This window comes from Mytilus edulis, chromosome 4 (genome assembly GCF_963676685.1).
Source record: "Mytilus edulis chromosome 4, xbMytEdul2.2, whole genome shotgun sequence".
Taxonomy (NCBI): domain Eukaryota; kingdom Metazoa; phylum Mollusca; class Bivalvia; order Mytilida; family Mytilidae; genus Mytilus; species Mytilus edulis.
The window spans coordinates 68,206,212-68,350,390 of NC_092347.1; positions in this window are offsets into that span (position 1 = coordinate 68,206,212).

The window sequence follows — 144,179 nt, forward strand, 5'->3', positions numbered from 1 at the left end:
ACAATACTGTGTTGAGAAAAGTGCTGAGTCATCATGATAGGTCAAATTGATTGGTAATGATATACAACTTTATTCTAGGATGTCAATATTAACTATATTGTGTAAAATGCACCATATTATAGTTCTTTTGTATTTGATTTCACCTTTCGCAATGATTTTTTCAATTAGAAACACCAGAATTCAAGTCGCGACAAATATTTTTTACTGAAATGTTTGCCTTTTTTGCTGCTTAATTCCCTAAATGTATAACTTGGGTATTTCTGTAAACATAATCTGTTAAAATGGGAAATTGTCTGGTTTAGTTTGTACTGTTTATGGAATTAGGCAATATTTGGTCACATTGAAAGCATTTTCAGTGTTAGAATTGTTCATCTAAGAAAAAAAGAGGCCCACTTGAGGCTAAATTTACATAGAATTTATACTCTCCTGTGTAAAGAATTGTTCACATTCTTGATAATGCATGCAGCAAATATTTCAAAAGTGCTTCATTTTGTAGTTTCTTTCTTTTATTATATCAGACATAAATAATTTTTCATTTCCTACTGTTTGAAAGGACTTTTGTTGGAAATTAATACTCCCAAGGGACATAATTCAGCTTTTTCATTGATTAATGCAGGCAACAAAGGCAACTTTACAGCTGAGTAGTTTGCATATTTAATGTTTAAAGTGTCTAATATCTTTGTTTTCATCATCTCAAGACAGAATAATAGATTTTATAACAAGCTCTAAAAATTGTAACCACAATATGGCATATACTAAAGCATGGAATGGAGATTAGTATGAAAAATCTTGAATTTGTGCATTTCTTGTAAATTTTTGATAAAATGAATACAAATTGAATGGAACTGTCCATTTTATTTGTTTAAATGGAACTATTTATCATTCTTTTTAAATAAGATAAGATATGATTGGATACAGGTTGTTTATTAAGGCTTTTCTGAAAGAAGTAGAGAATGAGGTAAACAAGCATGTAGGGGTGGAGACATAAAATGATCTATGTTTCTTTAAGTACTGGGGACATACAAGTATTTATTATAGCCAAGGTTTTCACAATAGCCCAGTATTGCATTAATAATGTCATAAGAATTCTTTATATCTTTATGTCACAGTATACTGAAGATAGCAAGGGAAATCAAAGTCACTCAAACTTCAATTCTTTTATACTATTTTGAAGCTTTTGATTAGTACATTTGATTTTTATCACAAAGAATAGAAATTTTTCACTGAGAACAATACTGTGTTGAGAAAAGTGCTGAGTCATCATGATAGGTCAAATTGATTGGTAATGATATACAACTTTATTCTAGGATGTCAATATTAACTATATTGTGTAAAATGCACCATATTATAGTTCTTTTGTATTTGATTTCACCTTTCGCAATGATTTTTTCAATTAGAAACACCAGAATTCAAGTCGCGACAAATATTTTTTACTGAAATGTTTGCCTTTTTTGCTGCTTAATTCCCTAAATGTATAACTTGGGTATTTCTGTAAACATAATCTGTTAAAATGGGAAATTGTCTGGTTTAGTTTGTACTGTTTATGGAATTAGGCAATATTTGGTCACATTGAAAGCATTTTCAGTGTTAGAATTGTTCATCTAAGAAAAAAAGAGGCCCACTTGAGGCTAAATTTACATAGAATTTATACTCTCCTGTGTAAAGAATTGTTCACATTCTTGATAATGCATGCAGCAAATATTTCAAAAGTGCTTCATTTTGTAGTTTCTTTCTTTTATTATATCAGACATAAATAATTTTTCATTTCCTACTGTTTGAAAGGACTTTTGTTGGAAATTAATACTCCCAAGGGACATAATTCAGCTTTTTCATTGATTAATGCAGGCAACAAAGGCAACTTTACAGCTGAGTAGTTTGCATATTTAATGTTTAAAGTGTCTAATATCTTTGTTTTCATCATCTCAAGACAGAATAATAGATTTTATAACAAGCTCTAAAAATTGTAACCACAATATGGCAAATACTAAAGCATGGAATGGAGATTAGTATGAAAAATCTTGAATTTGTGCATTTCTTGTAAATTTTTGATAAAATGAATACAAATTGAATGGAACTGTCCATTTTATTTGTTTAAATGGAACTATTTATCATTCTTTTTAAATAAGATAAGATATGATTGGATACAGGTTGTTTATTAAGGCTTTTCTGAAAGAAGTAGAGAATGAGGTAAACAAGCATGTAGGGGTGGAGACATAAAATGATCTATGTTTCTTTAAGTACTGGGGACATACAAGTATTTATTATAGCCAAGGTTTTCACAATAGCCCAGTATTGCATTAATAATGTCATAAGAATTCTTTATATCTTTATGTCACAGTATAGGGAAAACGGTAGTATTTAATTTTCCCAGCATTAGGTTGGCCTTTTGTGTACCCAAGGCAGGTGAAGGAAGTCAAATTAGGAGCGCTGTGATTGGATGTAAGGGTACAATATATTTTTTTATTTATCTATGAATAACTGCAGTGTGTATATTTACAATATAAATTTTAAAACCTATTGAAATATTTTCTAGAGAATTATTCGAAAAGACTTGCAAAATTTCATAAATTTGGTGCAAAATGACGGTGGGCATGGATAACATAAACAAGCTCCGTTGGAAGTTGGTCATGATACTATTTGGCTTTAATTTTTAAAACAGAGTAATAAAGTACTAACACAACATATAACTGTTTTATCCAGGTTTTTATCTTAAAAAGTGGTAAATTTAGAAAATGTTAACATTGTCGCCAATGGCAGAATAAATAGTACCGTTTTCCCTATACTGAAGATAGCAAGGGAAATCAAAGTCACTCAAACTTCAATTCTTTTATACTATTTTGAAGCTTTTGATTAGTACATTTGATTTTTATCACAAAGAATAGAAATTTTTCACTGAGAACAATACTGTGTTGAGAAAAGTGCTGAGTCATCATGATAGGTCAAATTGATTGGTAATGATATACAACTTTATTCTAGGATGTCAATATTAACTATATTGTGTAAAATGCACCATATTATAGTTCTTTTGTATTTGATTTCACCTTTCGCAATGATTTTTTCAATTAGAAACACCAGAATTCAAGTCGCGACAAATATTTTTTACTGAAATGTTTGCCTTTTTTGCTGCTTAATTCCCTAAATGTATAACTTGGGTATTTCTGTAAACATAATCTGTTAAAATGGGAAATTGTCTGGTTTAGTTTGTACTGTTTATGGAATTAGGCAATATTTGGTCACATTGAAAGCATTTTCAGTGTTAGAATTGTTCATCTAAGAAAAAAAGAGGCCCACTTGAGGCTAAATTTACATAGAATTTATACTCTCCTGTGTAAAGAATTGTTCACATTCTTGATAATGCATGCAGCAAATATTTCAAAAGTGCTTCATTTTGTAGTTTCTTTCTTTTATTATATCAGACATAAATAATTTTTCATTTCCTACTGTTTGAAAGGACTTTTGTTGGAAATTAATACTCCCAAGGGACATAATTCAGCTTTTTCATTGATTAATGCAGGCAACAAAGGCAACTTTACAGCTGAGTAGTTTGCATATTTAATGTTTAAAGTGTCTAATATCTTTGTTTTCATCATCTCAAGACAGAATAATAGATTTTATAACAAGCTCTAAAAATTGTAACCACAATATGGCATATACTAAAGCATGGAATGGAGATTAGTATGAAAAATCTTGAATTTGTGCATTTCTTGTAAATTTTTGATAAAATGAATACAAATTGAATGGAACTGTCCATTTTATTTGTTTAAATGGAACTATTTATCATTCTTTTTAAATAAGATAAGATATGATTGGATACAGGTTGTTTATTAAGGCTTTTCTGAAAGAAGTAGAGAATGAGGTAAACAAGCATGTAGGGGTGGAGACATAAAATGATCTATGTTTCTTTAAGTACTGGGGACATACAAGTATTTATTATAGCCAAGGTTTTCACAATAGCCCAGTATTGCATTAATAATGTCATAAGAATTCTTTATATCTTTATGTCACAGTATACTGAAGATAGCAAGGGAAATCAAAGTCACTCAAACTTCAATTCTTTTATACTATTTTGAAGCTTTTGATTAGTACATTTGATTTTTATCACAAAGAATAGAAATTTTTCACTGAGAACAATACTGTGTTGAGAAAAGTGCTGAGTCATCATGATAGGTCAAATTGATTGGTAATGATATACAACTTTATTCTAGGATGTCAATATTAACTATATTGTGTAAAATGCACCATATTATAGTTCTTTTGTATTTGATTTCACCTTTCGCAATGATTTTTTCAATTAGAAACACCAGAATTCAAGTCGCGACAAATATTTTTTACTGAAATGTTTGCCTTTTTTGCTGCTTAATTCCCTAAATGTATAACTTGGGTATTTCTGTAAACATAATCTGTTAAAATGGGAAATTGTCTGGTTTAGTTTGTACTGTTTATGGAATTAGGCAATATTTGGTCACATTGAAAGCATTTTCAGTGTTAGAATTGTTCATCTAAGAAAAAAAGAGGCCCACTTGAGGCTAAATTTACATAGAATTTATACTCTCCTGTGTAAAGAATTGTTCACATTCTTGATAATGCATGCAGCAAATATTTCAAAAGTGCTTCATTTTGTAGTTTCTTTCTTTTATTATATCAGACATAAATAATTTTTCATTTCCTACTGTTTGAAAGGACTTTTGTTGGAAATTAATACTCCCAAGGGACATAATTCAGCTTTTTCATTGATTAATGCAGGCAACAAAGGCAACTTTACAGCTGAGTAGTTTGCATATTTAATGTTTAAAGTGTCTAATATCTTTGTTTTCATCATCTCAAGACAGAATAATAGATTTTATAACAAGCTCTAAAAATTGTAACCACAATATGGCATATACTAAAGCATGGAATGGAGATTAGTATGAAAAATCTTGAATTTGTGCATTTCTTGTAAATTTTTGATAAAATGAATACAAATTGAATGGAACTGTCCATTTTATTTGTTTAAATGGAACTATTTATCATTCTTTTTAAATAAGATAAGATATGATTGGATACAGGTTGTTTATTAAGGCTTTTCTGAAAGAAGTAGAGAATGAGGTAAACAAGCATGTAGGGGTGGAGACATAAAATGATCTATGTTTCTTTAAGTACTGGGGACATACAAGTATTTATTATAGCCAAGGTTTTCACAATAGCCCAGTATTGCATTAATAATGTCATAAGAATTCTTTATATCTTTATGTCACAGTATAGGGAAAACGGTAGTATTTAATTTTCCCAGCATTAGGTTGGCCTTTTGTGTACCCAAGGCAGGTGAAGGAAGTCAAATTAGGAGCGCTGTGATTGGATGTAAGGGTACAATATATTTTTTTATTTATCTATGAATAACTGCAGTGTGTATATTTACAATATAAATTTTAAAACCTATTGAAATATTTTCTAGAGAATTATTCGAAAAGACTTGCAAAATTTCATAAATTTGGTGCAAAATGACGGTGGGCATGGATAACATAAACAAGCTCCGTTGGAAGTTGGTCATGATACTATTTGGCTTTAATTTTTAAAACAGAGTAATAAAGTACTAACACAACATATAACTGTTTTATCCAGGTTTTTATCTTAAAAAGTGGTAAATTTAGAAAATGTTAACATTGTCGCCAATGGCAGAATAAATAGTACCGTTTTCCCTATACTGAAGATAGCAAGGGAAATCAAAGTCACTCAAACTTCAATTCTTTTATACTATTTTGAAGCTTTTGATTAGTACATTTGATTTTTATCACAAAGAATAGAAATTTTTCACTGAGAACAATACTGTGTTGAGAAAAGTGCTGAGTCATCATGATAGGTCAAATTGATTGGTAATGATATACAACTTTATTCTAGGATGTCAATATTAACTATATTGTGTAAAATGCACCATATTATAGTTCTTTTGTATTTGATTTCACCTTTCGCAATGATTTTTTCAATTAGAAACACCAGAATTCAAGTCGCGACAAATATTTTTTACTGAAATGTTTGCCTTTTTTGCTGCTTAATTCCCTAAATGTATAACTTGGGTATTTCTGTAAACATAATCTGTTAAAATGGGAAATTGTCTGGTTTAGTTTGTACTGTTTATGGAATTAGGCAATATTTGGTCACATTGAAAGCATTTTCAGTGTTAGAATTGTTCATCTAAGAAAAAAAGAGGCCCACTTGAGGCTAAATTTACATAGAATTTATACTCTCCTGTGTAAAGAATTGTTCACATTCTTGATAATGCATGCAGCAAATATTTCAAAAGTGCTTCATTTTGTAGTTTCTTTCTTTTATTATATCAGACATAAATAATTTTTCATTTCCTACTGTTTGAAAGGACTTTTGTTGGAAATTAATACTCCCAAGGGACATAATTCAGCTTTTTCATTGATTAATGCAGGCAACAAAGGCAACTTTACAGCTGAGTAGTTTGCATATTTAATGTTTAAAGTGTCTAATATCTTTGTTTTCATCATCTCAAGACAGAATAATAGATTTTATAACAAGCTCTAAAAATTGTAACCACAATATGGCATATACTAAAGCATGGAATGGAGATTAGTATGAAAAATCTTGAATTTGTGCATTTCTTGTAAATTTTTGATAAAATGAATACAAATTGAATGGAACTGTCCATTTTATTTGTTTAAATGGAACTATTTATCATTCTTTTTAAATAAGATAAGATATGATTGGATACAGGTTGTTTATTAAGGCTTTTCTGAAAGAAGTAGAGAATGAGGTAAACAAGCATGTAGGGGTGGAGACATAAAATGATCTATGTTTCTTTAAGTACTGGGGACATACAAGTATTTATTATAGCCAAGGTTTTCACAATAGCCCAGTATTGCATTAATAATGTCATAAGAATTCTTTATATCTTTATGTCACAGTATAGGGAAAACGGTAGTATTTAATTTTCCCAGCATTAGGTTGGCCTTTTGTGTACCCAAGGCAGGTGAAGGAAGTCAAATTAGGAGCGCTGTGATTGGATGTAAGGGTACAATATATTTTTTTATTTATCTATGAATAACTGCAGTGTGTATATTTACAATATAAATTTTAAAACCTATTGAAATATTTTCTAGAGAATTATTCGAAAAGACTTGCAAAATTTCATAAATTTGGTGCAAAATGACGGTGGGCATGGATAACATAAACAAGCTCCGTTGGAAGTTGGTCATGATACTATTTGGCTTTAATTTTTAAAACAGAGTAATAAAGTACTAACACAACATATAACTGTTTTATCCAGGTTTTTATCTTAAAAAGTGGTAAATTTAGAAAATGTTAACATTGTCGCCAATGGCAGAATAAATAGTACCGTTTTCCCTATACTGAAGATAGCAAGGGAAATCAAAGTCACTCAAACTTCAATTCTTTTATACTATTTTGAAGCTTTTGATTAGTACATTTGATTTTTATCACAAAGAATAGAAATTTTTCACTGAGAACAATACTGTGTTGAGAAAAGTGCTGAGTCATCATGATAGGTCAAATTGATTGGTAATGATATACAACTTTATTCTAGGATGTCAATATTAACTATATTGTGTAAAATGCACCATATTATAGTTCTTTTGTATTTGATTTCACCTTTCGCAATGATTTTTTCAATTAGAAACACCAGAATTCAAGTCGCGACAAATATTTTTTACTGAAATGTTTGCCTTTTTTGCTGCTTAATTCCCTAAATGTATAACTTGGGTATTTCTGTAAACATAATCTGTTAAAATGGGAAATTGTCTGGTTTAGTTTGTACTGTTTATGGAATTAGGCAATATTTGGTCACATTGAAAGCATTTTCAGTGTTAGAATTGTTCATCTAAGAAAAAAAGAGGCCCACTTGAGGCTAAATTTACATAGAATTTATACTCTCCTGTGTAAAGAATTGTTCACATTCTTGATAATGCATGCAGCAAATATTTCAAAAGTGCTTCATTTTGTAGTTTCTTTCTTTTATTATATCAGACATAAATAATTTTTCATTTCCTACTGTTTGAAAGGACTTTTGTTGGAAATTAATACTCCCAAGGGACATAATTCAGCTTTTTCATTGATTAATGCAGGCAACAAAGGCAACTTTACAGCTGAGTAGTTTGCATATTTAATGTTTAAAGTGTCTAATATCTTTGTTTTCATCATCTCAAGACAGAATAATAGATTTTATAACAAGCTCTAAAAATTGTAACCACAATATGGCATATACTAAAGCATGGAATGGAGATTAGTATGAAAAATCTTGAATTTGTGCATTTCTTGTAAATTTTTGATAAAATGAATACAAATTGAATGGAACTGTCCATTTTATTTGTTTAAATGGAACTATTTATCATTCTTTTTAAATAAGATAAGATATGATTGGATACAGGTTGTTTATTAAGGCTTTTCTGAAAGAAGTAGAGAATGAGGTAAACAAGCATGTAGGGGTGGAGACATAAAATGATCTATGTTTCTTTAAGTACTGGGGACATACAAGTATTTATTATAGCCAAGGTTTTCACAATAGCCCAGTATTGCATTAATAATGTCATAAGAATTCTTTATATCTTTATGTCACAGTATACTGAAGATAGCAAGGGAAATCAAAGTCACTCAAACTTCAATTCTTTTATACTATTTTGAAGCTTTTGATTAGTACATTTGATTTTTATCACAAAGAATAGAAATTTTTCACTGAGAACAATACTGTGTTGAGAAAAGTGCTGAGTCATCATGATAGGTCAAATTGATTGGTAATGATATACAACTTTATTCTAGGATGTCAATATTAACTATATTGTGTAAAATGCACCATATTATAGTTCTTTTGTATTTGATTTCACCTTTCGCAATGATTTTTTCAATTAGAAACACCAGAATTCAAGTCGCGACAAATATTTTTTACTGAAATGTTTGCCTTTTTTGCTGCTTAATTCCCTAAATGTATAACTTGGGTATTTCTGTAAACATAATCTGTTAAAATGGGAAATTGTCTGGTTTAGTTTGTACTGTTTATGGAATTAGGCAATATTTGGTCACATTGAAAGCATTTTCAGTGTTAGAATTGTTCATCTAAGAAAAAAAGAGGCCCACTTGAGGCTAAATTTACATAGAATTTATACTCTCCTGTGTAAAGAATTGTTCACATTCTTGATAATGCATGCAGCAAATATTTCAAAAGTGCTTCATTTTGTAGTTTCTTTCTTTTATTATATCAGACATAAATAATTTTTCATTTCCTACTGTTTGAAAGGACTTTTGTTGGAAATTAATACTCCCAAGGGACATAATTCAGCTTTTTCATTGATTAATGCAGGCAACAAAGGCAACTTTACAGCTGAGTAGTTTGCATATTTAATGTTTAAAGTGTCTAATATCTTTGTTTTCATCATCTCAAGACAGAATAATAGATTTTATAACAAGCTCTAAAAATTGTAACCACAATATGGCATATACTAAAGCATGGAATGGAGATTAGTATGAAAAATCTTGAATTTGTGCATTTCTTGTAAATTTTTGATAAAATGAATACAAATTGAATGGAACTGTCCATTTTATTTGTTTAAATGGAACTATTTATCATTCTTTTTAAATAAGATAAGATATGATTGGATACAGGTTGTTTATTAAGGCTTTTCTGAAAGAAGTAGAGAATGAGGTAAACAAGCATGTAGGGGTGGAGACATAAAATGATCTATGTTTCTTTAAGTACTGGGGACATACAAGTATTTATTATAGCCAAGGTTTTCACAATAGCCCAGTATTGCATTAATAATGTCATAAGAATTCTTTATATCTTTATGTCACAGTATACTGAAGATAGCAAGGGAAATCAAAGTCACTCAAACTTCAATTCTTTTATACTATTTTGAAGCTTTTGATTAGTACATTTGATTTTTATCACAAAGAATAGAAATTTTTCACTGAGAACAATACTGTGTTGAGAAAAGTGCTGAGTCATCATGATAGGTCAAATTGATTGGTAATGATATACAACTTTATTCTAGGATGTCAATATTAACTATATTGTGTAAAATGCACCATATTATAGTTCTTTTGTATTTGATTTCACCTTTCGCAATGATTTTTTCAATTAGAAACACCAGAATTCAAGTCGCGACAAATATTTTTTACTGAAATGTTTGCCTTTTTTGCTGCTTAATTCCCTAAATGTATAACTTGGGTATTTCTGTAAACATAATCTGTTAAAATGGGAAATTGTCTGGTTTAGTTTGTACTGTTTATGGAATTAGGCAATATTTGGTCACATTGAAAGCATTTTCAGTGTTAGAATTGTTCATCTAAGAAAAAAAGAGGCCCACTTGAGGCTAAATTTACATAGAATTTATACTCTCCTGTGTAAAGAATTGTTCACATTCTTGATAATGCATGCAGCAAATATTTCAAAAGTGCTTCATTTTGTAGTTTCTTTCTTTTATTATATCAGACATAAATAATTTTTCATTTCCTACTGTTTGAAAGGACTTTTGTTGGAAATTAATACTCCCAAGGGACATAATTCAGCTTTTTCATTGATTAATGCAGGCAACAAAGGCAACTTTACAGCTGAGTAGTTTGCATATTTAATGTTTAAAGTGTCTAATATCTTTGTTTTCATCATCTCAAGACAGAATAATAGATTTTATAACAAGCTCTAAAAATTGTAACCACAATATGGCATATACTAAAGCATGGAATGGAGATTAGTATGAAAAATCTTGAATTTGTGCATTTCTTGTAAATTTTTGATAAAATGAATACAAATTGAATGGAACTGTCCATTTTATTTGTTTAAATGGAACTATTTATCATTCTTTTTAAATAAGATAAGATATGATTGGATACAGGTTGTTTATTAAGGCTTTTCTGAAAGAAGTAGAGAATGAGGTAAACAAGCATGTAGGGGTGGAGACATAAAATGATCTATGTTTCTTTAAGTACTGGGGACATACAAGTATTTATTATAGCCAAGGTTTTCACAATAGCCCAGTATTGCATTAATAATGTCATAAGAATTCTTTATATCTTTATGTCACAGTATAGGGAAAACGGTAGTATTTAATTTTCCCAGCATTAGGTTGGCCTTTTGTGTACCCAAGGCAGGTGAAGGAAGTCAAATTAGGAGCGCTGTGATTGGATGTAAGGGTACAATATATTTTTTTATTTATCTATGAATAACTGCAGTGTGTATATTTACAATATAAATTTTAAAACCTATTGAAATATTTTCTAGAGAATTATTCGAAAAGACTTGCAAAATTTCATAAATTTGGTGCAAAATGACGGTGGGCATGGATAACATAAACAAGCTCCGTTGGAAGTTGGTCATGATACTATTTGGCTTTAATTTTTAAAACAGAGTAATAAAGTACTAACACAACATATAACTGTTTTATCCAGGTTTTTATCTTAAAAAGTGGTAAATTTAGAAAATGTTAACATTGTCGCCAATGGCAGAATAAATAGTACCGTTTTCCCTATACTGAAGATAGCAAGGGAAATCAAAGTCACTCAAACTTCAATTCTTTTATACTATTTTGAAGCTTTTGATTAGTACATTTGATTTTTATCACAAAGAATAGAAATTTTTCACTGAGAACAATACTGTGTTGAGAAAAGTGCTGAGTCATCATGATAGGTCAAATTGATTGGTAATGATATACAACTTTATTCTAGGATGTCAATATTAACTATATTGTGTAAAATGCACCATATTATAGTTCTTTTGTATTTGATTTCACCTTTCGCAATGATTTTTTCAATTAGAAACACCAGAATTCAAGTCGCGACAAATATTTTTTACTGAAATGTTTGCCTTTTTTGCTGCTTAATTCCCTAAATGTATAACTTGGGTATTTCCACTAGAAAAACCAAAGCGCTATCAAGCCCGCTTACTGCCTATGATGCCTGACAACAGCTATAATTATTGACTAGATCGATTTTATAGACATTCTACATTCAAAATAGCTGTCGTATTTCAAAGTAGCTGTCAATCAGTTATTTTTGCCGTCTGCAGTTAAAATCGTCTTTCCGCTCGGCAGATTTGACCTTTACATTTTAATCCCTCTGATACCATCAGATAACGACGGTCCTTTAACAGACGTCCGTTTAATTGAGAAGTTAAATCTCGCGATCGGTATCGTGAACTTTGTTTTTAATTTAAAGTTTTTGCAATGATATATATAATGTTCATGATGTTTATGTGGTATCTTTCAAATTAATACAAGTTATTATATATATATGGTTCGGAAGACTTTGAAAAATATTCGAAATCGGTAAAATCATCCTAAAGTTTTAACACCATTTTTAAATTCATAATTTTAGTACCTTGACGATTATGTTAAATTGTTTCCCCCAGGCATATACAATCAACCTTGTGAATTGAGTTCACATCAAAGGAGATTGTCATTCGACAAGTAGGAGAGTTAATTGCTTAATCCAGGTGAAAAAAGTTCTTTGATAGCGGCGATCCTTTTTTGATAATAATTAAATGTTCTAGTTTCGTAATGATATTTATAATTAATATTGAAATGTTTCAAATGAATTTTAAATTATAAATTGTTAATTATGGAATACGCATTTTTTACGTCAGGAACCATGATAGCGTATAATTTGTTTTCTTTATCAAACAGAAAAGTGGATTTTTAAATTATTTCCACTTTTAAATTTCATAATTGAGATTTGTCCGACTGTAAAAATTTACCATAGATTCGTTTTAAAATAGCGTAATAATCAATTAGAATATAAATACAAATTTCGTTGCCGTATTTACTGATCATCGTCTTTTCTTGATTTTAGGTGTCTATTGAATGGTATGTGAACAATAAACAGGCACGTGAAATTTTGTCAGATATATATAAATTATTATCCGACATATAATTCTGCAATAAAATGTCTCTGTCCTAATTTTGACAGAAGAATAAAATGCCTTGTGGCATTTGATTTTGTTCAAGATTTTTATTCACATACCTGTCTATTTGCATGTTAATAGTTTTGTTCATGTTCGATAAAATTCCTTATCTAACCAGGAACATATATATTCCCAGATCTAACACATGTTTTTATAATTTCGGGGTGAATGAAATTTCCTTTAACAAAGTTGATTTACCAGTATTTAGTAAGGTACCCTCCACCTCATGTTTATAAGCATACGCATTGTGAGTAAAGTTAATTCACAGAATTTGTGTATTCCTTCAGTAATCCCCAATTTTGATTGCGGTTTTCTTAAAAGAAACAACCTATTGTATTTGAAAAAGTACGGTAATTGGACAAAGTTGTTGTTTTACTCTTCATATACGCATGCTATGTTCTGTATCGTTTTTCGGGGTTGTCAGTATGACAAGGAGATTATATGAGAAGGTCTCATATAACCTCCTTGGTATCATATTTTAGATATTTTAAAGTATTAGTTCGTGTTCTAAAATTTTAATAAATTTCAAAATGTACTACTTTGAATCCTGTATTATTCACCTTTCTTAATGAAAAAGATTCATTTTTACCAAGGAGGTCATATAACTTCCTTGTTTTTACATTTAATCATTTTTTTAAATATATATAACATAACTTTATATATCAGTATCTTAGACTGCTAGTTCTTCACGTAAATTGCTAGCTTTTAATCTAACTATTGAACATTGCTTATAATTAAATTGAATGGGGTCAAGCTATTTTTTCTTTTATTCCTTAAATTTTATTCTATTTTACATTTTGTTGTACCGTTTTATATCTCAGTTAAAGAAGATTGTGTTTGTTAAAATTGTTCTCAAGCTGTCAGTATTTTTCTTTTGACTTGATCGTGTATATATGTATATAAAGAAGAACATCAATACACTAGTTGATAGCCGCCAGTGGTGGATTGACCCGGGGGCATAATTGGCACGTGTTGAGGAGACAAATTGGAAAGAAACAAAATGAATGATTGTCGATAGTTTAACGTCCAGTGGCAAATGTTTCATGCATGTTTCACTGGACGAGGATATCAACTGGCAGAAAAATGAAAAAATAAAGTGGAATGGTAAAAAACAAATACGATATAGCAGACATACAATACAATATGTCTCTGGATATAGTAATATGGAAACGAATAAAATATTTAAATGGTTTACATGGTGCCACCAGGATTACGAGGTTCTGGTCCGCACATACAATCAATTTCTTAAAAATGTGGGTCCCCCCAATGTTTTATATAAAAATTGTCACGCGTAAAATGTACATTATGTAATTTGAAAATTATCCTTATTTGTATACAATTAATTTGGTTTATAAAATTTATGGAATTTGATTACATTATCTTAATCTATAAAATCTATAATCCCTTTTTTTGATGAAAATTTAATAATTTCATGCACGCAATTTTATACATCTTAGTGGTCAACAGATGTAGCTTGACCTTTAACTTGACATTGCTCAGTTAGTTCGCTTAAAATTAGCTGACACCAATTATCTTCTTGCACGAGAATTTCATACGGCGGCAAAATTCACGTAACAGTAAACTTGGGTGACCTTACTAAATGACCGTGGGAAAATCAATTCAGTGTTACATTCCATGTGTAATAATCGAGGCTCTTGAAGGTCCATTTGCAATTAATTTATGAAAGTCTAAATTATAATCCTTTTTCAAATACATAAAAAATGTCTTCTTTAACTATTTATATTTTATATTAGTCAACTCAATGGCGTTGCCGCGTATGTAAGATATACACGTCCATGAACAACAATATTCATTACGGTACATGTCGTGGAGATCGTACCAATTATATTCAATTATTATTTTAACTTATAAATCTCTAAAAGTTACAAAAGTCGAGTGTGTGAGTTGCTAAGGTAGAGTTCCAAGTTAGTGAGCTATCTGCGGACTAGGATGTATTTTTAAAAAAGGCAGGAGGAGCCAAATTGGAAAAAAGGCAGAACAGAGATACGACTAAAAAAATGCCGGACATTTACTTTTATTTCACCCCAACCCCTTTTTTTAAAAAGAAACAATTATGTGATAGCCCCCTTCTGAAAGTCGAGTTGTGAGTTACAAAAACATGTATACCTTCTCTAAAATTTTTAATTTCCTTAATGAAACAGTCGTCAGAGTTTTCAGGTTTACTTCGCATTTAAAAACAAAGCATGCGTGCGGTGACCTGCAGTTGTTAATATATGTGTCATTTTGGTCTCTTGTGGACATATATCTCATTGGCAATCATACCACATTTTTTTTGCATGAGGCTGGGTACTGGTATTTTGATGGCAGGTTTTAAGAGTTGTTTGAGACTTGTCTTTACTTCCTTTTGACGATAAACTTCTATCCAAGAATACAAATCTTTATTTTCAAGTTAGTAAAAATTATTAATACTTTACCCACAGCATGCCGAAAAAAGTCCATTTATGCGTAAAATACGGATGCAATATTTGCCACTCCACGTTCAGATATCCCAATTAAAGATGTATACCAACATTAAACATATATTTGTACCTATTTAAAAAAAACAGCTCAGTAGATTTCACCTGCCAATTAATCTTAAGCTGTATAAACTAATACAACTGTACCATTGCAATCAACATGTAAATACTGTCTTTTACATGAAAGCTACAATTACGAAGAGACATTACACACAGGTGTCAACACATGTATAAATTTACACACCGACCAATAAGTTGTCATAAATCACGTGTGTGGACGCTGACCAGTATCAATAAACGGCCAGTTTAAGAAGTCAAATCAAGCTGTGATTAACTTCTCTCTATAGAAGCAGATTCAATAGCAATAAAATCTTGTTCGAAAAAACCTGAACATGGGAACAGTATATCTATATATGTTCCTGCCTGAATTGCGGGGGGGGGGGGGGGGGGGGTACCCCCGGTAAATCCGCCTCTGAATTCAAACGTTATATCGAATTAATATAAGCAGAAATAATCACGCCTAGTCAATCTCCTATTACTTCAATTTTTCGATACAAAGAACAAATAATTAAGATTAGTTTATTGAAAATGCAGTTATGTTGAAATGATCTGCAATTACCCTTTTTTTATATTTTATATTTTTTAGAGTTTGTGATAATTTGCAAATTACTTATATCAACGTATGTTGCAGTAAATGGTATTGATCTATGAGCTTGTTAAATTTTACGCACATGTCATTGTGGACAAGTCTACATACATATTATGCATATAAAAAGCAGGACCACTCCAGACGTCTCATGGTTTGGTGTATTTCTTTCGTTAATGCACATTACAGTTGGTCCGAGACCACAATTGACGTCCCTTTTACAAATATAGTCCCTAGTGTTGACAGTGGGTTACTTGCCATTAATTTTTATACCCCTTCCAAATTTATTTCTCCATGTTTATTGCCTCAAATTGCAAGTAGGGGTTGAAATTACACTGAAAAAAAATTTGGTCCAGAAGTTTAAAGGAAAGTAGTGATTTGGTCCAGCTGAAAAAAGGGTTAAAATAAGCCCTTCGGAAGCTGTCAAAAGATTTCAAGACGACCTAAACATAGCATTGTCCATATTTTGAGTTAGAGCCGATGAAGTTTTCTATAAATTTAATATAATTTGTCCCAAAAGTAGTACAACACACTAAAAGTTTCTTTGAGAAAGCGCAGGTGGGATTTTTTTTATTTTCATTTATGTTCTAAAAGAAATACGAAATAATTGTGGTCTCGGACCAGTTGTTTCAGAGGTTATACTTGGCCCAATAGTTTGAAGGGGAGAAGATTTTTATAAAAGTTAATGTGGGACAGACGACGGACGCCAAGTGATAAGAAAAGCTAACAAGAGCGGGAGACATTTCCGGTGTTCTGGGATTTGACAGACTACGAGAAATGGACGTACGACAAAAAATTTTAAATAAGTTCTAGTAGGACATAATTCGGAAAAGAAAACATAACTTAATATATGCATAAGTTGCGGGTGCAGAACTTTTTATAAAGGAAGGAGTCGTGTGTCGCTTTAGTCATGCTTCATTGATTCCCTATATAATCGTACAAACTTTTCTCACTAAAAAAGGGGGGCGGGATCCGCCTATGTACTTTTACGGGGTCAATCCTGGTATTTTGATTAATGGCGATAAACACGTTACCCAATCTCGTGACAATATTATACCCTAATAGGATTGAATATCAAAGGAAGTAACCCATCGAAGATATAGGGATTGTGTTTCTTCTATTAAAGAAAATTCAGAGTTGTTAATTAGAACTATTCAAATCAAGGAATGAATGTGGTATACGCCATTCTTGTGCATTTTGAAATAGAAACTACAAATATGACCACATAAGTGATAAATAATGGTAACACAGATTGGCAATCTACGGTAGATGAATTAATTGAGGAGAAATCTGTGAATTTTATGCATATTAGGGTTATCAAATATCAGATATCAGCTGGGTATTGTATATTTTTGTATTATTTTTTAACAAGAGGTTACATAGTCCATAACGGCGTCTTCTGTATCTTTTACAAAAGTATATTTGACTAGTCTACTACATTTATAGAATAATGAATGGAAACGAGGAAAATGTCAAAGAGACAACAACCCAACAAACATAAACAAGTCAACCCAAGGACACCAATGCACATGCACAACACAGCGAGAAAGTCCACACCAGAGGCTGCCCCGATCAGGCCCCGAAACACAGCGTATCGAAAATATGGACGCAATTCTCAGAAACATTTAGATGACCCCCCCCCCCCCCCAAAAAAAGCAGCATACAAGACCAACAAAGCCTTTCAGCGTTCTTGACTTTGGACGGACGCAAATGCGACTGGATTAAACAGATTTTATGGGCGCTCAACCAAACCTTTTAACCTTTAGTCATTTCATTTTTGAACACCAACAATGTTGAGTGTCACGGTCAAATAACAAATGTTCAGGGGTCCATAAAATATATTGTTTCTGCAACTGTCTAAAATTTGCAAATGAAACACCTCATCCAAAACATCTAAATATAGTCTTAAAGAATACGAATTTTATATGTTGTACACTATACTTCTTATTGTTGCCTTCGTAATAACCCTATATTTGGATTTTACACCAATTAAATTATTTGATTTTTGCCCCAAAGATGCCTCTCTTAACGAAATCTGCAGAAGGGGTATTTTACATATATACAAAATAGTTTAGTTGCTAACCCCTTTTCCGTTAACTATGACGCTGCAAGCTATGGGATTTAATAATAATTACAGCTAGTTTCCTAAACCTTGTAGAGTACTTTTGAAGGCTTGCTTGCTTTGTTTGTATAAACGTAAATTCGAGCTTAACATTTAAAATTGACATCTTCAAACAATTTATAGGCAATTAAACTGTTTTATATATTTTAATTACAATTGTACAATATAAAAACAAAGCAAGCAAGCTAACCAAAATATTGCTTTACATGCATTTGGAAATTAGCTGTAATAATTTCAAAAGGCTATTTGTTTCTTCACAAAATAACCATACTTTGCGTAGTGGTTATGTAAGCACCTCTTTTTTACGAAACTAGGATGAAGTCCAAACAAAAAAGAATCAACAATATAGTAAATCATTCTATAAGCAAGCATCATAAATTGTTAGAGATACACCATTTGTTTTAATGGTTTTCCTTATTTTCACGCACACCTAGCTTTTGGCGTAACTCTCAACCCGACTTTCGTAACTCGCATCATAACTTTTGTTTTTCTCAACTCGATTCCCCGCAACAAGTGAATTTTCATCTCGTCACGCAAAATAAGTTCATTTAAATGTTTTTCGTATATATTTTATTTGATACCAATATTGACTTAATATATTACTTCCTGATCCATGGTCTTATTCGTCTACATACTGTCAGTCAGTCAGTCTCACTTGCGGACAAACTTTTCACGTTCTAAAATTATACACTAAAGTAGTATGCTATACAAACAATAAGTTTAACTTTATTATTTAAACGTTGATCTGGAATCAATTTTATTGAAAAATTAAAGTCGCAGAAATCTTGAGATACTATCAATGTGGCATTATACACACTACAAATTAGCGCACATAGAAGACTTGTTGCGACACCTAACCTATTACAGGTAATATACATGTAGCTGTCGGTAATTCGAAAATGTCGAGGAAAACTCGCACTAAATTCAAATAGCCGGAAATGTCAAGGAAGACTGATTTTGGGATGTTACTAATTACAATGACTTTAACTAATCCGAATAATTCAGTCGTTTATATTACGCTGATGTACGATAACCTCGCAAGTAGGAGAGGACCATTTCGGGGAGGGACCGAATTATTCGGATTCACAAAATAATGATGTGTATAGCAAGAAACTTGTGATTTTTTTTTGTGCTAATAAATATTATCTAAAGTATAAATTAAACATTTTAAAACCATATAATTTACATATGTTTTTTTTAGGTATGACATAGTTATGCATGAACTTATTTAACTAAGAACAAATATTGACATAGGAATAGCTGTTTTCAGATGTATATGACAAAAACAACATAATTAATTTGAAGTCGAATTTCAGGGTTGAAAATTTGTAAGGGTTCTGCGGAACCCACATCTTCGCTTGCCAAGGATTACGATCCACTCCCATTTTCTCCACGTCGGTACCGTGGAGAGAACGGGAATGGATCGTAACCCTTAGCTAACAAAGATGCGGAACCCAGTGTCTCGCCTACTTTTGCTGTTAACAAAAATGACGAAAAAAAAATCAATAAAAAAATTCCTCTCGATACTATCTTTTGATTGTCAGAAGCTTCTGTAAAATATAAAATAAAAATGTGGTATGATGGCCAATGAGACCTCTGTCCACAAAAAAACAAAATAACACAGACATTAACAACTATAGGTCAACGTACGGCCTTCAACAATGAGCAAAGCCCATACCGCATAGTCTGCTATAAAAGGCCCCAATATGACAATGTAAAACAATTCAAACGAGAAAACTAACAGCCTAATTTATAGAAAAATTAACGAAAAAAAAATTGTATCACATACACAAACGACAACCCCTGAAATTCTCATTGGTAATCATACCACATCTTTTTTTTTTAAGTTTGGTGGAAATCAAAGATAGTTTTTATCAGAATTTTAAAAACTTTAACCACAGAGTGAATATTTGCGGACGAAGCAGACGGAATGGTGGATCGCTATGTTTCGCGTTTTCATCGTAGGCTCGCCAAAAATGGGGCTGGGCCTTTGCTGATAGAATATGTATTTCAACTATGATAATTTATTACAAGCGCTGCAATCATCTTCACTTTCCATGCCTCATTTTAAGCCCATTTTATGGGCATTGTGTATTCTGGTCTGGAGGTCCGTTACGGTCTGTCCGTTCATTCGTTTCTTTTTCCCTCCGTCTTCCCCGCTTCAACTTAAAAACTTTGGTTGTTTTTGTTGTTTTGATGTCAACCCAAAATCAACTTGAAACTGAGTACACATGTTCCCTGTGATATGATCTTTTAATTTCAATACCAATTTAAAGTTTTTTACTCCCATCTTCACGGTCTACTGGTACTGAACATAGAAAATGATAGTGCGGATGGGGCATCCGTGTACTATCACATTTTCTTGTTGTTTATGTAAAAACAAAGATTTGTACAGAAAGCTGGACTATGTACAAAGTAGTTGTTGCATTATTAAATTTTGTTTTTATATTTTTATCCAAAATACTCTCGAAATTGATACCCATCTTTATTTTCGGACGGCCTCTTTTACTGGACATGCCTCTATTGTTTTCTATCGTCTTCGACATGCATGAAATAGTTTCCATTAGGGACGCAACCAACAATCAATCAACCAACCCAACGTTTTGATTTTTTTCGGTCTATTGTTATGGACGACATAAAAAAATTAACCAAGGATACACAATTGAAATTAATTTTTTTTTTCTATCCTACATAGAATTTTTGATGTCGACCCTTACGCTTACGTATCATCTTTAGGAGAAACCAGCCGGTTCACAAGGCGGAGCTTCCATTTGAATTTTAAGGGTGTGGCTTAGATGAAAAATAATGTTGTTTTTTTGCATAGCTGTCTGTCCAGCAAATGTTTCTTACTCATAACTCCTGTCCTGCATTTTTTCTTATTTCCAGCCTTGCTGCGTGAAAGAACTGGTGTACACAACCGTAGAATTGTACACAAAATAGGCGTGCATTGCCCGTCGATGGGGACAATCGGTCATGCGTTACATTTAAAGCTTTCATCATACCGGGGTATTGACAGATATTACTTTTGTTGTAACATTCTAATCGGTATAACTGCATTCAATAAAGTTTAGTTATTATATCCCACGCAACGGGTTGCGCAGGGTATAATGTTTTTGACCCGTCCGTCCGTCCGTCAGTCCTGTTTCTTGTCATCTCAACTCCTCTCAAACCACACAACAGAATTTCACGAAACCTTTTCAGATGATAAGGACATACTATGTAGTTGTGGATATCGACGGGAAATTGCGATTCAATTTTTTTTCTAGGAGTTACGCCCCTTTGAACTTATTTACTTTAATGTACTACTGTAACAGTTTGTCATCGCAACTCCTCTCAAACCACTCAACAGAATTTCACGAAACCTTTTCAGATGATAAGGACATACTATGTAGTTGTGGATATCGAAGGGAAATTGCGATTCAATTTTTTTTCTAGGAGTTACGCCCCTTTGAACTTATTTACTTTAATGTACTACTGCAACAGTTTGTCATCGCAACTCCTCTCAAACCACACAACAGAATTTCACGAAACCTTTTCAGATAATAAGGACATACTATGTAGTTGTGCATATCGACGAGATTTTGTTTCTCCAGTGAAAATATGAAGACGTGGGGTATATGAGCGTGCTCACAAAGGTTCTTTAATTTTGTACAGGTTCAATAATATGTACGATAGCCGACATACTTGACATGTATAGCATGGTATAGTTACCACTGAACGCATATAAAACAAATATTAGTAACATACTCAAAAAAGATTTTTTTAATATATTAGCGATTAATTATATGAATGGCGAGGTACAAATTATAATCTTTATAGAGAAAAGCTCTCGGTTACAAAGAAAACAATACCATGGCAAACAAGATTGTATGAAATTTGGGCTAGAAAAAGAAAAATCGAACTTATAGCTCGGTAATGTCAGATAACAACGAGTATGGTTTTTCTTTACTTTTTCCATATGATAGCCAATGACAATAGTAGATGCACTTGGGCAAATATATAACTTAAGTCCTGACTATGAAAAAAATATTTGCCACTGGACGTTTTAAGCAGCAACAATGTAATTATATTTAAAGTATAAAATCCGCGTTATAAAATCTCTGTATTTGGCTTTCGACACATACAAAACTTCTTTTTTTTTTATTTAGCACCGAATTCATATTTTAATGCATTTTACAAAGACGGTGATAAAGACAATGCTGCAGGCTGCTAAATACCATTAAATGTTAAAAAGGCATCACAGTATAATTGTTCCAGACAGTATGAGTTTTTGGACTGTACGCGTACAATGTGGACCATATGCATACTTTTTGAAAATACTCATACGCTCGGACAGTGTCAAGTTTTTTCTTTTCTGCCGTCTCTATCTTGTTTGTTTTCTCCTTCTTTCCTTCATTGTACGTTTATGTAGGATTGTATTGTATTATGGAAATGGGGAATGTGTCTGACTAAAATTAAGAAATTAGTCAAGTTTATTAGATACAAATGCGTATAACAGATCAGCATAACTTAACTCTCAAATTAATATAAAAAAGTTCAATTGCAATTGAAATAAAAACTGTACATTTTAACTATTCAAAAAAGTCACGCTAATTAAATATGTTAATCTCTTGTATTTAGCATGTCGATCAGTAATACATTAATTGAATTATGAAGATTTCGGAAGTAAACACAATGTAGGAGGACATTTTTTTTAATATTTAGCAACTTTACAAAAAAAATGCAAATTCAAAGGAACATGCATGATCTGCAAACATGTAAATGTTAAAAACAATATTAATAAAATTGAGAATGGAAATGGGGAATGTGTCAAAGAGACAACAACACAACCATAGAAAAAACAACAGCAGAAGGTCACCAATGTAGCGAGAAATTCCGAAATTCCGTTACTTGTGGTAGCAAGTGTCACTGTAGGCGAGAGTACCAAACTAGGATTCGGAACAATAATACAAATAATATCAATTTGTAAAACTAAAAATAAAGATTGTGATAAGGTTTGTTTAAATTTAACCCATATGATCCAACAACATGTATGATCAGCTCGTACTGGACCGTATTCGATTACTCATACGGTCCGACCGTACGCGTATGGTCGGACCGTACGATTATACGCATACGGTCCAAATACTCTGGATCATAATCACATTTGATTTGTTTACGCTTGGTAACTGAACATAAACTTCACTGATTATTGTAACATGATTGAAGAATATACGTGAATGGTGTGAGAATGCAAAATACATTCTGAGGTGACGAAAGTTTATTTAACAGCAATACACAAGTCGGTTTTGGTTGAAAAATAAAACAATATGTGCATAGTAAAAAAATACAGGCCATCGATTTATGCTTGACTACATGACACACAATTGCATACTTGTTTAACATTTATTGTAGGCCCGTCTTTCTGGAAACTTTAATTTTTAGTCCATTTTCTCTATTAATTGGTACTTTTCCTTTATACATAAAGTTGTTGGACTATTATTCTTTGCAGTAAGTGTTTGATAAGCATTATGTTATAATCGCATTCTGAGGAATGACTAAATTCTATCTTTCTTTTCGGAAGTGATAAAGACTGAAGTTTTTAACGGCTAGACACCTTTTACGCTGTCGGTTTTGTTAATTGAAAGTGTGTATTGCATAGTTACGTTCACACATCCACATCAAATTGATCCAATTAGAAATAAGCAATAATAGTATATATTGTTACACGGACCAATCAAATGCGGGTGTAGGTGGGGCATGGTTTTTTTTATATATTAAAACAAATACCGGGAATGTCGCATTACGTTTAAAACCTTTTTCACAATCAATTAAGTAATTTTTCTTTATACATAAAGTTGTTGGACTATTATTCTTTGCAGTAAGTGTTTGATAAGCATTATGTTATAATCGCATTCTGAGGAATGACTAAATTCTATCTTTCTTTTCGGAAGTGATAAAGACTGAAGTTTTTAACGGCTAGACACCTTTTACGCTGTCGGTTTTGTTAATTGAAAGTGTGTATTGCATAGTTACGTTCACACATCCACATCAAATTGATCCAATTAGAAATAAGCAATAATAGTATATATTGTTACACGGACCAATCAAATGTGGGTGTAGGTGGGGCATGGTTTTTTTTATATATTAAAACAAATACCGGGAATGTCGCATTACGTTTAAAACCTTTTTCACAATCAATTAAGTAATATGTTTATTTCGTGTACTTCTCTTCATGGATATTCTATTCGTCTTGACCAAAGAGGCGATGAATAGATTTTAACAATAGAGTTTTCCGGCAAGTGTACAGATATTCAAGTAAATAATTATTAAAGCAAGTAATACAACGTGCATACTATGATAGTAGAACTATAGAAAGCATATATTTCCCACGTGTATGAAGGAGTTTGAAAAGATTTCTGTAATATTTCAGTATAAAATAGGTTTCTCGTGTAGACTTCTTTGTGGAAATCATAGAGTTTAAAATATTTATATTTCTCACGATTTCCATTCTCATTTTTTTTATGTCTGTAAACTGTGAGCCTCTGTCATAAAATTTGATAAATTGACATCTCGGCTTCTAATAACCAATTAGGGAAAAGAAAGCATGTAATATATTAACTTTATTTGATTGCATCTGATTGAAGATGTTTTCCTAGGAAAATACACTAACGAATTATTCATTCACATCAGAGACATATATACACATGTGTATATATGTCTCTGTTCACATGAACATCTCCGTATTATATTCGGAAATACTTTTGAATATTGTACGCTACATATACATGCATTCTAATCTAAACAGAATAAAATAATGTTAGTCAGACAAAGACAAGTCTGCTCTGTTCTATCATAAAACGATACTGTTAGTCAACGTAAACAATTTCAAATTAAAAAAATCAAACAATTGTAAAACAAGAAAATAACAGGCACGTGATTTATTGCAATATTTAGGTTATTCGGTCTATATAATTTACTCAAATCTGATGTTTGAATCCCTTTAAAAGAATTATGAAATGTTAAAAAACACTGTCATAAAAAAAAATCGCGTGCCTGTTAATTGCGCACATACCTATATGTGTACCTAAATCAACAGAAAAAAAATTGTTAATATTGATACTAAGTCTTTCAATTGAATATCTTTGTATTAAATGTATGATTAAATGTACAATTTCAGCAATATGAATCCTTTCAATAATGTTAAATTATATAAATCAATTAACTATTTCAACATTCCTTCATTATACAACTTTTTTTATTACACTGTCATTGAAATTGACAAATAGCCGCTCCTACTAATTAAGGTGGTTTCCTTTGATGTGAATTAAACTCAGGTAGGTCTGCTTTTGAAAACAACTCATAAGCTTTGGACGATGTTTACCTGTGGTAATTAAGAATATAAAGAACAAATGTGACTTTTTCAATTCGTTTGAGCGGTTAATTTTAAATCTTAAATATTAAAATTTACATTCATGATAATTGTATTAATTTGAAAGAAATACCACATATAAACATTACTTATATAGTTATTGTAATAACTTTAACATTAACGTTCACGATATCGATCGCGAGATTTAACTTCTTTAAAGAATTAAACGGACGACTGTTAAAGGGCCGTCGTTATCTGATGGTATCAGAGGGATTAAAAGGTAAAGGTCAAATCTGCCGAGCGGAAAGACGATTTTAACTGCAGACGGCAAAAATAACTGATTGACAGCTACTTTGAAATACGACAGCTATTTTGAATGTAGAATGTCTATAAAATCGATCTAGTCAATAATTATAGCTGTTGTCAGGCATCATAGGCAGTAAGCGGGCTTGATAGCGCTTTGGTTTTTCTAGTGAATTCTGTAAACATAATCTGTTAAAATGGGAAATTGTCTGGTTTAGTTTGTACTGTTTATGGAATTAGGCAATATTTGGTCACATTGAAAGCATTTTCAGTGTTAGAATTGTTCATCTAAGAAAAAAAGAGGCCCACTTGAGGCTAAATTTACATAGAATTTATACTCTCCTGTGTAAAGAATTGTTCACATTCTTGATAATGCATGCAGCAAATATTTCAAAAGTGCTTCATTTTGTAGTTTCTTTCTTTTATTATATCAGACATAAATAATTTTTCATTTCCTACTGTTTGAAAGGACTTTTGTTGGAAATTAATACTCCCAAGGGACATAATTCAGCTTTTTCATTGATTAATGCAGGCAACAAAGGCAACTTTACAGCTGAGTAGTTTGCATATTTAATGTTTAAAGTGTCTAATATCTTTGTTTTCATCATCTCAAGACAGAATAATAGATTTTATAACAAGCTCTAAAAATTGTAACCACAATATGGCATATACTAAAGCATGGAATGGAGATTAGTATGAAAAATCTTGAATTTGTGCATTTCTTGTAAATTTTTGATAAAATGAATACAAATTGAATGGAACTGTCCATTTTATTTGTTTAAATGGAACTATTTATCATTCTTTTTAAATAAGATAAGATATGATTGGATACAGGTTGTTTATTAAGGCTTTTCTGAAAGAAGTAGAGAATGAGGTAAACAAGCATGTAGGGGTGGAGACATAAAATGATCTATGTTTCTTTAAGTACTGGGGACATACAAGTATTTATTATAGCCAAGGTTTTCACAATAGCCCAGTATTGCATTAATAATGTCATAAGAATTCTTTATATCTTTATGTCACAGTATAGGGAAAACGGTAGTATTTAATTTTCCCAGCATTAGGTTGGCCTTTTGTGTACCCAAGGCAGGTGAAGGAAGTCAAATTAGGAGCGCTGTGATTGGATGTAAGGGTACAATATATTTTTTTATTTATCTATGAATAACTGCAGTGTGTATATTTACAATATAAATTTTAAAACCTATTGAAATATTTTCTAGAGAATTATTCGAAAAGACTTGCAAAATTTCATAAATTTGGTGCAAAATGACGGTGGGCATGGATAACATAAACAAGCTCCGTTGGAAGTTGGTCATGATACTATTTGGCTTTAATTTTTAAAACAGAGTAATAAAGTACTAACACAACATATAACTGTTTTATCCAGGTTTTTATCTTAAAAAGTGGTAAATTTAGAAAATGTTAACATTGTCGCCAATGGCAGAATAAATAGTACCGTTTTCCCTATACTGAAGATAGCAAGGGAAATCAAAGTCACTCAAACTTCAATTCTTTTATACTATTTTGAAGCTTTTGATTAGTACATTTGATTTTTATCACAAAGAATAGAAATTTTTTCACTGAGAACAATACTGTGTTGAGAAAAGTGCTGAGTCATCATGATAGGTCAAATTGATTGGTAATGATATACAACTTTATTCTAGGATGTCAATATTAACTATATTGTGTAAAATGCACCATATTATAGTTCTTTTGTATTTGATTTCACCTTTCGCAATGATTTTTTCAATTAGAAACACCAGAATTCAAGTCGCGACAAATATTTTTTACTGAAATGTTTGCCTTTTTTGCTGCTTAATTCCCTAAATGTATAACTTGGGTATTTCTGTAAACATAATCTGTTAAAATGGGAAATTGTCTGGTTTAGTTTGTACTGTTTATGGAATTAGGCAATATTTGGTCACATTGAAAGCATTTTCAGTGTTAGAATTGTTCATCTAAGAAAAAAAGAGGCCCACTTGAGGCTAAATTTACATAGAATTTATACTCTCCTGTGTAAAGAATTGTTCACATTCTTGATAATGCATGCAGCAATATTTCAAAAGTGCTTCATTTTGTAGTTTCTTTCTTTTATTATATCAGACATAAATAATTTTTCATTTCCTACTGTTTGAAAGGACTTTTGTTGGAAATTAATACTCCCAAGGGACATAATTCAGCTTTTTCATTGATTAATGCAGGCAACAAAGGCAACTTTACAGCTGAGTAGTTTGCATATTTAATGTTTAAAGTGTCTAATATCTTTGTTTTCATCATCTCAAGACAGAATAATAGATTTTATAACAAGCTCTAAAAATTGTAACCACAATATGGCATATACTAAAGCATGGAATGGAGATTAGTATGAAAAATCTTGAATTTGTGCATTTCTTGTAAATTTTTGATAAAATGAATACAAATTGAATGGAACTGTCCATTTTATTTGTTTAAATGGAACTATTTATCATTCTTTTTAAATAAGATAAGATATGATTGGATACAGGTTGTTTATTAAGGCTTTTCTGAAAGAAGTAGAGAATGAGGTAAACAAGCATGTAGGGGTGGAGACATAAAATGATCTATGTTTCTTTAAGTACTGGGGACATACAAGTATTTATTATAGCCAAGGTTTTCACAATAGCCCAGTATTGCATTAATAATGTCATAAGAATTCTTTATATCTTTATGTCACAGTATAGGGAAAACGGTAGTATTTAATTTTCCCAGCATTAGGTTGGCCTTTTGTGTACCCAAGGCAGGTGAAGGAAGTCAAATTAGGAGCGCTGTGATTGGATGTAAGGGTACAATATATTTTTTTATTTATCTATGAATAACTGCAGTGTGTATATTTACAATATAAATTTTAAAACCTATTGAAATATTTTCTAGAGAATTATTCGAAAAGACTTGCAAAATTTCATAAATTTGGTGCAAAATGACGGTGGGCATGGATAACATAAACAAGCTCCGTTGGAAGTTGGTCATGATACTATTTGGCTTTAATTTTTAAAACAGAGTAATAAAGTACTAACACAACATATAACTGTTTTATCCAGGTTTTTATCTTAAAAAGTGGTAAATTTAGAAAATGTTAACATTGTCGCCAATGGCAGAATAAATAGTACCGTTTTCCCTATACTGAAGATAGCAAGGGAAATCAAAGTCACTCAAACTTCAATTCTTTTATACTATTTTGAAGCTTTTGATTAGTACATTTGATTTTTATCACAAAGAATAGAAATTTTTCACTGAGAACAATACTGTGTTGAGAAAAGTGCTGAGTCATCATGATAGGTCAAATTGATTGGTAATGATATACAACTTTATTCTAGGATGTCAATATTAACTATATTGTGTAAAATGCACCATATTATAGTTCTTTTGTATTTGATTTCACCTTTCGCAATGATTTTTTCAATTAGAAACACCAGAATTCAAGTCGCGACAAATATTTTTTACTGAAATGTTTGCCTTTTTTGCTGCTTAATTCCCTAAATGTATAACTTGGGTATTTCTGTAAACATAATCTGTTAAAATGGGAAATTGTCTGGTTTAGTTTGTACTGTTTATGGAATTAGGCAATATTTGGTCACATTGAAAGCATTTTCAGTGTTAGAATTGTTCATCTAAGAAAAAAAGAGGCCCACTTGAGGCTAAATTTACATAGAATTTATACTCTCCTGTGTAAAGAATTGTTCACATTCTTGATAATGCATGCAGCAAATATTTCAAAAGTGCTTCATTTTGTAGTTTCTTTCTTTTATTATATCAGACATAAATAATTTTTCATTTCCTACTGTTTGAAAGGACTTTTGTTGGAAATTAATACTCCCAAGGGACATAATTCAGCTTTTTCATTGATTAATGCAGGCAACAAAGGCAACTTTACAGCTGAGTAGTTTGCATATTTAATGTTTAAAGTGTCTAATATCTTTGTTTTCATCATCTCAAGACAGAATAATAGATTTTATAACAAGCTCTAAAAATTGTAACCACAATATGGCATATACTAAAGCATGGAATGGAGATTAGTATGAAAAATCTTGAATTTGTGCATTTCTTGTAAATTTTTGATAAAATGAATACAAATTGAATGGAACTGTCCATTTTATTTGTTTAAATGGAACTATTTATCATTCTTTTTAAATAAGATAAGATATGATTGGATACAGGTTGTTTATTAAGGCTTTTCTGAAAGAAGTAGAGAATGAGGTAAACAAGCATGTAGGGGTGGAGACATAAAATGATCTATGTTTCTTTAAGTACTGGGGACATACAAGTATTTATTATAGCCAAGGTTTTCACAATAGCCCAGTATTGCATTAATAATGTCATAAGAATTCTTTATATCTTTATGTCACAGTATAGGGAAAACGGTAGTATTTAATTTTCCCAGCATTAGGTTGGCCTTTTGTGTACCCAAGGCAGGTGAAGGAAGTCAAATTAGGAGCGCTGTGATTGGATGTAAGGGTACAATATATTTTTTTATTTATCTATGAATAACTGCAGTGTGTATATTTACAATATAAATTTTAAAACCTATTGAAATATTTTCTAGAGAATTATTCGAAAAGACTTGCAAAATTTCATAAATTTGGTGCAAAATGACGGTGGGCATGGATAACATAAACAAGCTCCGTTGGAAGTTGGTCATGATACTATTTGGCTTTAATTTTTAAAACAGAGTAATAAAGTACTAACACAACATATAACTGTTTTATCCAGGTTTTTATCTTAAAAAGTGGTAAATTTAGAAAATGTTAACATTGTCGCCAATGGCAGAATAAATAGTACCGTTTTCCCTATACTGAAGATAGCAAGGGAAATCAAAGTCACTCAAACTTCAATTCTTTTATACTATTTTGAAGCTTTTGATTAGTACATTTGATTTTTATCACAAAGAATAGAAATTTTTCACTGAGAACAATACTGTGTTGAGAAAAGTGCTGAGTCATCATGATAGGTCAAATTGATTGGTAATGATATACAACTTTATTCTAGGATGTCAATATTAACTATATTGTGTAAAATGCACCATATTATAGTTCTTTTGTATTTGATTTCACCTTTCGCAATGATTTTTTCAATTAGAAACACCAGAATTCAAGTCGCGACAAATATTTTTTACTGAAATGTTTGCCTTTTTTGCTGCTTAATTCCCTAAATGTATAACTTGGGTATTTCTGTAAACATAATCTGTTAAAATGGGAAATTGTCTGGTTTAGTTTGTACTGTTTATGGAATTAGGCAATATTTGGTCACATTGAAAGCATTTTCAGTGTTAGAATTGTTCATCTAAGAAAAAAAGAGGCCCACTTGAGGCTAAATTTACATAGAATTTATACTCTCCTGTGTAAAGAATTGTTCACATTCTTGATAATGCATGCAGCAAATATTTCAAAAGTGCTTCATTTTGTAGTTTCTTTCTTTTATTATATCAGACATAAATAATTTTTCATTTCCTACTGTTTGAAAGGACTTTTGTTGGAAATTAATACTCCCAAGGGACATAATTCAGCTTTTTCATTGATTAATGCAGGCAACAAAGGCAACTTTACAGCTGAGTAGTTTGCATATTTAATGTTTAAAGTGTCTAATATCTTTGTTTTCATCATCTCAAGACAGAATAATAGATTTTATAACAAGCTCTAAAAATTGTAACCACAATATGGCATATACTAAAGCATGGAATGGAGATTAGTATGAAAAATCTTGAATTTGTGCATTTCTTGTAAATTTTTGATAAAATGAATACAAATTGAATGGAACTGTCCATTTTATTTGTTTAAATGGAACTATTTATCATTCTTTTTAAATAAGATAAGATATGATTGGATACAGGTTGTTTATTAAGGCTTTTCTGAAAGAAGTAGAGAATGAGGTAAACAAGCATGTAGGGGTGGAGACATAAAATGATCTATGTTTCTTTAAGTACTGGGGACATACAAGTATTTATTATAGCCAAGGTTTTCACAATAGCCCAGTATTGCATTAATAATGTCATAAGAATTCTTTATATCTTTATGTCACAGTATAGGGAAAACGGTAGTATTTAATTTTCCCAGCATTAGGTTGGCCTTTTGTGTACCCAAGGCAGGTGAAGGAAGTCAAATTAGGAGCGCTGTGATTGGATGTAAGGGTACAATATATTTTTTTATTTATCTATGAATAACTGCAGTGTGTATATTTACAATATAAATTTTAAAACCTATTGAAATATTTTCTAGAGAATTATTCGAAAAGACTTGCAAAATTTCATAAATTTGGTGCAAAATGACGGTGGGCATGGATAACATAAACAAGCTCCGTTGGAAGTTGGTCATGATACTATTTGGCTTTAATTTTTAAAACAGAGTAATAAAGTACTAACACAACATATAACTGTTTTATCCAGGTTTTTATCTTAAAAAGTGGTAAATTTAGAAAATGTTAACATTGTCGCCAATGGCAGAATAAATAGTACCATTTTCCCTATACTGAAGATAGCAAGGGAAATCAAAGTCACTCAAACTTCAATTCTTTTATACTATTTTGAAGCTTTTGATTAGTAGATTTGATTTTTATCACAAAGAATAGAAATTTTTCACTGAGAACAATACTGTGTTGAGAAAAGTGCTGAGTCATCATGATAGGTCAAATTGATTGGTAATGATATACAACTTTATTCTAGGATGTCAATATTAACTATATTGTGTAAAATGCACCATATTATAGTTCTTTTGTATTTGATTTCACCTTTCGCAATGATTTTTTCAATTAGAAACACCAGAATTCAAGTCGCGACAAATATTTTTTACTGAAATGTTTGCCTTTTTTGCTGCTTAATTCCCTAAATGTATAACTTGGGTATTTCTGTAAACATAATCTGTTAAAATGGGAAATTGTCTGGTTTAGTTTGTACTGTTTATGGAATTAGGCAATATTTGGTCACATTGAAAGCATTTTCAGTGTTAGAATTGTTCATCTAAGAAAAAAAGAGGCCCACTTGAGGCTAAATTTACATAGAATTTATACTCTCCTGTGTAAAGAATTGTTCACATTCTTGATAATGCATGCAGCAAATATTTCAAAAGTGCTTCATTTTGTAGTTTCTTTCTTTTATTATATCAGACATAAATAATTTTTCATTTCCTACTGTTTGAAAGGACTTTTGTTGGAAATTAATACTCCCAAGGGACATAATTCAGCTTTTTCATTGATTAATGCAGGCAACAAAGGCAACTTTACAGCTGAGTAGTTTGCATATTTAATGTTTAAAGTGTCTAATATCTTTGTTTTCATCATCTCAAGACAGAATAATAGATTTTATAACAAGCTCTAAAAATTGTAACCACAATATGGCATATACTAAAGCATGGAATGGAGATTAGTATGAAAAATCTTGAATTTGTGCATTTCTTGTAAATTTTTGATAAAATGAATACAAATTGAATGGAACTGTCCATTTTATTTGTTTAAATGGAACTATTTATCATTCTTTTTAAATAAGATAAGATATGATTGGATACAGGTTGTTTATTAAGGCTTTTCTGAAAGAAGTAGAGAATGAGGTAAACAAGCATGTAGGGGTGGAGACATAAAATGATCTATGTTTCTTTAAGTACTGGGGACATACAAGTATTTATTATAGCCAAGGTTTTCACAATAGCCCAGTATTGCATTAATAATGTCATAAGAATTCTTTATATCTTTATGTCACAGTATAGGGAAAACGGTAGTATTTAATTTTCCCAGCATTAGGTTGGCCTTTTGTGTACCCAAGGCAGGTGAAGGAAGTCAAATTAGGAGCGCTGTGATTGGATGTAAGGGTACAATATATTTTTTTATTTATCTATGAATAACTGCAGTGTGTATATTTACAATATAAATTTTAAAACCTATTGAAATATTTTCTAGAGAATTATTCGAAAAGACTTGCAAAATTTCATAAATTTGGTGCAAAATGACGGTGGGCATGGATAACATAAACAAGCTCCGTTGGAAGTTGGTCATGATACTATTTGGCTTTAATTTTTAAAACAGAGTAATAAAGTACTAACACAACATATAACTGTTTTATCCAGGTTTTTATCTTAAAAAGTGGTAAATTTAGAAAATGTTAACATTGTCGCCAATGGCAGAATAAATAGTACCGTTTTCCCTATACTGAAGATAGCAAGGGAAATCAAAGTCACTCAAACTTCAATTCTTTTATACTATTTTGAAGCTTTTGATTAGTACATTTGATTTTTATCACAAAGAATAGAAATTTTTCACTGAGAACAATACTGTGTTGAGAAAAGTGCTGAGTCATCATGATAGGTCAAATTGATTGGTAATGATATACAACTTTATTCTAGGATGTCAATATTAACTATATTGTGTAAAATGCACCATATTATAGTTCTTTTGTATTTGATTTCACCTTTCGCAATGATTTTTTCAATTAGAAACACCAGAATTCAAGTCGCGACAAATATTTTTTACTGAAATGTTTGCCTTTTTTGCTGCTTAATTCCCTAAATGTATAACTTGGGTATTTCTGTAAACATAATCTGTTAAAATGGGAAATTGTCTGGTTTAGTTTGTACTGTTTATGGAATTAGGCAATATTTGGTCACATTGAAAGCATTTTCAGTGTTAGAATTGTTCATCTAAGAAAAAAAGAGGCCCACTTGAGGCTAAATTTACATAGAATTTATACTCTCCTGTGTAAAGAATTGTTCACATTCTTGATAATGCATGCAGCAAATATTTCAAAAGTGCTTCATTTTGTAGTTTCTTTCTTTTATTATATCAGACATAAATAATTTTTCATTTCCTACTGTTTGAAAGGACTTTTGTTGGAAATTAATACTCCCAAGGGACATAATTCAGCTTTTTCATTGATTAATGCAGGCAACAAAGGCAACTTTACAGCTGAGTAGTTTGCATATTTAATGTTTAAAGTGTCTAATATCTTTGTTTTCATCATCTCAAGACAGAATAATAGATTTTATAACAAGCTCTAAAAATTGTAACCACAATATGGCATATACTAAAGCATGGAATGGAGATTAGTATGAAAAATCTTGAATTTGTGCATTTCTTGTAAATTTTTGATAAAATGAATACAAATTGAATGGAACTGTCCATTTTATTTGTTTAAATGGAACTATTTATCATTCTTTTTAAATAAGATAAGATATGATTGGATACAGGTTGTTTATTAAGGCTTTTCTGAAAGAAGTAGAGAATGAGGTAAACAAGCATGTAGGGGTGGAGACATAAAATGATCTATGTTTCTTTAAGTACTGGGGACATACAAGTATTTATTATAGCCAAGGTTTTCACAATAGCCCAGTATTGCATTAATAATGTCATAAGAATTCTTTATATCTTTATGTCACAGTATACTGAAGATAGCAAGGGAAATCAAAGTCACTCAAACTTCAATTCTTTTATACTATTTTGAAGCTTTTGATTAGTACATTTGATTTTTATCACAAAGAATAGAAATTTTTCACTGAGAACAATACTGTGTTGAGAAAAGTGCTGAGTCATCATGATAGGTCAAATTGATTGGTAATGATATACAACTTTATTCTAGGATGTCAATATTAACTATATTGTGTAAAATGCACCATATTATAGTTCTTTTGTATTTGATTTCACCTTTCGCAATGATTTTTTCAATTAGAAACACCAGAATTCAAGTCGCGACAAATATTTTTTACTGAAATGTTTGCCTTTTTTGCTGCTTAATTCCCTAAATGTATAACTTGGGTATTTCTGTAAACATAATCTGTTAAAATGGGAAATTGTCTGGTTTAGTTTGTACTGTTTATGGAATTAGGCAATATTTGGTCACATTGAAAGCATTTTCAGTGTTAGAATTGTTCATCTAAGAAAAAAAGAGGCCCACTTGAGGCTAAATTTACATAGAATTTATACTCTCCTGTGTAAAGAATTGTTCACATTCTTGATAATGCATGCAGCAAATATTTCAAAAGTGCTTCATTTTGTAGTTTCTTTCTTTTATTATATCAGACATAAATAATTTTTCATTTCCTACTGTTTGAAAGGACTTTTGTTGGAAATTAATACTCCCAAGGGACATAATTCAGCTTTTTCATTGATTAATGCAGGCAACAAAGGCAACTTTACAGCTGAGTAGTTTGCATATTTAATGTTTAAAGTGTCTAATATCTTTGTTTTCATCATCTCAAGACAGAATAATAGATTTTATAACAAGCTCTAAAAATTGTAACCACAATATGGCATATACTAAAGCATGGAATGGAGATTAGTATGAAAAATCTTGAATTTGTGCATTTCTTGTAAATTTTTGATAAAATGAATACAAATTGAATGGAACTGTCCATTTTATTTGTTTAAATGGAACTATTTATCATTCTTTTTAAATAAGATAAGATATGATTGGATACAGGTTGTTTATTAAGGCTTTTCTGAAAGAAGTAGAGAATGAGGTAAACAAGCATGTAGGGGTGGAGACATAAAATGATCTATGTTTCTTTAAGTACTGGGGACATACAAGTATTTATTATAGCCAAGGTTTTCACAATAGCCCAGTATTGCATTAATAATGTCATAAGAATTCTTTATATCTTTATGTCACAGTATACTGAAGATAGCAAGGGAAATCAAAGTCACTCAAACTTCAATTCTTTTATACTATTTTGAAGCTTTTGATTAGTACATTTGATTTTTATCACAAAGAATAGAAATTTTTCACTGAGAACAATACTGTGTTGAGAAAAGTGCTGAGTCATCATGATAGGTCAAATTGATTGGTAATGATATACAACTTTATTCTAGGATGTCAATATTAACTATATTGTGTAAAATGCACCATATTATAGTTCTTTTGTATTTGATTTCACCTTTCGCAATGATTTTTTCAATTAGAAACACCAGAATTCAAGTCGCGACAAATATTTTTTACTGAAATGTTTGCCTTTTTTGCTGCTTAATTCCCTAAATGTATAACTTGGGTATTTCTGTAAACATAATCTGTTAAAATGGGAAATTGTCTGGTTTAGTTTGTACTGTTTATGGAATTAGGCAATATTTGGTCACATTGAAAGCATTTTCAGTGTTAGAATTGTTCATCTAAGAAAAAAAGAGGCCCACTTGAGGCTAAATTTACATAGAATTTATACTCTCCTGTGTAAAGAATTGTTCACATTCTTGATAATGCATGCAGCAAATATTTCAAAAGTGCTTCATTTTGTAGTTTCTTTCTTTTATTATATCAGACATAAATAATTTTTCATTTCCTACTGTTTGAAAGGACTTTTGTTGGAAATTAATACTCCCAAGGGACATAATTCAGCTTTTTCATTGATTAATGCAGGCAACAAAGGCAACTTTACAGCTGAGTAGTTTGCATATTTAATGTTTAAAGTGTCTAATATCTTTGTTTTCATCATCTCAAGACAGAATAATAGATTTTATAACAAGCTCTAAAAATTGTAACCACAATATGGCATATACTAAAGCATGGAATGGAGATTAGTATGAAAAATCTTGAATTTGTGCATTTCTTGTAAATTTTTGATAAAATGAATACAAATTGAATGGAACTGTCCATTTTATTTGTTTAAATGGAACTATTTATCATTCTTTTTAAATAAGATAAGATATGATTGGATACAGGTTGTTTATTAAGGCTTTTCTGAAAGAAGTAGAGAATGAGGTAAACAAGCATGTAGGGGTGGAGACATAAAATGATCTATGTTTCTTTAAGTACTGGGGACATACAAGTATTTATTATAGCCAAGGTTTTCACAATAGCCCAGTATTGCATTAATAATGTCATAAGAATTCTTTATATCTTTATGTCACAGTATACTGAAGATAGCAAGGGAAATCAAAGTCACTCAAACTTCAATTCTTTTATACTATTTTGAAGCTTTTGATTAGTACATTTGATTTTTATCACAAAGAATAGAAATTTTTCACTGAGAACAATACTGTGTTGAGAAAAGTGCTGAGTCATCATGATAGGTCAAATTGATTGGTAATGATATACAACTTTATTCTAGGATGTCAATATTAACTATATTGTGTAAAATGCACCATATTATAGTTCTTTTGTATTTGATTTCACCTTTCGCAATGATTTTTTCAATTAGAAACACCAGAATTCAAGTCGCGACAAATATTTTTTACTGAAATGTTTGCCTTTTTTGCTGCTTAATTCCCTAAATGTATAACTTGGGTATTTCTGTAAACATAATCTGTTAAAATGGGAAATTGTCTGGTTTAGTTTGTACTGTTTATGGAATTAGGCAATATTTGGTCACATTGAAAGCATTTTCAGTGTTAGAATTGTTCATCTAAGAAAAAAAGAGGCCCACTTGAGGCTAAATTTACATAGAATTTATACTCTCCTGTGTAAAGAATTGTTCACATTCTTGATAATGCATGCAGCAAATATTTCAAAAGTGCTTCATTTTGTAGTTTCTTTCTTTTATTATATCAGACATAAATAATTTTTCATTTCCTACTGTTTGAAAGGACTTTTGTTGGAAATTAATACTCCCAAGGGACATAATTCAGCTTTTTCATTGATTAATGCAGGCAACAAAGGCAACTTTACAGCTGAGTAGTTTGCATATTTAATGTTTAAAGTGTCTAATATCTTTGTTTTCATCATCTCAAGACAGAATAATAGATTTTATAACAAGCTCTAAAAATTGTAACCACAATATGGCATATACTAAAGCATGGAATGGAGATTAGTATGAAAAATCTTGAATTTGTGCATTTCTTGTAAATTTTTGATAAAATGAATACAAATTGAATGGAACTGTCCATTTTATTTGTTTAAATGGAACTATTTATCATTCTTTTTAAATAAGATAAGATATGATTGGATACAGGTTGTTTATTAAGGCTTTTCTGAAAGAAGTAGAGAATGAGGTAAACAAGCATGTAGGGGTGGAGACATAAAATGATCTATGTTTCTTTAAGTACTGGGGACATACAAGTATTTATTATAGCCAAGGTTTTCACAATAGCCCAGTATTGCATTAATAATGTCATAAGAATTCTTTATATCTTTATGTCACAGTATAGGGAAAACGGTAGTATTTAATTTTCCCAGCATTAGGTTGGCCTTTTGTGTACCCAAGGCAGGTGAAGGAAGTCAAATTAGGAGCGCTGTGATTGGATGTAAGGGTACAATATATTTTTTTATTTATCTATGAATAACTGCAGTGTGTATATTTACAATATAAATTTTAAAACCTATTGAAATATTTTCTAGAGAATTATTCGAAAAGACTTGCAAAATTTCATAAATTTGGTGCAAAATGACGGTGGGCATGGATAACATAAACAAGCTCCGTTGGAAGTTGGTCATGATACTATTTGGCTTTAATTTTTAAAACAGAGTAATAAAGTACTAACACAACATATAACTGTTTTATCCAGGTTTTTATCTTAAAAAGTGGTAAATTTAGAAAATGTTAACATTGTCGCCAATGGCAGAATAAATAGTACCGTTTTCCCTATACTGAAGATAGCAAGGGAAATCAAAGTCACTCAAACTTCAATTCTTTTATACTATTTTGAAGCTTTTGATTAGTACATTTGATTTTTATCACAAAGAATAGAAATTTTTCACTGAGAACAATACTGTGTTGAGAAAAGTGCTGAGTCATCATGATAGGTCAAATTGATTGGTAATGATATACAACTTTATTCTAGGATGTCAATATTAACTATATTGTGTAAAATGCACCATATTATAGTTCTTTTGTATTTGATTTCACCTTTCGCAATGATTTTTTCAATTAGAAACACCAGAATTCAAGTCGCGACAAATATTTTTTACTGAAATGTTTGCCTTTTTTGCTGCTTAATTCCCTTAATGTATAACTTGGGTATTTCTGTAAACATAATCTGTTAAAATGGGAAATTGTCTGGTTTAGTTTGTACTGTTTATGGAATTAGGCAATATTTGGTCACATTGAAAGCATTTTCAGTGTTAGAATTGTTCATCTAAGAAAAAAAGAGGCCCACTTGAGGCTAAATTTACATAGAATTTATACTCTCCTGTGTAAAGAATTGTTCACATTCTTGATAATGCATGCAGCAAATATTTCAAAAGTGCTTCATTTTGTAGTTTCTTTCTTTTATTATATCAGACATAAATAATTTTTCATTTCCTACTGTTTGAAAGGACTTTTGTTGGAAATTAATACTCCCAAGGGACATAATTCAGCTTTTTCATTGATTAATGCAGGCAACAAAGGCAACTTTACAGCTGAGTAGTTTGCATATTTAATGTTTAAAGTGTCTAATATCTTTGTTTTCATCATCTCAAGACAGAATAATAGATTTTATAACAAGCTCTAAAAATTGTAACCACAATATGGCATATACTAAAGCATGGAATGGAGATTAGTATGAAAAATCTTGAATTTGTGCATTTCTTGTAAATTTTTGATAAAATGAATACAAATTGAATGGAACTGTCCATTTTATTTGTTTAAATGGAACTATTTATCATTCTTTTTAAATAAGATAAGATATGATTGGATACAGGTTGTTTATTAAGGCTTTTCTGAAAGAAGTAGAGAATGAGGTAAACAAGCATGTAGGGGTGGAGACATAAAATGATCTATGTTTCTTTAAGTACTGGGGACATACAAGTATTTATTATAGCCAAGGTTTTCACAATAGCCCAGTATTGCATTAATAATGTCATAAGAATTCTTTATATCTTTATGTCACAGTATACTGAAGATAGCAAGGGAAATCAAAGTCACTCAAACTTCAATTCTTTTATACTATTTTGAAGCTTTTGATTAGTACATTTGATTTTTATCACAAAGAATAGAAATTTTTCACTGAGAACAATACTGTGTTGAGAAAAGTGCTGAGTCATCATGATAGGTCAAATTGATTGGTAATGATATACAACTTTATTCTAGGATGTCAATATTAACTATATTGTGTAAAATGCACCATATTATAGTTCTTTTGTATTTGATTTCACCTTTCGCAATGATTTTTTCAATTAGAAACACCAGAATTCAAGTCGCGACAAATATTTTTTACTGAAATGTTTGCCTTTTTTGCTGCTTAATTCCCTAAATGTATAACTTGGGTATTTCTGTAAACATAATCTGTTAAAATGGGAAATTGTCTGGTTTAGTTTGTACTGTTTATGGAATTAGGCAATATTTGGTCACATTGAAAGCATTTTCAGTGTTAGAATTGTTCATCTAAGAAAAAAAGAGGCCCACTTGAGGCTAAATTTACATAGAATTTATACTCTCCTGTGTAAAGAATTGTTCACATTCTTGATAATGCATGCAGCAAATATTTCAAAAGTGCTTCATTTTGTAGTTTCTTTCTTTTATTATATCAGACATAAATAATTTTTCATTTCCTACTGTTTGAAAGGACTTTTGTTGGAAATTAATACTCCCAAGGGACATAATTCAGCTTTTTCATTGATTAATGCAGGCAACAAAGGCAACTTTACAGCTGAGTAGTTTGCATATTTAATGTTTAAAGTGTCTAATATCTTTGTTTTCATCATCTCAAGACAGAATAATAGATTTTATAACAAGCTCTAAAAATTGTAACCACAATATGGCATATACTAAAGCATGGAATGGAGATTAGTATGAAAAATCTTGAATTTGTGCATTTCTTGTAAATTTTTGATAAAATGAATACAAATTGAATGGAACTGTCCATTTTATTTGTTTAAATGGAACTATTTATCATTCTTTTTAAATAAGATAAGATATGATTGGATACAGGTTGTTTATTAAGGCTTTTCTGAAAGAAGTAGAGAATGAGGTAAACAAGCATGTAGGGGTGGAGACATAAAATGATCTATGTTTCTTTAAGTACTGGGGACATACAAGTATTTATTATAGCCAAGGTTTTCACAATAGCCCAGTATTGCATTAATAATGTCATAAGAATTCTTTATATCTTTATGTCACAGTATACTGAAGATAGCAAGGGAAATCAAAGTCACTCAAACTTCAATTCTTTTATACTATTTTGAAGCTTTTGATTAGTACATTTGATTTTTATCACAAAGAATAGAAATTTTTCACTGAGAACAATACTGTGTTGAGAAAAGTGCTGAGTCATCATGATAGGTCAAATTGATTGGTAATGATATACAACTTTATTCTAGGATGTCAATATTAACTATATTGTGTAAAATGCACCATATTATAGTTCTTTTGTATTTGATTTCACCTTTCGCAATGATTTTTTCAATTAGAAACACCAGAATTCAAGTCGCGACAAATATTTTTTACTGAAATGTTTGCCTTTTTTGCTGCTTAATTCCCTAAATGTATAACTTGGGTATTTCTGTAAACATAATCTGTTAAAATGGGAAATTGTCTGGTTTAGTTTGTACTGTTTATGGAATTAGGCAATATTTGGTCACATTGAAAGCATTTTCAGTGTTAGAATTGTTCATCTAAGAAAAAAAGAGGCCCACTTGAGGCTAAATTTACATAGAATTTATACTCTCCTGTGTAAAGAATTGTTCACATTCTTGATAATGCATGCAGCAAATATTTCAAAAGTGCTTCATTTTGTAGTTTCTTTCTTTTATTATATCAGACATAAATAATTTTTCATTTCCTACTGTTTGAAAGGACTTTTGTTGGAAATTAATACTCCCAAGGGACATAATTCAGCTTTTTCATTGATTAATGCAGGCAACAAAGGCAACTTTACAGCTGAGTAGTTTGCATATTTAATGTTTAAAGTGTCTAATATCTTTGTTTTCATCATCTCAAGACAGAATAATAGATTTTATAACAAGCTCTAAAAATTGTAACCACAATATGGCATATACTAAAGCATGGAATGGAGATTAGTATGAAAAATCTTGAATTTGTGCATTTCTTGTAAATTTTTGATAAAATGAATACAAATTGAATGGAACTGTCCATTTTATTTGTTTAAATGGAACTATTTATCATTCTTTTTAAATAAGATAAGATATGATTGGATACAGGTTGTTTATTAAGGCTTTTCTGAAAGAAGTAGAGAATGAGGTAAACAAGCATGTAGGGGTGGAGACATAAAATGATCTATGTTTCTTTAAGTACTGGGGACATACAAGTATTTATTATAGCCAAGGTTTTCACAATAGCCCAGTATTGCATTAATAATGTCATAAGAATTCTTTATATCTTTATGTCACAGTATAGGGAAAACGGTAGTATTTAATTTTCCCAGCATTAGGTTGGCCTTTTGTGTACCCAAGGCAGGTGAAGGAAGTCAAATTAGGAGCGCTGTGATTGGATGTAAGGGTACAATATATTTTTTTATTTATCTATGAATAACTGCAGTGTGTATATTTACAATATAAATTTTAAAACCTATTGAAATATTTTCTAGAGAATTATTCGAAAAGACTTGCAAAATTTCATAAATTTGGTGCAAAATGACGGTGGGCATGGATAACATAAACAAGCTCCGTTGGAAGTTGGTCATGATACTATTTGGCTTTAATTTTTAAAACAGAGTAATAAAGTACTAACACAACATATAACTGTTTTATCCAGGTTTTTATCTTAAAAAGTGGTAAATTTAGAAAATGTTAACATTGTCGCCAATGGCAGAATAAATAGTACCGTTTTCCCTATACTGAAGATAGCAAGGGAAATCAAAGTCACTCAAACTTCAATTCTTTTATACTATTTTGAAGCTTTTGATTAGTACATTTGATTTTTATCACAAAGAATAGAAATTTTTCACTGAGAACAATACTGTGTTGAGAAAAGTGCTGAGTCATCATGATAGGTCAAATTGATTGGTAATGATATACAACTTTATTCTAGGATGTCAATATTAACTATATTGTGTAAAATGCACCATATTATAGTTCTTTTGTATTTGATTTCACCTTTCGCAATGATTTTTTCAATTAGAAACACCAGAATTCAAGTCGCGACAAATATTTTTTACTGAAATGTTTGCCTTTTTTGCTGCTTAATTCCCTAAATGTATAACTTGGGTATTTCTGTAAACATAATCTGTTAAAATGGGAAATTGTCTGGTTTAGTTTGTACTGTTTATGGAATTAGGCAATATTTGGTCACATTGAAAGCATTTTCAGTGTTAGAATTGTTCATCTAAGAAAAAAAGAGGCCCACTTGAGGCTAAATTTACATAGAATTTATACTCTCCTGTGTAAAGAATTGTTCACATTCTTGATAATGCATGCAGCAAATATTTCAAAAGTGCTTCATTTTGTAGTTTCTTTCTTTTATTATATCAGACATAAATAATTTTTCATTTCCTACTGTTTGAAAGGACTTTTGTTGGAAATTAATACTCCCAAGGGACATAATTCAGCTTTTTCATTGATTAATGCAGGCAACAAAGGCAACTTTACAGCTGAGTAGTTTGCATATTTAATGTTTAAAGTGTCTAATATCTTTGTTTTCATCATCTCAAGACAGAATAATAGATTTTATAACAAGCTCTAAAAATTGTAACCACAATATGGCATATACTAAAGCATGGAATGGAGATTAGTATGAAAAATCTTGAATTTGTGCATTTCTTGTAAATTTTTGATAAAATGAATACAAATTGAATGGAACTGTCCATTTTATTTGTTTAAATGGAACTATTTATCATTCTTTTTAAATAAGATAAGATATGATTGGATACAGGTTGTTTATTAAGGCTTTTCTGAAAGAAGTAGAGAATGAGGTAAACAAGCATGTAGGGGTGGAGACATAAAATGATCTATGTTTCTTTAAGTACTGGGGACATACAAGTATTTATTATAGCCAAGGTTTTCACAATAGCCCAGTATTGCATTAATAATGTCATAAGAATTCTTTATATCTTTATGTCACAGTATACTGAAGATAGCAAGGGAAATCAAAGTCACTCAAACTTCAATTCTTTTATACTATTTTGAAGCTTTTGATTAGTACATTTGATTTTTATCACAAAGAATAGAAATTTTTCACTGAGAACAATACTGTGTTGAGAAAAGTGCTGAGTCATCATGATAGGTCAAATTGATTGGTAATGATATACAACTTTATTCTAGGATGTCAATATTAACTATATTGTGTAAAATGCACCATATTATAGTTCTTTTGTATTTGATTTCACCTTTCGCAATGATTTTTTCAATTAGAAACACCAGAATTCAAGTCGCGACAAATATTTTTTACTGAAATGTTTGCCTTTTTTGCTGCTTAATTCCCTAAATGTATAACTTGGGTATTTCTGTAAACATAATCTGTTAAAATGGGAAATTGTCTGGTTTAGTTTGTACTGTTTATGGAATTAGGCAATATTTGGTCACATTGAAAGCATTTTCAGTGTTAGAATTGTTCATCTAAGAAAAAAAGAGGCCCACTTGAGGCTAAATTTACATAGAATTTATACTCTCCTGTGTAAAGAATTGTTCACATTCTTGATAATGCATGCAGCAAATATTTCAAAAGTGCTTCATTTTGTAGTTTCTTTCTTTTATTATATCAGACATAAATAATTTTTCATTTCCTACTGTTTGAAAGGACTTTTGTTGGAAATTAATACTCCCAAGGGACATAATTCAGCTTTTTCATTGATTAATGCAGGCAACAAAGGCAACTTTACAGCTGAGTAGTTTGCATATTTAATGTTTAAAGTGTCTAATATCTTTGTTTTCATCATCTCAAGACAGAATAATAGATTTTATAACAAGCTCTAAAAATTGTAACCACAATATGGCATATACTAAAGCATGGAATGGAGATTAGTATGAAAAATCTTGAATTTGTGCATTTCTTGTAAATTTTTGATAAAATGAATACAAATTGAATGGAACTGTCCATTTTATTTGTTTAAATGGAACTATTTATCATTCTTTTTAAATAAGATAAGATATGATTGGATACAGGTTGTTTATTAAGGCTTTTCTGAAAGAAGTAGAGAATGGGGTAAACAAGCATGTAGGGGTGGAGACATAAAATGATCTATGTTTCTTTAAGTACTGGGGACATACAAGTATTTATTATAGCCAAGGTTTTCACAATAGCCCAGTATTGCATTAATAATGTCATAAGAATTCTTTATATCTTTATGTCACAGTATAGGGAAAACGGTAGTATTTAATTTTCCCAGCATTAGGTTGGCCTTTTGTGTACCCAAGGCAGGTGAAGGAAGTCAAATTAGGAGCGCTGTGATTGGATGTAAGGGTACAATATATTTTTTTATTTATCTATGAATAACTGCAGTGTGTATATTTACAATATAAATTTTAAAACCTATTGAAATATTTTCTAGAGAATTATTCGAAAAGACTTGCAAAATTTCATAAATTTGGTGCAAAATGACGGTGGGCATGTATCACCAAGGTCCACTCGAGAGCACTGTTAGATAAGGGGGAGCTAACTCGTTTGTGCTGGAACCAAGGGACAGGGGGTCAGTCTATCGCTAGACTTAATGTTCTGATAGGCATAGCTAAAACGCAAGGAAGGTTTTCATAATTTAATTACTGTAACAATTTAAACGAATGATGACAAATCAATCAATCAACAATGCCAAATAATAATAATCTAATTAAAGTACAAAGTATCAATTAAAATAACAAATCCAAAGTAAAACTATTTCTCTTTAAAATGTAAAATATAAAATAAATGCCAAAATTACTAAATCATAAAATATACTTAATCTCAATTTCAGAATGTAAAAGTCTCAAAATAAAAGTTTCTCAAAAGTATAATTTTCTAAAGTTAAATTATGAGTCAGAGATAAATTTTGTCTCACACTACACAGTCAACTGGTAGACTGGTAGACAGTCTTATAGGTCCAGTATAATGACATGAGTAGTGTGAGGTTACGCTTCCGAAACACTGACTGCTTTTACAAAATTTCCCAACAATATTTATACTAAAATCCGAAATAACTCAACTTGTCCCGACACGTTAATAATACTCTCATTAGCAAAAAATAGACATTAATTAACAAAGCCTAATCCTATAATGTTTTGATAAAATCTTAAAACTTTCAAAGTGACATATGCTAATTACAATTAGTATTTCAAAATAAAGTGCTATGAGCAAACTGTGACATTTCGAGTATTAATGCCACAGCATAGGTAAAATTAATTAAACAGATTAATTAAAACTTTTACAAAATACAAACAATAAATTTTCTTTCTTAAAATAAAACATAATTTTTATCCAAAATAACACTAACACAAATTTAAGCCAAATAACACACCATGACATATTCCCCCCTACTCTTATATGTTTGTCCCCAAACATGATATAAACATTCACATAGTAACACCCTAAAAATATCTCAATACACTCTTTATAAACTATATAACCTGGCGCCAAAAATATATACATATATCAACAACAATTTATTCCAACTTGCTAGCTTCCAGCAACCTTTATTCCTTGTATAAGGAAATTTTAACAGATGAATAATATAACAACATTTCAGTAATCCAAAATTCAAATTGATGTAGTGAAAAGAACCAACAGGCGTGCACTCCTACTAATTCCTAGAACAACAAAAAAAATAAAGATAGAAACTGATTGTTTTTCTAAATCCTACTGTCTTGGAAGGTTGCTGTGATAACATGATAGGCACCATCATGATATTCACTGATGTCTAAATGATCTAAGTTGGTAATGTCAAAGTTCTGTTCTTGTAGTCTGTTTCGCGTTTTCGCTTTGTTGTTTCATAAAAAGTTTAATCCTATAAATAAACTCTAGCAAGTAATGTTCAAAATTATGAATTTCTGGTAAGATGTCCAAAAGAAAGTTGAAGCACTATATTTCCGATTATTGCATACACATATCTACGGACACTTATTGCATCCTCAATCGTTGATCTCTGTGAATCGCTGTAGTGGTGTTTAGACGATGTAATTGATGTTGACTGATACAGCTTTAAGATGCTCCACTGTCATCTAAACAGCTCACTTGAAGGTTCTCTATTCCAATTTCGACAAAGTTCCTCTCCATGGTTGTAGTAAACTGGAAACCTGTTGTTCCTGGTATTACACTAGATAGCCTGGCACATCTGTCTTTTTGGCAGCACCATCCTTTCGAAATTCTCTTTCTACCCATGATGATATAGATTCCAATAACCAAACTGAAACTAAAAGTAATTTATGTCAGTATATTGTTTATGTTATATTCTCTCTACTATGAGTCAAATTTCCAAATCGCATAAAAATATTTGCACAAGTACAGTTTCTCCTGAACTGAATGTTTACTTCTGTAAAGTTTTTGCACAAACGAATATTTATAAATTACAGATTCACACCAAGAATGAACATACATCTGTGCTTTTCACTTAAAAGTTATTAAAGTGTAATATAATAGGCAAGATGTACTTATCTTTTAGTTGTGTGTTGTTTAATCTGCAACTTGTCTCTGCTGTTACTGGTTCTCTCTTCCTCTCATTGTCTCTCCTGCTGTTGTCTCAATTTTGAAATTTAAGTTTTAAATAATTTTGAATGAATTTTGCCAACCTACATTCTAGCTATGCAGTTTCAGAATCTCTTTTGTATCATGCCTCGGGTCAATCCACCATATCTGTCACCAAGGTTCACTCCAGAGCACTGTTAGATAAGGGGGAACTAACTCGTATGTGCTGGAACCAAGGGACAGGGGGTCAGTCTATTGCTAGACTTAATGTTCTGATAGGCATAGCTAAAACGCAAGGAAGGTTTTCATAATTTAATTAACGATAACGATTTAAATGAATGATAACAAATCAATCAATCAACAATGCCAAATAATAATAATCTAATTAAAGTACAAAGTATCAATTAAAATAACAAATCCAAAGTAAAACTATTTCTCTTTAAAATGTAAAATATAAAATAAATGCCAAAATTACTAAATCATAAAATATACTTAATCTCAATTTCAGAATGTAAAAGTCTCAAAATAAAAGTTTCTCAAAAGTATAATTTTCTAAAGTTAAATTATGAGTCAGAGATAAATTTTGTCTCACACTACACAGTCAACTGGTAGACTGGTAGACAGTCTTATAGGTCCAGTATAATGACATGAGTAGTGTGAGGTTACGCTTCCGAAACACTGACTGCTTTTACAAAATTTCCCAACAATATTTATACTAAAATCCGAAATAACTCAACTTGTCCCGACACGTTAATAATACTCTCATTAGCAAAAAATAGACATTAATTAACAAAGCCTAATCCTATAATGTTTTGATAAAATCTTAAAACTTTCAAAGTGACATATGCTAATTACAATTAGTATTTCAAAATAAAGTGCTATGAGCAAACTGTGACATTTCGAGTATTAATGCCACAGCATAGGTAAAATTAATTAAACAGATTAATTAAAACTTTTACAAAATACAAACAATAAATTTTCTTTCTTAAAATAAAACATAATTTTTATCCAAAATAACACTAACACAAATTTAAGCCAAATAACACACCATGACACATGGATAACATAAACAAGCTCCGTTGGAAGTTGGTCATGATACTATTTGGCTTTAATTTTTAAAACAGAGTAATAAAGTACTAACACAACATATAACTGTTTTATCCAGGTTTTTATCTTAAAAAGTGGTAAATTTAGAAAATGTTAACATTGTCGCCAATGGCAGAATAAATAGTACCGTTTTCCCTATACTGAAGATAGCAAGGGAAATCAAAGTCACTCAAACTTCAATTCTTTTATACTATTTTGAAGCTTTTGATTAGTACATTTGATTTTTATCACAAAGAATAGAAATTTTTCACTGAGAACAATACTGTGTTGAGAAAAGTGCTGAGTCATCATGATAGGTCAAATTGATTGGTAATGATATACAACTTTATTCTAGGATGTCAATATTAACTATATTGTGTAAAATGCACCATATTATAGTTCTTTTGTATTTGATTTCACCTTTCGCAATGATTTTTTCAATTAGAAACACCAGAATTCAAGTCGCGACAAATATTTTTTACTGAAATGTTTGCCTTTTTTGCTGCTTAATTCCCTAAATGTATAACTTGGGTATTTCTGTAAACATAATCTGTTAAAATGGGAAATTGTCTGGTTTAGTTTGTACTGTTTATGGAATTAGGCAATATTTGGTCACATTGAAAGCATTTTCAGTGTTAGAATTGTTCATCTAAGAAAAAAAGAGGCCCACTTGAGGCTAAATTTACATAGAATTTATACTCTCCTGTGTAAAGAATTGTTCACATTCTTGATAATGCATGCAGCAAATATTTCAAAAGTGCTTCATTTTGTAGTTTCTTTCTTTTATTATATCAGACATAAATAATTTTTCATTTCCTACTGTTTGAAAGGACTTTTGTTGGAAATTAATACTCCCAAGGGACATAATTCAGCTTTTTCATTGATTAATGCAGGCAACAAAGGCAACTTTACAGCTGAGTAGTTTGCATATTTAATGTTTAAAGTGTCTAATATCTTTGTTTTCATCATCTCAAGACAGAATAATAGATTTTATAACAAGCTCTAAAAATTGTAACCACAATATGGCATATACTAAAGCATGGAATGGAGATTAGTATGAAAAATCTTGAATTTGTGCATTTCTTGTAAATTTTTGATAAAATGAATACAAATTGAATGGAACTGTCCATTTTATTTGTTTAAATGGAACTATTTATCATTCTTTTTAAATAAGATAAGATATGATTGGATACAGGTTGTTTATTAAGGCTTTTCTGAAAGAAGTAGAGAATGAGGTAAACAAGCATGTAGGGGTGGAGACATAAAATGATCTATGTTTCTTTAAGTACTGGGGACATACAAGTATTTATTATAGCCAAGGTTTTCACAATAGCCCAGTATTGCATTAATAATGTCATAAGAATTCTTTATATCTTTATGTCACAGTATACTGAAGATAGCAAGGGAAATCAAAGTCACTCAAACTTCAATTCTTTTATACTATTTTGAAGCTTTTGATTAGTACATTTGATTTTTATCACAAAGAATAGAAATTTTTCACTGAGAACAATACTGTGTTGAGAAAAGTGCTGAGTCATCATGATAGGTCAAATTGATTGGTAATGATATACAACTTTATTCTAGGATGTCAATATTAACTATATTGTGTAAAATGCACCATATTATAGTTCTTTTGTATTTGATTTCACCTTTCGCAATGATTTTTTCAATTAGAAACACCAGAATTCAAGTCGCGACAAATATTTTTTACTGAAATGTTTGCCTTTTTTGCTGCTTAATTCCCTAAATGTATAACTTGGGTATTTCTGTAAACATAATCTGTTAAAATGGGAAATTGTCTGGTTTAGTTTGTACTGTTTATGGAATTAGGCAATATTTGGTCACATTGAAAGCATTTTCAGTGTTAGAATTGTTCATCTAAGAAAAAAAGAGGCCCACTTGAGGCTAAATTTACATAGAATTTATACTCTCCTGTGTAAAGAATTGTTCACATTCTTGATAATGCATGCAGCAAATATTTCAAAAGTGCTTCATTTTGTAGTTTCTTTCTTTTATTATATCAGACATAAATAATTTTTCATTTCCTACTGTTTGAAAGGACTTTTGTTGGAAATTAATACTCCCAAGGGACATAATTCAGCTTTTTCATTGATTAATGCAGGCAACAAAGGCAACTTTACAGCTGAGTAGTTTGCATATTTAATGTTTAAAGTGTCTAATATCTTTGTTTTCATCATCTCAAGACAGAATAATAGATTTTATAACAAGCTCTAAAAATTGTAACCACAATATGGCATATACTAAAGCATGGAATGGAGATTAGTATGAAAAATCTTGAATTTGTGCATTTCTTGTAAATTTTTGATAAAATGAATACAAATTGAATGGAACTGTCCATTTTATTTGTTTAAATGGAACTATTTATCATTCTTTTTAAATAAGATAAGATATGATTGGATACAGGTTGTTTATTAAGGCTTTTCTGAAAGAAGTAGAGAATGAGGTAAACAAGCATGTAGGGGTGGAGACATAAAATGATCTATGTTTCTTTAAGTACTGGGGACATACAAGTATTTATTATAGCCAAGGTTTTCACAATAGCCCAGTATTGCATTAATAATGTCATAAGAATTCTTTATATCTTTATGTCACAGTATAGGAATACGGTAGTATTTAATTTTCCCAGCATTAGGTTGGCCTTTTGTGTACCCAAGGCAGGTGAAGGAAGTCAAATTAGGAGCGCTGTGATTGGATGTAAGGGTACAATATATTTTTTTATTTATCTATGAATAACTGCAGTGTGTATATTTACAATATAAATTTTAAAACCTATTGAAATATTTTCTAGAGAATTATTCGAAAAGACTTGCAAAATTTCATAAATTTGGTGCAAAATGACGGTGGGCATGGATAACATAAACAAGCTCCGTTGGAAGTTGGTCATGATACTATTTGGCTTTAATTTTTAAAACAGAGTAATAAAGTACTAACACAACATATAACTGTTTTATCCAGGTTTTTATCTTAAAAAGTGGTAAATTTAGAAAATGTTAACATTGTCGCCAATGGCAGAATAAATAGTACCGTTTTCCCTATACTGAAGATAGCAAGGGAAATCAAAGTCACTCAAACTTCAATTCTTTTATACTATTTTGAAGCTTTTGATTAGTACATTTGATTTTTATCACAAAGAATAGAAATTTTTCACTGAGAACAATACTGTGTTGAGAAAAGTGCTGAGTCATCATGATAGGTCAAATTGATTGGTAATGATATACAACTTTATTCTAGGATGTCAATATTAACTATATTGTGTAAAATGCACCATATTATAGTTCTTTTGTATTTGATTTCACCTTTCGCAATGATTTTTTCAATTAGAAACACCAGAATTCAAGTCGCGACAAATATTTTTTACTGAAATGTTTGCCTTTTTTGCTGCTTAATTCCCTAAATGTATAACTTGGGTATTTCTGTAAACATAATCTGTTAAAATGGGAAATTGTCTGGTTTAGTTTGTACTGTTTATGGAATTAGGCAATATTTGGTCACATTGAAAGCATTTTCAGTGTTAGAATTGTTCATCTAAGAAAAAAAGAGGCCCACTTGAGGCTAAATTTACATAGAATTTATACTCTCCTGTGTAAAGAATTGTTCACATTCTTGATAATGCATGCAGCAAATATTTCAAAAGTGCTTCATTTTGTAGTTTCTTTCTTTTATTATATCAGACATAAATAATTTTTCATTTCCTACTGTTTGAAAGGACTTTTGTTGGAAATTAATACTCCCAAGGGACATAATTCAGCTTTTTCATTGATTAATGCAGGCAACAAAGGCAACTTTACAGCTGAGTAGTTTGCATATTTAATGTTTAAAGTGTCTAATATCTTTGTTTTCATCATCTCAAGACAGAATAATAGATTTTATAACAAGCTCTAAAAATTGTAACCACAATATGGCATATACTAAAGCATGGAATGGAGATTACCCCTGCCAAATGATTATGAATAGTTCATGAATGTTCATGGATGATTCATGAATGATTCATGAACATAATTCATGAATTGTTCATAAAAGATTCATGAACAGTTAATGAACTAGACATGAACTACAAATGGACAAGCACGTTCATGAACCAGTGAATAATGAACTATTCATGAACAGAAAGTGTTCATGAACTCTTTGGTTCATTAAAGTTCATGAACAAAAATAGTTCTTGAACTTTTATTATTCATGAATTGTTCATGATTTTATAGTTCATGAACACGCTTGTCCATTTGTAGTTCATGTCCTGTTCATGTATAGTTCATGAATTTTTTTATGAATGATTCATGAATTTGTTCATGAATTTGTTCATGAACCATACCAGTCCATGAATCATTCATGAACACATGAACTACTGTGTTTATGAACTGTTCATTAGTAATTTAATTCATGAACATTGTCTGTCCACTTGTAGTTCATGAACTGTTCATCTAAAGTTCATGAAATAATTTAAAAGGATTTTTTTGAATTTTCATTTTTTGTGTTATTATCATAAGTAAACTTCTCTTCCTGTCTGTAATTAAAATTGCTGTATCAGGACTTCCAACTAGAAATGCTAAATAACATCTTGGTGCAGTTGTTCTGCTTGAAATTCTTCACAGTTGAACAGATCTTTTAATCAATAAATGCATCTGAGTTTCCCCCTGCAAAATCAAAAATCACTCCACAAAGAATCAAAAGTCCTTGATATTTGTTTTTATAAATAAGCACTCAAGATTAAACAGTTTCTAACAGGTATAATACAATGTAATAATTTAATTTAATAAATGTTGTTTTTATTAAAATATCAATAGAGTAAGATTAATAACATGAATATCACTTCAGCCTTTTCATGACATTTCAAATAATGTACCTACCCCCCTTTTCCCCTTTTAATTTACCCACACACAATCATAAGAGTGGCTGAAGCATGAATTATTTTTACCTTGAAATACAATATATTGTACAAATCTATCAGTTATTCCTGAATGGAAATCATTAAACTAACACTGTAAAATGTAAAGGCTACTTTCTGGTGTTTTATATTTATTTTAATTAATCAATAATTATTATAAAATGCTTCAACAAATAGTTATTCAGCAAAAAAATATAATCAAAATATATATAATTTACTTATCTGATAACAAATCTGCTTTGTTTTGACAGCTATATTACTTCACTCCTCATCAAACATCTTCATTTGTATTGTAAGCGTCAAAAACATCATTTTGCTGACGTCATTATGACGTTTTTCTATTCCCAGTCACTTGTAATCATTTGTCTACATTGTAATCTTTTGTCAAAGTCATTGAAGCGTTTTACAATAGGTAAACGTAATTCATTAATAATGATAATTATTGACACCAGTCTGCAATGTATGGGAAAGAATGAATTGTCATTAATCTGTCCTTATTTTCCAAGTTCCTCTATGTGCCGTATGATGGTTAAGAAAGGCACATGTTTGAACTTTGAGAGACAATCAGAAATTACATCTTTAGAAGAAAGAAATTAAGTTTACCAAATTTGTCATGATTGTAAAAACGAAACATGAGAAACATCTCCAGCTCAAAGTAAGTTACAAAACTTCAAAGTGAGTCCCAAATTTTGTATGACTCTAAAAATGTAACACTCTTCTGGCATAGTATGAAAAAAAGAAAAAGGTGCTGAGCTAATATCTGTTGTTAAATGATTTTTTTTTAATGATTATTTTATTTTCTTTAATTTACCACAAAAAAGAGAGATATTTTATTTTTTCATATTTTATTTTTTTTCTCCAACTTTTTCTCTTTCTCCCAGCCTTCCTCTCCTTTCTCCTACCCCCTTTCTCCTTTCTCCTACACCCTTTCTCCTTTCTCCTACACCCTTCCTCCCTGTCTCCCTTACCCCTGTCCTCCCCCTCATACATGTATTTACACTTTTGCTATTCAACTGAATTTTGTCTCAAAATGATCTCAAGATCTGTAAATGAATAAACTAGAGGTCATGCTAAAAGCACTTTAATTGTGATGTCATGATACAATGTAATGGATGTCAAATTTTATGAGAACTTGTATGACAGTCAAATTTATGAATTTTTTTATAAACTTTATGTATTCATTTATTCATTAAAGTTCATAAAATGTTCATGAACATGTGTTATGAACAATTTATGAACATTATGAACTGACTTACAGTTCATTAAAGTTCAGAAAATATTCATGAACTGCATTTTATGAACTATTCATGAACTAAATTCATGAACGAAACTTAATGAACTCATTATGAACAGTCATGCATTGTTCATGAACATTCATGAACAGTTCATGGTGGTTCATCAGTTCATGAATTTCATCTCGCAGGGGTAGTATGAAAAATCTTGAATTTGTGCATTTCTTGTAAATTTTTGATAAAATGAATACAAATTGAATGGAACTGTCCATTTTATTTGTTTAAATGGAACTATTTATCATTCTTTTTAAATAAGATAAGATATGATTGGATACAGGTTGTTTATTAAGGCTTTTCTGAAAGAAGTAGAGAATGAGGTAAACAAGCATGTAGGGGTGGAGACATAAAATGATCTATGTTTCTTTAAGTACTGGGGACATACAAGTATTTATTATAGCCAAGGTTTTCACAATAGCCCAGTATTGCATTAATAATGTCATAAGAATTCTTTATATCTTTATGTCACAGTATAGGGAAAACGGTAGTATTTAATTTTCCCAGCATTAGGTTGGCCTTTTGTGTACCCAAGGCAGGTGAAGGAAGTCAAATTAGGAGCGCTGTGATTGGATGTAAGGGTACAATATATTTTTTTATTTATCTATGAATAACTGCAGTGTGTATATTTACAATATAAATTTTAAAACCTATTGAAATATTTTCTAGAGAATTATTCGAAAAGACTTGCAAAATTTCATAAATTTGGTGCAAAATGACGGTGGGCATGGATAACATAAACAAGCTCCGTTGGAAGTTGGTCATGATACTATTTGGCTTTAATTTTTAAAACAGAGTAATAAAGTACTAACACAACATATAACTGTTTTATCCAGGTTTTTATCTTAAAAAGTGGTAAATTTAGAAAATGTTAACATTGTCGCCAATGGCAGAATAAATAGTACCGTTTTCCCTATACTGAAGATAGCAAGGGAAATCAAAGTCACTCAAACTTCAATTCTTTTATACTATTTTGAAGCTTTTGATTAGTACATTTGATTTTTATCACAAAGAATAGAAATTTTTCACTGAGAACAATACTGTGTTGAGAAAAGTGCTGAGTCATCATGATAGGTCAAATTGATTGGTAATGATATACAACTTTATTCTAGGATGTCAATATTAACTATATTGTGTAAAATGCACCATATTATAGTTCTTTTGTATTTGATTTCACCTTTCGCAATGATTTTTTCAATTAGAAACACCAGAATTCAAGTCGCGACAAATATTTTTTACTGAAATGTTTGCCTTTTTTGCTGCTTAATTCCCTAAATGTATAACTTGGGTATTTCTGTAAACATAATCTGTTAAAATGGGAAATTGTCTGGTTTAGTTTGTACTGTTTATGGAATTAGGCAATATTTGGTCACATTGAAAGCATTTTCAGTGTTAGAATTGTTCATCTAAGAAAAAAAGAGGCCCACTTGAGGCTAAATTTACATAGAATTTATACTCTCCTGTGTAAAGAATTGTTCACATTCTTGATAATGCATGCAGCAAATATTTCAAAAGTGCTTCATTTTGTAGTTTCTTTCTTTTATTATATCAGACATAAATAATTTTTCATTTCCTACTGTTTGAAAGGACTTTTGTTGGAAATTAATACTCCCAAGGGACATAATTCAGCTTTTTCATTGATTAATGCAGGCAACAAAGGCAACTTTACAGCTGAGTAGTTTGCATATTTAATGTTTAAAGTGTCTAATATCTTTGTTTTCATCATCTCAAGACAGAATAATAGATTTTATAACAAGCTCTAAAAATTGTAACCACAATATGGCATATACTAAAGCATGGAATGGAGATTAGTATGAAAAATCTTGAATTTGTGCATTTCTTGTAAATTTTTGATAAAATGAATACAAATTGAATGGAACTGTCCATTTTATTTGTTTAAATGGAACTATTTATCATTCTTTTTAAATAAGATAAGATATGATTGGATACAGGTTGTTTATTAAGGCTTTTCTGAAAGAAGTAGAGAATGAGGTAAACAAGCATGTAGGGGTGGAGACATAAAATGATCTATGTTTCTTTAAGTACTGGGGACATACAAGTATTTATTATAGCCAAGGTTTTCACAATAGCCCAGTATTGCATTAATAATGTCATAAGAATTCTTTATATCTTTATGTCACAGTATACTGAAGATAGCAAGGGAAATCAAAGTCACTCAAACTTCAATTCTTTTATACTATTTTGAAGCTTTTGATTAGTACATTTGATTTTTATCACAAAGAATAGAAATTTTTCACTGAGAACAATACTGTGTTGAGAAAAGTGCTGAGTCATCATGATAGGTCAAATTGATTGGTAATGATATACAACTTTATTCTAGGATGTCAATATTAACTATATTGTGTAAAATGCACCATATTATAGTTCTTTTGTATTTGATTTCACCTTTCGCAATGATTTTTTCAATTAGAAACACCAGAATTCAAGTCGCGACAAATATTTTTTACTGAAATGTTTGCCTTTTTTGCTGCTTAATTCCCTAAATGTATAACTTGGGTATTTCTGTAAACATAATCTGTTAAAATGGGAAATTGTCTGGTTTAGTTTGTACTGTTTATGGAATTAGGCAATATTTGGTCACATTGAAAGCATTTTCAGTGTTAGAATTGTTCATCTAAGAAAAAAAGAGGCCCACTTGAGGCTAAATTTACATAGAATTTATACTCTCCTGTGTAAAGAATTGTTCACATTCTTGATAATGCATGCAGCAAATATTTCAAAAGTGCTTCATTTTGTAGTTTCTTTCTTTTATTATATCAGACATAAATAATTTTTCATTTCCTACTGTTTGAAAGGACTTTTGTTGGAAATTAATACTCCCAAGGGACATAATTCAGCTTTTTCATTGATTAATGCAGGCAACAAAGGCAACTTTACAGCTGAGTAGTTTGCATATTTAATGTTTAAAGTGTCTAATATCTTTGTTTTCATCATCTCAAGACAGAATAATAGATTTTATAACAAGCTCTAAAAATTGTAACCACAATATGGCATATACTAAAGCATGGAATGGAGATTAGTATGAAAAATCTTGAATTTGTGCATTTCTTGTAAATTTTTGATAAAATGAATACAAATTGAATGGAACTGTCCATTTTATTTGTTTAAATGGAACTATTTATCATTCTTTTTAAATAAGATAAGATATGATTGGATACAGGTTGTTTATTAAGGCTTTTCTGAAAGAAGTAGAGAATGAGGTAAACAAGCATGTAGGGGTGGAGACATAAAATGATCTATGTTTCTTTAAGTACTGGGGACATACAAGTATTTATTATAGCCAAGGTTTTCACAATAGCCCAGTATTGCATTAATAATGTCATAAGAATTCTTTATATCTTTATGTCACAGTATAGGGAAAACGGTAGTATTTAATTTTCCCAGCATTAGGTTGGCCTTTTGTGTACCCAAGGCAGGTGAAGGAAGTCAAATTAGGAGCGCTGTGATTGGATGTAAGGGTACAATATATTTTTTTATTTATCTATGAATAACTGCAGTGTGTATATTTACAATATAAATTTTAAAACCTATTGAAATATTTTCTAGAGAATTATTCGAAAAGACTTGCAAAATTTCATAAATTTGGTGCAAAATGACGGTGGGCATGGATAACATAAACAAGCTCCGTTGGAAGTTGGTCATGATACTATTTGGCTTTAATTTTTAAAACAGAGTAATAAAGTACTAACACAACATATAACTGTTTTATCCAGGTTTTTATCTTAAAAAGTGGTAAATTTAGAAAATGTTAACATTGTCGCCAATGGCAGAATAAATAGTACCGTTTTCCCTATACTGAAGATAGCAAGGGAAATCAAAGTCACTCAAACTTCAATTCTTTTATACTATTTTGAAGCTTTTGATTAGTACATTTGATTTTTATCACAAAGAATAGAAATTTTTCACTGAGAACAATACTGTGTTGAGAAAAGTGCTGAGTCATCATGATAGGTCAAATTGATTGGTAATGATATACAACTTTATTCTAGGATGTCAATATTAACTATATTGTGTAAAATGCACCATATTATAGTTCTTTTGTATTTGATTTCACCTTTCGCAATGATTTTTTCAATTAGAAACACCAGAATTCAAGTCGCGACAAATATTTTTTACTGAAATGTTTGCCTTTTTTGCTGCTTAATTCCCTAAATGTATAACTTGGGTATTTCTGTAAACATAATCTGTTAAAATGGGAAATTGTCTGGTTTAGTTTGTACTGTTTATGGAATTAGGCAATATTTGGTCACATTGAAAGCATTTTCAGTGTTAGAATTGTTCATCTAAGAAAAAAAGAGGCCCACTTGAGGCTAAATTTACATAGAATTTATACTCTCCTGTGTAAAGAATTGTTCACATTCTTGATAATGCATGCAGCAAATATTTCAAAAGTGCTTCATTTTGTAGTTTCTTTCTTTTATTATATCAGACATAAATAATTTTTCATTTCCTACTGTTTGAAAGGACTTTTGTTGGAAATTAATACTCCCAAGGGACATAATTCAGCTTTTTCATTGATTAATGCAGGCAACAAAGGCAACTTTACAGCTGAGTAGTTTGCATATTTAATGTTTAAAGTGTCTAATATCTTTGTTTTCATCATCTCAAGACAGAATAATAGATTTTATAACAAGCTCTAAAAATTGTAACCACAATATGGCATATACTAAAGCATGGAATGGAGATTAGTATGAAAAATCTTGAATTTGTGCATTTCTTGTAAATTTTTGATAAAATGAATACAAATTGAATGGAACTGTCCATTTTATTTGTTTAAATGGAACTATTTATCATTCTTTTTAAATAAGATAAGATATGATTGGATACAGGTTGTTTATTAAGGCTTTTCTGAAAGAAGTAGAGAATGAGGTAAACAAGCATGTAGGGGTGGAGACATAAAATGATCTATGTTTCTTTAAGTACTGGGGACATACAAGTATTTATTATAGCCAAGGTTTTCACAATAGCCCAGTATTGCATTAATAATGTCATAAGAATTCTTTATATCTTTATGTCACAGTATACTGAAGATAGCAAGGGAAATCAAAGTCACTCAAACTTCAATTCTTTTATACTATTTTGAAGCTTTTGATTAGTACATTTGATTTTTATCACAAAGAATAGAAATTTTTCACTGAGAACAATACTGTGTTGAGAAAAGTGCTGAGTCATCATGATAGGTCAAATTGATTGGTAATGATATACAACTTTATTCTAGGATGTCAATATTAACTATATTGTGTAAAATGCACCATATTATAGTTCTTTTGTATTTGATTTCACCTTTCGCAATGATTTTTTCAATTAGAAACACCAGAATTCAAGTCGCGACAAATATTTTTTACTGAAATGTTTGCCTTTTTTGCTGCTTAATTCCCTAAATGTATAACTTGGGTATTTCTGTAAACATAATCTGTTAAAATGGGAAATTGTCTGGTTTAGTTTGTACTGTTTATGGAATTAGGCAATATTTGGTCACATTGAAAGCATTTTCAGTGTTAGAATTGTTCATCTAAGAAAAAAAGAGGCCCACTTGAGGCTAAATTTACATAGAATTTATACTCTCCTGTGTAAAGAATTGTTCACATTCTTGATAATGCATGCAGCAAATATTTCAAAAGTGCTTCATTTTGTAGTTTCTTTCTTTTATTATATCAGACATAAATAATTTTTCATTTCCTACTGTTTGAAAGGACTTTTGTTGGAAATTAATACTCCCAAGGGACATAATTCAGCTTTTTCATTGATTAATGCAGGCAACAAAGGCAACTTTACAGCTGAGTAGTTTGCATATTTAATGTTTAAAGTGTCTAATATCTTTGTTTTCATCATCTCAAGACAGAATAATAGATTTTATAACAAGCTCTAAAAATTGTAACCACAATATGGCATATACTAAAGCATGGAATGGAGATTAGTATGAAAAATCTTGAATTTGTGCATTTCTTGTAAATTTTTGATAAAATGAATACAAATTGAATGGAACTGTCCATTTTATTTGTTTAAATGGAACTATTTATCATTCTTTTTAAATAAGATAAGATATGATTGGATACAGGTTGTTTATTAAGGCTTTTCTGAAAGAAGTAGAGAATGAGGTAAACAAGCATGTAGGGGTGGAGACATAAAATGATCTATGTTTCTTTAAGTACTGGGGACATACAAGTATTTATTATAGCCAAGGTTTTCACAATAGCCCAGTATTGCATTAATAATGTCATAAGAATTCTTTATATCTTTATGTCACAGTATAGGGAAAACGGTAGTATTTAATTTTCCCAGCATTAGGTTGGCCTTTTGTGTACCCAAGGCAGGTGAAGGAAGTCAAATTAGGAGCGCTGTGATTGGATGTAAGGGTACAATATATTTTTTTATTTATCTATGAATAACTGCAGTGTGTATATTTACAATATAAATTTTAAAACCTATTGAAATATTTTCTAGAGAATTATTCGAAAAGACTTGCAAAATTTCATAAATTTGGTGCAAAATGACGGTGGGCATGGATAACATAAACAAGCTCCGTTGGAAGTTGGTCATGATACTATTTGGCTTTAATTTTTAAAACAGAGTAATAAAGTACTAACACAACATATAACTGTTTTATCCAGGTTTTTATCTTAAAAAGTGGTAAATTTAGAAAATGTTAACATTGTCGCCAATGGCAGAATAAATAGTACCGTTTTCCCTATACTGAAGATAGCAAGGGAAATCAAAGTCACTCAAACTTCAATTCTTTTATACTATTTTGAAGCTTTTGATTAGTACATTTGATTTTTATCACAAAGAATAGAAATTTTTCACTGAGAACAATACTGTGTTGAGAAAAGTGCTGAGTCATCATGATAGGTCAAATTGATTGGTAATGATATACAACTTTATTCTAGGATGTCAATATTAACTATATTGTGTAAAATGCACCATATTATAGTTCTTTTGTATTTGATTTCACCTTTCGCAATGATTTTTTCAATTAGAAACACCAGAATTCAAGTCGCGACAAATATTTTTTACTGAAATGTTTGCCTTTTTTGCTGCTTAATTCCCTAAATGTATAACTTGGGTATTTCTGTAAACATAATCTGTTAAAATGGGAAATTGTCTGGTTTAGTTTGTACTGTTTATGGAATTAGGCAATATTTGGTCACATTGAAAGCATTTTCAGTGTTAGAATTGTTCATCTAAGAAAAAAAGAGGCCCACTTGAGGCTAAATTTACATAGAATTTATACTCTCCTGTGTAAAGAATTGTTCACATTCTTGATAATGCATGCAGCAAATATTTCAAAAGTGCTTCATTTTGTAGTTTCTTTCTTTTATTATATCAGACATAAATAATTTTTCATTTCCTACTGTTTGAAAGGACTTTTGTTGGAAATTAATACTCCCAAGGGACATAATTCAGCTTTTTCATTGATTAATGCAGGCAACAAAGGCAACTTTACAGCTGAGTAGTTTGCATATTTAATGTTTAAAGTGTCTAATATCTTTGTTTTCATCATCTCAAGACAGAATAATAGATTTTATAACAAGCTCTAAAAATTGTAACCACAATATGGCATATACTAAAGCATGGAATGGAGATTAGTATGAAAAATCTTGAATTTGTGCATTTCTTGTAAATTTTTGATAAAATGAATACAAATTGAATGGAACTGTCCATTTTATTTGTTTAAATGGAACTATTTATCATTCTTTTTAAATAAGATAAGATATGATTGGATACAGGTTGTTTATTAAGGCTTTTCTGAAAGAAGTAGAGAATGAGGTAAACAAGCATGTAGGGGTGGAGACATAAAATGATCTATGTTTCTTTAAGTACTGGGGACATACAAGTATTTATTATAGCCAAGGTTTTCACAATAGCCCAGTATTGCATTAATAATGTCATAAGAATTCTTTATATCTTTATGTCACAGTATACTGAAGATAGCAAGGGAAATCAAAGTCACTCAAACTTCAATTCTTTTATACTATTTTGAAGCTTTTGATTAGTACATTTGATTTTTATCACAAAGAATAGAAATTTTTCACTGAGAACAATACTGTGTTGAGAAAAGTGCTGAGTCATCATGATAGGTCAAATTGATTGGTAATGATATACAACTTTATTCTAGGATGTCAATATTAACTATATTGTGTAAAATGCACCATATTATAGTTCTTTTGTATTTGATTTCACCTTTCGCAATGATTTTTTCAATTAGAAACACCAGAATTCAAGTCGCGACAAATATTTTTTACTGAAATGTTTGCCTTTTTTGCTGCTTAATTCCCTAAATGTATAACTTGGGTATTTCTGTAAACATAATCTGTTAAAATGGGAAATTGTCTGGTTTAGTTTGTACTGTTTATGGAATTAGGCAATATTTGGTCACATTGAAAGCATTTTCAGTGTTAGAATTGTTCATCTAAGAAAAAAAGAGGCCCACTTGAGGCTAAATTTACATAGAATTTATACTCTCCTGTGTAAAGAATTGTTCACATTCTTGATAATGCATGCAGCAAATATTTCAAAAGTGCTTCATTTTGTAGTTTCTTTCTTTTATTATATCAGACATAAATAATTTTTCATTTCCTACTGTTTGAAAGGACTTTTGTTGGAAATTAATACTCCCAAGGGACATAATTCAGCTTTTTCATTGATTAATGCAGGCAACAAAGGCAACTTTACAGCTGAGTAGTTTGCATATTTAATGTTTAAAGTGTCTAATATCTTTGTTTTCATCATCTCAAGACAGAATAATAGATTTTATAACAAGCTCTAAAAATTGTAACCACAATATGGCATATACTAAAGCATGGAATGGAGATTAGTATGAAAAATCTTGAATTTGTGCATTTCTTGTAAATTTTTGATAAAATGAATACAAATTGAATGGAACTGTCCATTTTATTTGTTTAAATGGAACTATTTATCATTCTTTTTAAATAAGATAAGATATGATTGGATACAGGTTGTTTATTAAGGCTTTTCTGAAAGAAGTAGAGAATGAGGTAAACAAGCATGTAGGGGTGGAGACATAAAATGATCTATGTTTCTTTAAGTACTGGGGACATACAAGTATTTATTATAGCCAAGGTTTTCACAATAGCCCAGTATTGCATTAATAATGTCATAAGAATTCTTTATATCTTTATGTCACAGTATACTGAAGATAGCAAGGGAAATCAAAGTCACTCAAACTTCAATTCTTTTATACTATTTTGAAGCTTTTGATTAGTACATTTGATTTTTATCACAAAGAATAGAAATTTTTCACTGAGAACAATACTGTGTTGAGAAAAGTGCTGAGTCATCATGATAGGTCAAATTGATTGGTAATGATATACAACTTTATTCTAGGATGTCAATATTAACTATATTGTGTAAAATGCACCATATTATAGTTCTTTTGTATTTGATTTCACCTTTCGCAATGATTTTTTCAATTAGAAACACCAGAATTCAAGTCGCGACAAATATTTTTTACTGAAATGTTTGCCTTTTTTGCTGCTTAATTCCCTAAATGTATAACTTGGGTATTTCTGTAAACATAATCTGTTAAAATGGGAAATTGTCTGGTTTAGTTTGTACTGTTTATGGAATTAGGCAATATTTGGTCACATTGAAAGCATTTTCAGTGTTAGAATTGTTCATCTAAGAAAAAAAGAGGCCCACTTGAGGCTAAATTTACATAGAATTTATACTCTCCTGTGTAAAGAATTGTTCACATTCTTGATAATGCATGCAGCAAATATTTCAAAAGTGCTTCATTTTGTAGTTTCTTTCTTTTATTATATCAGACATAAATAATTTTTCATTTCCTACTGTTTGAAAGGACTTTTGTTGGAAATTAATACTCCCAAGGGACATAATTCAGCTTTTTCATTGATTAATGCAGGCAACAAAGGCAACTTTACAGCTGAGTAGTTTGCATATTTAATGTTTAAAGTGTCTAATATCTTTGTTTTCATCATCTCAAGACAGAATAATAGATTTTATAACAAGCTCTAAAAATTGTAACCACAATATGGCATATACTAAAGCATGGAATGGAGATTAGTATGAAAAATCTTGAATTTGTGCATTTCTTGTAAATTTTTGATAAAATGAATACAAATTGAATGGAACTGTCCATTTTATTTGTTTAAATGGAACTATTTATCATTCTTTTTAAATAAGATAAGATATGATTGGATACAGGTTGTTTATTAAGGCTTTTCTGAAAGAAGTAGAGAATGAGGTAAACAAGCATGTAGGGGTGGAGACATAAAATGATCTATGTTTCTTTAAGTACTGGGGACATACAAGTATTTATTATAGCCAAGGTTTTCACAATAGCCCAGTATTGCATTAATAATGTCATAAGAATTCTTTATATCTTTATGTCACAGTATACTGAAGATAGCAAGGGAAATCAAAGTCACTCAAACTTCAATTCTTTTATACTATTTTGAAGCTTTTGATTAGTACATTTGATTTTTATCACAAAGAATAGAAATTTTTCACTGAGAACAATACTGTGTTGAGAAAAGTGCTGAGTCATCATGATAGGTCAAATTGATTGGTAATGATATACAACTTTATTCTAGGATGTCAATATTAACTATATTGTGTAAAATGCACCATATTATAGTTCTTTTGTATTTGATTTCACCTTTCGCAATGATTTTTTCAATTAGAAACACCAGAATTCAAGTCGCGACAAATATTTTTTACTGAAATGTTTGCCTTTTTTGCTGCTTAATTCCCTAAATGTATAACTTGGGTATTTCTGTAAACATAATCTGTTAAAATGGGAAATTGTCTGGTTTAGTTTGTACTGTTTATGGAATTAGGCAATATTTGGTCACATTGAAAGCATTTTCAGTGTTAGAATTGTTCATCTAAGAAAAAAAGAGGCCCACTTGAGGCTAAATTTACATAGAATTTATACTCTCCTGTGTAAAGAATTGTTCACATTCTTGATAATGCATGCAGCAAATATTTCAAAAGTGCTTCATTTTGTAGTTTCTTTCTTTTATTATATCAGACATAAATAATTTTTCATTTCCTACTGTTTGAAAGGACTTTTGTTGGAAATTAATACTCCCAAGGGACATAATTCAGCTTTTTCATTGATTAATGCAGGCAACAAAGGCAACTTTACAGCTGAGTAGTTTGCATATTTAATGTTTAAAGTGTCTAATATCTTTGTTTTCATCATCTCAAGACAGAATAATAGATTTTATAACAAGCTCTAAAAATTGTAACCACAATATGGCATATACTAAAGCATGGAATGGAGATTAGTATGAAAAATCTTGAATTTGTGCATTTCTTGTAAATTTTTGATAAAATGAATACAAATTGAATGGAACTGTCCATTTTATTTGTTTAAATGGAACTATTTATCATTCTTTTTAAATAAGATAAGATATGATTGGATACAGGTTGTTTATTAAGGCTTTTCTGAAAGAAGTAGAGAATGAGGTAAACAAGCATGTAGGGGTGGAGACATAAAATGATCTATGTTTCTTTAAGTACTGGGGACATACAAGTATTTATTATAGCCAAGGTTTTCACAATAGCCCAGTATTGCATTAATAATGTCATAAGAATTCTTTATATCTTTATGTCACAGTATAGGGAAAACGGTAGTATTTAATTTTCCCAGCATTAGGTTGGCCTTTTGTGTACCCAAGGCAGGTGAAGGAAGTCAAATTAGGAGCGCTGTGATTGGATGTAAGGGTACAATATATTTTTTTATTTATCTATGAATAACTGCAGTGTGTATATTTACAATATAAATTTTAAAACCTATTGAAATATTTTCTAGAGAATTATTCGAAAAGACTTGCAAAATTTCATAAATTTGGTGCAAAATGACGGTGGGCATGGATAACATAAACAAGCTCCGTTGGAAGTTGGTCATGATACTATTTGGCTTTAATTTTTAAAACAGAGTAATAAAGTACTAACACAACATATAACTGTTTTATCCAGGTTTTTATCTTAAAAAGTGGTAAATTTAGAAAATGTTAACATTGTCGCCAATGGCAGAATAAATAGTACCGTTTTCCCTATACTGAAGATAGCAAGGGAAATCAAAGTCACTCAAACTTCAATTCTTTTATACTATTTTGAAGCTTTTGATTAGTACATTTGATTTTTATCACAAAGAATAGAAATTTTTCACTGAGAACAATACTGTGTTGAGAAAAGTGCTGAGTCATCATGATAGGTCAAATTGATTGGTAATGATATACAACTTTATTCTAGGATGTCAATATTAACTATATTGTGTAAAATGCACCATATTATAGTTCTTTTGTATTTGATTTCACCTTTCGCAATGATTTTTTCAATTAGAAACACCAGAATTCAAGTCGCGACAAATATTTTTTACTGAAATGTTTGCCTTTTTTGCTGCTTAATTCCCTAAATGTATAACTTGGGTATTTCTGTAAACATAATCTGTTAAAATGGGAAATTGTCTGGTTTAGTTTGTACTGTTTATGGAATTAGGCAATATTTGGTCACATTGAAAGCATTTTCAGTGTTAGAATTGTTCATCTAAGAAAAAAAGAGGCCCACTTGAGGCTAAATTTACATAGAATTTATACTCTCCTGTGTAAAGAATTGTTCACATTCTTGATAATGCATGCAGCAAATATTTCAAAAGTGCTTCATTTTGTAGTTTCTTTCTTTTATTATATCAGACATAAATAATTTTTCATTTCCTACTGTTTGAAAGGACTTTTGTTGGAAATTAATACTCCCAAGGGACATAATTCAGCTTTTTCATTGATTAATGCAGGCAACAAAGGCAACTTTACAGCTGAGTAGTTTGCATATTTAATGTTTAAAGTGTCTAATATCTTTGTTTTCATCATCTCAAGACAGAATAATAGATTTTATAACAAGCTCTAAAAATTGTAACCACAATATGGCATATACTAAAGCATGGAATGGAGATTAGTATGAAAAATCTTGAATTTGTGCATTTCTTGTAAATTTTTGATAAAATGAATACAAATTGAATGGAACTGTCCATTTTATTTGTTTAAATGGAACTATTTATCATTCTTTTTAAATAAGATAAGATATGATTGGATACAGGTTGTTTATTAAGGCTTTTCTGAAAGAAGTAGAGAATGAGGTAAACAAGCATGTAGGGGTGGAGACATAAAATGATCTATGTTTCTTTAAGTACTGGGGACATACAAGTATTTATTATAGCCAAGGTTTTCACAATAGCCCAGTATTGCATTAATAATGTCATAAGAATTCTTTATATCTTTATGTCACAGTATACTGAAGATAGCAAGGGAAATCAAAGTCACTCAAACTTCAATTCTTTTATACTATTTTGAAGCTTTTGATTAGTACATTTGATTTTTATCACAAAGAATAGAAATTTTTCACTGAGAACAATACTGTGTTGAGAAAAGTGCTGAGTCATCATGATAGGTCAAATTGATTGGTAATGATATACAACTTTATTCTAGGATGTCAATATTAACTATATTGTGTAAAATGCACCATATTATAGTTCTTTTGTATTTGATTTCACCTTTCGCAATGATTTTTTCAATTAGAAACACCAGAATTCAAGTCGCGACAAATATTTTTTACTGAAATGTTTGCCTTTTTTGCTGCTTAATTCCCTAAATGTATAACTTGGGTATTTCTGTAAACATAATCTGTTAAAATGGGAAATTGTCTGGTTTAGTTTGTACTGTTTATGGAATTAGGCAATATTTGGTCACATTGAAAGCATTTTCAGTGTTAGAATTGTTCATCTAAGAAAAAAAGAGGCCCACTTGAGGCTAAATTTACATAGAATTTATACTCTCCTGTGTAAAGAATTGTTCACATTCTTGATAATGCATGCAGCAAATATTTCAAAAGTGCTTCATTTTGTAGTTTCTTTCTTTTATTATATCAGACATAAATAATTTTTCATTTCCTACTGTTTGAAAGGACTTTTGTTGGAAATTAATACTCCCAAGGGACATAATTCAGCTTTTTCATTGATTAATGCAGGCAACAAAGGCAACTTTACAGCTGAGTAGTTTGCATATTTAATGTTTAAAGTGTCTAATATCTTTGTTTTCATCATCTCAAGACAGAATAATAGATTTTATAACAAGCTCTAAAAATTGTAACCACAATATGGCATATACTAAAGCATGGAATGGAGATTAGTATGAAAAATCTTGAATTTGTGCATTTCTTGTAAATTTTTGATAAAATGAATACAAATTGAATGGAACTGTCCATTTTATTTGTTTAAATGGAACTATTTATCATTCTTTTTAAATAAGATAAGATATGATTGGATACAGGTTGTTTATTAAGGCTTTTCTGAAAGAAGTAGAGAATGAGGTAAACAAGCATGTAGGGGTGGAGACATAAAATGATCTATGTTTCTTTAAGTACTGGGGACATACAAGTATTTATTATAGCCAAGGTTTTCACAATAGCCCAGTATTGCATTAATAATGTCATAAGAATTCTTTATATCTTTATGTCACAGTATAGGGAAAACGGTAGTATTTAATTTTCCCAGCATTAGGTTGGCCTTTTGTGTACCCAAGGCAGGTGAAGGAAGTCAAATTAGGAGCGCTGTGATTGGATGTAAGGGTACAATATATTTTTTTATTTATCTATGAATAACTGCAGTGTGTATATTTACAATATAAATTTTAAAACCTATTGAAATATTTTCTAGAGAATTATTCGAAAAGACTTGCAAAATTTCATAAATTTGGTGCAAAATGACGGTGGGCATGGATAACATAAACAAGCTCCGTTGGAAGTTGGTCATGATACTATTTGGCTTTAATTTTTAAAACAGAGTAATAAAGTACTAACACAACATATAACTGTTTTATCCAGGTTTTTATCTTAAAAAGTGGTAAATTTAGAAAATGTTAACATTGTCGCCAATGGCAGAATAAATAGTACCGTTTTCCCTATACTGAAGATAGCAAGGGAAATCAAAGTCACTCAAACTTCAATTCTTTTATACTATTTTGAAGCTTTTGATTAGTACATTTGATTTTTATCACAAAGAATAGAAATTTTTCACTGAGAACAATACTGTGTTGAGAAAAGTGCTGAGTCATCATGATAGGTCAAATTGATTGGTAATGATATACAACTTTATTCTAGGATGTCAATATTAACTATATTGTGTAAAATGCACCATATTATAGTTCTTTTGTATTTGATTTCACCTTTCGCAATGATTTTTTCAATTAGAAACACCAGAATTCAAGTCGCGACAAATATTTTTTACTGAAATGTTTGCCTTTTTTGCTGCTTAATTCCCTAAATGTATAACTTGGGTATTTCTGTAAACATAATCTGTTAAAATGGGAAATTGTCTGGTTTAGTTTGTACTGTTTATGGAATTAGGCAATATTTGGTCACATTGAAAGCATTTTCAGTGTTAGAATTGTTCATCTAAGAAAAAAAGAGGCCCACTTGAGGCTAAATTTACATAGAATTTATACTCTCCTGTGTAAAGAATTGTTCACATTCTTGATAATGCATGCAGCAAATATTTCAAAAGTGCTTCATTTTGTAGTTTCTTTCTTTTATTATATCAGACATAAATAATTTTTCATTTCCTACTGTTTGAAAGGACTTTTGTTGGAAATTAATACTCCCAAGGGACATAATTCAGCTTTTTCATTGATTAATGCAGGCAACAAAGGCAACTTTACAGCTGAGTAGTTTGCATATTTAATGTTTAAAGTGTCTAATATCTTTGTTTTCATCATCTCAAGACAGAATAATAGATTTTATAACAAGCTCTAAAAATTGTAACCACAATATGGCATATACTAAAGCATGGAATGGAGATTAGTATGAAAAATCTTGAATTTGTGCATTTCTTGTAAATTTTTGATAAAATGAATACAAATTGAATGGAACTGTCCATTTTATTTGTTTAAATGGAACTATTTATCATTCTTTTTAAATAAGATAAGATATGATTGGATACAGGTTGTTTATTAAGGCTTTTCTGAAAGAAGTAGAGAATGAGGTAAACAAGCATGTAGGGGTGGAGACATAAAATGATCTATGTTTCTTTAAGTACTGGGGACATACAAGTATTTATTATAGCCAAGGTTTTCACAATAGCCCAGTATTGCATTAATAATGTCATAAGAATTCTTTATATCTTTATGTCACAGTATAGGGAAAACGGTAGTATTTAATTTTCCCAGCATTAGGTTGGCCTTTTGTGTACCCAAGGCAGGTGAAGGAAGTCAAATTAGGAGCGCTGTGATTGGATGTAAGGGTACAATATATTTTTTTATTTATCTATGAATAACTGCAGTGTGTATATTTACAATATAAATTTTAAAACCTATTGAAATATTTTCTAGAGAATTATTCGAAAAGACTTGCAAAATTTCATAAATTTGGTGCAAAATGACGGTGGGCATGGATAACATAAACAAGCTCCGTTGGAAGTTGGTCATGATACTATTTGGCTTTAATTTTTAAAACAGAGTAATAAAGTACTAACACAACATATAACTGTTTTATCCAGGTTTTTATCTTAAAAAGTGGTAAATTTAGAAAATGTTAACATTGTCGCCAATGGCAGAATAAATAGTACCGTTTTCCCTATACTGAAGATAGCAAGGGAAATCAAAGTCACTCAAACTTCAATTCTTTTATACTATTTTGAAGCTTTTGATTAGTACATTTGATTTTTATCACAAAGAATAGAAATTTTTCACTGAGAACAATACTGTGTTGAGAAAAGTGCTGAGTCATCATGATAGGTCAAATTGATTGGTAATGATATACAACTTTATTCTAGGATGTCAATATTAACTATATTGTGTAAAATGCACCATATTATAGTTCTTTTGTATTTGATTTCACCTTTCGCAATGATTTTTTCAATTAGAAACACCAGAATTCAAGTCGCGACAAATATTTTTTACTGAAATGTTTGCCTTTTTTGCTGCTTAATTCCCTAAATGTATAACTTGGGTATTTCTGTAAACATAATCTGTTAAAATGGGAAATTGTCTGGTTTAGTTTGTACTGTTTATGGAATTAGGCAATATTTGGTCACATTGAAGCATTTTCAGTGTTAGAATTGTTCATCTAAGAAAAAAAGAGGCCCACTTGAGGCTAAATTTACATAGAATTTATACTCTCCTGTGTAAAGAATTGTTCACATTCTTGATAATGCATGCAGCAAATATTTCAAAAGTGCTTCATTTTGTAGTTTCTTTCTTTTATTATATCAGACATAAATAATTTTTCATTTCCTACTGTTTGAAAGGACTTTTGTTGGAAATTAATACTCCCAAGGGACATAATTCAGCTTTTTCATTGATTAATGCAGGCAACAAAGGCAACTTTACAGCTGAGTAGTTTGCATATTTAATGTTTAAAGTGTCTAATATCTTTGTTTTCATCATCTCAAGACAGAATAATAGATTTTATAACAAGCTCTAAAAATTGTAACCACAATATGGCATATACTAAAGCATGGAATGGAGATTAGTATGAAAAATCTTGAATTTGTGCATTTCTTGTAAATTTTTGATAAAATGAATACAAATTGAATGGAACTGTCCATTTTATTTGTTTAAATGGAACTATTTATCATTCTTTTTAAATAAGATAAGATATGATTGGATACAGGTTGTTTATTAAGGCTTTTCTGAAAGAAGTAGAGAATGAGGTAAACAAGCATGTAGGGGTGGAGACATAAAATGATCTATGTTTCTTTAAGTACTGGGGACATACAAGTATTTATTATAGCCAAGGTTTTCACAATAGCCCAGTATTGCACTAATAATGTCATAAGAATTCTTTATATCTTTATGTCACAGTATACTGAAGATAGCAAGGGAAATCAAAGTCACTCAAACTTCAATTCTTTTATACTATTTTGAAGCTTTTGATTAGTACATTTGATTTTTATCACAAAGAATAGAAATTTTTCACTGAGAACAATACTGTGTTGAGAAAAGTGCTGAGTCATCATGATAGGTCAAATTGATTGGTAATGATATACAACTTTATTCTAGGATGTCAATATTAACTATATTGTGTAAAATGCACCATATTATAGTTCTTTTGTATTTGATTTCACCTTTCGCAATGATTTTTTCAATTAGAAACACCAGAATTCAAGTCGCGACAAATATTTTTTACTGAAATGTTTGCCTTTTTTGCTGCTTAATTCCCTAAATGTATAACTTGGGTATTTCTGTAAACATAATCTGTTAAAATGGGAAATTGTCTGGTTTAGTTTGTACTGTTTATGGAATTAGGCAATATTTGGTCACATTGAAAGCATTTTCAGTGTTAGAATTGTTCATCTAAGAAAAAAAGAGGCCCACTTGAGGCTAAATTTACATAGAATTTATACTCTCCTGTGTAAAGAATTGTTCACATTCTTGATAATGCATGCAGCAAATATTTCAAAAGTGCTTCATTTTGTAGTTTCTTTCTTTTATTATATCAGACATAAATATTTTTTCATTTCCTACTGTTTGAAAGGACTTTTGTTGGAAATTAATACTCCCAAGGGACATAATTCAGCTTTTTCATTGATTAATGCAGGCAACAAAGGCAACTTTACAGCTGAGTAGTTTGCATATTTAATGTTTAAAGTGTCTAATATCTTTGTTTTCATCATCTCAAGACAGAATAATAGATTTTATAACAAGCTCTAAAAATTGTAACCACAATATGGCATATACTAAAGCATGGAATGGAGATTAGTATGAAAAATCTTGAATTTGTGCATTTCTTGTAAATTTTTGATAAAATGAATACAAATTGAATGGAACTGTCCATTTTATTTGTTTAAATGGAACTATTTATCATTCTTTTTAAATAAGATAAGATATGATTGGATACAGGTTGTTTATTAAGGCTTTTCTGAAAGAAGTAGAGAATGAGGTAAACAAGCATGTAGGGGTGGAGACATAAAATGATCTATGTTTCTTTAAGTACTGGGGACATACAAGTATTTATTATAGCCAAGGTTTTCACAATAGCCCAGTATTGCATTAATAATGTCATAAGAATTCTTTATATCTTTATGTCACAGTATACTGAAGATAGCAAGGGAAATCAAAGTCACTCAAACTTCAATTCTTTTATACTATTTTGAAGCTTTTGATTAGTACATTTGATTTTTATCACAAAGAATAGAAATTTTTCACTGAGAACAATACTGTGTTGAGAAAAGTGCTGAGTCATCATGATAGGTCAAATTGATTGGTAATGATATACAACTTTATTCTAGGATGTCAATATTAACTATATTGTGTAAAATGCACCATATTATAGTTCTTTTGTATTTGATTTCACCTTTCGCAATGATTTTTTCAATTAGAAACACCAGAATTCAAGTCGCGACAAATATTTTTTACTGAAATGTTTGCCTTTTTTGCTGCTTAATTCCCTAAATGTATAACTTGGGTATTTCTGTAAACATAATCTGTTAAAATGGGAAATTGTCTGGTTTAGTTTGTACTGTTTATGGAATTAGGCAATATTTGGTCACATTGAAAGCATTTTCAGTGTTAGAATTGTTCATCTAAGAAAAAAAGAGGCCCACTTGAGGCTAAATTTACATAGAATTTATACTCTCCTGTGTAAAGAATTGTTCACATTCTTGATAATGCATGCAGCAAATATTTCAAAAGTGCTTCATTTTGTAGTTTCTTTCTTTTATTATATCAGACATAAATAATTTTTCATTTCCTACTGTTTGAAAGGACTTTTGTTGGAAATTAATACTCCCAAGGGACATAATTCAGCTTTTTCATTGATTAATGCAGGCAACAAAGGCAACTTTACAGCTGAGTAGTTTGCATATTTAATGTTTAAAGTGTCTAATATCTTTGTTTTCATCATCTCAAGACAGAATAATAGATTTTATAACAAGCTCTAAAAATTGTAACCACAATATGGCATATACTAAAGCATGGAATGGAGATTAGTATGAAAAATCTTGAATTTGTGCATTTCTTGTAAATTTTTGATAAAATGAATACAAATTGAATGGAACTGTCCATTTTATTTGTTTAAATGGAACTATTTATCATTCTTTTTAAATAAGATAAGATATGATTGGATACAGGTTGTTTATTAAGGCTTTTCTGAAAGAAGTAGAGAATGAGGTAAACAAGCATGTAGGGGTGGAGACATAAAATGATCTATGTTTCTTTAAGTACTGGGGACATACAAGTATTTATTATAGCCAAGGTTTTCACAATAGCCCAGTATTGCATTAATAATGTCATAAGAATTCTTTATATCTTTATGTCACAGTATAGGGAAAACGGTAGTATTTAATTTTCCCAGCATTAGGTTGGCCTTTTGTGTACCCAAGGCAGGTGAAGGAAGTCAAATTAGGAGCGCTGTGATTGGATGTAAGGGTACAATATATTTTTTTATTTATCTATGAATAACTGCAGTGTGTATATTTACAATATAAATTTTAAAACCTATTGAAATATTTTCTAGAGAATTATTCGAAAAGACTTGCAAAATTTCATAAATTTGGTGCAAAATGACGGTGGGCATGGATAACATAAACAAGCTCCGTTGGAAGTTGGTCATGATACTATTTGGCTTTAATTTTTAAAACAGAGTAATAAAGTACTAACACAACATATAACTGTTTTATCCAGGTTTTTATCTTAAAAAGTGGTAAATTTAGAAAATGTTAACATTGTCGCCAATGGCAGAATAAATAGTACCGTTTTCCCTATACTGAAGATAGCAAGGGAAATCAAAGTCACTCAAACTTCAATTCTTTTATACTATTTTGAAGCTTTTGATTAGTACATTTGATTTTTATCACAAAGAATAGAAATTTTTCACTGAGAACAATACTGTGTTGAGAAAAGTGCTGAGTCATCATGATAGGTCAAATTGATTGGTAATGATATACAACTTTATTCTAGGATGTCAATATTAACTATATTGTGTAAAATGCACCATATTATAGTTCTTTTGTATTTGATTTCACCTTTCGCAATGATTTTTTCAATTAGAAACACCAGAATTCAAGTCGCGACAAATATTTTTTACTGAAATGTTTGCCTTTTTTGCTGCTTAATTCCCTAAATGTATAACTTGGGTATTTCTGTAAACATAATCTGTTAAAATGGGAAATTGTCTGGTTTAGTTTGTACTGTTTATGGAATTAGGCAATATTTGGTCACATTGAAAGCATTTTCAGTGTTAGAATTGTTCATCTAAGAAAAAAAGAGGCCCACTTGAGGCTAAATTTACATAGAATTTATACTCTCCTGTGTAAAGAATTGTTCACATTCTTGATAATGCATGCAGCAAATATTTCAAAAGTGCTTCATTTTGTAGTTTCTTTCTTTTATTATATCAGACATAAATAATTTTTCATTTCCTACTGTTTGAAAGGACTTTTGTTGGAAATTAATACTCCCAAGGGACATAATTCAGCTTTTTCATTGATTAATGCAGGCAACAAAGGCAACTTTACAGCTGAGTAGTTTGCATATTTAATGTTTAAAGTGTCTAATATCTTTGTTTTCATCATCTTAAGACAGAATAATAGATTTTATAACAAGCTCTAAAAATTGTAACCACAATATGGCATATACTAAAGCATGGAATGGAGATTAGTATGAAAAATCTTGAATTTGTGCATTTCTTGTAAATTTTTGATAAAATGAATACAAATTGAATGGAACTGTCCATTTTATTTGTTTAAATGGAACTATTTATCATTCTTTTTAAATAAGATAAGATATGATTGGATACAGGTTGTTTATTAAGGCTTTTCTGAAAGAAGTAGAGAATGAGGTAAACAAGCATGTAGGGGTGGAGACATAAAATGATCTATGTTTCTTTAAGTACTGGGGACATACAAGTATTTATTATAGCCAAGGTTTTCACAATAGCCCAGTATTGCATTAATAATGTCATAAGAATTCTTTATATCTTTATGTCACAGTATAGGGAAAACGGTAGTATTTAATTTTCCCAGCATTAGGTTGGCCTTTTGTGTACCCAAGGCAGGTGAAGGAAGTCAAATTAGGAGCGCTGTGATTGGATGTAAGGGTACAATATATTTTTCTATTTATCTATGAATAACTGCAGTGTGTATATTTACAATATAAATTTTAAAACCTATTGAAATATTTTCTAGAGAATTATTCGAAAAGACTTGCAAAATTTCATAAATTTGGTGCAAAATGACGGTGGGCATGGATAACATAAACAAGCTCCGTTGGAAGTTGGTCATGATACTATTTGGCTTTAATTTTTAAAACAGAGTAATAAAGTACTAACACAACATATAACTGTTTTATCCAGGTTTTTATCTTAAAAAGTGGTAAATTTAGAAAATGTTAACATTGTCGCCAATGGCAGAATAAATAGTACCGTTTTCCCTATACTGAAGATAGCAAGGGAAATCAAAGTCACTCAAACTTCAATTCTTTTATACTATTTTGAAGCTTTTGATTAGTACATTTGATTTTTATCACAAAGAATAGAAATTTTTCACTGAGAACAATACTGTGTTGAGAAAAGTGCTGAGTCATCATGATAGGTCAAATTGATTGGTAATGATATACAACTTTATTCTAGGATGTCAATATTAACTATATTGTGTAAAATGCACCATATTATAGTTCTTTTGTATTTGATTTCACCTTTCGCAATGATTTTTTCAATTAGAAACACCAGAATTCAAGTCGCGACAAATATTTTTTACTGAAATGTTTGCCTTTTTTGCTGCTTAATTCCCTAAATGTATAACTTGGGTATTTCTGTAAACATAATCTGTTAAAATGGGAAATTGTCTGGTTTAGTTTGTACTGTTTATGGAATTAGGCAATATTTGGTCACATTGAAAGCATTTTCAGTGTTAGAATTGTTCATCTAAGAAAAAAAGAGGCCCACTTGAGGCTAAATTTACATAGAATTTATACTCTCCTGTGTAAAGAATTGTTCACATTCTTGATAATGCATGCAGCAAATATTTCAAAAGTGCTTCATTTTGTAGTTTCTTTCTTTTATTATATCAGACATAAATAATTTTTCATTTCCTACTGTTTGAAAGGACTTTTGTTGGAAATTAATACTCCCAAGGGACATAATTCAGCTTTTTCATTGATTAATGCAGGCAACAAAGGCAACTTTACAGCTGAGTAGTTTGCATATTTAATGTTTAAAGTGTCTAATATCTTTGTTTTCATCATCTCAAGACAGAATAATAGATTTTATAACAAGCTCTAAAAATTGTAACCACAATATGGCATATACTAAAGCATGGAATGGAGATTAGTATGAAAAATCTTGAATTTGTGCATTTCTTGTAAATTTTTGATAAAATGAATACAAATTGAATGGAACTGTCCATTTTATTTGTTTAAATGGAACTATTTATCATTCTTTTTAAATAAGATAAGATATGATTGGATACAGGTTGTTTATTAAGGCTTTTCTGAAAGAAGTAGAGAATGAGGTAAACAAGCATGTAGGGGTGGAGACATAAAATGATCTATGTTTCTTTAAGTACTGGGGACATACAAGTATTTATTATAGCCAAGGTTTTCACAATAGCCCAGTATTGCATTAATAATGTCATAAGAATTCTTTATATCTTTATGTCACAGTATACTGAAGATAGCAAGGGAAATCAAAGTCACTCAAACTTCAATTCTTTTATACTATTTTGAAGCTTTTGATTAGTACATTTGATTTTTATCACAAAGAATAGAAATTTTTCACTGAGAACAATACTGTGTTGAGAAAAGTGCTGAGTCATCATGATAGGTCAAATTGATTGGTAATGATATACAACTTTATTCTAGGATGTCAATATTAACTATATTGTGTAAAATGCACCATATTATAGTTCTTTTGTATTTGATTTCACCTTTCGCAATGATTTTTTCAATTAGAAACACCAGAATTCAAGTCGCGACAAATATTTTTTACTGAAATGTTTGCCTTTTTTGCTGCTTAATTCCCTAAATGTATAACTTGGGTATTTCTGTAAACATAATCTGTTAAAATGGGAAATTGTCTGGTTTAGTTTGTACTGTTTATGGAATTAGGCAATATTTGGTCACATTGAAAGCATTTTCAGTGTTAGAATTGTTCATCTAAGAAAAAAAGAGGCCCACTTGAGGCTAAATTTACATAGAATTTATACTCTCCTGTGTAAAGAATTGTTCACATTCTTGATAATGCATGCAGCAAATATTTCAAAAGTGCTTCATTTTGTAGTTTCTTTCTTTTATTATATCAGACATAAATAATTTTTCATTTCCTACTGTTTGAAAGGACTTTTGTTGGAAATTAATACTCCCAAGGGACATAATTCAGCTTTTTCATTGATTAATGCAGGCAACAAAGGCAACTTTACAGCTGAGTAGTTTGCATATTTAATGTTTAAAGTGTCTAATATCTTTGTTTTCATCATCTCAAGACAGAATAATAGATTTTATAACAAGCTCTAAAAATTGTAACCACAATATGGCATATACTAAAGCATGGAATGGAGATTAGTATGAAAAATCTTGAATTTGTGCATTTCTTGTAAATTTTTGATAAAATGAATACAAATTGAATGGAACTGTCCATTTTATTTGTTTAAATGGAACTATTTATCATTCTTTTTAAATAAGATAAGATATGATTGGATACAGGTTGTTTATTAAGGCTTTTCTGAAAGAAGTAGAGAATGAGGTAAACAAGCATGTAGGGGTGGAGACATAAAATGATCTATGTTTCTTTAAGTACTGGGGACATACAAGTATTTATTATAGCCAAGGTTTTCACAATAGCCCAGTATTGCATTAATAATGTCATAAGAATTCTTTATATCTTTATGTCACAGTATACTGAAGATAGCAAGGGAAATCAAAGTCACTCAAACTTCAATTCTTTTATACTATTTTGAAGCTTTTGATTAGTACATTTGATTTTTATCACAAAGAATAGAAATTTTTCACTGAGAACAATACTGTGTTGAGAAAAGTGCTGAGTCATCATGATAGGTCAAATTGATTGGTAATGATATACAACTTTATTCTAGGATGTCAATATTAACTATATTGTGTAAAATGCACCATATTATAGTTCTTTTGTATTTGATTTCACCTTTCGCAATGATTTTTTCAATTAGAAACACCAGAATTCAAGTCGCGACAAATATTTTTTACTGAAATGTTTGCCTTTTTTGCTGCTTAATTCCCTAAATGTATAACTTGGGTATTTCTGTAAACATAATCTGTTAAAATGGGAAATTGTCTGGTTTAGTTTGTACTGTTTATGGAATTAGGCAATATTTGGTCACATTGAAAGCATTTTCAGTGTTAGAATTGTTCATCTAAGAAAAAAAGAGGCCCACTTGAGGCTAAATTTACATAGAATTTATACTCTCCTGTGTAAAGAATTGTTCACATTCTTGATAATGCATGCAGCAAATATTTCAAAAGTGCTTCATTTTGTAGTTTCTTTCTTTTATTATATCAGACATAAATAATTTTTCATTTCCTACTGTTTGAAAGGACTTTTGTTGGAAATTAATACTCCCAAGGGACATAATTCAGCTTTTTCATTGATTAATGCAGGCAACAAAGGCAACTTTACAGCTGAGTAGTTTGCATATTTAATGTTTAAAGTGTCTAATATCTTTGTTTTCATCATCTCAAGACAGAATAATAGATTTTATAACAAGCTCTAAAAATTGTAACCACAATATGGCATATACTAAAGCATGGAATGGAGATTAGTATGAAAAATCTTGAATTTGTGCATTTCTTGTAAATTTTTGATAAAATGAATACAAATTGAATGGAACTGTCCATTTTATTTGTTTAAATGGAACTATTTATCATTCTTTTTAAATAAGATAAGATATGATTGGATACAGGTTGTTTATTAAGGCTTTTCTGAAAGAAGTAGAGAATGAGGTAAACAAGCATGTAGGGGTGGAGACATAAAATGATCTATGTTTCTTTAAGTACTGGGGACATACAAGTATTTATTATAGCCAAGGTTTTCACAATAGCCCAGTATTGCATTAATAATGTCATAAGAATTCTTTATATCTTTATGTCACAGTATACTGAAGATAGCAAGGGAAATCAAAGTCACTCAAACTTCAATTCTTTTATACTATTTTGAAGCTTTTGATTAGTACATTTGATTTTTATCACAAAGAATAGAAATTTTTCACTGAGAACAATACTGTGTTGAGAAAAGTGCTGAGTCATCATGATAGGTCAAATTGATTGGTAATGATATACAACTTTATTCTAGGATGTCAATATTAACTATATTGTGTAAAATGCACCATATTATAGTTCTTTTGTATTTGATTTCACCTTTCGCAATGATTTTTTCAATTAGAAACACCAGAATTCAAGTCGCGACAAATATTTTTTACTGAAATGTTTGCCTTTTTTGCTGCTTAATTCCCTAAATGTATAACTTGGGTATTTCTGTAAACATAATCTGTTAAAATGGGAAATTGTCTGGTTTAGTTTGTACTGTTTATGGAATTAGGCAATATTTGGTCACATTGAAAGCATTTTCAGTGTTAGAATTGTTCATCTAAGAAAAAAAGAGGCCCACTTGAGGCTAAATTTACATAGAATTTATACTCTCCTGTGTAAAGAATTGTTCACATTCTTGATAATGCATGCAGCAAATATTTCAAAAGTGCTTCATTTTGTAGTTTCTTTCTTTTATTATATCAGACATAAATAATTTTTCATTTCCTACTGTTTGAAAGGACTTTTGTTGGAAATTAATACTCCCAAGGGACATAATTCAGCTTTTTCATTGATTAATGCAGGCAACAAAGGCAACTTTACAGCTGAGTAGTTTGCATATTTAATGTTTAAAGTGTCTAATATCTTTGTTTTCATCATCTCAAGACAGAATAATAGATTTTATAACAAGCTCTAAAAATTGTAACCACAATATGGCATATACTAAAGCATGGAATGGAGATTAGTATGAAAAATCTTGAATTTGTGCATTTCTTGTAAATTTTTGATAAAATGAATACAAATTGAATGGAACTGTCCATTTTATTTGTTTAAATGGAACTATTTATCATTCTTTTTAAATAAGATAAGATATGATTGGATACAGGTTGTTTATTAAGGCTTTTCTGAAAGAAGTAGAGAATGAGGTAAACAAGCATGTAGGGGTGGAGACATAAAATGATCTATGTTTCTTTAAGTACTGGGGACATACAAGTATTTATTATAGCCAAGGTTTTCACAATAGCCCAGTATTGCATTAATAATGTCATAAGAATTCTTTATATCTTTATGTCACAGTATACTGAAGATAGCAAGGGAAATCAAAGTCACTCAAACTTCAATTCTTTTATACTATTTTGAAGCTTTTGATTAGTACATTTGATTTTTATCACAAAGAATAGAAATTTTTCACTGAGAACAATACTGTGTTGAGAAAAGTGCTGAGTCATCATGATAGGTCAAATTGATTGGTAATGATATACAACTTTATTCTAGGATGTCAATATTAACTATATTGTGTAAAATGCACCATATTATAGTTCTTTTGTATTTGATTTCACCTTTCGCAATGATTTTTTCAATTAGAAACACCAGAATTCAAGTCGCGACAAATATTTTTTACTGAAATGTTTGCCTTTTTTGCTGCTTAATTCCCTAAATGTATAACTTGGGTATTTCTGTAAACATAATCTGTTAAAATGGGAAATTGTCTGGTTTAGTTTGTACTGTTTATGGAATTAGGCAATATTTGGTCACATTGAAAGCATTTTCAGTGTTAGAATTGTTCATCTAAGAAAAAAAGAGGCCCACTTGAGGCTAAATTTACATAGAATTTATACTCTCCTGTGTAAAGAATTGTTCACATTCTTGATAATGCATGCAGCAAATATTTCAAAAGTGCTTCATTTTGTAGTTTCTTTCTTTTATTATATCAGACATAAATAATTTTTCATTTCCTACTGTTTGAAAGGACTTTTGTTGGAAATTAATACTCCCAAGGGACATAATTCAGCTTTTTCATTGATTAATGCAGGCAACAAAGGCAACTTTACAGCTGAGTAGTTTGCATATTTAATGTTTAAAGTGTCTAATATCTTTGTTTTCATCATCTCAAGACAGAATAATAGATTTTATAACAAGCTCTAAAAATTGTAACCACAATATGGCATATACTAAAGCATGGAATGGAGATTAGTATGAAAAATCTTGAATTTGTGCATTTCTTGTAAATTTTTGATAAAATGAATACAAATTGAATGGAACTGTCCATTTTATTTGTTTAAATGGAACTATTTATCATTCTTTTTAAATAAGATAAGATATGATTGGATACAGGTTGTTTATTAAGGCTTTTCTGAAAGAAGTAGAGAATGAGGTAAACAAGCATGTAGGGGTGGAGACATAAAATGATCTATGTTTCTTTAAGTACTGGGGACATACAAGTATTTATTATAGCCAAGGTTTTCACAATAGCCCAGTATTGCATTAATAATGTCATAAGAATTCTTTATATCTTTATGTCACAGTATAGGGAAAACGGTAGTATTTAATTTTCCCAGCATTAGGTTGGCCTTTTGTGTACCCAAGGCAGGTGAAGGAAGTCAAATTAGGAGCGCTGTGATTGGATGTAAGGGTACAATATATTTTTTTATTTATCTATGAATAACTGCAGTGTGTATATTTACAATATAAATTTTAAAACCTATTGAAATATTTTCTAGAGAATTATTCGAAAAGACTTGCAAAATTTCATAAATTTGGTGCAAAATGACGGTGGGCATGGATAACATAAACAAGCTCCGTTGGAAGTTGGTCATGATACTATTTGGCTTTAATTTTTAAAACAGAGTAATAAAGTACTAACACAACATATAACTGTTTTATCCAGGTTTTTATCTTAAAAAGTGGTAAATTTAGAAAATGTTAACATTGTCGCCAATGGCAGAATAAATAGTACCGTTTTCCCTATAGATGTGCGGTAGCTCCACTAAAAATAGAAACTGGAAGATATGAAAGGAGAGAAGTCCACGAGAGGACATGTTTTAACTGTAGCTCTATTGTTGAAGATGAACTACATGTCATTTTAAAATGCCCATTGTATGTGGATCTAAGACAAATCATGATACATGAAGATACATTTTAATGAACATTTTAACCTTTTATCAGATAATGAAAAATTTATATTTTTATTTAGTAATGGCAATGTTGCTGCTATAGTTGCCAAAACCTGCAACAATATTTTATTAAGAAGAAATAGTATTTTATTTCACTAGTTCTTAATGAAACAAATGTTTTACTATCATTTAGTAAAAATGTATATTATGAATTTTAATTATAAATTGTAAAAATATGTTTATATGTATATAATACAATGTATATCTTAAAAGTCTCTCATAAATCTTTTTAAGATTGGTACATGCAATGCAAATGTTTTAATGTTTTAAATCTATGTATGTGAATCTCATTTTATGTTTGTATGTGGTGAGACTATAATAAAATATTGAATCTGAATCTACTTTATTCATTATAAGCAGTGACTTATTTCACAAATTTACTGGTAATAATTGAACATTTCAGTATACAACTTACGATCAAAAGGGGTAAGTCAAGTAAGTCGCATTTTATAATGAAATTGCGGACAAGAAAAGTTGTATATCCGGGATATCAGTTGAATATGAAATATATTTTTTTCACATATCAAATGCGATATAAGGTACAAGAAATAAATTTAATGTTTAAAATGCTACTCTGATTATTCTACCACTTGGTTTTATTTACTCTAATGTACTTATTGTCATATTTATAGAGTAAAAAAAAAAAAAAAGAAGTTTACACTAGAAATCAGTTAAAAAAATGCTTATGTCATGATTAACTGCAAATGTCTAGATAATCTCCTGGTTATTTTTTCTTTTTTATGTTATGATAAAAATACGTTGTCGAGCAATGACTGATAAGATTCTTTGGTCGCCTTCCATTTTTTTAAAGACGAGTAACGGCAATAAAAATGGGCGTATGACATTTGCGCCGATTTTGAAAATTTTCATTCTTTCATTTGCGCCGATTTCATTTTTTCATTTGCGCCGATTTTATATTTGCTCCTAATTAGATTTACAGGTAAGTTAAAACTTGTACATGGACTGTGCTATACCATTGGTAAAATCTGGTTATAATTGTTTTTCATCCATGTTTAAGTTAATTTTGATTCATATTGTTCTGGAACTTCGTTGTAACTTGATGGTCATATTGCACATTGAAACGGACCGAGAAGTAAATTCTTTAATCATCGAGGGCCATACATATCGGAAGGTCAGTGTTCTCAAACATAGCTACATATCTTACTAATGTACCATAAAATCGTGTAAAGCCAGAGTTACCACGGATTCTATTGTCAAAACACAGATCGAGCATAACCATGTAGTAAATGTCCGAAAGGCAGATGCTAAAGAACTACGGATACGGTCAACAAGGAAAAAAGTCAGGAGATGTATCTTGTAGGCCTTCTTCCACCTCCCAGTGGTGAGCAGGGGACAACGGTTATATACATGTTGTGATTGACAATTCATTACATTTGTACAAGTGGCAAAATAGCAAATAGGTTATTTCGTAATAAAAGGTCTATCTGCATCTACCTCGCAAATTTCCGGTCAACAACCTTTCGTTGTATGATGATATTGAGGGCAACAAATGTAGATACTTTCCGAACAACTCAAAACATTTGACTTACAATGTAATTCAAATACAACATATACTACGTGTTTATTTAATATCAATAAAAAAGATTACTCTGTTCAATTTAAACACTGATTTAATCATAAAAAGTTGATTTCTGACAATTCTTACCATTGTTCCTATTGTAATTTTCATATATTTTATTTAGTAATAGAATACTTTATAGCAAACCAAATTTGAAAGTTTTCCACAAAGTCATCTGCTCTTGGTTGGGATATGTAAACTATTGTATGTTCTATTGACCATGTTGTCCCATCGAATAAGTACAATATCTATTGTCCCCTGTGTAGTTTATCAACTGGGACAAAATAATTATCTTCTTTGATTTTTGGAATACATGTATATAAACATGCGAAGTTGTCTTTATTCATTTTACTAGCTATTCTGAAACTCATTCAGCCTAAGTTTTGCTGAAATTGATATAGCAGTTTTGGACGTTTCGTCCCCGAGGGTATCACCAGCCAAGTCGTCAGCACTTCGGTGTTGACATGAATATCAATTGTGTGGTAATTCTTATAAATTTCCTGTTTACAAAACTTTGAATTTTTCGAAAAACTAAGGATTTTCTTATTCCAGGCATATATTAACGTAGCCGTATTTGGCACAACTTTTTGGAATTTTGGATCCTCAATGCTCTTCAATTTTGTACTTGTTTGGCTTTTTAACTATTTTGATATCAGCGTCATTGGTGAGTCTTATGTAGACGAAACGCGCGTCTAGCGTACTAAATTATAATATTGGTACCTTTGATAACTATCAAAGCAAGCAAACTAGATGGACAAATTCAGAAAAAATTGTCTTTAAAGGGCAGTAACTCCTTGTCATCACTTGTCGTCCGTCGTCGTCCGATTAGTGTAAACTAATTCAAACATCTTCTCCTCTGAAACGACTCTACGAATTCCTACCAAACTTTAACTAAATAATCCTTAGGGTATCTAGAATACAGTTTGTGTTTTATTTTCTGTTTCGTCTAAAAACATGGCTGCCATGGCTAAAAATAGAACATAGAGCTAAAATGCAGTTTTTGGCTTATATCTCAAAAACTAAAGCATTTAGAGCAAATAATTAGCAAATAGTCCCAGCATAAATGTCTCATTAAAAACTCGAACAATCAAAGTTTTTTTTATCGACAATTAAAAAAGGTCATTTCGGTATTCTTCGATATACATTTGTACAAGGATTTGTATAGTAAATAAGTCTATGCGGTTTGATTGACAATGAGACAACTATCAACAATATAAATCCATCGGTCGTGCATATACACAAACACATGTTTTTGTACGGCCGTCAATCAATTTAGTTTAAACATATTTATTTATAATGGATTGGGAAACAAGTTTTGCAACTTAAATTAATCCCTTTCCACTTTGCGGGTGCGAGTGCTGCCTTGTAGCGGCATTAGCCTGCTCTTTTTCGAAATCTACAAGGGTGTCTTTAACGTGCAAGAGATATGGCTCTCTCTTAACACGGGTCAGCCATTTATCGCCCCCTTCCGACGGACTATCATCGTTTCCTCGAGACCATACTCGCACATGGTGTCAAGGGAGAGCCGAAAAATCAGTTCCTGAAATTTTCATCCCAGACGGGAATCGAACCAGTAACCTTTGTGATAGTAGTCCGATGCACTAACCACTATACCACGGCCCTCAATCAACACCTGTTCTATATTCAATAAACATATAAGCACTGGCTACGGTTACATGGAAATGTAACAATAATAAAAGTATTATTGTTACATTGGAGACTAAATGTTGGAATGCATGGTTGGGTAAGGATCTGTTTAATTACGAATGTAACAATAATTATTGAGGCTACGGTTACATAGCGCTATTGTTACACATGTTACATGAAAAACAGCTTTACGATGGGACTAGTAATATGTACTAAATAATAATCAAAGAGCTGAATAGCTCTCAGGGGAAAGACGGCCCTTGTTTCTATTTCATTTTTTTTGGGGGGAGGTATCTTTTGATAGTCTTCATATAAAGAATGAAAAAAAAGAACAGCTAGAACATGTGTAAGGTTGACACTATTGGAATCAATTGTTGTTTAATGTAATTTCGTTTCTTTTGTTTAGGATTCAATTTAGACCAATGGAAGAGATCTGCATCTTCTAAATCTAAACATTCAATTAAAGTTGATAGTTAATTATCTAAAATTCAACTAGTTGAACTCTGTCATTTAACAACAACTACAATTATTTTTGAAATCTTAATAGTGTACGACTGAACTGTATAGGCTAGGGTCATTTTCCATTTTTTGTGACAGTACTCTTAAGATTTTAAATTTGTTTCTTAACGGAAAGTTAGGACTGAAAAATATATTCAGTTTTAAATTCCCATTGATAAAGTTTCCAGTTACATCTCTCATCACAGGGATACAGGTTCTAATAAAAATAACAATATGATTGATGTAAACTGTGTGAAGCTTGTTTCCAAATCCTACATTTTGAAATATTTGTAAAATTTCATGAATAAATAGGTTTAAACTACAAAATGCAACATTTGTAATTTTTTTGTAACTATTACAATGATTATGTTGGTACACAAAATTTAGTTTTAATGGAAGACTACTTATCATATACTAAATGTCACATTTTAAGTGTTTATTATAGTGGATAATTAGCTCATAAATTGAGGTGCTCCTGAATTGGAGGAAGATTCTTAAAACAGTTTTACAGAAAAAAAATGATGTCATGTAGCCCCTCGGACTTCCTGTTTACTTTGAAAGTTGTTGACCTACAAATTAAAGTATTGCATGTTGACGTTTGAATCATCTACAGCAAACATCATTATGTTTAAATTTAACAAATACTATTTTTTAATAAGTGCACAATCTTTGAGAATGATTTAAATAACCAGTGAAGGATATCCCTGCTTATGCGTAGTGTGGCATTCCAACAATGACGTCACTATAAAATATAATGTAGGTTGGATATATTTAGAATATCTCGTCATACTGATTTTTCCGGATCGTAAAAGAAACGTAAATAGTGTAAAGGAGAGCTCAATATACGATAATTTCGAGAGAAACAAGGGAAATGTGTAAAAAAGTGTTTAAAGTCAATTTATTCATTTGTGTCTCCCCATTTCATCATTCTCAGTAAGATTTGTTGGGGGGGGGTTCCACACTATTATAAACAAAATGAATGATGTGAGGGAATGTCACTCTGGTCAACCCCATTGGGGATTCTTCCCCAAAAAATGAAGACATTTATTTTATATTTACAATACATACATTTATTACATACAATTTATTTACTGTAATTTTTTATTTACAATGACACTTTCTACAAATCAAGTAAGTGGTTTTTAAAGTCCGACACATTTTTGATGAACGAAATTACGTCCTCTACGGTTACGTGTACATACAGAAGTCCTTAATTTTTAAGTTACAGTTAGCAAACTTTGCTTTTGATGTATCAATTTGGGTCAAGTTGTATAGCTGTATGAAATTTATGTCTTGAGTTTGTTTAAGTTTCGCCGGTTTAAAACGCATCCCAATTTTTTAAGTTTTTCACCTTAACAAAATGGTTTAAAGTATAATGACAGTTATAAGAGTAGGTGTGCAGTTAAATACTTTTAAAAAGTGAAACCATTGAACTATTATGTTTCGCCTTTGACACTCCTAATCTTGAGTAGTATCTTTAAGAACATCAAAAACATTAATACGTAAAACTATTCAGGTTATACACCATTTGATTGTTGAATAATAATATTTATTATTTATCAGTATTACAAGTATTGTTTAGTACATATGAAAGAATTAAGCAAAACAACTACAGAAGATTTAAGTTTAATAAATCTAGCGTACATTGCTGTTTTTCATGTAACAATAACGTAATGTAACCGTAGCCTCAGTAATTATTGTTACATTCGTAATTAATCGGTTCCTCACCCAACTTTGCATTCCGGCAATTAGTCTCCAATGTAACAATAATATTTTTATTATTGTTACATTTCCATGTAACCGTAGCCAGTGCCATAAACATATTGACAATGAGACAACCTCTCCATAATAGACCAAATGACACAGAAATTAACAAGTATGGGTCACAGTGCGGTCTTTAACAATGACCTAAGCCCAAAATGCATAGTCAACTATGCAAGGCGCCCAATTTACATTAATGTAAAGCAATTCAAACGAGAAAACTAACACCGCCACATTCTTTATATACTGTCCCAAGTCAGGAGCCTGTAGTTCATTTATTAACGTTGGTTCATGTCTGCCATGTTTGTTTTCTGTAAGTTGTTTTGTTATTATTTAGGCCGTTAGTTTTTCTCATTTGAATTGTTTTTATTTTTTATGTAGGAGACTTTTATAGCCAATCATACGGTATTGTTTTTTTTCTCATTGATGAAGGTCGTACGATTGCCTATCATAACTTAGATCCACTACATTTACACTTTGGTGGATATTTATCTCAGATGGCATACAACATCTCCTTATTTTATATTCATATACTAAATGTGTTTTAGAAAATAAGAAGCCTATGTTAACTTCTGGTCAAAATGATACCTGTTCTATGAAATACGACTAAGACTTTTATCAAACCCAGGGATGAATTTCGTGAACAATCCAACCGATGTTGAAAGACTAGGGCAGTTCCATCCAACCTGCGATTAAGTTGTGTGTTAGCTTTCTTGTAGTAATTATAATATAAAAAAGAAATTGTGGTATGATAGCCAATGAGACAACTGTCCACAAGAGACCAAAATGACACATACATTAACAACTATAGGTCACCGTACGGCCTTCAACAATGAGCAAAGCCCATGCCGCATAGTCAGCTATAAAAGGCCCCGATATCATGGATATGACAATGTAAAACAATTCAAACGAGAAAACTAACGGCCTTATTTATATAAAACAAGAATGTGTCCATAGTACACGGATGCCCCACTCGCACTATCATTTTACATGTTCACTGGACCGTGAAATTGGGGTCAATACTTTAATTTGGCATTAAAATTAGAAAGATCATATCAAAGTTAACATGTGTACTAAGTTTCAAGTTGATTGGACTTCTACTTCATCAAAAACTACCTTGACCAAAAACTTTAACCTGAGCTTCACACTATCTTCCTCTTTGTTCAGTGGACCATGAAATTGGGGTCAATACTTTAATTTGACATTAAAATTAGAAAGATTATCTCATAGGGAACATGTGTACTAAGTTTCAAGTTGATTGGACTTCAACTTCATCAAAAACTACCTTGACCAAAAACTTTAACCTGAGCTTCACACTATCTTTTTCTTTGTTCAGTGGACCATGAAATTGGGGGTCAATACTTTAATTTGACATTAAAATTAGAAAGATCATCTCATAGGGAACATGTGTACAATGCAAATGAGAGAACTCTCCATCCAAGTAACAATATGTAAAAGTAAACCATTATAGGGGTCCAGCTGGAAATATATAGTTTCTCACAAAGTAATGTAATATTTTATTGCAAAGTTAAGTTATACAAAGTATAAAATAGAAACACTTGTTTTCTTTTTCTGGCTACCATACTTTGGTACTTTGCGGATACGAATAAATCTATAACGGAGAAGAACTGTATAAATATACATGTTCATGTGATGTCTTCTCCGACGTCCGCGTAATCAACATTTTTAAGATTTTGGGAAATGCATTTAAAGGGGCACTAGCTTTACAAGATAAAAACAAAACAAAAGTATGATTTTTACCCAGACATTGATGAAAGTTGAATAGTGAAACAATTCGCTTCTTGACCCAGTATGGTTCAATTTTGTTAGAAGTAAGCAAAGGTGACTTATTTTCTGATTCTCAAAGTTTCTGTGAAAATAGGTTTGAGCGAAACTTGTTCATTGATTTTTTAAAATATGTATATGTTTGTTTAAAAATAATATCATAGGAATTTATTGAAATTTTAAAAAACTCTTAATATTAATCGGAACAAAATTCACGGAGCTATGATTTTTGTTTTGGAACTTATTTCTCATTTAATCATAAAATTAGGTCCGGAACAAATTTTAGTGCTGGAACATATTTTCTGTGAAATATTATAAATTCAAGTGGAACATATTTCCTATTAGCTCCAGCGGAACAAATGTCACACCGGAACACATTTTTTGTTACATAAACACATACGATTACGGTCCAAATACTCATATGGTCAGGAAAATATATGAAAAAACATGTAGGTTGATTTTTAGACAAACATTTATCTTATATTAATATTATTTCATTTAAAGATGAATAAAGTGAATGAAGAGAATAAAGTGAACGAAGAGAATAAAGTGAATAAAGTCACGGAATATTTATTCAATTGTTCATCTCATTCTAACTTGAATCATTTTTGAGCACTCTAGCCCGCAAGGAACAGCAGATTTTTTTTTTAACATTTATATGTTTCTTCATGCATATTCATTTCCATTTGCGTTTTTGAGTAAGAAATTTAAATTTTCTATTTAAACAAATCTTTCGACATTATATAACATACTAAATTACTTGATCTGTAATAATTGGTCAGGATAAAACTATGTACCAAATATCAAATCTATACATTCAAAAATAACGGGGGGAAATCGTGAAACTGATTAACAGGACTGATAACGGACGGACAGACGGACAGAAAGACGGACGGAGTGCAAACCTACAGCCCCTTTCAGCTTTGTAGGTAGTGGACTAGCTATAACCAGGGTCCATTTCAAAGAAAAGCGTCTGTTCTCAATATTACAGGGGACATTACAGAACAACGCCGTATCTATGCTAGATGTAAAAAAAAGTCGAAAATTAGATTGCGCTGCGAAAAAAGTAAGAGGTTAAAATAAAGAATACAATCCTCCTCCCCCGGGAAATATCAAATGGTCGTCCTCTTAATCCTGTTACTAGTGAAATTTTTGGCACAGATTCACAACAAGATTGCTTGCTGATATGTCAACGGTTATTTTTAAAGCGTATATCTTAAAAGACTGATCATTTATTAAACAAATCATGTTCAGTTTGTCAATACATTTTCAGAATTATCAATTGTAGTAAATCAGTCAGTGGTTATCGACTATTAGCAGTACCGTTTAAGTTAAGCTTCAGCGCAAATTCAGTCCTGCATTAGTAGACATATCGTTTGCTTTCAATAAGATTTGTTCCGTACATTTATTATTTATTGACATTTTCAAATTCAACTAAGGTCTGAAAAGCTAAAGCACAGATTTTGATTGACTGTAATCAAACTATATAAACTACGGCGGCAAAATGCAACTATGAAAGAACAAATATGTTGTTCCCTCAAGATGCTTTGTCGTTTCCACAAGATAGTTATCCCGTTCCCATGTTGTTCCCTCAAAATAGCTATGTAATTGTATTGATATGATAAGATTATATTGTCTTCTACATTTGTATTTAAAAAGAAGACGTCTGATCTCAAAACTTGGTGTACTATTCACTGTCATATAATTCAAAACTAACTCAAAATGGATTAGCTTGTCGTGCAGAAGACGCTCACTCTGTTGACCTGAGATTTGGCAAATACCTAAATAGAATTTTAATATTCTAAACAAGTGTGGACACAGATGAGTGTGGATAGTATGTTTCATATGATGAAATCATAATCTTTCAGTCAGTTTAATTGAAGTCTGGAGCTGGCACGTCAGTTAACTGCTAGTAGTCTGTTGTTATTTATGTATTATTGTCATTTTGTTTATTTTCTTTGGTTACATCTTCTGACATCAGACTCGGACTTCTCTTGAACTGAATTTTAATGTGCGTATTGTTATGCGTTTACTTTTCTACATTGGCTAGAGGTATAGGGGGAGGGTTGAGATCTCACAAACATGTTTATCCCCGCCGCATTTTTGCGCCTGTCCCAAGTCAGGAGCCTCTGGCCTTTGTTAGTCTTGTATTATTTCTATTTTAGTTTCTTGTGTACCATTTGGAAATTAGTATGGCGTTCATTATCACTGAACTAGTATATATTTGTTTAGGAGCCAGTTGAAGGACGCCTCCGGGTGCGGGAATTTCTCGCTACATTGAAGACCTGTTGGTGACCTTCTGCTGTTGTTTTTTTCTATGGTCGGGTTGTTGTCTCTTTGGCACATTCCCCATTTCCATTCTCAATTTTATTGGATGTTTGACAGTGTCTTATGACAAAAGGGAGTTCTATGTTTTCCTATATGGTGTTATTAACGGCGTTGCACGATGATAACCAACCTGAGCATTAGGATTATTGTTTATTCAATATTTAGTTTTTATGTTCAAGACGGGCATGGAAGAGACAGTAATTACATTAGTTACCAAATGATTATGATCGAATATGTTCCACATCTTTGATTTTGGATTCATTTTGTAGCTAGGAGAGCAACACATAATAGGTTCATTTTTTCATGTGTTTTTTTTTCTAAATGGGAGATGATATAAATATTTGATAACATGATATAAGGAGCCTGTAATTTAGTGATTGTCGTTTGTTTGTGTGTTACATATTCGCTTTTTGTTTATTTTTTGTACATACATAAGGCCGTTAGTTTTCTCGTTTGAATTGTTTTATATTGTCATTTCGGGGCCTTTTATAGCTGATAATGGGGTATTGGCTTTGCTCATTGTTGATGGCCATATGGTGACTTGTAGTTGTTAATTTCTGTGTCATTTTGGTCTCTTGTGGAGAATTGTCTCATTGGCAATCATACCACATCTTTTTTATATGTATTTACTTACTATTTGTATGGTTCTATTTATATTATTTTGTGGTGGATATTAGTATCATTAATAAATTTTTTGGTTAAAATGTTCCTCATATTAGAATACATTTATTGGTTTTTAGTAATGACAATGCCTGACATGATGCTTGGGGCTATATGATCTAGGAAGAGAACCTTGGGCTTTGTGCTGATTTTTTTTATCAATTCTTTGATAATATCCCCTCCAAATCTGGTCGAAGCAAAGAAAATTTTTGACCAATATGACAATGATTTCACCAAAAGAACCTTTGTGAGCATGCTTCAAAGACTCACAACTGCTCCAAAAGTAATCGGATAGAATTTCAAGCATGTCAAGTGGATATTATCAACAGCTTAATTAGTCTTAATATGTCTAAATATCTAAAAAGTAATAGTATTCAAAAGGTTATGCAAACTTATTCTCTTTTCATTTTTTTCTGTTATATGGATACTAGTATAAGTGATACATGTACCAATACAGTATTTGTTGTGGTATGAAAGTGTAGTAATTAACATTTAATGTATCAATGTTAATTCACACAAATTAAGAAATAAACAAATGAATGAAAAATGTTCAACATGTACAATAAAATATAGTTTTAGAAATCAGGTTAAATTGAAGTTCACATGAATACGGATTTAATGAGGTCGACTTAATCACTTGCAAGCGAATACTTCATTATCAATATTATTTAGCATAATTTGACAAAATTGAACCTTTTCGGCTGCTAAAAGCGAATTATTATTTCACTTTTTCAGTTTTATAATTGATTGAACAAAAACAAATCATACTTTAGATTTTTAGCTCTTACATTGTAGCTAGTGCCCCTTTAAACATACTCGAAGGACCATTTACACTCAGGACCAAGTCATCAGTAGGCAGTACAGATGTATTAAAACAACCTACATCATATAATTTGCTAGTAGCGGGAGCAGCATTGTCAGGTAAATTTTTTTTTTTTTTTTTTTAAATTTGGTCAATAAACAATCGAAATAGAATGCTTTTATCGGCTCCCTTTTACTTACATTGTACATAGAGGTGATACTTCTTTGACAAATCCTTGTACATGAGAGTTGTCTGTCAAATCTTTATTTCACAAAGAATGAATTGCATAACAATGAACTGAACTCAAAGCAAAGTAATTTAATAATACACTTAGACAAAGAGCTAAATCCAGTGATATACTTTGTACTACAGGTCCTTCACGAACATCCATCGACCAAAACCATATCTCAATAACATGCCATACTGCATGGTTGGATCAGAAGTCCTGAAAAAGACGTGATTTTTTTTTATCGTATTTTAAGTATATATGCACAGGTTAAAACTTTTTTGTGGTATAATCATTCAACTATCAACTTGCTTCATGCACAAATTGATATAGGTTGAGTGCCCCTCTGTTGGAAATAAGAACACACCTCCACCTAATTTTAGTTAACTGATGAAAAAACATTCAAAACTATATGTTGGAAATAAGAACACACCTCCACCTAATTTTAGTTAACTGATGAAAAAACATTCAAAACTATAAAATGTTATCCAAGACTTGTCAGTGTCTATTTACCATTGCCACTGAATCAGTGATATATGTACACATAATTATATACATGTAAGACTAAAATTTTAAAGTACATATATAAGACTAAAACTGTCATTCGGTCTTTATTGCCAACTACATTCCCCAAGTCATTTTCAAATCTGACTTCATGATAAAATAAGATTCCATATCTACATGTACAACCAATGAAAATCAAATATCCCTCTAATAGACTAGCATTGAAATCCCAGTTTTCTAAAATGGTAGCTAGGTGGAACCTAAAACTAAAAATTTGAAACAATATATCTTAAATATTTCAAATGCATGTACATGTAATAATATAAATTCTCCAAAATTCGCTATTTTTTTTTTTTTGTGTCTTCTGTTGGAGACTGTATATTGACCTTTAGATGTCTTTTAATTACATTCAGTTTGATGTTTGGTTGTTGTACATATAACAACCAGATGCTCCGCAGGATAAAGCTTTATACGACCCCAAAATCAATCCCAACCTTCCTTTAGTGGTATGGAACCTTCTGTTTAAAATTTATAAAAATCCATTCTTTAAAACTAAAGTTATTGTCTGGAAACTAAATGTGTCTTCGGACGAAGAGACGACGACAACATCATTACATTATAAAAATTGTCACTTGACCAACAGAAAAACCTTACATATTTATGTATGTCCAATGCATTTTTGGAACTAATTTGAGCAAATTACTCTTAGATTCAAGTCACCTAATATCATTTACTATTGTCGGCTGACCAGATAATCTGTCCCACTTTAACTATTGATTTCATACAACAATCCCGTTTCCATTGTGGCATCAGTTATTTTGTATTGTGAAGTCAAAATTTTACATAAACCTGGGTGATGCCCAGTCATGGCAGACAAATAGCAATAAGATGTTAAGGAAAACATGACCTAAAACTCCTTCATATAAGACACAAATACATGGAAACCGAATCAAAATCACAAAACAGCTGTTACTGTAAATGGACCAAAAAGTATATATGACTTTTAAACAAATGTAGAGGAAAATGACGGGGAAGGGACCAAATAGAGTTCAAGGGGAACAAATTAGAGGGAAATTTTAAAGTTGAGTCATCTTTTTAGACGCAAGTTACATGAGGGGGCAGGATTTTTTTCAGGACGTCAGTATAGGGTGTTTTTAAGTTCTGGATTTCGGGATTGACACTTTCGGGGTCAGGGATCACTTGTTTCGAATTTCGGGATGTCAGGATTTGATATTTTATTCTAAATCAGGAAGTGTTTTTTATTCGGTGCGAACTCATATTCACACCCCTTGAAACACATGTCTCGACCAGGATGCTTAAAAATGCGCTGAATATGATATTCCATATGCTATATTTATGAAAAATTATATGAGAGAATACGTCTCGCAGTTTTGAACAACACTTAGAGTTACCTAGTTTATGTACGGAAGCGTATTAGGGACATAAAAAAAATAAAAGTAGTAGTGAACTTTTTTTTCACAGTCGAAATTTTGACATTTCAAATCTTAAAATTTCGACTTTAACTCGAAATTTTAACTTTTCTTATCTTGAAATTTTGACTTTCTAAAATCTTGTAATTTCGACTTTTCAAAGAGTCGAAATTTTGACTTTTTTAGAATTCGAAATTTTTAAAAAAGTCAAAATTTCGACTTTGAAAAAAAAAAATTCACTGCCAATTTTATTTTTTCTATGTCCCTAATACGCTTCCGTATTTATGGCCGTGTTTACACCAAACGCCATGTACAGTAAACTTGTTTACAATTAGTTTAATTTACTGGACATTGGTTTCACATTAAATTTGTTCACATCTATACACCTTGTTTAATTACCTGTACATAAGATGTGTTCACACTTGTAAACTCTATGTCATAATGACATTTAAATGTTCATTACGTAGAACCGAATGCAAAGTTTTCAGACAACTTTTCTAGCAGTAAGGGAACGACCATTTGACTTCAAATCAGGGGGGGGGGGGGGGGAATTGTTGGAAATATTCCGAACCCCAATTGGATAAAAAAAAAAAAAAAAAGGTCCTACAGATGATACAAAAATATTCTAAATCAAGAGTTTCCCCATAAATTATAGTGTTAAATATTGTAAAAAAAATTGATTACCAGCATCGAAAAAAAAACCCGGAATAAAACGTTTGCGCGGAAAAATTTCTGGCTCAGATAAATTAACAAAATACCCCCCCCCCCCCTCCCCCCTTTTTAAGTTTAGTAGTTGCTTCTTTATGAAAGCCATTTTGATGATTACAGTAGTTTAAAAATAATAAAGATGTCTCGATTAAGCATTAGAAAACGAAGGCTGCAGCAGCGTGCTTATATATATATGCGAAGAATATATATTTTTATTCTCATAAAGCCTATTAATGCATTACATCGGTACAGAGATTGAAGGAGAAGAAGGAATGATATAATTACGGATCACTATATTCTTATCTTTTCTGTTTGTTTCAAATGGTATTTCTTCTCCAAGGAGTATTTGGCAAAGGGAGGGGGTAATGTTTTTGTTTTTGTTTTAAGGGTAATTTAACGGATCCGAGATACATGTACTATACAAACAATACAGTGCAAGTCAAGTCGATTCGGAACGACATTAATTTTCAAATGAATTATGTGTTCGACAATGATGCTGCTTTGAGTCTTGATAAGGGCTTAATAAAGCTACGTTAAGTTAAAAAATATATATATATATCATGTTTAGACAAATATTTCTGTTAAGAACTTTATTAATAATTGTTATAAATATCAATTTTATTCAAAAATAGTTTCTTCCTTAAACATGTTAAATAAACAAGGTGAAACGCCTAGTTTTGTGTACACTTAATCTACACAAGGCCTACATGGAGTATCGACTGTATGTAGACAAAACATGATTTACACTACATGTAAACATTGAGTTTTATCAATGGGAACGTAATTTTGTTTAGTTTACGCGTGGGTTACATTTACACAACACCGAGTTTAGGTCAATGTGAACACGGCCTATGATAATGATACTATTACACTGCATGCTTCATTAGGATTCCAAAATTTCGATTAACATATAAAAATAACTTGGTGATTCGAAGTGTTGGTTGTTTTCCATGTGTATTGGCACTCTTTTCCCCCCAAATTAGATGGAGGTTGAGGCCTCAAAAACATGTTTTACCATTCCAACTCTTCGTGTGATTGTGGAACATGGTCAATGTCGTTTTATTTGCTGTCTTATTGCAACTGTTTTCCACTTTGTCATTGACTGGATATATGAATATGTGGTATGAGTGTCAATGAGACAACTCTCCATCCAAGTCACAATTTATAAAAGGAAACAATTATAGGTAAATGTACGGTCTTCAACATGGAGTCTTTGCTCCCACAGAGCAGCTAGGTTTAAATGGCCCCTTTTCTCCTGGCTTGATATGTTTCACATTAAGTAATGTCGGGAATTTGTATAACTGACTACGCAGTATTGACGTTTCTCATTATTGAAGGCCGTTATATGACCTATGGCTGTCACGGAATAGAAGTTCCCTCATAATAAAAGTTCCAAAAGGAAAAAATATTCTGGAATATTATTTCCACAGGAATAAATATTACAGTATATATTCCTAATGGAATAAATGGTATAGAATATTTGTTCCAACAGGAATAGGTATTATGACATTGTTTACAACAAAGTTTCCAGTGGAACTTCTGTTGAGTGGAACAAATATACGTTGACAGCCTACTGACTGCTTAAAAGGAGGCCCAGTCCAGTCATGCTTTGACAGTGATTCCCTGAATAATCAACCATTTTTCCCCACAATAAAAACGGGACGGGCTATATGACCCCCCCCCTTAATCCGCATCTGCAAACTCTTTTAAAAAGTATCTGTATCACATGTACACTTCAATCTCAAAATTGGATTGTTTGAGGACCGTTTTCCAAATCCTTGACCGTTACCTGTCTTACGGAAGCCGTGTGTAATTTTCCCCCTCTTATTTGAATACTCTGAGTCGACCTAGACTATAGACAAACTAATTTTGACTTGAGTTATAGTCTATGGCTCAATATTTAGTCCCAGTTTAAAGTTTTAGTGAAGTCCTGTTTTATAGTTCGTCCTTAATTTCCCGAATCATGGTTAATAAAGGCCGGCTATCTATAATTTATTGGTTTGTATTTATCGAGTTATTTATTTTACTATAAAAGTCATGATTGGAACTTCCTTATATTATCAATCGTCTTATTTTTTCTTCGCCGGTACAATACAAGTGACCTATCTGTAACTAACTAATTTGAATTTTACACGCGAACGTTTATATATATATATATATAGGTTCAGTGATCTTAAATGTCGAGAACGAGTTACAGCTATTTTCCTAAAGCATGTCACGTTTAAAGGTTTTGATATGAACTTGCTTGATTTGTTTGTATTTATATATAACTGTTTGCTCAAGCATTATAATTAAGATTTACATTGCACTCAATATATAGGTGGGGCTGCAGCTTGTTTAATGTTATTTGATGCTTGAGAAAAAGTTTATTTAAACAAAGCAAACAAGCCAATCAAACCTTTAAACTACATGCTTTAGGAAAAAGCTCTAAAACACACGAAGACTATACCGTATATGATACAACCATTGATAACAGAAAACTGGCTGATGGCTTTTCATCCTGACACTGCCTCAAACAAGAAAGCTATACCGTCAAACATAATTACATTCGTCGCAGGCCTACGGTATATAATCATCTCTTCATCATGATATCTTGATATTACTCTTCAACCTGATTTAAAATGGACTTGATCAACACACAAACAATATTATTGCAAATGCAAACAAAAGCATAGACTTTGTTAAAAGAAATATCAAAACATCTATCCCAAACATAAGGACGTCAAAAATAAGTCTCAGGAATACCTACTTACGACACTTGTACATGTTCGACCAAAACGAGTATGCGGCTTGCTTGGTTTGTAACCCTCATACTGGTGAACAGTACAATAAACTTGAGATGACCCGGAGTGCGACTAGGTATGACTGTAATCGTTATCATACAGACATGCTAAATACTCTTAAATGGCCTTCCTTTATTACAACAACGCAGACTTAAAAAAAACCCCAACTAAACTCATAATGTACTTAATAAACTGAGACTACTATAGTAGCCCGCCCCCCCCCCCCCACCCTTTTTGAGAAAAAAATAGGTAATCACTGAAGCGTGACGGGAGCGGGCCCCCTCTTAATCAGCCAGTAGGCCCGGGCTCCCTCTTAATCAGCCAGTAGGCCCCCACTTATGAAAATTTCCGCCACTGAAATGTGACCTCCTCCTCACCCTCTCCCACGTTAATTTCCGCTACACTAAATATTTTAGAGAAAAGTTGACACCTACAATTATCTACAATATTGAACAGTAAACCTTAGTAGGTATGTAAATAGCCACATGTCATGTTAGGATTTATTTATTTTTTGCTGGTACTATTCTTTTATAAATATTTTTTTTAATATTTTTATCCTAGTACGCATGCGCAGTAGTTAGTAAACACCAAACAATCTGATGGATGACTGGATACCACAAAAAGAAGAAGAACGAATTTTAAGTATATTTATGGACTTTAACCTGTATTTTGCTAAGCCGACTTTTCATACCCCTTCTGTTTATGGCTAGATTAATGTCTTTTATTGTTACCTTCGATCCACTATATTCATTTCAAGTCCAAATTTCTCATGCCAATAAAAGTTGACAAATTCAAATGAGTCGAATAGACCGGTAAATGCTATGATTAAAGTTAACCGATTAATATAAAAAATACAGTACCCCCAATCCACTCTGTTGTCAATTTTTTTTTAAAATTATTAACATTATTAAAAAGACAGTTTATTATGATGTTGCACAATTTTACATATTCATAAATGAATGAAATGAATGAAAAGATCTGAAATGTATGAGTCATGTATGATCATGTATATGTTTCATATGACAAAGCTGAATTAAATTTTATAAAATTTTTGGGGAGAGGGGTGGTCTAATATGCACACCAAACCATGGCAGTATAATCAGTTCGTTGATTATGGCTATTATCTGACAGAAGCAGAAGAAGCAATAGGAAAGAAGGTTCATCTTTCATCAATTATGAGATGACAAAAAGATAGTTAATCACTTAGGCATTTCAATTCAACCAATAGATTTTTTTTTCAATAGAAGTGAACATAATTCAGTTCTGGTCAGTTACACCTGGAGCATGTAGCTTGATCAATTGATTTCCAAATAAAAGATTTGCATTTTTTTAGTTCTAGAAAAAAACAATGCTTCAGTTAATCATGCGTTGTTGTTCCTGAAATGCTTCAAGTATTTACAAATACAACTGATATGTAGTTGAAAATGCTCATAGGTAAATTTCATACCATAAATTTTAATAGGAAAAGGAAGTCCCTGTATACCTTTTCTAAACACTGGTACACTCTTAAACAGGGAATACCCCACTTTTTATACGCACGTCAAAAACGCACCGCTTGTCCAAATTTTCATGAAACTGAAGATAGTTGTTTATGATGGTCAAACAATCTGTATACTTTTTGGTGAAAATAGGATTTAAACTTTTTGAGTAACGGGATTTTATAACTAAAACAGGGATGTGTTTTTTTTTCATATTGCGTTGTATCTCAACAATGATTTTTGATTATTGCTTTAAATTTCACACACTTTTTTATTATTCTAATCCAAAGATCTGTTTACTTTTTGGTGATGATTTAAAATTTTATTTTAGAGTAATTGAGTTTTTTGTATAAAAGGGGGGGCTGGGGGGGGGGGGGGGGGGTTCACATGCCACTTTGTATCACATAAATGATTTATGATTATTGCTTAAAACTTCTTAGTTATCTTAATCTAAAGATCTGTATATTTTTTTGGTGATGATTCAAAATTTGATTTTAGAGTTCTTGAGTTTCTTTTTTTCACATGTCGTGCTGTATCTCAGAAACTATATCTGCTTTTTGCATAAAACTTCTTACACAAGACGAAGGGCATATCATGCACTCATGTCACAGCTATTTATTCTGACTTGAGCCCAACTTGTTACATCTAAATAAAAGGTAGGGTACATTGTAGATAGGTAGGGATGTTTTATTTTAATTTTACATTGAGTCTATGGGAGCAAATTATTCTGACTAAATGAAAAATCCCCCATTAAATCTTTAGGGTAGGCTCTTATTAAGACTAAAATTCACTGTCTTTCATGATAATTTTCATCTCACTTCAGTTTTTGAATTTTATGTAGTTTATGAGACTTGCTGTTCCCTTATATAAGAGGATAGAAATGTTCTTTAACTCAGTTGTCAAGCATTCATTTTCTGCTACTACATACTAATGAGTAAGTGTCAAGTTGGTTAAAATTTGATTGTGATTTGTCAAAATATCCTAATCACAAATCATCAGAGATCTCAAATAACTAGGGTTACTGTTATTTTCTATAATGGTGGCCAATCAACTTTTTTGAAGAGAGTTATACCCCTTGAAAATTACAAATTTATGGAAAATGGCTGTGTTAGCGCTCTTACAGCAATTTTTTTTTGACAGATTGTTATATACTGAGTGCCAATGAAAACGCAACACTTGGTTTTTCAAAAATAAAATTTATATTAGAAATGATAATTTTTCAAAATAAATTGTTCTTGAAGATTAACAATTTTAACAATAGATCGATGTCAAACAAAAATGTTTCATTGTCATCTTTCGGGCAAAATTGGTAAACGAAACATCCAATGTCGAATCATCAACTCACAGTCCTAACAAAATATGTTACAACCCCGTGGTGCAGCGCAATCTCGACAGCACCAGGAAATGATCATTCCGGACGTTTAATGTGATCCCGAGGAATGTTATTCCACTTGTCCCGCAAAGCAAACTCATGCTTACTTTATGATATTGGTGGTGGTTTTCATCGTCTTAACCATGTCAAATCTGATGCAAAATTTGCTCGATCGGGCCACAATCCGGCGAAAAGCATGACTATTGGCCAAGGCTGGTGCCAAATGTCTATGTAACAACCACTGACGGTTTTTGGTACATAATGAATGAATTTTGGTCTACAGAATTCGATCTTTACGCCAGACGGCCGTTTAGATGTCACTACGGGAAGACTGTGGTGCTCTTTAACAATTTCTGCGCAAATGGTGCCTTACTGAAATTGCTCCAAAGGTTCTACTGTGACCACCATTGAACTCTCGTGACCTTTGGACAGCCATCAGAGTCGATATCGGATATGTTAGAGACCAAATGTATCGGCCTTGCTGAGCGATTATTGCATTTTGTACCCCGGGATGTGGCTTATCATTTAATGATCAATTTGGTTGAATTTGTGGATGATTTGGGTTATTGTAGAGGCTACAACTTCAGTCTTCTCGTAATTGTATGCTGTTAAGGGCTTCATTGGATCATGCCCAAAACTGCATGTCGCTGGTTCTCAGAAAGTCCTGGCATTTACTCAGATGTTTATTGCAGTTTCCTTACAATGAGGGCGGGAAAATTCATGACATTAGCCAAGCTTTAAATGACAAAATCGTGAAAATGGTGCGTATGTTGAAAAGCGGTGAACTCGGTTTATGTCCATTCAAAATAACCCTTACTTTGCATTTGTTCCAAAAATCACTCAACCGTAAAGTTGTCGACTGTTGTCTTAAAAGTCATTTTCAACCAACTATACAAAGTTCTAATATAAATAAAATAAAAATTCTTAGATTTTTTTGAAAAACAAAAGTGTTGCGTTTTCATTGGCACTCAGTATATATGACAGCAAACAAAGTTTGGTAGAACATTGTAGCCGTCTGTGTTTTCCAAAGACACTTAGTTTCCAGACAATAACTTAAGGTGAAGTGAATGATTTTATGTGTTATGGTCACATCAATTTAGGAATTCAGGGCCTAAAAAGGGGTCCAAATAAGAATTTTTCCAGTTTCCAGACAATAACTTGTAAGTGTACAGATCTTTCTGAAATTGAACCACAAGGTTCCATACCAAAAATGGAAGGTTGGGATTAATTTTTGGTGTTACGGTCCAAACTGTTTAGGAATTATAGGGGCCAAAAACATTTCTAATATTTTGTATAAATTTCTTGGTTCTTGACTAATTTCAATGGGGTTTTATTCTTGAATTCTTGGGGTTCTTTAATATGCTGAATCTAATCGTATATTAAGTATTTGGAATTTGGGCCCCATTTTAAATTGGTTCACATGAGGTTCAAAGGGTCCAAAATTAAACTATGTTTGATTTCATCAAAAATTAAATTATTTGAGTCAAAGCTTTTAGTTAGATTTTTAATTTTGGGTCCCGTTTTCATTTTGGTCTACTTTTAAGTCTTAAGTGTCCAAAACTAAACTTAGTTTGATTTCAATAAAAGTTGAATTCTTGGAACATTAAATTTTTTATTATGGACCCAGTTTTCAAGTTGGTCCAAATTGGGGTCCAACATTAAACTTTGTTTGATTTCATTAAAAATTAAACTATTTGAGTCTAAGCTTTTACTTAGATTTTTAATTTTGGGTCCCGTTTTCAATTTGGTCTACATTAAGGTCTTAAGGGTCCAAAACTAAACTTAGTTTGATTTCATTAAAAGTTGAATTCTAGGGTTTTTTTGATATGCTGAATCTAAACATGTTTTTAGATTTTTTTATTATGGACCCAGTTTTCAAGTTGGTCCAAATTGGGGTCCAAAATTAAACTTTGATTTCATCAAAAATGAAATTATTTGAGTTCTTTGATATGCTGAGTCAAAGCTATAATTACTTAGATTTTTAATTTTGGGTCCCGTTTTCAATTTGGTCTACATTAAGGTCTTTAGGGCCCAAAACTAAACTTAGTTTGATTTCATTAAAAGTTGAATGCTAGGGGTTCTTTGATATGCTGAATCTAAACATGTTTTTAGATTTTTTTATTATGGACCCAGTTTTCAAGTTGATCCAAATTTGGGTCCAAAATTAAACTTTGTTTGATTTCATAAAAAAATTGAATTAAAATGTATTGGTTTTTTTTATATGCCAAATCTAACTATGTGCATGTATATGGATTCGTAATTTTTGGTACCATTTTAAAATTGGTTTACAGTAAGGTCCAAAGGATCTAGAATAAAACTTTAGTACGATTTTAACAAAAAATGATTTCTTAGGGTTCTTTGATATGCTGAATCTAAACATGTACTTATATTTTTGACTATGGGCCCAGTTTTCAAGTTCGTCCAAATCGGGATCCAAAATTGAACTTTATTTTATTTCAACAAAAACTGAATATAGGCCGAGTCTAACAATGTATTTAGATTTTTTGATATTTGGGCCCTTTATTAAGTTGGTCCCCATTGAGGTCAAAAGGGTCCAAAATTTCAGCTTTGTTTGATTTATTAAAAATTGAATTATTGGTGTTCTTTGATATGCTGAATCAGAGACATATAATACAATTTATATACAATTGTATTATATGTCTCTGGCTGAATCTAACTGTTTTTAGATTTTTAATCTGGGGCCCAGGGTCCTTTTTCAAATTGATCTACTTTAAGTTCCAAAGGATCCAAAATTTAATTTAGAGTAATTTTAAAAAAAATTGAATTTGTTGGGGTTCATTGATATGCTAAATCTCACCATGTATTTTAATTTTAGATTTTTGTTTTTTTTGGGTCCCATTATCAAATTGGTCCACATTGAGATCAAAAGGGTCCACAATATTAAACCTTGTTGGATTTCATCAAAAAAATAATTCTTGGAATTCTTTGATATACTGAAACTTACCATATATATATATATATTTAGTTTTGGGTATTGGACCATAGTAGGTTAATTTAATTTTTTTAAGTTCAATTGGAACACATTCATTTTGTGTCAAAAACCTATGTTGTGTCAAATATTTAATCACAATCCAAATTCAGAGCTGTATCACGCTTGAATGTTGTCCATACTTGTTCCAACTGTTCATTAAGGACAATTTTTACACAATTTCTTTATCATGTGTTCTAACTTTAAAAAATCTTCTCCTCTAAAACTACTGAACCAATTCCAACCAAATTGAAGAAAGTATGACAAAAAACTACATTTTCAAACACTTATCAATGTATATTAAAAAAAAAAATATGATGAAATTGGACACTTACACTCTTAAACGGAAGATAAATGCCAAAAAATAAAGGTGAGCGATTCAGGCTCTTGAGAGCCTCGTTTTTTTTGACAAGCTCTTTAATTGGGGCCGATAAACAATTTTTAAAAGTGTTATGTCCCTTGGAAATATTGAATTTGTGGGAAATGGCCTCGTTAGTGCTCTCATGGTTACAATATTTGCCAGATTTTTATAAAATTTATACTTTGTAATTATCAGCAATATCAAACTATTTCTAAAATGGTGGTTGATCAACTTTTTACCTCACCTGGCCTGAAGGGCCAAGTGAGCTTTTCTCATCATTTTGCATTCGAAGTCGTCCGCCGTCGTCGTCCGTCGTCGTTGATCAGACAACCCGTTGTTAGGTTGCTGCCCCTGAATTGGTAATTTTAAGGATATTATACTGTTTTTTGGCTATTATCTTGAATATTATTAAAGAGATAAACTGTAAACAGCAATAATGTTCAGCAAAGTAAGATCTACAAATATGTTAATACATAGATAATGTATGACTAAAATGGTCAGTTGACCCCTTAAGGAGTTATTGCCCTTTATAGTTATTTTTTATCAATTTTTCCTATTTTTTTCTAATCTTTTACAAAAATGTTCTCTAAAACTGCTGGTCCAAATTTAACCATACTTGGCCATAATCATCATTGAGGTATCTAGTTTAAAAATGTGTGCGGTGACCCTGCCAACCAACCAAGATGGCTGCCATGTCTAAAAATAGAACATAGGGTAAAATGTAGATTTTGGCTTATAACTCTGAGACCAAAGCATTAAGGGCAATTCAGACATAGGGTAAAATTGTTTTGCAAGTCACGATCTATCTGCCCTGAAATTTTCAGATGAATCCGACAACTGGTTGTTGGGTTGCTGCCCCTGAATTGGAAATTTAAGGAAATTTTGCTGTTTTTGGTTATTATCTTGAATATTATTATAGATAGAGATAAACTGTACACAGCAATAATGTTCAGCAAAGTAAGATCCACAAATAAGTTAACATGACCAAAAAGGTCAGTTGACCCCTTAAGGATGTACACCTCTGAGGAGTCAAATTTTTCCTGTGTTAAACTTTTTAAATGGTCATTTAATATTTTGGAAGATAAGTGTTTTCTGAAGTGAATTCATAAAAAAAAATCATAGGCTTGTGCTCTTTTTAAGAAACTATGGCCATCTGAAAAAGGGAAATTTACAGAGTACGAGAAAAATACTAATTTCCAACAAAAACAGCAATATATGGATTTTTTCAAAATCTATCTAATAAAAATTCATTTTGGACGTTTCATCTTTTTAATACCTTGTATCATAGACAAGAAATCATAAAACACATAATATATATGAATTTTCCAAAACTGTCTAATAAATACTTATTTTGGGTGTTTCATCTTTTTAATAATCTGCCTCAAAGACAAAAAAATCATAAAACACAGAGTATAAAAACATACAAATTGTTTTTTTTTTTTTTATAATTTTCACCCCAAAAATCAGAAATTTTCAACCAAAACAGGCCTAAATTCAAACATTTACATAAAAAATGGCACACTTCCTCTGTTCACTTTTTTCCACAGTTAATATGCAGTTAAGCATAGACAAACATTTTAAGCCAACAAACATTAGGGGTTAGTGCACATTAAAAAAAGTTCTTAGTTATTTACTATCACCAACCCGCCCCAAAAATCACATTTCTAACAAAAACGCAATATATGGATTTAAAAAAGAAAAATATAATAATAACCGAATTTAGGTGTTTTATCTTTTCAATACCTTGTTTCATGATCAAAAATCATACAACACATATGCAGTTGAAAGCATAATTACACTTAACATTTTAAACAATTTTAAACAATTAGATATGGGTTAGTGTGCGTTTTAAAAAGTTTCATGATATTTACTATCCTGCCCCAAAAATCTCATGCTGTTCAAATACAGCACGTCGACTAATTATGTGTTATTAGATTAGTCTATAATTTTCAGATAAGATAGATATTTTTATTCTGAAACTCACCCATTAAAGATATTTGTCCATCTGTCACATTTATTTAGGTTTAAAGCCTAAAAATAGCCAAAGTTATAAATTCAAGGGAAATAATCCCAAATTATATATATATATATAAGACAAAGATTTTTTTCAAAATATTAATACCTTGTTCCCGCTACAGAAAGCCCAAACAAGAATAAAATGCAATAAAGTTCACCGTTAAACGGATAGTAGCTACAATTTTCATTAAAATTACTTTTTAAATCTATATGCCGGATTTTGTACAAAAAGTAAAATAATTATGATTAAAACAATTACTGGTTACGTTCCATTAAGCGTTTAGAAGCTTTTTAACGTTTAGCACCTACATTTATTTATTGTCTATAGATAATAATTCGATGTTAAGCCCAACCCTTATTCATATGACCTTTACTCTTCAGTTCCTAATGCGCAATCGCACATTGTGCCTCGAAGGGAAAATGGTCGAACAGGGGAATGTTATCGCGGAAATAGTACGTGAATTTACAGTTTCAGCGAGAAAAGAAATAAAAAAGAGGTGCAGACAAGTTATTTAAAATTAAAAATCAAAATGTCGACGAGATCGGTCATTAAAATCACTCAAAAAACCTGCCACGCAGGCAAAGTCAAACAGAAGTAGCCGACGGTTTGCGTAATGTTTACATTTCTTCAATTTTCCAGATCACATGAACAAAAATCTCAACGTGTTCATAATTGTCAAAAATATGTTTATAGATTTACGGGCAGTAATCTGCCACCTTAGAAGAAATTATAAATCAACTTCCTAAACTTTAGTATTATTTTTCAAGTGTATCCTTCATGGAGGTACCAATTTAACACACAAACACGTGTATACATTATCGGCATGGTTAAGTCATACAAATGTAATAACAAGTGTAAAATATCGCCATTGTTGGAGAATCTTGGGTTGGAAAAATATGCCGGTATTTGTTATATTTTTTATTTACATAATTTGATAAATGGCGTCAAATATGTACGTTTGATATAGAGTAATTATCAAATATGTAAGAAAACAAGAAGCACGTGTTCGTATCTATATATATCTTGGTTAGCTCACTCGCTGTGTCGGTAAAGTTCGGGAAGTAAACCCGATGCATAATTAATGAGATGAATAGGCACACAACACGATATGAATTATCAATTATTAACACTTCTGTAGTTTATGAAAACATTCTAGCGATCTTATTGCTTATATTTAGTACATATCTTTGATTTTAGCAGCTTTAAAACTTGTTCATATTTTTGTCAAAATCGTAGCTACTATCCCTGAAAGACATAAAACAACAATAAAATGCAGCACTGTCATTTTATTTAAAATAGTTTTTTTTATATCTAAAATCAAAGATTTTTCAAGAAAACAAACCAAGACGTTAACCTTTGACCTACAAGTTTATACAAGAATTATGACACATCCTCTGTTGATTTATATACGTGTCAAGTATAAACACTGAAAGCATAAGGGTTTTCAGTTATAGAGTATACACGATCTTTACCATACATAGGACATAGGTTTCTGAACTGTAAATTAATTTAGTTAGTTTTTGACCTTTGACCTATAAAGTTGAATTAAATTATGGAACACTCTTACAGACAGATGGACAGATATTTTTTATACAAATATAATGTTATTGTCCTTTATAGTCAACTTTTTAATAATTTTGTAAATTTTGTAATTTTTTGTAAATTTAAAAAAAATATTTTCCTCTTTAACTAATGGGCCAAGTTCATTATAAATCGACAGCAGCCCACAGTTCAAAACTTAAGTTAATTGACCTTTTCCCAAATTGTTTTATTTATGTGGAACTAAATATATATATATTTTTTTCTGTTTTTTTACAAATACGGGAGGGGTTCAGACCGCCAGCACAGCTCCACAGTTCAAAAGTTAAGTATACCTTTATGTTAATGGACCCTTTTTCCAAAATTGTCGTATTAATGTGAAACTAATATGCACTTTGTTTTTTCTTGCAGATACAGACCTACAGACGGAAGGGGTCCAGACCACCACTGCGCAGACTCCACAGCTCAAAAGTTAAGTAGACCTTAATGTTAGTGGACCCTTTTTCCAAAATTGTCGTATTAATGTGGAACTAATGTGCACTTTGTTTTTTTCTTGCAGATACAGACCTACAGACCTACAGACAAGACGGAAGGGGTCCAGACCGCTACTGCGCAGACTCCACAGCTCAAAAGTTTAGTAGACCTTAATGTTAGTGGACCCTTTTTCCAAAATTGTCGTATTAATGTGGAACTAATGTGCACTTTGGTTTTTTTTTGCAGATACAGACCTACAGACCTACAGACAAGACGGAAGGGGTCCAGACCGCCACTGCCCAGACTCCACAGCTCAAAAGTTAAGTAGACCTTAATGTTAGTGGACCCTTTTTCCAAAATTGTCGTATTAATGTGGAACTAATGTGCACTTTGTTTTTTTCTTGCAGATACAGACCTACAGACCTACAGACAAGACGGAAGGGGTCCAGACCGCCACTGCGCAGACTCCACAGCTCAAAAGTTAAGTAGACCTTAATGTTAGTGGACCTTTTTTCCAAAATTGTCGTATTAATGTGGAACTAATGTGCACTTTGTTTTTTTCTTGCAGATACAGACCTACAGACCTACAGACAAGACGGAAGGGGTCCAGACCACCACTGCGCAGACTCCACAGCTCAAAAGTTAAGTAGACCTTAATGTTAGTGGACCCTTTTTCCAAAATTGTCGTATTAATGTGGAACTAATGTGCACTTTGTTTTTTTCTTGCAGATACAGACCTACAGACCTACAGACAAGACGGAAGGGGTCCAGACCGCCACTGCGCAGACTCCACAGCTCAAAAGTTAAGTAGACCTTAATGTTAGTGGACCCTTTTTCCAAAATTGTCGTATTAATGTGGAACTAATGTGCACTTTGATTTTTTTTGCAGATACAGACCTACAGACCTACAGACAAGACGGAAGGGGTCCAGACCGCCACTGCGCAGACTCCACAGCTCAAAAGTTAAGTAGACCTTAATGTTAGTGGACCTTTTTTCCAAAATTGTCGTATTAATGTGGAACTAATGTGCACTTTGATTTTTTTTGCAGATACAGACCTACAGACCTACAGACAAGACGGAAGGGGTCCAGACCGCCACTGCGCAGACTCCACAGCTCAAAAGTTAAGTAGACCTTAATGTTAGTGGACCCTTTTTCCAAAATTGTCGTATTAATGTGGAACTAATGTGCACTTTGTTTTTTTCTTGCAGATACAGACCTACTGACCTACAGACAAGACGGAAGGGGTCCAGACCGCCACTGCGCAGACTCCACAGCTCAAAAGTTAAGTAGACCTTAATGTTAGTGGACCGTTTTTCCAAAATTGTCGTATTAATGTGGAACTAATGTGCACTTTGTTGTTTTCTTGCAGATACAGACCTACAGACCTACAGACAAGACGGAAGGGGTCCAGACCGCCACTGCGCAGACTCCACAGCTCAAAATATAAGTAGACCTTAATGTTAGTGGACCTTTTTTCCAAAATTGTCGTATTAATGTGGAACTAATGTGCACTTTGTTTTTTTCTTGCAGATACAGACCTACAGACCTACAGACAAGACGGAAGGGGTCCAGACCGCCACTGCGCAGACTCCACAGCTCAAAAGTTAAGTAGACCTTAATGTTAGTGGACCCTTTTTCCAAAATTGTCGTATTAATGTGGAACTAATATGCACTTTGTTTTTTTCTTGCAGATACAGACCTACAGACAAGACGGAAGGGGTCCAGACCGCTGCGCAGACTCCACAGCTCAAAAGTTAAGTAGACCTTCATGTAAGTGGACCCTTTTTCCAAAATTGTCGTATTAATGTGGAACTAATGTGCACTTTGTTTTTTTCTTGCAGGTACAGACCTACAGACCTACAGACAAGACGGAAGGGGTCCAGACCGCCAATGCGCAGACTCCACAGCTAAAAAGTTAAGTAGACCTTAATGTTAGTGGACCCTTTTTCCAAAATTGTCGTATTAATGTGGAACTAATGTGCACTTTGTTTTTTTTTGCAGATACAGACCTACAGACCTACAGACAAGACGGAAGGGGTCCAGACCGCCACTGCGCAGACTCCACAGCTCAAAAGTTAAGTAGACCTTAATGTAAGTGGACCCTTTTTACAAAATTGTCGTATTAATGTGGAACTAATGTGCACTTTGTTTTTTTCTTGCAGATACAGACCTACAGACCTACAGACAAGACGGAAGGGGTCCAGACCGCCACTGCGCAGACTCCACAGCTCAAAAGTTAAGTAGACCTTAATGTTAGTGGACCCTTTATCCAAAATTGTCGTATTAATGTGGAACTAATGTGCACTTTGTTTTTTTCTTGCAGATACAGACCTACAGACCTACAGACCTACAGACAAGACGGAAGGGGTCCAGACCGCCACTGCACAGACTCTACAGCTCAAAAGTTAAGTAGACCTTAATGTTAATGGACCCTTTTTCCAAAATTGTCGTATTAATGTGGAACTAATGTGCACTTTGTTTTTTTCTTGCAGATACAGACCTACAGACCTACAGACAAGACGAAAGGGGTCCAGACCGCCACTGCGCAGACTCCACAGCTCAAAAGTTAAGTAGACCTTAATGTTAGTGGACCCTTTTTCCAAAATTGTCGTATTAATGTGAAACTAATGTGCACTTTGTTTTTTTCTTGCAGATACAGACCTACAGACCTACAGACAAGACGGAAGGGGTCCAGACCGCCACTGCGCAGACTCCACAGCTCAAAAGTTAAGTAGACCTTAATGTTAGTGGACCTTTTTTCCAAAATTGTCGTATTAATGTGGAACTAATGTGCACTTTGTTTTTTTCTTGCAGATACAGACCTACAGACCTACAGACAAGACGGAAGGGGTCCAGACCGCCACTGCGCAGACTCCACAGCTCAAAAGTTAAGTAGACCTTAATGTTAGTGGACCTTTTTTCCAAAATTGTCGTATTAATGTGGAACTAATGTGCACTTTGTTTTTTTCTTGCAGATACAGACCTACAGACCTACAGACAAGACGGAAGGGGTCCAGACCGCCACTGCGCAGACTCCACAGCTCAAAAGTTAAGTAGACCTTAATGTTAGTGGACCCTTTTTCCAAAATTGTCGTATTAATGTGGAACTAATGTGCACTTTGTTTTTTTCTTGCAGATACAGACCTACAGACCTACAGACAAGACGGAAGGGGTCCAGACCGCCACTGCGCAGACTCCACAGCTCAAAAGTTAAGTAGACCTTAATGTTAGTGGACCCTTTTTCCAAAATTGTATTAATGTGGAACTAATGTGCACTTTGTTGTTTTCTTGCAGATACAGACCTACAGACCTACAGACAAGACGGAAGGGGTCCAGACCGCCACTGCGCAGACTCCACAGCTCAAAAGTTAAGTAGACCTTAATGTTAGTGGACCCTTTTTCCAAAATTGTCGTATTAATGTGGAACTAATGTGCACTTTGGTTTTTTTTTGCAGATACAGACCTACAGACCTACAGACAAGACGGAAGGGGTCCAGACCGCCACTGCCCAGACTCCACAGCTCAAAAGTTAAGTAGACCTTAATGTTAGTGGACCCTTTTTCCAAAATTGTCGTATTAATGTGGAACTAATGTGCACTTTGTTTTTTTCTTGCAGATACAGACCTACAGACCTACAGACAAGACGGAAGGGGTCCAGACCGCCACTGCGCAGACTCCACAGCTCAAAAGTTAAGTAGACCTTAATGTTAGTGGACCTTTTTTCCAAAATTGTCGTATTAATGTGGAACTAATGTGCACTTTGTTTTTTTCTTGCAGATACAGACCTACAGACCTACAGACAAGACGGAAGGGGTCCAGACCACCACTGCGCAGACTCCACAGCTCAAAAGTTAAGTAGACCTTAATGTTAGTGGACCCTTTTTCCAAAATTGTCGTATTAATGTGGAACTAATGTGCACTTTGTTTTTTTCTTGCAGATACAGACCTACAGACCTACAGACAAGACGGAAGGGGTCCAGACCGCCACTGCGCAGACTCCACAGCTCAAAAGTTAAGTAGACCTTAATGTTAGTGGACCCTTTTTCCAAAATTGTCGTATTAATGTGGAACTAATGTGCACTTTGATTTTTTTTGCAGATACAGACCTACAGACCTACAGACAAGACGGAAGGGGTCCAGACCGCCACTGCGCAGACTCCACAGCTCAAAAGTTAAGTAGACCTTAATGTTAGTGGACCTTTTTTCCAAAATTGTCGTATTAATGTGGAACTAATGTGCACTTTGATTTTTTTTGCAGATACAGACCTACAGACCTACAGACAAGACGGAAGGGGTCCAGACCGCCACTGCGCAGACTCCACAGCTCAAAAGTTAAGTAGACCTTAATGTTAGTGGACCCTTTTTCCAAAATTGTCGTATTAATGTGGAACTAATGTGCACTTTGTTTTTTTCTTGCAGATACAGACCTACTGACCTACAGACAAGACGGAAGGGGTCCAGACCGCCACTGCGCAGACTCCACAGCTCAAAAGTTAAGTAGACCTTAATGTTAGTGGACCGTTTTTCCAAAATTGTCGTATTAATGTGGAACTAATGTGCACTTTGTTGTTTTCTTGCAGATACAGACCTACAGACCTACAGACAAGACGGAAGGGGTCCAGACCGCCACTGCGCAGACTCCACAGCTCAAAATATAAGTAGACCTTAATGTTAGTGGACCTTTTTTCCAAAATTGTCGTATTAATGTGGAACTAATGTGCACTTTGTTTTTTTCTTGCAGATACAGACCTACAGACCTACAGACAAGACGGAAGGGGTCCAGACCGCCACTGCGCAGACTCCACAGCTCAAAAGTTAAGTAGACCTTAATGTTAGTGGACCCTTTTTCCAAAATTGTCGTATTAATGTGGAACTAATATGCACTTTGTTTTTTTCTTGCAGATACAGACCTACAGACAAGACGGAAGGGGTCCAGACCGCTGCGCAGACTCCACAGCTCAAAAGTTAAGTAGACCTTCATGTAAGTGGACCCTTTTTCCAAAATTGTCGTATTAATGTGGAACTAATGTGCACTTTGTTTTTTTCTTGCAGGTACAGACCTACAGACCTACAGACAAGACGGAAGGGGTCCAGACCGCCAATGCGCAGACTCCACAGCTAAAAAGTTAAGTAGACCTTAATGTTAGTGGACCCTTTTTCCAAAATTGTCGTATTAATGTGGAACTAATGTGCACTTTGTTTTTTTTTGCAGATACAGACCTACAGACCTACAGACAAGACGGAAGGGGTCCAGACCGCCACTGCGCAGACTCCACAGCTCAAAAGTTAAGTAGACCTTAATGTAAGTGGACCCTTTTTACAAAATTGTCGTATTAATGTGGAACTAATGTGCACTTTGTTTTTTTCTTGCAGATACAGACCTACAGACCTACAGACAAGACGGAAGGGGTCCAGACCGCCACTGCGCAGACTCCACAGCTCAAAAGTTAAGTAGACCTTAATGTTAGTGGACCCTTTATCCAAAATTGTCGTATTAATGTGGAACTAATGTGCACTTTGTTTTTTTCTTGCAGATACAGACCTACAGACCTACAGACCTACAGACAAGACGGAAGGGGTCCAGACCGCCACTGCACAGACTCTACAGCTCAAAAGTTAAGTAGACCTTAATGTTAATGGACCCTTTTTCCAAAATTGTCGTATTAATGTGGAACTAATGTGCACTTTGTTTTTTTCTTGCAGATACAGACCTACAGACCTACAGACAAGACGAAAGGGGTCCAGACCGCCACTGCGCAGACTCCACAGCTCAAAAGTTAAGTAGACCTTAATGTTAGTGGACCCTTTTTCCAAAATTGTCGTATTAATGTGAAACTAATGTGCACTTTGTTTTTTTCTTGCAGATACAGACCTACAGACCTACAGACAAGACGGAAGGGGTCCAGACCGCCACTGCGCAGACTCCACAGCTCAAAAGTTAAGTAGACCTTAATGTTAGTGGACCTTTTTTCCAAAATTGTCGTATTAATGTGGAACTAATGTGCACTTTGTTTTTTTCTTGCAGATACAGACCTACAGACCTACAGACAAGACGGAAGGGGTCCAGACCGCCACTGCGCAGACTCCACAGCTCAAAAGTTAAGTAGACCTTAATGTTAGTGGACCTTTTTTCCAAAATTGTCGTATTAATGTGGAACTAATGTGCACTTTGTTTTTTTCTTGCAGATACAGACCTACAGACCTACAGACAAGACGGAAGGGGTCCAGACCGCCACTGCGCAGACTCCACAGCTCAAAAGTTAAGTAGACCTTAATGTTAGTGGACCCTTTTTCCAAAATTGTCGTATTAATGTGGAACTAATGTGCACTTTGTTTTTTTCTTGCAGATACAGACCTACAGACCTACAGACAAGACGGAAGGGGTCCAGACCGCCACTGCGCAGACTCCACAGCTCAAAAGTTAAGTAGACCTTAATGTAAGTGGACCCTTTTTCCAAAATTGTCGTATTAATGTGGAACTAATGTGCACTTTGTTTTTTTCTTCCAGATACAGACCTACAGACCTACAGACAAGACGGAGGGGGTCCAGACCGCCACTGCGCAGACTCCACAGCTCAAAAGTTAAGTAGACCTTAATGTTAGTGGACCCTTTTTCCAAAATTGTCGTATTAATGTGGAACTAATGTGCACTTTGTTTTTTTCTTGCAGATACAGACCTACAGACCTACAGACCTACAGACAAGACGGAAGGGGTCCAGACCGCCACTGCGCAGACTCCACAGCTCAAAAGTTAAGTAGACCTTAATGTTAGTGGACCCTTTTTCCAAAATTGTCGTATTAATGTGGAACTAATGTGCACTTTGTTTTTTTCTTGCAGATACAGACCTACAGACCTACAGACAAGACGGAAGGGGTCCAGACCGCCACTGCGCAGACTCCACAGCTCAAAAGTTAAGTAGACCTTAATGTAAGTGGACCCTTTTTCCAAAATTGTCGTATTAATGTGGAACTAATGTGCACTTTGTTTTTTTCTTCCAGATACAGACCTACAGACCTACAGACAAGACGGAGGGGGTCCAGACCGCCACTGCGCAGACTCCACAGCTCAAAAGTTAAGTAGACCTTAATGTTAGTGGACCCTTTTTCCAAAATTGTCGTATTAATGTGGAACTAATGTGCACTTTGTTTTTTTCTTGCAGATACAGACCTACAGACCTACAGACAAGACGGAAGGGGTCCAGACCGCCACTGCGCAGACTCCACAGCTCAGAAGTTAAGTAGACCTTAATGTTAGTGGACCCTTTTTCCAAAATTGTCGTATTAATGTGGAACTAATGTGCACTTTGTTGTTTTCTTGCAGATACAGACCTACAGACCTACAGACAAGACGGAAGGGGTCCAGACCGCCACTGCGCAGACTCCACAGCTCAAAAGTTAAGTAGACCTTAATGTTAGTGGACCCTTTTTCCAAAATTGTCGTATTAATGTGGAACTAATGTGCACTTTGTTTTTTTCTTGCAGATACAGACCTACAGACCTACAGACAAGACGGAAGGGGTCCAGACCGCCACTGCGCAGACTCCACAGCTCAAAAGTTAAGTAGACCTTAATGTTAGTGGACCCTTTTTCCAAAATTGTCGTATTAATGTGGAACTAATGTGCACTTTGTTTTTTTCTTGCAGATACAGACCTACAGACCTACAGACCTACAGACAAGACGGAAGGGGTCCAGACCGCCACTGCGCAGACTCCACAGCTCAAAAGTTAAGTAGACCTTAATGTTAGTGGACCCTTTTTCCAAAATTGTCGTATTAATGTGGAACTAATGTGCACTTTGTTTTTTTCTTGCAGATACAGACCTACAGACAAGACGGAAGGGGTCCAGACCGCCACTGCGAACACTCCACAGCTCAAAAGTTAAGTAGACCTTAATGTTAATGGACCCTTTTTCCAAAATTGTCGTATTAATGTGGAACTAATGTGCACTTTGTTTTTTTCTTGCAGATACAGACCTACAGACCTACAGACAAGACGGAAGGGGTCCAGACCGTCACTGCACAGACTCCACAGCTTAAAAGTTAAGTAGACCTTAATGTTAGTGGACCCTTTTTCCAAAATTGTCGTATTAATGTGGAACTAATGTGCACTTTGTTTTTTTCTTGCAGATACAGACCTACAGACCTACAGACAAGACGGAAGGGGTCCAGACCGCCACTGCGCAGACTCCACAGCTCAAAAGTTAAGTAGACCTTAATGTTAGAGGACCCTTTTTCCAAAATTGTCGTATTAATGTGAAACTAATGTGCACTTTGTTTTTTTCTTGCAGATACAGACCTACAGACCTACAGACAAGACGGAAGGGGTCCAGACCGCCACTGCGCAGACTCCACAGCTCAAAAGTTAAGTAGACCTTAATGTTAGTGGACCCTTTTTCCAAAAATGTATTAATGTGGAACTAATGTGCACTTTGTTTTTTTCTTGCAGATACAGACCTCCAGACCTACAGACAAGACGGAAGGGGTCCAGACCGCCACTGCGCAGACTCCACAGCTCAAAAGTTAAGTAGACCTTAATGTTAGTGGACCCTTTTTCCAAAATTGTCGTATTAATGTGGAACTAATGTGCACTTTGTTTTTTTCTTGCAGATACAGACCTACAGACCTACAGACAAGACGGAAGGGGTCCAGACGGCCACTGCGCAGACTCCACAGCTCAAAAGTTAAGTAGACCTTAATGTTAGTGGACCCTTTTTCCAAAATTGTCGTATTAATGTGGAACTAATGTGCACTTTGTTTTTTTCTTGCAGATACAGACCTACAGACTTACAGACAAGACGGAAGGGGTCCAGACCGCCACTGCGCAGACTCCACAGCTCAAAAGTTAAGTAGACCTTAATGTTAGTGGACTCTTTTTCCAAAATTGTCGTATTAATGTGGAACTAATGTGCACTTTGTTTTTTTTTTCTTGCAGATACAGACCTACAGACAAGACGGAAGGGGTCCAGACCGCCACTGCGAACACTCCACAGCTCAAAAGTTAAGTAGACCTTAATGTTAATGGACCCTTTTTCCAAAATTGTCGTATTAATGTGGAACTAATGTGCACTTTGTTTTTTTCTTGCAGATACAGACCTACAGACCTACAGACAAGACGGAAGGGGTCCAGACCGTCACTGCACAGACTCCACAGCTCAAAAGTTAAGTAGACCTTAATGTTAGTGGACCCTTTTTCCAAAATTGTCGTATTAATGTGGAACTAATGTGCACTTTGTTTTTTTCTTGCAGATACAGACCTACAGACCTACAGACAAGACGGAAGGGGTCCAGACCGCCACTGCGCAGACTCCACAGCTCAAAAGTTAAGTAGACCTTAATGTTAGTGGACCCTTTTTCCAAAATTGTCGTATTAATGTGGAACTAATGTGCACTTTGTTTTTTTCTTGCAGATACAGACCTACAGACCTACAGACAAGACGGAAGGGGTCCAGACCGCCACTGCGCAGACTCCACAGCTCAAAAGTTAAGTAGACCTTAATGTTAGTGGACCCTTTTTCCTAAATTGTCGTATTAATGTGGAACTAATGTGCACTTTGTTTTTTTCTTGCAGATACAGACCTACAGACCTACAGACAAGACGGAAGGGGTCCAGACCGCCACTGCGCAGACTCCACAGCTCAAAAGTTAAGTAGACCTTAATGTTAGTGGACCCTTTTTCCAAAATTGTCGTATTAATGTGGAACTAATGTGCACTTTGTTTTTTTCTTGCAGATACAGACCTACAGACCTACAGACAAGACGGAAGGGGTCCAGACCGCCACTGCGCAGACTCCACAGCTCAAAAGTTAAGTAGACCTTAATGTTAGTGGACCCTTTTTCCAAAATTGTCGTATTAATGTGGAACTAATGTGCACTTTGTTTTTTTTTTTTGCAGATACAGACCTACAGACCTACAGACAAGACGGAAGGGATCCAGACCGCCACTGCGCAGACTCCACAGCTCAAAAGTTAAGTAGACCTTAATGTTAGTGGACCCTTTTTCCAAAATTGTCGTATTAATGTGGAACTAATGTGCACTTTGTTTTTTTCTTGCAGATACAGACCTACAGACCTACAGAAAAGACGGAAGGGGTCCAGACCGCCACTGCGCAGACACCACAGCTCAAAAGTTAAGTAGACCTTAATGTTAGTGGACCCTTTTTCCAAAATTGTCGTATTAATGTGGAACTAATGTGCACTTTGTTTTTTTCTTGCAGATACAGACCTACAGACCTACAGACAAGACGGAAGGGGTCCAGACCGCCACTGCGCAGACTCCACAGCTCAAAAGTTAAGTAGACCTTAATGTTAGTGGACCCTTTTTCCAAAATTGTCGTATTAATGTGGAACTAATGTGCACTTTGTTTTTTTCTTGCAGATACAGACCTACAGACAAGACGGAAGGGGTCCAGACCGCCACTGCGAACACTCCACAGCTCAAAAGTTAAGTAGACCTTAATGTTAATGGACCCTTTTTCCAAAATTGTCGTATTAATGTGGAACTAATGTGCACTTTGTTTTTTTCTTGCAGATACAGACCTACAGACCTACAGACAAGACGGAAGGGGTCCAGACCGTCACTGCACAGACTCCACAGCTCAAAAGTTAAGTAGACCTTAATGTTAGTGGACCCTTTTTCCAAAATTGTCGTATTAATGTGGAACTAATGTGCACTTTGTTTTTTTCTTGCAGATACAGACCTACAGACCTACAGACAAGACGGAAGGGGTCCAGACCGCCACTGCGCAGACTCCACAGCTCAAAAGTTAAGTAGACCTTAATGTTAGTGGACCCTTTTTCCAAAATTGTCGTATTAATGTGGAACTAATGTGCACTTTGTTTTTTTCTTGCAGATACAGACCTACAGACCTACAGACCTACAGACAAGACGGAAGGGGTCCAGACCGCCACTGCGCAGACTCCACAGCTCAAAAGTTAAGTAGACCTTAATGTAAGTGGACCCTTTTTCCAAAATTGTCGTATTAATGTGGAACTAATGTGCACTTTGTTTTTTTCTTGCAGATACAGACCTACAGACAAGACGGAAGGGGTCCAGACCGCCACTGCGAACACTCTACAGCTCAAAAGTTAAGTAGACCTTAATTTTAATGGACCCTTTTTCCAAAATTGTCGTATTAATGTGGAACTAATGTGCACTTTGTATTTTTCTTGCAGATACAGACCTACAGACCTACAGACAAGACGGAAGGGGTCCAGACCGTCACTGCACAGACTCCACAGCTCAAAAGTTAAGTAGACCTTAATGTTAGTGGACCCTTTTTCCAAAATTGTCGTATTAATGTGGAACTAATGTGCACTTTGTTTTTTTCTTGCAGATACAGACCTACAGACCTACAGACAAGACGGAAGGGGTCCAGACCGCCACTGCGCAGACTCCACAGCTCAAAAGTTAAGTAGACCTTAATGTTAGTGGACCCTTTTTCCAAAATTGTCGTATTAATGTGGAACTAATGTGCACTTTGTTTTTTTCTTGCAGATACAGACCTACAGACCTACAGACAAGACGGAAGGGGTCCAGACGGCCACTGCGCAGACTCCACAGCTCAAAAGTTAAGTAGACCTTAATGTTAGTGGACCCTTTTTCCAAAATTGTCGTATTAATGTGGAACTAATGTGCACTTTGTTTTTTTCTTGCAGATACAGACCTACAGACTTACAGACAAGACGGAAGGGGTCCAGACCGCCACTGCGCAGACTCCACAGCTCAAAAGTTAAGTAGACCTTAATGTTAGTGGACTCTTTTTCCAAAATTGTCGTATTAATGTGGAACTAATGTGCACTTTTTTTTTTTTTTTGCAGACACAGACCTACAGACCTACAGACAAGACGGAAGGGGTCCAGACCGCCACTGCGCAGACTCCACAGCTCAAAAGTTAAGTAGACCTTAATGTTAGTGGACCCTTTTTCCAAAATTGTCGTATTAATGTGGAACTAATGTGCACTTTGTTTTTTTCTTGCAGATACAGACCTACAGACAAGACGGAAGGGGTCCAGACCGCCACTGCGAAGACTCCACAGCTCAAAAGTTAAGTAGACCTTAATGTTAATGGACCCTTTTTCCAAAATTGTCGTATTAATGTGGAACTAATGTGCACTTTGTTTTTTTCTTGCAGATACAGACCTGCAGACCTACAGACAAGACGGAAGGGGTCCAGACCGTCACTGCACAGACTCCACAGCTCAAAAGTTAAGTAGACCTTAATGTTAGTGGACCCTTTTTCCAAAATTGTCGTATTAATGTGGAACTAATGTGCACTTTGTTTTTTTCTTGCAGATACAGACCTACAGACCTACAGACAAGACGGAAGGGGTCCAGACCGCCACTGCGCAGACTCCACAGCTCAAAAGTTAAGTAGACCTTAATGTTAATGGACCCTTTTTCCAAAATTGTCGTATTAATGTGGAACTAATGTGCACTTTGTTTTTTTCTTGCAGATACAGACCTACAGACCTACAGACAAGACGGAAGGGGTCCAGACGGCCACTGCGCAGACTCCACAGCTCAAAAGTTAAGTAGACCTTAATGTTAGTGGACCCTTTTTCCAAAATTGTCGTATTAATGTGGAACTAATGTGCACTTTGTTTTTTTCTTGCAGATACAGACCTACAGACTTACAGACAAGACGGAAGGGGTCCAGACCGCCACTGCGCAGACTCCACAGCTCAAAAGTTAAGTAGACCTTAATGTTAGTGGACTCTTTTTCCAAAATTGTCGTATTAATGTGGAACTAATGTGCACTTTTTTTTTTTTTTTGCAGACACAGACCTACAGACCTACAGACAAGACGGAAGGGGTCCAGACCGCCACTGCGCAGACTCCACAGCTCAAAAGTTAAGTAGACCTTAATGTTAGTGGACCCTTTTTCCAAAACTGTCGTATTAATGTGGAACTAATGTGCATTTTTGTTTTTTCTTGCAGATACAGACCTACAGACTTACAGACAAGACGGAAGGGGTCAAGACCGCCACTGCGCAGACTCCACAGCTCAAAAGTTAAGTAGACCTTAATGTTAGTGGACCCTTTTTCCAAAATTGTCGTATTAATGTGGAACTAATGTGCACTTTGTTTTTTTCTTGCAGATACAGACCTACAGACCTACAGACAAGACGGAAGGGGTCCAGACCGCCACTGCGAAGACTCCACAGCTCAAAAGTTAAGTAGACCTTAATGTTAATGGACCCTTTTTCCAAAATTGTCGTATTAATGTGGAACTAATGTGCACTTTGTTTTTTTCTTGCAGATACAGACCTGCAGACCTACAGACAAGACGGAAGGGGTCCAGACCGTCACTGCACAGACTCCACAGCTCAAAAGTTAAGTAGACCTTAATGTTAGTGGACCCTTTTTCCAAAATTGTCGTATTAATGTGGAACTAATGTGCACTTTGTTTTTTTCTTGCAGATACAGACCTACAGACCTACAGACAAGACGGAAGGGGTCCAGACCGCCACTGCGCAGACTCCACAGCTCAAAAGTTAAGTAGACCTTAATGTTAGTGGACCCTTTTTCCAAAATTGTCGTATTAATGTGAAACTAATGTGCACTTTGTTTTTTTCTTGCAGATACAGACCTACAGACCTACAGACAAGACGGAAGGGGTCCAGACCGCCACTGCGCAGACTCCACAGCTCAAAAGTTAAGTAGACCTTAATGTTAGTGGACCCTTTTTCCAAAAATGTATTAATGTGGAACTAATGTGCACTTTGTTTTTTTCTTGCAGATACAGACCTATAGACCTACAGACAAGACGGAAGGGGTCCAGACCGCCACTGCGCAGACTCCACAGCTCAAAAGTTAAGTAGACCTTAATGTTAGTGGACCCTTTTTCCAAAATTGTCGTATTAATGTGGAACTAATGTGCACTTTGTTTTTTTCTTGCAGATACAGACCTACAGACCTACAGACAAGACGGAAGGGGTCCAGACGGCCACTGCGCAGACTCCACAGCTCAAAAGTTAAGTAGACCTTAATGTTAGTGGACCCTTTTTCCAAAATTGTCGTATTAATGTGGAACTAATGTGCACTTTGTTTTTTTCTTGCAGATACAGACCTACAGACTTACAGACAAGACGGAAGGGGTCCAGACCGCCACTGCGCAGACTCCACAGCTCAAAAGTTAAGTAGACCTTAATGTTAGTGGACTCTTTTTCCAAAATTGTCGTATTAATGTGGAACTAATGTGCACTTTTTTTTTTTTTTTGCAGATACAGACCTACAGACCTACAGACAAGACGGAAGGGGTCCAGACCGCCACTGCGCAGACTCCACAGCTCAAAAGTTAAGTAGACCTTAATGTTAGTGGACCCTTTTTCCAAAACTGTCGTATTAATGTGGAACTAATGTGCATTTTTGTTTTTTCTTGCAGATACAGACCTACAGACTTACAGACAAGACGGAAGGGGTCAAGACCGCCACTGCGCAGACTCCACAGCTCAAAAGTTAAGTAGACCTTAATGTTAGTGGACCCTTTTTCTAAAATTGTCGTATTAATGTGGAACTAATGTGCACTTTGTTTTTTTCTTGCAGATACAGACCTACAGACCTACAGACAAGACGGAAGGGGTCCAGACCGCCACTGCGAAGACTCCACAGCTCAAAAGTTAAGTAGACCTTAATGTTAATGGACCCTTTTTCCAAAATTGTCGTATTAATGTGGAACTAATGTGCACTTTGTTTTTTTCTTGCAGATACAGACCTACAGACCTACAGACAAGACGGAAGGGGCCCAGACCGTCACTGCACAGACTCCATAGCTCAAAAGTTAAGTAGACCTTAATGTTAGTGGACCCTTTTTCCAAAATTGTCGTATTAATGTGGAACTAATGTGCACTTTGTTTTTTTCTTGCAGATACAGACCTACAGACCTACAGACAAGACGGAAGGGGTCCAGACCGCCACTGCGCAGACTCCACAGCTCAAAAGTTAAGTAGACCTTAATGTTAGTGGACCCTTTTTCCAAAATTGTCGTATTAAGGTGGAACTAATGTGCACTTTGTTTTTTTCTTGCAGATACAGACCTACAGACCTACAGACAAGACGGAAGGGGTCCAGACCGCCACTGCGCAGACTCCACAGCTCAAAAGTTAAGTAGACCTTAATGTTAGTGGACCCTTTTTCCAAAATTGTCGTATTAATGTGGAACTAATGTGCACTTTGTTTTTTCTTGCAGATACAGCCCTACAGACCTACAGACAAGACGAAAGGGGTCCAGACCGCCACTGCGCAGACTCCACAGCTCAAAAGTTAAGTAGACCTTAATGTTAGTGGACCCTTTTTCCAAAATTGTCGTATTAATGTGGAACTAATGTGCACTTTGTTTTTTTCTTGCAGATACAGACCTACAGACCTACAGACAAGACGGAAGGGGTCCAGACCGCCACTGCGCAGACTCCACAGCTCAAAAGTTAAGTAGACCTTAATGTTAGTGGACCCTTTTTCCAAAATTGTCGTATTAAGGTGGAACTAATGTGCACTTTGTTTTTTTCTTGCAGATACAGACCTACAGACCTACAGACAAGACGGAAGGGGTCCAGACCGCCACTGCGCAGACTCCACAGCTCAAAAGTTAAGTAGACCTTAATGTTAGTGGACCCTTTTTCCAAAATTGTCGTATTAATGTGGAACTAATGTGCACTTTGTTTTTTCTTGCAGATACAGCCCTACAGACCTACAGACAAGACGAAAGGGGTCCAGACCGCCACTGCGCAGACTCCACAGCTCAAAAGTTAAGTAGACCTTAATGTTAGTGGACCCTTTTTCCAAAATTGTCGTATTAATGTGGAACTAATGTGCACTTTGTTTTTTTCTTGCAGATACAGACCTACAGACCTACAGACAAGACGGAAGGGGTCCAGACCGCCACTGCGCAGACTCCACAGCTCAAAAGTTAAGTAGACCTTAATGTAAGTGGACCCTTTTTCCAAAATTGTCGTATTAATGTGGAACTAATGTGCACTTTGTTTTTTTCTTCCAGATACAGACCTACAGACCTACAGACAAGACGGAGGGGGTCCAGACCGCCACTGCGCAGACTCCACAGCTCAAAAGTTAAGTAGACCTTAATGTTAGTGGACCCTTTTTCCAAAATTGTCGTATTAATGTGGAACTAATGTGCACTTTGTTTTTTTCTTGCAGATACAGACCTACAGACCTACAGACAAGACGGAAGGGGTCCAGACCGCCACTGCGCAGACTCCACAGCTCAAAAGTTAAGTAGACCTTAATGTTAGTGGACCCTTTTTCCAAAATTGTCGTATTAATGTGGAACTAATGTGCACTTTGTTTTTTTCTTGCAGATACAGACCTACAGACCTACAGACAAGACGGAAGGGATCCAGACCGCCACTGCGCAGACTCCACAGCTCAAAAGTTAAGTAGACCTTAATGTTAGTGGACCCTTTTTCCAAAATTGTCGTATTAATGTGGAACTAATGTGCACTTTGTTTTTTTCTTGCAGATACAGACCTACAGACCTACAGACAAGACGGAAGGGGTCCAGACCGCCACTGCGCAGACTCCACAGCTCAAAAGTTAAGTAGACCTTAATGTAAGTGGACCCTTTTTCCAAAATTGTCGTATTAATGTGGAACTAATGTGCACCTTGTTTTTTTCTTCCAGATACAGACCTACAGACCTACAGACAAGACGGAGGGGGTCCAGACCGCCACTGCGCAGACTCCACAGCTCAAAAGTTAAGTAGACCTTAATGTTAGTGGACCCTTTTTCCAAAATTGTCGTATTAATGTGGAACTAATGTGCACTTTGTTTTTTTCTTGCAGATACAGACCTACAGACCTACAGACAAGACGGAAGGGGTCCAGACCGCCACTGCGCAGACTCCACAGCTCAAAAGTTAAGTAGACCTTAATGTTAGTGGACCCTTTTTCCAAAATTGTCGTATTAATGTGGAACTAATGTGCACTTTGTTTTTTTCTTGCAGATACAGACCTACAGACCTACAGACAAGACGGAAGGGATCCAGACCGCCACTGCGCAGACTCCACAGCTCAAAAGTTAAGTAGACCTTAATGTTAGTGGACCCTTTTTCCAAAATTGTCGTATTAATGTGGAACTAATGTGCACTTTGTTTTTTTTTTGCAGATACAGACCTACAGACCTACAGACAAGACGGAAGGGATCCAGACCGCCACTGCGCAGACTCCACAGCTCAAAAGTTAAGTAGACCTTAATGTTAGTGGACCCTTTTTCCAAAATTGTCGTATTAATGTGGAACTAATGTGCACTTTGTTTTTTTCTTGCAGATACAGACCTACAGACCTACAGAAAAGACGGAAGGGGTCCAGACCGCCACTGCGCAGACACCACAGCTCAAAAGTTAAGTAGACCTTAATGTTAGTGGACCCTTTTTCCAAAATTGTCGTATTAATGTGGAACTAATGTGCACTTTGTTTTTTTCTTGCAGATACAGACCTACAGACCTACAGACAAGACGGAAGGGGTCCAGACCGCCACTGCGCAGACTCCACAGCTCAAAAGTTAAGTAGACCTTAATGTTAGTGGACCCTTTTTCCAAAATTGTCGTATTAATGTGGAACTAATGTGCACTTTGTTTTTTTCTTGCAGATACAGACCTACAGACAAGACGGAAGGGGTCCAGACCGCCACTGCGAACACTCCACAGCTCAAAAGTTAAGTAGACCTTAATGTTAATGGACCCTTTTTCCAAAATTGTCGTATTAATGTGGAACTAATGTGCACTTTGTTTTTTTCTTGCAGATACAGACCTACAGACCTACAGACAAGACGGAAGGGGTCCAGACCGTCACTGCACAGACTCCACAGCTCAAAAGTTAAGTAGACCTTAATGTTAGTGGACCCTTTTTCCAAAATTGTCGTATTAATGTGGAACTAATGTGCACTTTGTTTTTTTCTTGCAGATACAGACCTACAGACCTACAGACAAGACGGAAGGGGTCCAGACCGCCACTGCGCAGACTCCACAGCTCAAAAGTTAAGTAGACCTTAATGTTAGTGGACCCTTTTTCCAAAATTGTCGTATTAATGTGGAACTAATGTGCACTTTGTTTTTTTCTTGCAGATACAGACCTACAGACCTACAGACAAGACGGAAGGGGTCCAGACCGCCACTGCGCAGACTCCACAGCTCAAAAGTTAAGTAGACCTTAATGTTAGTGGACCCTTTTTCCTAAATTGTCGTATTAATGTGGAACTAATGTGCACTTTGTTTTTTTCTTGCAGATACAGACCTACAGACCTACAGACAAGACGGAAGGGGTCCAGACCGCCACTGCGCAGACTCCACAGCTCAAAAGTTAAGTAGACCTTAATGTTAGTGGACCCTTTTTCCAAAATTGTCGTATTAATGTGGAACTAATGTGCACTTTGTTTTTTTCTTGCAGATACAGACCTACAGACCTACAGACAAGACGGAAGGGGTCCAGACCGCCACTGCGCAGACTCCACAGCTCAAAAGTTAAGTAGACCTTAATGTTAGTGGACCCTTTTTCCAAAATTGTCGTATTAATGTGGAACTAATGTGCACTTTGTTTTTTTTTTTTGCAGATACAGACCTACAGACCTACAGACAAGACGGAAGGGATCCAGACCGCCACTGCGCAGACTCCACAGCTCAAAAGTTAAGTAGACCTTAATGTTAGTGGACCCTTTTTCCAAAATTGTCGTATTAATGTGGAACTAATGTGCACTTTGTTTTTTTCTTGCAGATACAGACCTACAGACCTACAGAAAAGACGGAAGGGGTCCAGACCGCCACTGCGCAGACACCACAGCTCAAAAGTTAAGTAGACCTTAATGTTAGTGGACCCTTTTTCCAAAATTGTCGTATTAATGTGGAACTAATGTGCACTTTGTTTTTTTCTTGCAGATACAGACCTACAGACCTACAGACAAGACGGAAGGGGTCCAGACCGCCACTGCGCAGACTCCACAGCTCAAAAGTTAAGTAGACCTTAATGTTAGTGGACCCTTTTTCCAAAATTGTCGTATTAATGTGGAACTAATGTGCACTTTGTTTTTTTCTTGCAGATACAGACCTACAGACAAGACGGAAGGGGTCCAGACCGCCACTGCGAACACTCCACAGCTCAAAAGTTAAGTAGACCTTAATGTTAATGGACCCTTTTTCCAAAATTGTCGTATTAATGTGGAACTAATGTGCACTTTGTTTTTTTCTTGCAGATACAGACCTACAGACCTACAGACAAGACGGAAGGGGTCCAGACCGTCACTGCACAGACTCCACAGCTCAAAAGTTAAGTAGACCTTAATGTTAGTGGACCCTTTTTCCAAAATTGTCGTATTAATGTGGAACTAATGTGCACTTTGTTTTTTTCTTGCAGATACAGACCTACAGACCTACAGACAAGACGGAAGGGGTCCAGACCGCCACTGCGCAGACTCCACAGCTCAAAAGTTAAGTAGACCTTAATGTTAGTGGACCCTTTTTCCAAAATTGTCGTATTAATGTGGAACTAATGTGCACTTTGTTTTTTTCTTGCAGATACAGACCTACAGACCTACAGACCTACAGACAAGACGGAAGGGGTCCAGACCGCCACTGCGCAGACTCCACAGCTCAAAAGTTAAGTAGACCTTAATGTAAGTGGACCCTTTTTCCAAAATTGTCGTATTAATGTGGAACTAATGTGCACTTTGTTTTTTTCTTGCAGATACAGACCTACAGACAAGACGGAAGGGGTCCAGACCGCCACTGCGAACACTCCACAGCTCAAAAGTTAAGTAGACCTTAATTTTAATGGACCCTTTTTCCAAAATTGTCGTATTAATGTGGAACTAATGTGCACTTTGTATTTTTCTTGCAGATACAGACCTACAGACCTACAGACAAGACGGAAGGGGTCCAGACCGTCACTGCACAGACTCCACAGCTCAAAAGTTAAGTAGACCTTAATGTTAGTGGACCCTTTTTCCAAAATTGTCGTATTAATGTGGAACTAATGTGCACTTTGTTTTTTTCTTGCAGATACAGACCTACAGACCTACAGACAAGACGGAAGGGGTCCAGACCGCCACTGCGCAGACTCCACAGCTCAAAAGTTAAGTAGACCTTAATGTTAGTGGACCCTTTTTCCAAAATTGTCGTATTAATGTGGAACTAATGTGCACTTTGTTTTTTTCTTGCAGATACAGACCTACAGACCTACAGACAAGACGGAAGGGGTCCAGACGGCCACTGCGCAGACTCCACAGCTCAAAAGTTAAGTAGACCTTAATGTTAGTGGACCCTTTTTCCAAAATTGTCGTATTAATGTGGAACTAATGTGCACTTTGTTTTTTTCTTGCAGATACAGACCTACAGACTTACAGACAAGACGGAAGGGGTCCAGACCGCCACTGCGCAGACTCCACAGCTCAAAAGTTAAGTAGACCTTAATGTTAGTGGACTCTTTTTCCAAAATTGTCGTATTAATGTGGAACTAATGTGCACTTTTTTTTTTTTTTTGCAGACACAGACCTACAGACCTACAGACAAGACGGAAGGGGTCCAGACCGCCACTGCGCAGACTCCACAGCTCAAAAGTTAAGTAGACCTTAATGTTAGTGGACCCTTTTTCCAAAATTGTCGTATTAATGTGGAACTAATGTGCACTTTGTTTTTTTCTTGCAGATACAGACCTACAGACAAGACGGAAGGGGTCCAGACCGCCACTGCGAAGACTCCACAGCTCAAAAGTTAAGTAGACCTTAATGTTAATGGACCCTTTTTCCAAAATTGTCGTATTAATGTGGAACTAATGTGCACTTTGTTTTTTTCTTGCAGATACAGACCTGCAGACCTACAGACAAGACGGAAGGGGTCCAGACCGTCACTGCACAGACTCCACAGCTCAAAAGTTAAGTAGACCTTAATGTTAGTGGACCCTTTTTCCAAAATTGTCGTATTAATGTGGAACTAATGTGCACTTTGTTTTTTTCTTGCAGATACAGACCTACAGACCTACAGACAAGACGGAAGGGGTCCAGACCGCCACTGCGCAGACTCCACAGCTCAAAAGTTAAGTAGACCTTAATGTTAATGGACCCTTTTTCCAAAATTGTCGTATTAATGTGGAACTAATGTGCACTTTGTTTTTTTCTTGCAGATACAGACCTACAGACCTACAGACAAGACGGAAGGGGTCCAGACGGCCACTGCGCAGACTCCACAGCTCAAAAGTTAAGTAGACCTTAATGTTAGTGGACCCTTTTTCCAAAATTGTCGTATTAATGTGGAACTAATGTGCACTTTGTTTTTTTCTTGCAGATACAGACCTACAGACTTACAGACAAGACGGAAGGGGTCCAGACCGCCACTGCGCAGACTCCACAGCTCAAAAGTTAAGTAGACCTTAATGTTAGTGGACTCTTTTTCCAAAATTGTCGTATTAATGTGGAACTAATGTGCACTTTTTTTTTTTTTTTGCAGACACAGACCTACAGACCTACAGACAAGACGGAAGGGGTCCAGACCGCCACTGCGCAGACTCCACAGCTCAAAAGTTAAGTAGACCTTAATGTTAGTGGACCCTTTTTCCAAAACTGTCGTATTAATGTGGAACTAATGTGCATTTTTGTTTTTTCTTGCAGATACAGACCTACAGACTTACAGACAAGACGGAAGGGGTCAAGACCGCCACTGCGCAGACTCCACAGCTCAAAAGTTAAGTAGACCTTAATGTTAATGGACCCTTTTTCCAAAATTGTCGTATTAATGTGGAACTAATGTGCACTTTGTTTTTTTCTTGCAGATACAGACCTGCAGACCTACAGACAAGACGGAAGGGGTCCAGACCGTCACTGCACAGACTCCACAGCTCAAAAGTTAAGTAGACCTTAATGTTAGTGGACCCTTTTTCCAAAATTGTCGTATTAATGTGGAACTAATGTGCACTTTGTTTTTTTCTTGCAGATACAGACCTACAGACCTACAGACAAGACGGAAGGGGTCCAGACCGCCACTGCGCAGACTCCACAGCTCAAAAGTTAAGTAGACCTTAATGTTAGTGGACCCTTTTTCCAAAATTGTCGTATTAATGTGAAACTAATGTGCACTTTGTTTTTTTCTTGCAGATACAGACCTACAGACCTACAGACAAGACGGAAGGGGTCCAGACCGCCACTGCGCAGACTCCACAGCTCAAAAGTTAAGTAGACCTTAATGTTAGTGGACCCTTTTTCCAAAAATGTATTAATGTGGAACTAATGTGCACTTTGTTTTTTTCTTGCAGATACAGACCTATAGACCTACAGACAAGACGGAAGGGGTCCAGACCGCCACTGCGCAGACTCCACAGCTCAAAAGTTAAGTAGACCTTAATGTTAGTGGACCCTTTTTCCAAAATTGTCGTATTAATGTGGAACTAATGTGCACTTTGTTTTTTTCTTGCAGATACAGACCTACAGACCTACAGACAAGACGGAAGGGGTCCAGACGGCCACTGCGCAGACTCCACAGCTCAAAAGTTAAGTAGACCTTAATGTTAGTGGACCCTTTTTCCAAAATTGTCGTATTAATGTGGAACTAATGTGCACTTTGTTTTTTTCTTGCAGATACAGACCTACAGACCTACAGACAAGACGGAAGGGGTCCAGACCGCCACTGCGAAGACTCCACAGCTCAAAAGTTAAGTAGACCTTAATGTTAATGGACCCTTTTTCCAAAATTGTCGTATTAATGTGGAACTAATGTGCACTTTGTTTTTTTCTTGCAGATACAGACCTACAGACCTACAGACAAGACGGAAGGGGCCCAGACCGTCACTGCACAGACTCCATAGCTCAAAAGTTAAGTAGACCTTAATGTTAGTGGACCCTTTTTCCAAAATTGTCGTATTAATGTGGAACTAATGTGCACTTTGTTTTTTTCTTGCAGATACAGACCTACAGACCTACAGACAAGACGGAAGGGGTCCAGACCGCCACTGCGCAGACTCCACAGCTCAAAAGTTAAGTAGACCTTAATGTTAGTGGACCCTTTTTCCAAAATTGTCGTATTAAGGTGGAACTAATGTGCACTTTGTTTTTTTCTTGCAGATACAGACCTACAGACCTACAGACAAGACGGAAGGGGTCCAGACCGCCACTGCGCAGACTCCACAGCTCAAAAGTTAAGTAGACCTTAATGTTAGTGGACCCTTTTTCCAAAATTGTCGTATTAATGTGGAACTAATGTGCACTTTGTTTTTTCTTGCAGATACAGCCCTACAGACCTACAGACAAGACGAAAGGGGTCCAGACCGCCACTGCGCAGACTCCACAGCTCAAAAGTTAAGTAGACCTTAATGTTAGTGGACCCTTTTTCCAAAATTGTCGTATTAATGTGGAACTAATGTGCACTTTGTTTTTTTCTTGCAGATACAGACCTACAGACCTACAGACAAGACGGAAGGGGTCCAGACCGCCACTGCGCAGACTCCACAGCTCAAAAGTTAAGTAGACCTTAATGTTAGTGGACCCTTTTTCCAAAATTGTCGTATTAAGGTGGAACTAATGTGCACTTTGTTTTTTTCTTGCAGATACAGACCTACAGACCTACAGACAAGACGGAAGGGGTCCAGACCGCCACTGCGCAGACTCCACAGCTCAAAAGTTAAGTAGACCTTAATGTTAGTGGACCCTTTTTCCAAAATTGTCGTATTAATGTGGAACTAATGTGCACTTTGTTTTTTCTTGCAGATACAGCCCTACAGACCTACAGACAAGACGAAAGGGGTCCAGACCGCCACTGCGCAGACTCCACAGCTCAAAAGTTAAGTAGACCTTAATGTTAGTGGACCCTTTTTCCAAAATTGTCGTATTAATGTGGAACTAATGTGCACTTTGTTTTTTTCTTGCAGATACAGACCTACAGACCTACAGACAAGACGGAAGGGGTCCAGACCGCCACTGCGCAGACTCCACAGCTCAAAAGTTAAGTAGACCTTAACCCTTTCCCTTTCAGGCATTTTAGACCTTTACTTATCGAAAAGACATTATTGAAGTTTAAATGAATACTGCATTCGCATCAATGGTCATATACATGCCATGTTGGGCTCAAATGAAAGATAATTGGTAAAATATTTCAAAAAATTAAGTTTGAAGATAATTCGTCATTTTTTGGTCACGTGGTATATTTCCAAAAGTCACGTGACTGTTGGAGAAAAGGTGAAAAAATACGAAATCCTTGGGCAAAAAAGTCATGCAGAGACATATTGGTGGGCTAATAGGGTCATGTTTTGGTGGAAACACAATGCCTCGAGTCTGTTGAAGCCATATAAGTTATCATAGTGGTATAAATAGACGCATAACGTGCTATAGGCCTCAAAATATAGATGTCCGTAACATTCAAAATAACTGATTTTGGACGGCATTTTTGTCCGATTTCAAAATTGGACCCTAGTTATTTGTCTAATTCTTTTTCAATCAATCAGCAACCTAAACTTTGTTTTTTACAAGGAAAAATTCATTGAATTACCAATGCTAGCTTGATCTGGGACACCCTTGACCGAGCCCGATGGAGCAAAGGGGGTATAAAAAAAAGGGGGGGGGGGTAATTTGGCTCACACATTCTTTTAAAAAAATTCTGTAGGTTTTCTTTTTGAAATTGAAAGTAAAGTTAAGTTAAGTTACATTTAATATAGGAAACTATTTTTCCAACTCCGGCAGTGAGATTCGAACTCTCAATCTTAGCGCCTTGGGATAGATCATCGTACCCCTGCGCCACTGACATTGTAATGAATTTATTGAAATTTAAGTACTTAAGTCTACTACTACGGAAGAAATTAAAAAAAAATATATCATATAAAGATTCTCATCCAGTTTGTTTTCTTTTTTGGAATTATGTGTTCAGATGATACTTTTTTGTTGCCAAATGCATGATTTTTACGCAAATCTGGGAGGAATCCACTCTTTAAAATGTCATTTTTTCATTGAAATATACATGTTCCTTTATTCAAACAAAAGTGTGTTCAACTTTAGCATACCGCAACACTTACGAAACCATGTTTTGTTACATCTATTTCAACTTTGCCAAAAAAAATTAGAATATTTTAGTGGTTTTTGTCTCTTTTCTCGTAATATCTTTAAGAAATGACTTCAGATTTTTAGCGCATTTCAAGTTTGTGATTGCGCTGCTACAATAAAAATTACATTTGCAACTAGTTTACAAGTTAGAACTATTAGTTTAATACTATTCTTCAAAAACTCACTGCACAGTTATCGAGAAAAGTCATAAATTCTCTTAAAAGAGCAGTTTTCTTTGCCCTTCTTTTTGAGAATTTTCCTCAAAATTCGAAGAAAAATAAATGGTTTTTACAGAAAAATTACACATCAGTAAGGGGCGACTTGTTTATTAACTAATATTGATAGAGGTTTGATGCACATTAAGTCGCATTGCTGGTTATATGAGGATTAATTTGAGCCCTTAACTTTGTTTTTTCTTGCAGAAACAGACCTACAGAGTGGAACTGGGTCCTGACCGCCAGGGTAAGACTCCACAGTTCAAAAGTAAAGTAGACCTTTATGTTAGGGGACAACCATTTGATTATTCTTGGAGGGGGGCAGGAGGATTTTGAAAATAAAGAACTCAGCCTTGATAATCACAAAAATAAATGGTTTGTTCTGTGGTAGTTTGAAAATAAATTACCTGACTTGCAATGCATAGAAAATAAATAACTCAGCAGGTCTAATCGAAAGTATGAGATGGCACCAGATTCTTCATAAATTCATCTTTTTTCCCCAAAAAAATCGGGAAACACTTCCCAAATTTTTTAATAACAAAAGTATTAATATTATTTAAACATACTTGAAATGTCTGAAAATTGGTTTCATTTAACTTGAAGTATATTGTCTCAGGGAACCTGACCCCACTTTTATTTTAACAGGGCCGTAACTACATGTAGGAAATTTCAAAACCAAACGCTTGTCTCCATATAAAATTGTGTTCACGGCCTTGCAAGAAGAAAGTTCTGTTTTCCCTTAGACTTATAGCCCTGATTTTTCGTGATTAATGTTTCTTATTTTTTGTCTTTTGTTCATTGATTGCCCTTCTGTATTCTGTTAGTGTTTCACTCTTTTTGTAATCTAGTAATTTTGTTATTAAGTTGATCATGAGTTAAAAAAAAAAGATTGCCCATCAATCCTGTTCTTGTCAATTTACAACTCCTCTAAAACCGCACAACAGAATTTCTTTGTAGATAATAAAGTAGATGTAGATGTGCATATTGACAGGAAATTAATGATTCAATTTTTTTCTACGAGTAATTTCGTCTGTGAACTTAGAATTTTGGACTATGCTGTTGATATATACTGATCGACTGACTTAAGAAACGCAACACTAGATTATTTTTTTGTTATTTTTGAATGAGTGTGTCACCATCGAAAGCAAGGAATGCCTGTAAAAACGCCAAAATGATTATCAGAAAGGTCAACAAATTCTGTCTCAAAGACATCGTGTCTACTTGTGTCGTTGTTGGAAGGACAGTTAGACGAGTTTTCGAAGTCATACAGTTATAATGGTTGCAGCAAGTTGATGTTTTCCTGTTTGCAGTATTCCTATGGGCTGATTCAGTTTTTTATTCCTCAGTCTTGGCAAGACAAAGATGCATCATTTTAAGACTGATTTTTAAGTGTGGTCAAGGATTGAAAGAACTGTTTCACAACACAAATGAAAACTGAAACAATTTTAAGGGTGCCAAATTTGGCTTTAAGAAATTTGTGTGACTCCAAAAATTCGGTATGTTCAATAACCACAGGTAAGTCAGGTGTTGATTTTTAGCTCACCTGGCCCAAAGCATTTAGAGAAATTTGACATGGAGTTAAATTGTTAATTAGGTCAAGATCTATCTGCCCAGACAAATCAGACAAACCGCTGTTGGGTTGCTTCCCCTGAATAAGGAAATTTTGCAGTTTTTGGTTATTATTTTGAATAATATTATAGATAGATAAACTATAAACAGCAATAATGTTCAGCAAAGTAAGATTTACAAATAAGTCAACATGACCAATATTGCCAGTTGACCCCTTAAGGAGTTATTGCCATTTATAGTCAATATTTAACCATTTTTCTAAAATTTTAGTATTTCACAAAAATCTTCTACTCTGAAACTTTTCAGCTTCCGAGCCCATGTGCTGAAGTGTGCGTACAGATGATTTTCTTGATAAAAAAATCTATCCTTGTATGCATCTTTCAAAGTGAAATCTTTCTTATCTGTGGGAGGGAGATGTACTGCATAATTTTTTATCGACACATAAACGCATACACTACAATAGAGACATATAACACATAATATTATATTGTATTATATGTCTCTGATACAATGTATATGCTTGAAAATATTATCAGATATAAATGATTTATCATGATTATTCTATAGTTTTACCATGACCAGTTGCATATATATCAAGTTTAAAATTTGTTTCAATTCAGATGATTTTATTTTAGCAGAAACTGATCAAAAACTGTTATGGTCCAAAACAAGCATTTTTCATGTTTCAAGGCAATAAATTGTGTAAGTGTAGGATCTCTATGAAATTGGTCCACTTTGTACATGTAGGTTCTATACCTCAAAAGGAAGGTTTGGTTTAATTTTTGGGCTAATGGACTAAACCTTTTGATAATTATGGTCCAAAAAACAAGGATTTTCTGGTTTCCAAACATTAAACTCTTGAATAATATACATGCACATACATTGCATTTTGTGCATCATTTGTGTATATTCTGACACCTGAACAAATATATAGATATAAGAAGATATGGTATAATTTCCCTTGACCTAAGATTAAATGACATACGATGATAGAAGTTAACATTTTATAAAACTACCAGGTCACAGTACATCCTCCCAACAATGAGCAAATCCCATACAGTGTACCTTTCTGGAGATCTCTATGAAATTGAGCCCCAAGGTTTGATAACAATTTTTAGATCAAAGGGGTTTATTATAGAAGTGTAAGGGGGAATTGTATAAAAACCAATTTCAAATGGTCTCAACTTGAAAACATTTAATAATGACGAGGGAGGGGAGGGTCTTCAGGTTACTAAATTAGCTTTTAGTTGAAACTACTGGGCCAAATTTAATCAAACTTTGCTTCAATCATTAAAAGGGTATGCAATACTATTAACTGTGATTTTCAAAACAACAGTTAAGACAGGTGAGCGACACGGGCTCTTGTGAGCCTCTAGATGATATTTGATTGTAGAATTAATTCCAAGTTTAATATATCAACCCCCCCCCCCCGCCGAAAATCTAAATGACTACTGCCTTAGAGCTTAGAGCCTCTACTCTTTTATTTGGAAAAAAATAATCCGGTTCAGGGCTTATATTCATAATAATTAATGGAATTTAAATTTTCAGAATTATACACACTTGTAGTTCAAGATGTAATTGGAAGTGAAGTTATACAATGAAATGAATGAATTGATTAAATATACATGTAGATGAGACCCTATAGCTACAGTACATGTAATTGGTATGTATTTGTTTCAGTATTTGTAGTGGTATGACAAAAATGTTGAATCATGTGCAAATTTAAAAAGGAGTTCACGCAAACTGACAAAAAAAACCAAAAACACTATCAATCAACAGATCAAGGGAAAAGTTAATCTGCTATATACATGTATGGAATAGGCATGTAGTTACATTTATTTACCTCTGTAATTTTCAGTCCATCTAATACTTGTAGTCTGAGGAAAATTATCAAAATAGCTCGACTAAAATTATAAACAATTATTACTGATATCTAAGTAATTTTTGCCTTGTCTGAAACTGATTGTTTGGTGTACAATACTGTATGGGCAGGGTTCATTGGTCAATATAAAGTGTCATATTTTGGTCTGTTTATTGTTTACTACACAAGCTATAATCAATTAAGAAATCAGCTGGTTTTGGTGTTAGCTATGATTGTAAGGATGTAAGAAGGGGGCTTGAAAATGATGAGTTGTGTTTTTATAGGCACTAAGTATACTTATATATACAGGTTATATGTAGTACACATATAATGTACATGAAGACAGTTTGTTTTCATAAGTAATTTATTATAAATTATAAAATATGTAGCGTGGTCCGACTTCCAATGAGACAAATATCCACTAGTGTCCAAATGACTGAATACTGCCAACTATAAATGGTCATATGTACAGCGTTCAACAATGAGCAAAACTGATACAGCATAGTGAGCTTTAAAATGTCCTGAAACAGGGAATCTTGGCAATTCAAAAACCTGGGTTTTATGAGTATTGCAATGCCCAGCCCAGTGGGAAATACTAGTAAAAAACCTAGGTCTGGGTTTTACTAAAAATCACCATAAAGTCACCAATTGATCATGTCAGAGCTCGAGCTTAAAATGCAATACAATTTTCTCCTAATTACAAGTTTAGTAAATCATTGGAGATTAAATTGATGTAATCTTTTTTGCTTGAACCTTGACTATACAGAAACAAACATTACATGTGGATTTTATTATATTACAGGAACTGTAGGAAGTTTTCCAAGAATCTGATTGCTAAGTATGCATTACAGGATTTTATCATTGGAGCAACATCTTAGGAGAATGTATGAAGGAATCCTTGAGTACAAATTGCAATTATATGCAGAAGAGGGCTCTTAAACATTATAAACAGACATGAAGTAATAGTAGTGGTGTATTCAAGAATTAAGTGTAAACCACCTGGAATAAACTATTGTGTATATTTTTTCAACCACAAGTACTTTCAGAATATAATACAATTCAAATTCAAACTATTGTGTTAATGTTCCAGACCATATGAGTATTTGGACCGTACGCGTACGGTCCGGACCGTATACGTATACCCGTACGGTCGGACCGTATGAGTATACGCGTATGGTCCAGTACGAGCTGACCATACATGTTATTGGATCGTGTGGGTTAAATCTAAACAAACATTTTCACAATCTTTTTTTGTAGTTTTACAAATTGTTATTATTACAACTAAATGTAGAAAATGAACAAACGAACAATTGAAATTAAATATTTGTTTAACTGTATATCTGAATCCTAATTTGGTACTCTCGCCCAATGTAACACTTGCTACCACAAGTAACGGTATATTTTTACATTTACATGTTTGAAGTTCATGCATGTTCCGGTCTTCGCATTTCATTTTTTTGTAAAGTTGCTATTTCAAAACAATTGTCCTCCCACATTATGTTTACTTCCAATATCTTCAATTACAGTGATCATAATTCAATCAATGTACTGGTCGACATGATAAATACAAGAGATTAACAGATTTAAAGTTTTAAATAGTTAAAATGTAAAGTTTTTATTTCCATTACAATTGAGCTTTTTTATATTGATTTGAGAGTTAAGTTATGTTGATCTGTTATATGCATTTGTATATAGTATACGTGACCAACTTCTTAATATTAGTCAGACCGTACGCGTAAGGTCCGACCGTATGAGTATTTTGAAAAAGTACGCATACGGTCCAGACCGTACGCGTACGGTCCAAATACTCATACGGTCTGGAACATTAACAGACACGTTATGTTAAAAAAATGAAAATGCATGTGGTTTTACAATGAAATTTTTTTTATAAAAAAAACGAAATAACATTTTTTTTAGCTTATTGTGCAGCCAAAATTTGAGATACTTTACTGGTATTATACTTGTTGTTTTGTCAACATTTTCCTTAAATCTTAAGATCAGTGTCAAAATGAGAAAAACTTTTTTTGCATATATGAAACAAGAAGTAATTGGTTGTAAATTACAGAGAGACTTTCAATTTGGTACATTTGTATATCATCTTTATTTCACAGAACTTTCTATTTTAGTGTATTAGTACAATGAGATATGAGGTATTATACACCAATCAGACAGCAATAAAACAACAAAAACACCTGAAAGGCATTTAGTTTCTAACATGCAGTCCTCAAAAATTGATGACCACACAATATGACTTGTACATACATATTAAAAATCAATTCAAATGAAATATACCTCACTGCAAACATCTTCTATAGTCAGTCCATAAATCATTTACAAAAAAGGATTGAGACTTGAATCCAAAAAGTTCTAGGAGTGAACTGAGGTGCCCTGGATATTGTTCATAACCTGTGATGCATTTTCTTGCCTTCTTTATTTTAAGACCAAAAAAATTTGGATAGTAAGAAAGAGAAATAGAATGGAAGTATGAACACATTTTCATAGAATATTTTTCATGCTTATATATATCAGAATTTGTACTAGATTATGAATAAGCTCAAATCCTATGAAATTTGTGTGATTGAGGGCAAATTCACTATAATTTCATTTAAAAAAAAAAGCTTGATTCATTAAGTAAAATCTCAATTCATGTGAATTTCACATCAGATACACATGAAATTCACGTGAAAATTTTCACGTGAGTTTCATGTATGAAGCTCGTTTGAGGATAATCTCATGTGAAATTTATGTGAACAAAATTTGCCTGTATAACTCTGTAAAATTAGCTGAATGTTTAAAACACAATCTATTATTAAAGTCATAAGAAACCTCAAATAAAAAAAAAAATATGCATATGTTTTTTTATAACTAATTGGATAGTTTTTATTATACAACTTATGTACAGATACTTTTTTCTGAGGAAAATTCTTTAATTTGTCCACATTTAGAAGAAGTTTACTTATTTTTAATTGCTTCTTTCCAGGAAGCAATTCACCGACATATTTTCCGTATGCATAGTGACCTGAGCGTAACCATCCTCTTAAAAAATCCGGTGATCGCAATACGCATGGATCTGTCATTAGAATAAACAAGTATCTGATTGTACATGTTAAACACGTGCTGAATACCCATGCTTTTTGTTATTTGGTTACTATAAGGTGAAAATTGGTAAACTTCGGCTTCAAAACACGGCATTTAATGAGCAGCCATATTTGTTAAATCATAATAGACAGGGAGAAAAAAAAATGACGATTATACGATATATTTGCGTAAAAAATGAGAAAATCGTGCACAGAGGACTAAGTTTATGATATAAACATTATTCTTCACCACTCACTCGTTTCATATGACTTTAAGGAAATATTAAGCTCCTCAATGGTCAAAATTAGTGTTTTCCAAATTGCTATGTATCCAATGAAATTTTTTAGACAAAGTGTGTGGTCCAAGTTTATTGAATTTTTTATATTTTTGTCAAATGGTCAAAGATATTTTGTCAAAATTGTATGAAATTTTAACAAGCCAAATTAGTTTTAGTCAAGGTATTAGGTACCACCTTAAATTTAAATGTTTAATGTTTGCTACTAATTTTCTTCTGTGACCTTAGAAGTAAATCAGATGTTTATATAGACGGTTCAGAATATTTTTAGTCCTTTTCCACTCCTTTCTCTGTATTCAATCTTTCAATTTTTTCCTTATGACCATGTGCTGAATCATAACGTGAAGTATTGTTTTTATGATGATAAGAGTGGTGTATTTAAAAAGGGAGATAATCTCACATTCATTTGGAATGACAATTTTATCATGTATTTAAAATTTTCAAATGTTTAGCTTTATAGCTTCTACGCTTGTCTGACACACTCAATGAATGATAAATGTGATGTCGTTAACACCTTGAA